The sequence below is a fragment of the Eleutherodactylus coqui genome, chromosome 7, assembly GCF_035609145.1.
Source record: "Eleutherodactylus coqui strain aEleCoq1 chromosome 7, aEleCoq1.hap1, whole genome shotgun sequence".
NCBI classification, from domain to species: Eukaryota; Metazoa; Chordata; class Amphibia; order Anura; family Eleutherodactylidae; genus Eleutherodactylus; species Eleutherodactylus coqui.
This window is the reverse complement of record NC_089843.1, coordinates 107,744,938-107,889,116: the sequence shown is the minus strand read 5'-3', so window position 1 is coordinate 107,889,116 and position 144,179 is coordinate 107,744,938. Positions and strand designations below refer to the sequence as shown.

At 43.9% G+C, this 144,179-nt stretch overlaps 3 protein-coding genes across 6 annotated transcripts; 1 reads left to right on the top strand and 2 right to left on the bottom strand.

The window, feature by feature from the left end:
• Window positions 1-37,385: 37,385 nt before the first annotated feature.
• Window positions 37,386-80,878, bottom strand: FBXO8 (F-box protein 8). Of its 3 annotated transcripts, none has more exons than XM_066573522.1 (7): window positions 80,761-80,877; window positions 75,968-76,070; window positions 59,533-59,843; window positions 44,392-44,518; window positions 42,041-42,159; window positions 39,934-40,130; window positions 37,386-38,015 (listed from the first exon to the last, which is right to left on the bottom strand). In XM_066573522.1, exons 3-7 carry the CDS (start codon window positions 59,832-59,834, stop codon window positions 37,828-37,830), a joined length of 933 nt encoding a protein of 310 aa, XP_066429619.1. In that variant the 5' UTR covers window positions 59,835-59,843; window positions 75,968-76,070; window positions 80,761-80,877; the 3' UTR covers window positions 37,386-37,827. The 3 variants fall into 3 exon arrangements, with proteins under 3 accessions (XP_066429619.1, XP_066429618.1, XP_066429617.1); XM_066573521.1 differs by having other exon boundaries at window positions 75,973-76,070; window positions 80,761-80,876; XM_066573520.1 differs by lacking the exon at window positions 75,968-76,070 and having other exon boundaries at window positions 80,761-80,878.
• Window positions 61,858-65,006, bottom strand: LOC136572697 (uncharacterized). Its single transcript, XM_066573519.1, has 2 exons — window positions 64,832-65,006; window positions 61,858-64,612 (listed from the first exon to the last, which is right to left on the bottom strand). Exon 2 carries the CDS (start codon window positions 64,509-64,511, stop codon window positions 62,118-62,120), a length of 2,394 nt encoding a protein of 797 aa, XP_066429616.1. The 5' UTR covers window positions 64,512-64,612; window positions 64,832-65,006; the 3' UTR covers window positions 61,858-62,117.
• A 6,379-nt stretch (window positions 80,879-87,257) lies between the features above and the next one.
• Window positions 87,258-125,930, top strand: CEP44 (centrosomal protein 44). Of its 2 annotated transcripts, none has more exons than XM_066573517.1 (11): window positions 87,258-87,317; window positions 88,547-88,666; window positions 91,371-91,518; window positions 95,946-96,092; window positions 106,458-106,568; window positions 110,202-110,342; window positions 112,550-112,756; window positions 116,865-116,940; window positions 121,525-121,652; window positions 125,219-125,256; window positions 125,572-125,930. In XM_066573517.1, exons 2-11 carry the CDS (start codon window positions 88,578-88,580, stop codon window positions 125,615-125,617), a joined length of 1,131 nt encoding a protein of 376 aa, XP_066429614.1. In that variant the 5' UTR covers window positions 87,258-87,317; window positions 88,547-88,577; the 3' UTR covers window positions 125,618-125,930. The 2 variants fall into 2 exon arrangements, with proteins under 2 accessions (XP_066429614.1, XP_066429615.1); XM_066573518.1 differs by having other exon boundaries at window positions 87,263-87,309.
• The last annotated feature ends 18,249 nt before the right edge of the window (window positions 125,931-144,179 follow it).

Sequence of the window (144,179 nt, the reverse complement as noted above, 5' to 3'; positions counted from 1 at the left end):
TAGTAAATAATCTTTATTAATAGCAATAATACACTACAATCATAATAATAATATTTAGTAATAATATTACACCATAATTGTAGTATTATTATTACTACTACTAATAATAACAACATAAAACTAATCATAAGACACTATACTAGTACAGTGAAATTGAAGTGGGCATTTTTGTATTTTTTTATTTTATGTAGAAATTCTAAATTTGAAATGAAACGCTTACAAAAACCTGGACGTTTCTGAAAAGAATGATCCTTCAATGGAAACATATTTTTACATTGCTCAAAACAATTATTAAAACCCTGAATATGGAAATGTTGTGAAACAATAAAAAGCCAGAGATTTTCTCCATATAGAAAACCCGAATATATGTCAAAATGTGTACATAAAAAAATAAACACATCACTTTTTAGATTAACTGCAAAGTCAGACTGCCTGCAGAAGGAAATGTTTCAGATATTGCTGTAAGAAGAAACATACTTCAAGTATCCGTGAGGTCATATAAACACAGACAGAAATTTTGTTAGAAGTAACGGGAAAAAATTATGAAAATGCCTTAAACAAGAGAGGAAATAATAACAATACTATATACAATATATATATATATATATATATATATATATATACACACACAAATTTGTGTTATTATCATAGACTGAATTGAAAACACCTCCTATGCAGTACACTGTGTGCTTGCACATTTTATATTAGTCGCATACTTATAGTACATTTGTGCATATATCTGTATATTTCCGTAATTGCCTACTGCATATTATTTTTATTGGATACTAATAGAGATGAGCGAGTATACTCGCTCATCTCTAGATACTATTTGTGATGGCATTTGCACGGTGTTGTATATGTGTAGGATACTGTATTGCTGTATTGTACTATAGTTTCTGCTATAGATATGTAATTTAAGTACATTATTTTATATGTTACTGTTAATTAAATGCTATGCAGTATTGTGACAAATATTTATATACAGCATTTGTTACAATACTGCATAACATTTGATTAACAGAAATCTATTAACTACAACTGTACATTAGTGGATCATTCTACATGCTTACTGTATATTTAGACGCTACTTTCTAGTATATGGCTGTTGCATTGCATACTTGCACACTAGTGCTGTGTTGATATTGGTGCATTGACCATAACCAGCAGGCAGCAATCACTTCCATTACGTCCATGTGTGGATATTTCTCATGGCTGAGGGGTGCCAAGCAGTGCTGCCAAATGCTGACTGGTTGGTTCATTGACGAGAAATGTTAACATGCTCCAGAGTCGCATAATACCCAGATCACAGCGGATACTGTTACAGGCTGAATCAGATCCACACCCTGGATATAAAGATCTCACATGTTCCTCTGGCTCCCAGCAGCCTGCTAGAGGATACCAGGGTGCCATTTACACAAAGTAATAAAGGGCAGCATGCTACAAATGCTCTGCCAATAATGCCAACTGCTGCCATAGATTACGTGACATGAGGGGATTACATTACATATATTCCATGCTAGACAGTTATTATGCCCCATATCTATAAAGAGAAATTAGAGTACAGTTCCTTGGATGTCATAAATATTCCAATACATCCGTGTAGCCTAGTGAAAGGCAATGTATCCTATTATTACCATACAATGTTAGAGTTCATGTAATAACCTTCACTTCTGCATATTTATTATTCTGTCACCAGCAGATCCGTTTTTAATAGCAGAAATGGCTATGTAATCTCAGTATTTCTGTATCCTTACATTAAATCACGCTCCCTATGTGTGATGAAACATTGCATCATTAGGTCTGGAGTCACATTGGGGTTTTTTCTTACATTATTTAACGGATAATTAATAATAAAAATAAATAAATGCTTGATTTTATTGATTTTAGGGCTTTATTCACACTGATAGCTATTATACATGATTCATGATATCCATGATGGATATGATAGAGCTATTGTAACACATTATAGGTGCAGAACAGCAAGAATGATGACTTTGCCTGATTTACTTAATGAGAGCAATAACATTTAGTGGCAGATTCACTGCATGGAAGGTTGGACAGATAGGACTAGCAGTGTGAAGAGTGAAAAAATGCAGGATCTTTATTAGGCAGCACGTTTAGGGCTTAAACAGGCAAATGAGTTTGCGCAGGTTTTTGCGCGGGGGCGTGAAACTCACGCCTGCAAAACAGTACAAAGCAAATTGATTTCAATCAGTTTGTTCTCATGAGCATGTTTCTTAAGTGCAATCCCTGCGTGCAAGAAAAGATAGGACCTGCTCCATCTTTCCAAGTGTTACGCAGAAAGCTACCATAGATGTATGGCAGGTTAAAAAAAAAAAGCAAGAGGAAGGGTGTGACTCGGAATGCAACACTTGTTCATGCGCAAATATGCTCCATTGCGGTCAGCGTATTTTCTGATATGTTCGTCTGTCAAAGCCCTAAATGCTGAAACGCGTTGCCCAATAAAGATCCTGCATTTCTTCCCTTTTCCTGCTGCTGATCCTATCAGTCCTACATGCCGTGGTTCCTCCTTGTTCCTCCCTTCCGTGTATTTGCCAAAAGAGATCCCAGGATCATCCAAATGAAGGTGGCTGTTGCTGACGGGTCACTGGGGTGTGTTGTGCTGTGAGCACATCAAATTCAGGTGAGAGTTCCTACTCTTAGTCATTGCATTTCTCCTAACTACATACACATTGGAGGACTGCTTTTTTTCCTATTCTAAATTGATTGCCTGATTAACCCCATATATGCCAAATAGACCACATTGACTAAAATCGGGTCTGTTACTTTTCAGTCATTTTACCAGATAAAATTACATTATATTTTATCTGGCATTCTTGACAGAATCTGCAGGGGAAGCTCTGTAACATAGATGTGAAGACAACCTAGGAGAGAGAGAGATCCCCCCCCCCCCCCCCCGGCTCCCATCTGCCACCCCCTAAATCTTTTCGGACGAGTAGGCAGTTACTCGAAAAGACCAATGCTCGCTCAAGTAATTTCCTTAACCAAGCATGCTTGCTCATCTCTAATCATGATCTATTTTGCCAGAAAGGTTTGTCAGGTTCACATTATTTTGGGTAGAGAAGCACAGCAGACTACACTATTCTGGTCATCAAAAAGTCACAAAATCCATCTGGCAAAGAACAGAAGAAATCTGTTACGTCCATGCAAGGCGCAACCACAGTGTCCTACCCAGACCTAAAGGGACAAGTATATACATACTAGTACAAATGCAAATAACACAAAGTATATATAAGGAAATTTAAAGAGAAAGAGAGGGAAACTAACTCTAACCAACTGATACAAGTAGACCCTACCTATTGCCCTGATGAGGTGAGACCCTTCTTAAGAACTTGCGGTGACCCTAACTTTTCCTAGATGGTGGCAGGAAATAGTGGCAAAAGTTAAATGACACACTAAATATAATAGGTTGCAGTAGCACAAGGAATAAGATGCACTAATACCGCTGACTAGGCCAAGCCATTGACTTGACCAGGAACACCGTGAGACTGGGGAGCTTCAGACATGAGTCAGACAGGAGTAAATCTGACCAGGAGTCGCAGACCAAACTACATCTTCAATCAGACAAAAAGTCAGACCAGACCAAGTGACTAATCAGTGTCCTTTAAGAGACGGAACCAGAGTAAATGTACACATACTAATGATGATTGTGGGCTGTCCCACAACTCAACCAATCAATTAGCCTATACACAAACAGAGAACAGCTCTTGTCAGTGTCTAACACCAAATGACAGTGAGCATGCGATGAGGAGCTGGTCACGTGGGCGGGGATTGATGCGATGCTATCAGCCCGGTCCTGTTCCAGAGCTGCAACTAGCTGCGGTGATAAAAGTATTAAGGTTGGCACACACTTTAGATAGCTGTTGGCCAAATTCTCATTCGGCTGGCAACTATCTGAAATTGGGGAAAAGTCTGAATACCCTCACACACATTAGATGGTTGTTTAGAGATGCATCTGTTTCCATCACTTATGAGTTCTGTCATTGTCAGTTTTGTACAGGATCCATGAGTTTGTTAGTTTTTGTTTTTTAACCCTTTGCAATCCAATTTTGGATTCAGGGGTTCCTAGGGGTTTTTCTCTTTCTGCTATTATACAATGGCACCACCTGCTGGCTAGAGCCAGTACTGCAGTACTGGACATGCTGGAGAGGCCCCCGACAACCAAGCGGCCAGTAATATACAGTAACAATACCCTGCCGGACGTCTTTTGACATCGGAAGCTGTAAAGCCTTCAATCAGAATGTCTTTAGACATCAGACAGTGGATTGGAAAGGGTTAATCAATTGTGATATTCTTTCATGCTGCAAAAAATGTAAAAAAGTCCCTTTTATTTGCATCACTTTAAAAACAGTCCAGCAATTCAGTCAGGATCCAATTTTCACATGACTCCAGTAGCAGTCAGCCATTACTTTCTGTATATACAACTGTCAGCAGCCATAAAAATACTGATGTGTACTTAGTCTAAACCTCGCCATAAACATTTCTTGGTCAAACTATTTTTTTGACTCCTGTACAAGGTCCATTCAATGCTAAGGTCTCATAATTTTTTTTTCTACAAAAACTACACACCTAGAAAGCTGAAAATAGTGTCACTGCTGAACATAATCTCTCTATTGATGTACACACTTTTCACAACATGGGTGCCATGATTGCGTGGCCACTGTGAATGCTTTTATAGGGGTATGTTTTTCCCATTGAAAAATCGCTGATGTAAAAGTGGTATGATTGGAAAATGTACAAATGTACAACCACGGAGAGCATCCTTCATCCATGGTTCATCCATTGTGACAATTGTACAACCATGGAGAGCATCCTTCATCCATGGTTCATCCATTGTGACAATTATACAACCACGGAGAGCATCCTTCATCCATGGTTCATCCATTGTGACAATTGTACAACCATGGAGAGCATCCTTCATCCATGGTTCATCCATTGTGACAATTGTACAACCACGGAGAGCATCCTTCATCCATGGTTCATCCATTGTGACAATTGTACAACCACGGAGAGCATCCTTCATCCATGGTTCATCCATTGTGACAATTGACAGAATAAAGGCAACATTCATCCTACCATCATGTGTCAAGATAATCTTGCCATGCGGGCAGCCTTATGATCATCGGTCAAAATTCCTGCCACCCACCTGGAGTACACTTTCCACATCTCAGGTCTTCATGCAGCCTTGTGTGCACAGGCAAGCTCTTCCACTGTCATTTTTCATGTCCTTGACACCTTCATCACAAGTCTCACTCAACTGACGATAAATGTCGAAGGATGCCATTCCATGCAAATGAAGAAAAAGGATGCTTATATGTTGTTCTTGGAATGTGAACGTCACCATTTTAAGCAACTAAGATGCTTCTAACTCCAACCGTTGTCATGTGGGTTTTCTGCGCTTGATGTTGGTTCTATCTGTCTCACTCATCCCCAAAAATGCCCCAGTCTTCTAAAATGTGTCCCATGCTTTTATTTGCTCTTTTACCCAAGAAAAAAATTAGGCAACCTCAGAACTTGAATGTGCCTTATATTACATTCAAACCTCTTCTAACCATAAAACTGTAAACAAGAACAAAATACGTTATAATCCAACATTTTCAGGCTTGTATCCTCCTATGGGAGATGTCCTGCAACAAGCTTTGTTGGTTCCTAAGGCAATAGTTTTTTGTTCAATATATTTTTATTAGTTTCATGGAATAAACTTAACAGGGGGGAAAACATTTGCATTATCTCAAAGCAATGACAAATAAACTTTGACAGTGAAACGTAATAAATCTCGAGTTGAAGTATAAAATCTTTGTCTATGATATTCTGTAAGGTCTACAAACAGGGGAATGAGGGGAGGGTAAGATGGGGGGGCGGTAAGAGTGGGTAGGTATCTGTGACACGGGAGAAAAAAAAAAGGGGGGGGGGAGGGTCGGACGGGGGCTCCAGGATTGTTGTTTCTGTTAACGATTGTGGTTTAATCGTGTTATTCACATGTCCCTGTCTGTAGCCACCTGGCAAATAGGGGTGAGTTCCGGGCATCTATCCATATCGCCCAGGTGTGATAGAATTTATCATAGCCTGACGGGTCATCTAGAAGCCTCATTCTCTCCATACCCTCTATTTCGTCCTTTGCTCCTACCCAAGCATCTCTAGGTATTTCCGTTCCTTGTTTCCAGAATTTGGGTATCATCTGTCTAAGGCAATAGTTTTAAAATGTGTCCCCCTTCTCACCCGATATCTAAAGTTTAACATCATATGGTTTTAATGGTCAATATACTGTAACAAATTAGTAATAATCTTTATTCATATAGCGCCAACATATTCCGTAGTGCTTACAAAACAGGGGAGAACAGATACAAAAAACAAAGACACAAAAATCACGGTTACATGTAGTAATCAGTTGGTGGAGACAGTAGGGGTGAGGGTCCTGCTACAATGAGCTTACATACTACAAATAATGGGGTGATACAGAAGGTAAAGGGCTGGAGATGTGCCGGTATGGTGGGGTGGAGAGTGAGCGATGCTATACACATAGACAATGGTCAGACATAACTCGTGTGATGGCTGAATCAGTATGACTGCTGAGGGTGGTTGATGGCGGCTAGCAGAGACTGCAGTCACTAGGACAGGGACCATGTGATCAGGTGGAGTACAGAGGGATTTGGGTTAGGAGATGCGGTATGCCTCCCTGAACAGGTGCGTTTTTAGAGCACGCCTGAATTTTCGTGAGTCACGGATTGTCCGGATAGTTTGGGGTAGCGTGTTCCAGAGGACTGGTGCTATCAAACATCCTGGTTCCTCCTGATGTCTATAGCTTCACTATTTTGTCTGACAGACAATTTTAGTTGCCATATTTGGTTTCATCACCCTGGATATAAGTAAGAACGCTAATTTTTACACAGGAAAATATGCTCTTGTAACACAGTTTATAATTGGTGAACAATCTACAGACACTATGTTTTGCTTTTTTTTAAACCCATAAATTCCCCCTCCCGGTTGTGACCTAAGTGACCCCTATTCTACCTACCATTTGCCCGGCACCTGATATTGTGAAATCTGTAGAATAATGTAATGTTTATGACCAACTGCATCTGTTATGTAGGTTTGATTACAGTTCCAGTAATGCGACTTGATAACTGTTGCAGTTGGCACATTTTTGAAAAGAACTGGAATGGAAACAAAAGTGACAAATAAATGAAACAAATGACTGTGTTGATGTGATAAATAAAAATGAACTGCAATATTCCCATACACACACACACACACATATATATATATATATATATATATATATATATATATATATATATATATATATATATATATATATATATATTCTTAGTTAAGGTTACTGCTAATTCAACTGATAAACTCCTGTATTTATAAAACTTTCCCATGGTAGGAATCTGGTTTCATCCCCCATATGGTAGAGTGGTAATTGGTCAGAAGGAACAGTTAAAATATGTGCAGTCTCAAGCCCTCCTATCGGCTTTTTCATCTGTATACCTTTCTTAGAACTTCCAAAGTGCTGGAGACACAACAAACAAACCATTACATTGAGGTCACATGAGCCACAGTCCTGCTCAACATTAATCTCACGTTTACTAAATAGATGACAGTTACAAGGTTACAAAAAAGTTTACTTTAATGTGCTGCTCAGATACTGTGTTCATCCACAATGAATTGGGATGGATTTATAATGTTACACTCGGAGTATTTGATGTTACAACTTAGGCTGTGCTCACGTGCTATAAAGTAGGTGACATTTTTAAAAATCCTTTTGCTGCACTGTATAAAAAGCGTATAGAGATTTTCAGGAATGCTTTGGATTCTGCGCAGCATATCTCAACCATTTAATTGAATGGGGAAAATCCATATTGGAGTAAGGCCTCCAGCACACCAGTGTGTATGGGTCAGTGTGCTGTCTGTGTTAATCCACTGCCAGCACATGGACCCATTATAGCCTATGGGCTACGCACACTGCCATTTATTCACGCAGATCTTTGCATGTTCTATTCTTGCTAGTATCACAAACTAGAATGAAGACATCCAAATGCACATGAATGTGTGGGCCATTTATTTACTAGATAGCACACAGATGAGTTGCACATGAGACTCTTGTCACAGGTCTATATCTGTAAATGCAAGTGCAAAATCAAGTGTGGACTTACAATACGGATTTTTTGTAAATTCCTGACAATATTTTGGAAGATATACTGTATACACCATCTGAACATGCTCAGGCCCCCTGTCCATTGTAAACCTCATGGTGGAATATGGAGCCCATAAACAGCTGTGGGTCCATAGTGTATCCTGCAGTTCTTCACACAGATACAAACACCATATGACTTGCATTTAAAAACTTTTATATCTGAATGTCAACGGTACAGACAGTAACGAAAACCGCCCCCCAGGGCATGTGTAGTTACTTCATTTCAAATGCAGACCAAGGCATCAGAGGTAGGAGATGGCATAGACAATACACCGCCCAAACTGTATCTATAAATTCTGTAGAAAAAACGTTGCGTGCAATGGATGTGAGCCAAAGCTCACTGAAAATATATTAGTCAGAATGGTTGCACCCACTGTAACCTTCAATGCCTTTACATCTATTGAATGCAGCTAATAAGAATTTTCATTACTTCTATTTAATAGTGACATGCCCTCATTCGATACTCTTGCTATATTATTCTACTATATAACATAGGGTAATTCTGGAACATGGTATGGCCCTCCCAGTGGATACAATTTTGCACAAAAGGTAACACATTTCTTTAATAAGCTTAAGGATAAGCTTCACTTCAGTTTTACTTCACAGACATAGTTATAGGAGGTGCAGAAGTAGCACTTGCACCTGAGTCATGGTGCCAGAGAGGGCCCGAGGCTCCCCTGACACATAAAAAGACACCACTATAAAAACATCATGGTAGGTGGGCAGCCCTGTTACTGAATTTACAGGAGCCCTGCAGCTTCAACTTAGATGTCTGCTAAGGTATTTAAGCTTAAAATAGAAAAGACCATACTAAAGCTATTTTATTTAATATGATCGTTACTTTTTGTTGTCTTGAGGGTCTTTTTCAGTACATTCAGATCTTTCTAAAAGAGACTTGAAAAAGTCTTTGGTTTCTATGATTAAAGATGGCTATATATTAGGGATCTTAGATGTTCGTTTCCTGGACAACTTGATATTCTTGGTTTGAATGACAAAGCCATGCTGTTACCATACAATGCGGCATGGGGTCCCGCGGTCGGCGCGCGTGGCTCCGGCGTCGGCTCCAGCAGCCTGGAGCCCTGTGTCGAGGTCATCCCAGCAGCTTGGGTTGGCCAGTGGGCGGCGGCGTGGGCGTGCCCGCCCGTAGGGTGCCGCCCGCACTCCTCTGTGCTTCTTATACAGCAGTGGGTGGAGTTGCCTCCGCCCACTCTCCGCCCCTGGGCGGAACCTTGTGGTTAAAAGACTGGCAGTGAACTGAGCTCATTGCCAGTTATTGGTTCTGCATGCACCTAGCCAGTCTGTCTGCGGTTCTCCTCAGTCAGTCCCTAGTTGTCGGTCAGCTCCCTCTGGTCCCCTGTTACTCAGTCTGTTTTTGTTGGTTCTGTTTGCCTCTAATCTTGTCTGCCCCAGTCAGCACTAGTTGCTATCCAGCACCCTGCCAGTTTGCCTGTGAGTTCCATCTCCAGCCTTGTAAGTTTTGTTGGTCTGATTCAACTGCCTCCTCTGTCGGCACTCTGTTCCCCCCATTAGGTAGGTTCCTGCTTGTCAGTCTCCAGGTCCCCAGCCAGGGCAGGGACCGCCGTCCAGTTGTCCGCCTGGGGTTAGCCAGGGCCGAGGCAAGTAGGCAGGGACAGCGGGGGTGCGGGAGATCAGGGCACCCCAACTGGCGCTCGGGGGGCAGAGTGCCGTAACATAATAACTGGCCCTTAGAATACTGTTTTTCTTTTCATGGCGGCGATCAGCGCCCTCGCAAACCAGCTGCAAGACCTGGTGCCGGTGATCCGGGATTTGTCAGCTCGCATGGTGGCCCAGGAGCAGTGGGCATTGTCGCAGGAGCAGAATGCCGTTACCAGTCCCGAACCCAAGTGCCCTCTTCCCGAGGTGTTCTCTGGGGAGAGGAACAAGTTTTTTGTTTTTCAACAGGCATGTCGCCTGTTTTTTCGGATGCGTCCCCGCTCTTCCGGCTCGGAGGTCCAGAGGGTCGGGCTCATAATGTCCCTGCTGCGGGGCTCTGCCCAGACTTGGGCCTTTTCCATTCCCGAGGGTTCCCCCTCCCTGCATTTGGTGGACTCCTTTTTTCAGGAACTTGGGGGCATCTTCGATGAACCGGACAGAGTGGGGTTGGCGGTTTCTCGGTTGCTGGCGCTGCATCAGGGGTCGCTTTGTGTGGAGGATTATTGCTCCAATTTCAGACGCTATGCCGGTGATACTGCATGGAACGATAGTGCCCTGAAAGACGTTTTTATGCAGGGTCTCTCAGACGCGGTCAAAGAACTGTTGATCTCCCATCCCGTTCCCGGGTCCTTAAAGGAGGCTATGGAGTTAGCAGTGAAGGCAGATAGGAGGCTCAGGGCTGGGAAGCAAGATAGACCGACCCATAGAGTCAGGGAGGTCATTTGTCCTGTTCCCTCCCCGTCCGTACCAGTCTCTGTTCCCGAACCTATGGAACTGGACCCGCTGGACCCCAAGGAGCGACGCCGGATTCGGTTGTTACATAATCTCTGTCTCTACTGCGGGAAAGCTGGACATCGGGTGATAACTTGCCCCTGGAGGCCTCAGCGTCCACAGTCTGAATCGGCAGAAAGACTTCCAGTCCTAGGCGACTGGAGGGAGGGTCGCCTAGGACCTCAGGTACGTCCTAGATTTCTGATACCTTGCCAGGTTAGATTCCGGAACTTCTCCCACCTAGGGCAGGCGTTTATTGATTCCGGAGCAGCTGCTAACCTGATAAGCATGCGTCTCGTTGAGCCCCTGAGGGCTGAATTTGTGGCGCTGAAGACGCCAATTCGTTTTGCTAGCATTGATGCTACTCCTCTTGCTTCGGGCTTGGTTCGATGGAGGACCCCAGTGTTACAACTCATTGTGGGGGGTCGCCATTCGGAAGGTCTATCATTCCTGGTGATGGAGAAAATGTCGGTAGACATGGTACTAGGGATGCCGTGGCTGGCGTTGCACAACCCCCAATTCGATTGGGCCACTGGGGAGCTAACCCAGTGGGGGCCGTCCTGCCATAGCCATCGCGCTCCCCCTCCCCCCTGCTCAGTCGAACAGAAGGGGTACCGGTCCTCTGGAAATCGCAAAAGGAGGGGTCGCACGGGGTGCCATAAGTCTTTGTCGAAACCTGTTGTCTCTTCGGTGATGCCCACCTCCGGTCCCCCGCCGCCCACCCTGGTCTGTGATGAAGTTGAACACAAGGCCCAGGAGGTCCTGGATTCTTGCCGGGGTCCAGGAACCGTACAATATTTGGGGGCCCGGAAGAGTTTTTTGGAGTATGATAGCTCAGATGACAGTGATTTTAAAGTTAGAGATGCCTCAGATTTTGAAGGCAGCGTCATTGGTAGCGAGGATGGGTCAAAAGACAGTGGCGAATGGTTGGACATTGACTCGGAAGACGACCTGAAACATGACGATATGTCAACGGTTGGCCCTGAAGGAAATGGGGCAGCCACAGACTACCGAAGTCATGGACCTGAGGATCAGTCCATGGTGTCCGCTCAGGAGGGTCACATTCTCGGGTTGGTACAGCGTTTTCACAGCCTTTGCCTGGATAAGCCTGGTCGAGTTTCCGGGGGCCCGGAGGTCCCCCGTCAGAGGGGGGGTAATGTTACCATACAATGCGGCATGGGGTCCCGCGGTCGGCGCGCGTCGCTCCGGCGTCGGCTCCAGCAGCCTGGAGCCCTGTGTCGAGGTCATCCCAGCAGCTTGGGTTGGCCAGTGGGCGGCGGCGTGGGCGTGCCCGCCCATAGGGTGCCGCCCGCACTCCTCTGTGCTTCTTATACAGCAGTGGGTGGAGTTGCCTCCGCCCACTCTCCGCCCCTGGGCGGAACCTTGTGGTTAAAAGACTGGCAGTGAACTGAGCTCATTGCCAGTTATTGGTTCTGCATGCACCTAGCCAGTCTGTCTGCGGTTCTCCTCAGTCAGTCCCTAGTTGTCGGTCAGCTCCCTCTGGTCCCCTGTTACTCAGTCTGTTTTTGTTGGTTCTGTTTGCCTCTAATCTTGTCTGCCCCAGTCAGCACTAGTTGCTATCCAGCACCCTGCCAGTTTGCCTGTGAGTTCCATCTCCAGCCTTGTAAGTTTTGTTGGTCTGATTCATCTGCCTCCTCTGTCGGCACTCTGTTCTCCCCATTAGGTAGGTTCCTGCTTGTCAGTCTCCAGGTCCCCAGCCAGGGCAGGGACCGCCGTCCAGTTGTCCGCCTGGGGTTAGCCAGGGCCGAGGCAAGTAGGCAGGGACAGCGGGGGTGCGGGAGATCAGGGCACCCCAACTGGCGCTCGGGGGGCAGAGTGCCGTAACACATGCCTTATAAGACAAAAAAAAATTGATCTCCACCTTATTCTGTGGCTTTATTTAGGCCTCATGCCCACGGCTGTTTTGGACTCCGCCAGAGGAATATTGCAGTGGAGTCCGATACGGCACCCCACAAAGACCCCATACTAAGCTCTCCGGATCCGCAGCGAGAGTCCCATCTGAGGAGTCGGCGCACATGTGCAATACAGAGCATGACGCTCTGGCAGTGGGCAGTGACGCGCTGGCGGTGGCGCATAATCACGTGATACTTCTCTGTGCTCACAGCGGAAGTATCAGGTGATGGATGGCTTTCATTGACTACAATGGAAGCAGTCCGCACATTTTTCCGCGGCAAATAGAACATGCCGCAATTTCTTTCACGCTGTGGAATTCAGCGGTAGAATTCCGCAGCGTGAACATTGCAATAGAACCTAATAGCTGCGGAATAACACCGCGGATTTCCACGCGTGAAACACGGCAGAAGTCCATCTGTGGGCATTACTCCTTAGGCTTTCATTGATGGGATGCAAATTTGTTTTTTGGCTTGAATGACTATCCAGCTACAGCACCCAACAACAAGCGAAAGAGTCCAACAAACCAGATCAGGTTTTTCCACAGATATCATTTCTAACACAAAAGAGCGCTAATTGGCAGAAAATGGTCTACATTGTCCTTTCTGGTCACCTAAAATCTCTAATAAATGTCTACCTTTCAGGAAAACCTTTACATGTACAAAGTTATGGAAGCAAACAAAGTTAAAGTAAACAAGTAAAGGAATACAGGACCTTGTATATAAGATCTAACAATACATAGGTCCCTCTACAAGGGATGACTGTCGGCTGCATTAGCTCTCAACAGCCGTCCCAGTGACTATCGCTCAGAGATGAGGATATTTGTACATGATACTGTAAACGTTAATGGGTAGAAAATAGAGATGAGCAAGTATACTCGCTAAGGCACATTACTCGAGCGAGTAGTGCCTTAGCCGAGTATCTCCCCGCTCGTCTCTAAAGATTCGGGGGCCGGCGCCGGTGACAGGTGAGTTGCGGCGGGGAGAGAGGGAGAGAGAGCTCTCCCCTCCATTCCTCCCCGCTCTCCCCCGCCACTCCTCGGCCCCCGCCACTCTCCGAATCTTTAGAGACGAGCGGGGAGATACTCGGCTAAGGCACTACTCGCTCGAGTAATGTGCCTTAGTGAGTATACTCGCTCATCTCTTATAGAAAACGAACATCAACGTCTACTAATTTACATACTGTACATTTAGGCCTCAGTCAAACGGGCGTTTTAACGTGCGTTTATTCGCGCGTAAAAAAGATTGCACTATATAGGAACAATGCTTTTCAATGGCAGCGGTCACATGTGCGAATTTCACATGCGAAAAAATTTGCACATGCAAAAGATAGAACATATGGGTGGCAATGGACGTGGTCACGGGTTTTTTTTTTTACGCGCGCAGTGCGATATTTTTTACTAGAGTTAAAACGCCCGTCTGGCTGAGCCCTAATTATGGAATATTTATGTTTAAACCATGTCACAGATACATTGTGAAGTAAATGTTTACAGGGCTAGTATTTCCTAATATGGAAAGGGTAATTTATATACATGGGGAGACGTTTGCCTTTTGTAATCTAATTGATTCAATTAATTTCTTCTAAAAACTGATTTTTTATCTAGTGCATACATATTCCACAGCACTGACAGTGATTGTCATTACCTAACATTGGGCCCTGTCCCCATGGGGCTCACAATCTCAATTCACCTGTTAGTATATTTTTGGAGTGCGGGAGAACATACAAACTGCATGCAGATAATGCTATTGGTTGGGTTTGAACCCAGGACCCCAGCGCTGCAAGGGAACAGTGCTCATCATATACATATGCACAGAGATAAATACCAGTTTCTCAGTCAGCATAATTACTGTGTGATAGACCCTACCACACAAGCTCTTTAGAGGGACACAAAGACACTCCTATCACAATTACTGAGGATGATGAGAAGCTCCTATTACACTGTTACATTACAGAAGATCACATTTCATCCTCCTGACTGTATACTTATGGTCTATAGCTTATTTAGGTGAATACAGAAGATAAAGGCAGTGTTTTCCCTGCAGCAGAGATGGCACAGTCTCTAGCTGGTCATTTAATGTTGTGCTGATGCATCATGGGATTGTTAACACAGAATAGTGAAAGCAGAAATCTCAGCATCAATATGGTGCCTGAAAAGTATCAGACAGAAATGTAAGTAAGAGCAATATACAGAAGAAACATCCAGAGTGTGACAGACAATCAGGTGGGAGGGGCAAGGACAGAAATAAATGTGTTTTCGGCAGAGTGGCCCTTTACAATTAAAGCATTTCTATATTTATTAAAAGAACAGAGATGGATAAATAAAAAAAAATATTAAAGACAAAAATAAGTGAATAAGCAGAATAAATATTTACTATGGTGAGTTTCTCTAGTATTTCTCATTTGTTCGGCTTTGTTCTTTTAATAAATACAGAAACGCTTTGATTTTAGGTTTAAGACGTCTTGAGAGCTGGTTTCTTTAGTCATGCTTATTTATTTTAATAAGGAGAGCAAAAGAAGTTGCTGCAAGTTTTTTGTAGCCAACATGCCCAATCCCTTTTCCCCTGCCATTGGTTGGTGGACAGTTGGCACATGCAATCCTCAGGCTGACTTCACTGATGTTAGTGGCTTCACTTGAGATTTTTTCACCTTAAGGGCGCCCACCCACTGGCGTTTGCGTTTTCCGCGGGAAAAAAACGCAGCGTTTTCACCGCGTTTTCTGCAATTTTTTCGCGCGTTGTTCGCAGCGTTTTTCGCGGCGTTTTCGCGGCGTTTTCCACGATTTTTCCGTTAATTTCCATTGACATTCATGGGTGCATTAGGAGAAAAATAAGGACACATATGCAACTGACAGTTCCTATGTTAAAAACGCAAACGCAACGCAAAAAAAACGCCAGTGGACAGGAACACATGTTATCTCTATGCCTGTGCAGGAAAAACGCAAAATGCAAAACGCAGGTAAAAAAACGCCAGTGGGTGGGCGCCCTTAGGCTTTATTCCCACAAGCGTATATGCAGCACGTTTTCACGCCCCGGCGCATATACGGTACCCATGTGAAGCATTGATTTCCAATGCAGCCATTCACATGGGCGAATATATGGCGCGTAAATATGACGGCAGCGCGAAAAATAGAACATATGCATGGCCGGCGTATATACGCTCAGCCAAAACATGGTTCTGGAACTATGTTTTGGCCAATATACGCTGGCGGGTCCTCTAGACTCCTATGGGAGCAGGGAAAGAGAAGGGAGGGGGAGGCATTTTTGCAGCGTCCAACGCTGCGAAAAGCTTACAGGTGCCTCTATATAGACACTGGAAGGCATCCTGAGGATTTTGGCAGAGTGAGGGTTTTTCGGGGTGCAGTGTATTTTGTCACAAAAAATGACGCTCGCGGTCGTGTGAATGGGCGAGAAAATGCTGGCCGTAATCGCGGAAAGAAGCTCATTCAGGCGCTTTTACAGAGTAGGCGTGAAAACAGAAAAATGCCATCACCATATATGCGCTCGTAGGAAGGAGCCGTTATTGTGTTGTTCAGAGGAGACGAGGACAAAGCATTTACTTAGTGCCAAGACCCCAATTAACATTAAAATCCCAGATCTTAGGTTCTCATAATGTGGATCTTGACAAGTAACATATAAGAAATTAACAGATGGAATACATTTCTGGTTGTTCTAATTTTATTTTAATGCAACTATCTCTAAATGGTAATTATAGGCTTTTAATTATATAGTTTAGAATGCAACAAGGAAAGCAGTGTCATCAATTGAGATCACGGTGTTCATTTCATAATCTACTATCCTTAGTGTGCTTGACAAGCTGGAAATTTATGACACTTGCTATTATTTACAAGGCTCTTTGTCCACTAACAAAGATCAAAGTTCAAACTTTGCTAATGCAAAACGAAGAATTATGATTGTCTTGTTCTTCTTTAACTTTGTCCAGATAATTAGTGTTTATGTTTAGGGCTCCAGTGAAGAAAACACAGCTGAGGATAGTAAGCTTCTACACTGTTCTATCCATTAAATATACATTTGAACTCTTTGTATCTGAGCAAATTTAAGTGGGGTTTTCTGGGACTTAAAATAAAGTTAAAAGGGCTTAAAACCAAAAAATTATAATACTCACCTATCCTGGCCATTCCCTACACAGTGCTGCAGCCCCAGTGCCCGCCACATGGAATCCAGAGGAAGCATCCGGCGGTCACATGCACCTAACGATGTAACATGCAGCAAACAAATACTTAGCATGCTATTTGCGTGGCCCATTGTCTCCTATTGACTGCCAAGCTATGTAATCAGCATAGGCACACTACGGTATCTACGTAGCATGCTATGACAAACAAGCTCAGACTTGTTACATTAGTAGAACTTGTTACAATTTGACACAGTTCTGGCACATAATGTTGCATCAAGTTTTAGACCTATTTATGAAGTCACAAAACGGAATCCACTGTGCTGTGTCTGACCATGGCATGGGGCTTAAAAAGGAAGAGTCTGACTTAACTTTAAAGGCAAGTGACTTCCATGTTTGCCAAAAACTTTTTGGCACAAATTAAAGCAAACAATAATTGATATAAATATAGACAAAAGTGTCTGTCAAATTTATCATCCAGCATTAGCCGCTGTGATAAATTATAGACTGCCTGGTCTATGTTTACACTATCTGTTAGACAGGATTAGTATATCTGCCCTCTGAATACTTGGACATCTGCTCTGTAAATGAGATTCAATGTAGAAAAATCTACAGTTCTGCATCTGCACATAGTATGTGTGCACAATTAGGACAGTCACTATAGAGAAAAATCCGGATGTACAGGGTGTTCAACGTCAATCAGCTGCTCCTAATGGCCCTTTTTACATAGAACGATTATCGTCCAGAATTGTTCAGATTCCCACGTTCCTGCAGAAATTTGAATGATAATCGTCCCATGTAACGCATACAGCAACTGTTCAGAATTGCTCAGTCGTTCAGTTTTTCCATGCAGAAAACTAAACAACGTGACATTTAATGTAAACAGCAGTCATTCAATTTTGAATGACTGTTTGCTTACTGTGAATAGAGGTGGACTGCTCCCCGGCAGCTCCGCCTCCATTTCCAGCATCGCTGTGAGTAATGCCAGTGATACTCACTCCTGTGTAACAATACAGGAGTGACCATCACTGGGACGTATTTCAGGCATCATTTACTCAATAGCTCATCCCGTGAAAAAGGACCTTAACGCTTTGCAATCCAATTTTGGATTCAGGGTTTTCTAGGGGGGTTTCTCTTTCTGCTATTATACAATAGTGCCGTCTGCTGGCTAAAGCCAGTACTGCAGTATGGGACATGCCCCCGACAACAGAGCAGCCAGTAATATACATTAAGAATACCCTGACGGACGTCTTCCGACATTGGAGCTGTACAGCCTTCAATCAGAATGTCTTTAGACGTCATACAGTGGATTGGAAAGGGTTAAGGCCCAATGCCCACGGATGAAAATTCTGCGGCCAGATACCATGCGGAATTTGCACCGTTGCACGCTGCCATAGGATTGCATTAGTTTATGCAATCCTATGCTGACAGCCACGATTTGAGCGTGTGAAAACTTGCACGGTATTAAAATTGCGGCATGTCCTATTTCTGTGCACATAGCAGAGCGGAGAGAGAAGATACCGGACAGGTAAGCGTGAGGTCAAGGCCGGGGCATGGGTCGCATCCCGCTGCATAAATCTCGCAGTCGGAATCCCACCTGGCCGTGGGGATGAGACCTAAAAAGGCATGGACTTGTGAGACAAGAAACACTTTACAAAACTTTAGCATTTTTTCCCCCTTATATATGCAGAGTTGTGCATACACAGTGCAAAGAATGGCAATAAAATTGTTAGAAACAGATGAAGAGAGTTGATTTCTTGTCTTTATTTAGTCTTGAGAAAGCTGAAGAATGTGCAGTGTGAGTACTTTTACATGGCGCAACAATTACTCCTGGGCTTTCACACAAAAGCGATAGTCCTTCAGTGAATGGAGGTGGAGCATGCCGGAGATCTCTTCTGGTCGCCCACCTCCATTCACTGAGAATAGGCAGTTGTTCACAGAGTAATGAAGAATAATGAAGTGGTAGGACTGTGTATCAAAGGAACTGGCTTCGGCAGAAGTAACTGGTGCTGCAGAGAGAGGCTAAGTATATGTTCACACCAGGTTTGAGCTTCCATCCAGAGATTCCCTCCTGGGTTCCAACTAGAGATGAGCGAGCATACTCGCTAAGGCAAACTACTCGAGCAAGTAGTGCCTTATTCAGGTACCTGCCCGCTCGTCTCTAAAGATTCGTCTGCCAGCGCGGGTGAGAGGTGAGTTGCGGCGGTGAGCAGGGGGGAGCGGGGGGAAGAGAGGGAAAGAAAGATCTCCCCTCTGTTCCCCCCCCCGCTCTCCCCCGCCACTCCCCGACCCCTGCCGGTAGCTGAATCTTTAGAGACAAGCAGCCAGGTACTCGAATAAGGCACTACTCGCTCGAGTAGTTTGCCTTAGCGAGTATGCTCACTCATCTCTATTCGTTCCAACCCAAATCCCGAAAATGGGGTAGGGCAAGAACCCCTGGTCCAGTATAATTTTCCTTCTGGCACAAAACTAATGGAAACCTGTCAAAACATTTGATCTCCATTTCTGCAGCTATTTAGAATGCCAGAGATAACTTCCATCCGATGCTTCTGTCTTCGAAACACATTATGTCAAGAATCTTAGTAATAATAGTGAAACTGGACAAACCTGTGTAATCATTGTCATTTCTATAAATATTATATTTATTTTTTTTATAAATGTAAGATCTTACTAAAAAAATAGAAACAATGTAATTACAGTTGTCAGCAATTTTCTGAAAGGATTATATATACATTTGTACATAAAGAAATAATGCGGCAAGTATGTAGGCAACACATATCTAAATGAGATGCAGAGCTCCTGTTCCAGCATATTGTTTTAATATTTGATTAAATCCAAAGGATACAATATTCTCTAAGAAGACACCGATATCCTGATTACACTGATCACCACAGACATAATCCCAGAAGGTTCAAAGCTTCAACCTTCTCTTCGAAGTAACATTTGTCTTGTTTAGAAGAATGTCCAAGAAGGAATACAGGCTTTGTAGAATACAAGTAATGCATCTACATCAAAGGTTCATGGAAAAGTATGGCAGCATTTCGTTACATGCTCTTATCAAAAGGGCTATGACCCTGGAGAACAAAGGCTGTGTCCTAGTTCATCAAGGGCATATGAAGGCTCAATGTCTTGTAAATAGATAAGAAAGAATGCCAAATGATCTGAACATCTCAAAAATAATATGTATTTTTACTGTGCTAGTCACCAATTATTGATTGACTCCAGCAATTTAAAGATTCTTAAAAGAGAAATAAACACAGAAAATGCACAAAAATACTCCTAGTTATTTTTCCCTTAATCTCTTTTTTTACTTTGATCCTATTTTGTCTCATATTACAAATAAAACTGAGAACTATACAAAGAAATCTTTTTCTGTGTCTCAGCCATGTCCCTCCTCCTCTTCCGCACTATCCTGTGAGTAGCTGTACAACAACTGGCTGCAGCAGAAGCCTCCCCCCTCTGCCTTGTCTGCAGCAGGAGCCTCCCCCCTCTGCATTGTCTGCAGCAGGAGCCTCCCCCCTCTGCCTTGTCTGCAACAGGACAAAAAAGATTGTCAAGCCTGTCCGTTAGTAAATTCTGCCTCCTCAGCCAACCACCAGCCAGAAATGCAGATTGACCCCTGTGTTCTCTACAAACCAAAGAAGAAAATGCTGCTGATTGACCAACAGTGATGGCAAACATATTTCTTGCTTACATTTATTATTTATTTCTTGGCTTAGTTTTTCTCTAAAGAGAACCTTTCACACTGATAATTCAGTCCAATGTGCAGGCATTATGTTCTGGAGCAGATGTAGCTGAGCAGATTGATATATAGTTCTTTGGGAAAAGATTGAGTATAACTTGCATTTTATTCATTTAAAGGGTTTATCCAGCCTTTATAAATTGATGGCCTATCCTCAGGATGGACCATCAAAATCCAATCGGTGAAGGTCCTTCACTCAGGATCACTGCCATAGATGATTGAAGAGGCCATGATTGAATGCCACAGTGTTCATGGTCAAAATGCTGTATTATTTATAGCGGCTGTTGTGAATACTACAGGCTTGTCTCATTGAAATGAATGGGGCAATCCTGTAGTACTCAAAATGGTTATAAACAATATGAAATTCTGAGCACTGATAGGATCACTCTGAGGTATAAACATTGAAGAGGCTGCATCTGCAATCTGCTGAGCTCCCCCTGCTATATAACATGCTGCCTGCAGAATCAACTGCATGTTCAATGTGAAAGGCCTCATTTAAGGGGACTGAGTGATCATCAATTCATTAAAGGGGTTTCCCGCATCATAAAATTGCTTCCACCCTGCCCTTCCTGGTTGCTGCTTATCAGGATATGTGGCTGCTGCAGCCAATCACTCAATCACTGTCTATAGAAGGTTAACTGCTGTGGACTGCAATTGGCTGCAGCAGTCACAGGTCCTGATCAGTAGCAACCAGGAAGGACAGAGCAATTGTTAAGGAATTTCAAAGGATATGGAAACCTTTGTGCATGAAAAATAAATACACATATATCTTACTTAATTCCCTGCAGAAAAAAAATGATGTACTTACCTGTTTATTTGCAATGAGTTTTCTTTTTTAAACATTTAGAAAGCCTCATATTTGGTTTGCAGGTTCTCCTATATTCAAGTTTCTGGTTCAGCGGTGTTCTGAGCAGTGATTAGCTGGTCTCTCTCATGAATATGCACAAGCTCACTCCCCTTCGTTCTCTTCTTTCAGAGGCTGTGTAGCATAACCATACCCACTCAATACTATGCAGCTATTACTCATTTGCTCTCTGGGTAGCTGCTGATCCCATTCCCCCTTACTGCTTATAAGAGCAGAAAATTCACCCTGGAGTGAATTACAGCCATCTGTAATAGTAGCTTGCTCTGATCTCTGTTCTTCTGATCTCCTCCACTATCCCCCATAACTGTCATACAGCCCTCTATAGTAGCTCAATGGAAAAGCACTGAATACACATTCACAGAAGGGGAGCAGGCTAGGGGAGAAGCTATCAGTTAACTGACTGACAGAATTTGCTAAGATTCAGTCCTCCACAAAAAGTAAACCAAACAAAAACATCAAATAAACACAAGGCATCTCAGCTGCCTCAGACATTGTTTAAAGTCGCCAGTCAAGTCACTACGAATTATTTGCAGCTCTTATGCAGGTAGCAGTGGTTTTTGGCAAACTACAAAGTCAGTTGATACATTACATAAAGCTACACAAAAAATGAACAAAAAATAAAAAGGAAACCAGAAGGAACAAAGAGGGGTAGAGGACATGTCAATGGTGGTGATGGATGTGGTAGAGTATGGACAAGTCTTCTTCTTTTATACCATCTGTCAACACCCTCCACATTGACACAGATATCTGCCCTCCATCCAGCAATGCACATGGTAAATGCCAAAATTCTGTTCTAAAACCTGTATGTCTAGGGAAGTGCAGCCACATGCAAAGAGATGTTGATGGCTCTGCAGCCCTGGGTGAAACCTGGCCAACCCCACACATTCTGAAGCCAGACAAGGTCATATGTGACAATGCGGCCAACCTGTTGGCAGCACTTTGGCTTGCAATCTCACACGTACCTTTCCTGGCCCATGTGATGAACCTGGTAATGCAACACTTGCTAAGCAATTACCGAGATTTACATCCACTTTCAGCGTTCACACCCAGCTGCCTCTCATCAACAGTTTGGGCTACCACCCAACCGTCTCATCCTTGACGAGTCTACATGGTGGAATTCCACGTGGCATATGTTGCAGAGGCTAAGCCAGCAGAAGGAAAGAATCATGGAATACCAGATGGCGTATGCCAGTAGCAGACCTTGTATGGAGGTCAGTCCCTTGACACCTGTGCAGTGGCTGGAGATCAAAGACGTGTATGCTGTTTTAGCCTGCTTTGAGGAAGCAACCAAAATGATGTCTTGATGATACACCGATCAGTATTACCAACCTTGTTGTCTTCCTGCTGGAACAGATGCTACAGTGCCTCAGAGACAATGATATGTTGTTGTTACAGGAGGAGGAGCAAGGGAATTGCCCAACTGTCTGGTTCAGTCTGCCATTACTTATCACCACAGGGAGCATGGCTTTCAGCAAGAACACATTCTTCATCCATAGGAAAAGTATAGATGAGGAAGGAGAGAAAATATAGGACCAGAGGCAGGGTAAGAGGCTACGCAAAGTTCCTTCCATCTATCACTAACCCCAACTGTTTTAATTGGATTCTGGGACCAGCTGAAGGACACTATTAGGCCTGACTCCGAGGAATGTGGGCCATAACACTTAGGTACTTTGAAACATATGAGTGCTTTTATGCTGCAGTGCTTGCAGAAAGACCATTGCATAGCCCACATCAAAACATTGGATTTATTACTGGATGGTCACTCTGCTTGAATACCGCTACAAGGCCAAAATGACAAATCTCATTCTGGCAGTGGAGAGGGATCTTAAAATGCAGCACTATCAGGAGCACTGTTAAGCAGCTTGAGAACAGCATCTCCCCATGGCCATGGAGATGCATCCACAATGGATCACAGCCCTGCGGTTCATGGCGGGTAAGCAGTAAGTTGCCTCCGCAGCACCAGCACTGGTGGCAGGGGAAGTCAAACAGAGTTGTGGCATAGTTTTTTTCAGCCCATCGCAGCCTGCAGCAAAAGAACAGGGTAGAACTGACAGTCACAGGCAGCACTTATCCATGATGGTCCCAGAGTATGTCAGCTACTGCATAGATGTACTCAGACACCAAGAAGTCAAAGGGGCTAATACCATGTCTAAGCTGGATGATTGGCCAGAGCATGCACAACATGCTTTAGAGGCACTTGCCAGCCCCGCTGCCAGTGTACTATCAGAAGGGGAGTGTGATAACTGAGAGATGCATCCATCTGTCCACAGACAATGTGGATCACCTGACATTTATAAAAATGAACCAGGCATGGATTTCACCTGACTTCTTCACCCCTATGGCAGATTCCACTGATTAGTTAGCACAATGGCAATTTTTACTCACATATAGGTTTATATCAGACCAGACTGTTTCGTCAAGGAGCTGTTGCTGCTGCTGGTGGAGCTGCTGCTCCTCCCCCCAAAATGAACATTTTCTAAACCACAAGAAACAGTTGTAACTTTACAGTTTTCCTTGGAGAAGGTCCGTGCTTGGTTGTTCTGTTCACCTGGTAGAATTTGTCCTTTGCATGCTTTATGACATTGCTTTTAAAACAAGCAGCATACCTGTTGTCATGTGTAGCAACATTTTTGGTGGCTCTATAGCTATTCCTTGGAGCAGGGCCATGCTTAAATGTTATCACCTGGCAGAATTTCTCCTTGTAAAATGTGTGACGTTGCTTTCAAAACAAGCAGCACAATTGCTGACTTGAATAGCAAAATTTTTGATAGCTCTACAGATGTTCCTTGGAGTAGGCCTGTTGATTTTAATGGGAATCAGACCAGACCACCCATTTCATTTTCATGAAATCAGCCAGATACTGACAGAAACAGATTGTTCCAATAATGGCTCATCGCTAGAAGTTACCCATTACTGTAGCCTTCCATCCATTCTAGACACGGAAAAAGCACTCTGCCTTTAATCATTACCGGAGCTTTTAAAGAGTTTTTCCATGTAAATATTATTGATGACCTAGCTTCAGGATAGGTTGTCAATAGTTGATCAGCTTAAATCAATAATACAACTGGGGAAGGAGTGGTCTAGTTTATAATACAGCTGGGGAAGGAGTGGTCTAGTTCATAATACAACTGGTAAAAAAGGAGGGGTCTAGTTTATACTACAACTGGGAAAGTAGTGGTCAAGTTTATACTACAACTGGGGAGGGAGTGGTCTAGTTTATACTACAACTGGGGAAGGAGTGGTTTAGTAACTGGGGAAGGAGTGGTCTAGTTCATAATATAACTGGGGAAGGAGTGGTATAGTTTATAATGCAACTGGGGAAGTAGTGGTCTAGTGTATAATACAACTGGGGAAGGAGTGGTCTAGTTCATAATAAAACTGGTAAAAAACGAGTGGTCTAGTTCATACTACAACTAGGAAAGCAGTGGTCTAGTTTATACTACAACTGGGAAAGGAGTGGTCTAGTTTATACTACAACTGGGGAAGCAGTGGTCTAGTTTATACTACAACTGGGGAAGGAGTGGTCCAGTTTATACTATAACTGGGGAAGGAGTGGTCCAGTTTATACTATAACTGGGGAAGGAGTGGTCTAGTTTATAATACAACTGGGGAAGTAGTGGTCTAGTATATAATACAACAGGGGAAGGAGTGGTCTAGTTCATAATACAACTGGTAAAAAAGGAGTGGCCCAGTTTATACTACAACTGGGGAAGGAGTGGTCTAGTTTATACTACAACTGGGGAAGGAGTGGTCCAGTTTTTTACTACAACTGGGGAAGGAGTGGTCTAGTTTATATTACAACTGGGGAAGGAGTGGTCTGGTTTATACTACAACTAGAGAAGGAGTGGTCTAGTTTATACTACAACTGGAGAAGGAGTGGTCTAGTTTATAATACAATAGGGGAAGGAGTGGTCTAGTTCATAATACAACTGGTAAAAAAGGAGTGGTCTAGTTCATAAAACAACTGGGAAGGGAGCGGTCTAGTTTATACTACAACTGGAGAAGGAGTGGTCTAGTTTATACTACAACTGGGGAAGGAGTGGTCCAGTTTATACTACAACTGGGGAAGGAGTGGTTCAGTTTATACTACAAGTGGGGAAGGAGTGGTCTAGTTTATACTACAACTGGGGAAGGAGTGGTCTAGTTTATACTACAACTGGGGAAGGAGTGGTCTAGTTTATACTACAACTGGGGAAGGAGTGGTCCAGTTTATACTACAACTGGAGAAGGAGTGGTCTAGTTTATACTACAACTGGAGAAGGAGTGGTCCAGTTTATACTACAACTGGGGAAGGAGTGGTTCAGTTTATACTACAAGTGGGGAAGGAGTGGTCTAGTTTATAATACAGCTGGGGAAGGAGTGGTCTAGTTCATAATACAACTGGTAAAAAAGGAGGGGTCTAGTTTATACTACAACTGGGAAAGTAGTGGTCAAGTTTATACTACAACTGGGGAGGGAGTGGTCTAGTTTATACTACAACTGGGGAAGGAGTGGTTTAGTAACTGGGGAAGGAGTGGTCTAGTTCATAATATAACTGGGGAAGGAGTGGTATAGTTTATAATGCAACTGGGGAAGTAGTGGTCTAGTGTATAATACAACTGGGGAAGGAGTGGTCTAGTTCATAATAAAACTGGTAAAAAACGAGTGGTCTAGTTCATACTACAACTAGGAAAGCAGTGGTCTAGTTTATACTACAACTGGGAAAGGAGTGGTCTAGTTTATACTACAACTGGGGAAGCAGTGGTCTAGTTTATACTACAACTGGGGAAGGAGTGGTCCAGTTTATACTATAACTGGGGAAGGAGTGGTCCAGTTTATACTATAACTGGGGAAGGAGTGGTCTAGTTTATAATACAACTGGGGAAGTAGTGGTCTAGTATATAATACAACAGGGGAAGGAGTGGTCTAGTTCATAATACAACTGGTAAAAAAGGAGTGGCCCAGTTTATACTACAACTGGGGAAGGAGTGGTCTAGTTTATACTACAACTGGGGAAGGAGTGGTCCAGTTTTTTACTACAACTGGGGAAGGAGTGGTCTAGTTTATATTACAACTGGGGAAGGAGTGGTCTGGTTTATACTACAACTAGAGAAGGAGTGGTCTAGTTTATACTACAACTGGAGAAGGAGTGGTCTAGTTTATAATACAATAGGGGAAGGAGTGGTCTAGTTCATAATACAACTGGTAAAAAAGGAGTGGTCTAGTTCATAAAACAACTGGGAAGGGAGCGGTCTAGTTTATACTACAACTGGAGAAGGAGTGGTCTAGTTTATACCACAACTGGGGAAGGAGTGGTCCAGTTTATACTACAACTGGGGAAGGAGTGGTTCAGTTTATACTACAAGTGGGGAAGGAGTGGTCTAGTTTATACTACAACTGGGGAAGGAGTGGTCTAGTTTATACTACAACTGGGGAAGGAGTGGTCTAGTTTATACTACAACTGGGGAAGGAGTGGTCCAGTTTATACTACAACTGGAGAAGGAGTGGTCTAGTTTATACTACAACTGGAGAAGGAGTGGTCCAGTTTATACTACAACTGGGGAAGGAGTGGTTCAGTTTATACTACAAGTGGGGAAGGAGTGGTCTAGTTTATACTACAACTGGGGAAGGAGTGGTCTAGTTTATACTACAACTGGGGAAGGAGTGGTCCAGTTTATACTACCACTGGGAAAGGAGTGGTCCAGTTTATACTACAACTGGGGAAGGAATGGTCTAGTTTATACTACAACCTGGGAAGAAGTGGTCTAGTTCAGTGTTCCCCAACTCCAGGCCTCAGGGACCGCCAACAGGTCATGTTTTCAGGATTTCCTCACTGTTGCACAAGTGATGTAATTATAGTCAGTCCTCAGACACTGCCACAGGTGTTCTTACCATAGGATATCCTGAAAACATGACCTGTTGGCGGTCCCTGAGGACTGGAGTTGGGGACCCCTGGTCTAGTTTATACTACAACTGGAGAAGGAGTGGTCTAGTTTATACTACAACTGGGGAAGGAGTGGTCCAGTTTATACTACAACTGGGGAAGGAGTGGTCCAGTGTATACTACAACTGGGGAAGGAGTGGTCCAGTTTATACTACAACTGGGGAAGGAGTGGTCTAGCTTATACTACAACTGGGGAAGGAGTGGTCTAGCTTATACTACAACTGGGGAAGGAGTGGTCTAGTTAATAATACAACTGGGGAAGTAGTGGTCTAGTATATAATACAACTGGGGAAGGAGTGGTCCAGTTCATAATACAACTGGTAAAAAAGGAGTGATCTAGTTCATAATACAACTGGGAAAGGAGTGGTCTAGTTTATACAACAACTAGAGAAGGAGTGGTCTAGTTTATACAACAACTAGAGAAGGAGTGGTCCAGTTTATACTACAACTTGGGAAGGAGTGGTCCAGTTTATACTACAACTGGGGAAGGAGTGGTCCAGTTTATACTACAACTGGGGAAGGAGTGGCCCAGTTTATACTACAACTGGGGAAGGAGTGGTCTAGTTTATACTACAACTGGGGAAGGAGTGGTCCAGTTTTTTACTACAACTGGGGAAGGAGTGGTCCAGTTTTTTACTACAACTGGGGAAGGAGTGGTCCAGTTTATACTACAACTGGGGAAGGAGTGGTCCAGTTTATACTACAACTGGGGAGGGAGTGGTCCAGTTTATACTACAACTGGGGAAGGAGTGGTCCAGTTTATACTACAACTGGGGAAGGAGTGGTCCAGTTTATACTACAACTGGGGAAGGAGTGGTTTAGTTTATACTACAACTGTGGAAGGAGTGGTTTAGTAACTGGGGAAGGAGTGGTCTAGTTCATAACATAACTGAGGAAGGAGTGGTTTAGTTCATAATACAACTGGGAAAGGAGTGGTCTAGTTCATAATTAGAGATGAGCGAGCATACTCGGAAAAGCACTGCTCGCTCGAGTAATTTGCTTTATCCGAGTATCGCTGTGCTCGGGTCTGAAGATTCGGGTGCCGCTGCGGCTGACAGGTGAGTCGCAGCGGGGAGCAGGGGAGAGCGGGAGGGAGATAGGGAGAGAAAGATCTTACCTCCGTTCCTCCCTGCTCTCCCCTGCAGCTCCCCGCTCCGTGTCGGCACCCAAATCTTCAGACCCGAGCACAGCGATACTCGGATAAAGCAAATTACTCGAGCGAGTAGTGCTTTTCCGAGTACGCTCGCTCATCTCTATTCATACTACAACTGGGGAAGGAGTAGTCTAGTTCATAATATAACTGGGGAAGTAGTGGTCTAGTATATAATACAACTGGGAAAGGAGTGGTCTAGTTTATACTACAACTGGGGAAGGACTGGTGTAGTTTATACTACAACTGGGGAAGTAGTGGTCTAGTTAATACTACAACTGGGGAAGGAGTGGTCTAGTTTATACTACAACTGGGGAAGGAGTGGTCTAGTTTATACTACAACTGGGGAAGGAGTGGTCTAGTTTATACTACAACTGGGGAAGGAGTGGTCTAGTTTATACTACAACTGGGGAAGGAGTGGTTTAGTAACTGGGGAAGGAGTGGTCTAGTTCATAATATAACTGGGGAAGTAGTGGTCTAGTATATAATACAACTGGGGAAGGAGTGGTCTGACACATAAGATAGGTGGGGAAGGAGTGGTGTATATACGATAGCTGGGGAAAGTGTGGTTTGGCACATGAGATAACCAGGCAACATGTGGTTTTTCAAGAAAGGATAGTTGGGCAGTTTAATGTCTTGCACACAAAAGCATTAGGAAAGTAGTAGTCTGATATGTAGGTGACAAGAGTGTACTGACGCAGGAGATATGTAGGAGTGGTCTGGTACTACAGACTACTTAGTAAGTGACAAGAAAGGTAACGAGTTCTGGAAGAAAGCTGTTGATCTTGCCTTAATACTACCAAGAGATTAGCGATTGCAAGGCAAGAGACCAGATGTAAGTGGTACTGTAATTGTGCTTACTCTTAATACATCATACTGGTTAAATAAAATGACTTTAATAAAGGTTTTTTCAAAAGAAAATGTATTCAAAATGCTGAAAACCTCAGTGGTTACCTGTGAGCGAGACCAGGGAAAGGCCATGAGCGGCTCTTGCAAGGGTAATGTATGAAATGGTGTCCTTTCACATGAGTGGGCTACCTTAGAATACACAGTCACCCAACATCCACAAAAGAAGCAGCTACTCTGTATAGCAGCTCCCTGCTCTGACCTATAGAGTTGGATCCCTTGTGCCACCCTACCTCTTCTATTCTATTTACCGGATAGAAAATATGGACAGCGGGTGGCCAGTTGTGACAATACAGGTAGCGGAGTTGGTTTTAAAACTATTAATGCAATTGAGTAAAAAGAGTTATCTTATCGTAATGATGATGTGCGTTATGGAACCAAAATAGAATTGTTGGAGCAAAACCCCTAACAGAATATACTGTATTTAGCAGAATGTATTTGGTTGAGTGCAAACATCAAAATGTTACTATGCTCTGAACCTGGGTCCCATCAAATTCATATTTTAGGGAGAAATGGTTTATGATTCAAGAATGCTTCTACCAATAGAGGTGTTCACAGAAGTACCTATCCAGGAGCAAAATAGATCTTTCCAGCATAGCACGAGGGTATGTGTGTGGAGCATGCTTGTTACAGTGCTAGAATAACCAGAGAGAATCAATTTAAGATGATCATAAATAAATAATTTCTAACTGTAAAGGATAAAGACGAATGCAGGACTGGAAGCAGAAAAGTGCGCTTTATTATCTTACAGAAAATGTTCGAAACAACTGCCCTCAGCTGCTATACAAAGATGTGACAGTTGAGCGTGGCAAAACGGATGGTATGTAGTGTATCGGGGGTCACTGTGTGATTGTTCTCAGCCTTTAAAAGGGCATCATATCTGTAAGATTATTTTGTTTCTCTTATTAACAAAAAGAAATGTTAAAGTAAGCTATCAAACCTACTTAGGTTTCTTCCTTAGGATATATCTGAAGAAGCATATAAAACACATACACATAAAAGGGCACAGACATGGTGTGATTAAGTGCACTTATACCAATAGGGGTACAATTACACATAGCGGAAATGCTGTGGATTTTCCTTAATCGTGCAATCCATATCGAAAACGGCTCCAAAATCCGCACCATCGAGGGTGAAGTCTGTTGTGGATCTGCACCCAATTTGCATCAATGGTGTGAATTTTGAAGTGGAAATAATGCAAATCTTGCAGTAGATTCTCTGCTGCAGAAAATATGCGGCACTTCTGCTACATGTAAACATACACTAACAAAACACGATGAGCAGAGGAATAAATTCCTAATTATTCCACTGATAAGGAGGTTTATAGCCTCTAAATTGATGCTAAAGGGGGCACCAGACCTCTGTACTATATCTGCACATTGTTGTACCAGGAATGTGCTCATACTGGCCCGTCATTACAGTGGTCCAGAATCTCATTTCCCAATTTCAAGCTCCATTACCCTAGCCTCAGTATCAGGGCTTTTTCCCATGAATACATGCGTTTTTATGTTTGCACGTCCGCAACGTTAATTCGCATGAATGGACGATTTTCTGTGATTAAGCCCCGAACTTAATTAGCGTTTTGTCATCCATTCCAGGTGTGAGTTTTTAGTGAAAAAATATGTCGCACCCTGGAAAACTCTAGCTTGGCATAAACCCTCCAAATGACTTAAAAGGCCTAAATACAGGCACCTATAATCTTTTTGCAGCGTTGGATACTTCTAAACAGCCTCCCTTTTTTTCCAGCTCTCATAGCAGTCTATGGGAGCCGCCACAGTATATTGGTCAAAAGATAGAACCAAAACTATCTTTTTACGCACTGTATAATCGCGGGTGCGCATTTCGGTCGCCTATGTTCCATTTTTTACACTGCAATGTTTTTATGCGCCACAAATTCTTTCCATGTGAATGAATGCATTGGAAGCTAATGCTTCAGATGGTCACGTATATTGGCTGGGCGTGAAAACACGTCCGATATATGCTCATGTGAATAAAGCCTCACAGTCACTAAACCTATCCAGAGCACCACAAGGAAACCCAGGCAAACACACTTTGCCTCCTACTCACTCATCATCACCATAGCATCTACAATAAACTTCATGTCTTACATCATCTACATCCACACAAGCAGCACAAAGCTACCTCCATCAATCAAACACACAAGCCTACATTGTAAAGTGTACTTTTTCATCAATTAGCTGAGGTTGCACGACAACGGTTTCAGAAAGTGGCAAAATCTTGATTTACCAAATTCCAAAAGTTAAGTCCTATGAAATCATGGTACGTCCTCAAATACAGGCTAGGGAAGGGGAGCGCAGAGCTGGGCAGGCGATTGACTTCCACACTAGTTTGACCTGGGTCTTTCATATACTTGAAGTAGCGGACGCCTTTGCATTCTAACTATTATTCTTAATTCCACTGAAAATTTTTCCGGAGCAATGAGTATATATACACAAACACGTAGGGAGGCCAACAAAAACTCAACTCTCAACTACAAGACACCCTCTAATTGTTTTCCTTTTAACAAACCTTTATTTGGGGCAGTTTCAGGTTCTTAAGTCTACAAAAAGGTTAGGCTCAAAGACCATGAATTTTCAGACTTTCACCGAAAATTGTCTTCTTTTCAAGCAGGTCTCTTATTATGCATATTTGCTTATCATGTTATGACCTGTAGGTTATATCTATTTATTTTACTGCAGGACTTCTTCCATTCAGTATGGAGATCCAAAGTAGGGAGATCTAGGGAAATCATATTTGAAGGTTTTTTTGGGCAGAACAGCACAAATTGGTAGATTGTTAGAACAAATGCCATTGTCAATACTTAAAGGGGTTGTCCCGCGGCAGCAGGTGGGGTTATACACTTCTGTATGGCCATATTAATGCACTTTGTAATGTACATCGTGCATTAATTATGAGCCATACAGAAGTTATTCACTTACCTGTTCCGTTGCTGGCGTCCTCGTCTCCATGGTTGCCGTCTAATTTTCGCCGTCTAATGGCCAAATTAGACGCGCTTGCGCAGTCCGGGTCTTCTGCTTTTCTGAATGGGGCTCCGTGTAGCTCCGCCCCGTCACGTGCCGATTCCAGCCAATCAGGAGGCTGGAATCGGCAATGGACCGCACAGAAGTCCTGCGGTCCACCGAGGGAGAAGATGCCGGCGGCCATCTTCACCGGGTAAGTAAGAAGTCACCGGAGCGCGGGGATTCAGGTAAGCGCTGTCCAGTGTTCTTTTTTAACCCCTGCATCGGGGTTGTCTCGCGCCGAACGAGGGGGGGGGGGGGTTAAAGAAAAAAAAAAAAACCAGTTTCGGCGCGGGACAACCCCTTTAAGTCTAGTGGTTCTTTTGCAGAAGCAAATTATTAATATTAATGCTACATCTTGTGTAATTGGAAATCTCGCGCGTAAGCGCCATCTCTCATAATATACATCAGTTTTCGACACCATCTTGCAGCTGGAGTTTAAAGCTAAAACGTTACCCTATCATTACTATTAGCAGATGTAACAAGTTGGGAAGGTGTCTTGCTGTATAGCTGCCACATCTCTATGGACCACCCTAAGGCTGGATTCACACGAACGTGTATCGGCTGGGTTTTCACGCCGAGCCGATATACGTCGTCTCTCTCTGCAGGGGGGGGGGGGGGGGGGATGGAAGAGCAAGGAGTAGTGCTCTGAGTTCCCGCCCCCTCTCTGCTTCCTCTCCGCCCCTCTGCACTATTTGCAATGGGGAGAGGCGGGGTGGGGGTGGGGCTAATTCCCGCAACTTAGCCCCGCCTCCTTTCATTGCAAATGGTGCAGAGGGGTGGAGAGGGGGTGAAGAGGAGGCAGAGAGGGAGCGGGAGCTCAGTTCCTGCTCCTGGCTCTTCTATCCTCCACCCCCTGCAAATGAAAACCGAGCCGATATACGTTCGTGTGAATCCACCCTAAGACACACACATTTTCTATACGTATTTAGGTCATCGTTGAAATAGATTTGCTTTGTATTCAAGAGTTTTCTATTTGCCAAGTATTGAAGAGTGAAGACAGTCAATTGCAAAATTAGATTTCAGTTATGGAAGGAAAATGAAAAAAAAGTTGATAAATATTGATATAATGGCACTAATTGTCTGCATTAAGTATATTGGTGCTAAATGTCAATCACAGGGGTTAAACACCGTGAGGTCTACTAACATTAGCTGTCAGCATTAGAGAGTCAACGCTACTGAGATGTACCTGGCATCAGTTAGGTCGTTTATTTTTCTCTGGGAACACTGTTTTGGGCGACAGAGTGGCGTCCATTTATTTCATGTTGTTGCGCTGACATACTGCAGCGATGCTGAAGGCAAGGAGTCTGAGAAAATCTCATTAATCATTTTAAATTAAATCCAACCTTCCTGTCTCTCAGTGGCAAGAAGAAAGCCAAAATTTGCAATTACAACTTCCCTCCAAGAAAGCACTTTTTAAAAAATATTTTTGCTTTTCAGTTTAATTGAAAAAGGAGGGACAAATCTGTCAAACTTAAACAAAAAAAACAAAAAAAAGTAAAACAATCAATTGTTTGGATACAGATTACATAGAAAACTGAATCACAATCACATTCTCTTCCAAAAAAAGAAAACCTTTGCTGTAAGACAAACTTTTCCTCCATTCCCCATTCAAAAAGAAAATGCAGGTATTGCGTTACTATTTTTCTAGTCTTCAGGCCATTTCCCCAAGCTGTGGTTAGCACTGTTTGCATACATTTACAGTAACTACACCGAGTGTTTTCTTCCAGGAAAACATTTTCGTTCTTCTTCTAACCCAGAAGTCAATTTAGTTTGAAATTGTTTGAGATGGAAAGAAGTAAAGAATCACTGTTCTAGCAGTCATGCCAAGATTGCATTTTTTTCTTGCCCAAGAATCCTGAAATTCCACCTTCTGCCAAACAAAATGTAATATATACCCAAGGGAGAAGCAGGAATTCCTCCGTGCCTGTCCTTTGTCTCTGTAATTGTACTTGGAAGATTGGAAAGGACCTTTATATATCTGAACTGAAGCTTCATTAGGATCCTAAAAATTAGGTGGTTGTATAAATTTGGCCATTTCTCAAAAAAATATATAAATAAGAAATTGAATAGAAAAAAATTGTAAGAGGAAAAAAAAAAAACTTTGTTGAAGAACATAAAACTCCAATGCAATGTAGTTAAAGAAATAGATGCATGTGTAGATTAAAAGAACAAAGGAATTAAATTAGGTCTTTCTTATAAAGTTCTGTCCGTTCTTCCAATGTCTGATTTAGTAAATACTTCAGGTTTTCCTTGCAGTAAAAATGTAGATTCTGTTAAAAGTCCAGGAAATGTATGAATAAATTGAGAACTTTGCATTACCAATTACATGGAACAACTTGCAAATGACAATGATTTTCATGCCTGCATAAAATGAACAGTGAACGATAAGCAAACCAATTCATCGTTCAATGGTTGGCCATGCTTACACTGTACAATTATTGTTCGTTTTCGCACCCTTCAACGATTATTTGAACCATAATCGTTCCTTGTAAAAAGGCGCTCAGACTGCAGTGTCCACATGCAGTGATATCTAGAAGCTGCACAAGACAAACAGTGCAAAGTTTTTAATTAAACCCCACTGCAAAAAATGATTGTCAGCCAAAATACATACTTTTCAATGGAAAAAAACAACTGCACCCTCATAGCCCTTAAGAATATGGGTGAACAGTAGAGATGAGCGAGCACCCAAATGCTTGAGTCCGCGTTATTCGAGTCGAGCTTTTCGTAAAATTCGAGAGCTCTACTGGAGTAAGGAACCCTATTGACTACAATGGGAGACTCGAGCATTTTCTGTATGTGGGACCCTGGGTCCCAAGCTTTTTTTTTTTTTCTTGGCGTTTTCTCTCTCTCTCAGCCAGCCAGCAAATTTGCCATTGAAGCACGTGCTCCGTTGCGGCAGGGAGGGGCCAAAACATACACGTCACAGCGGGGAGGAGCCAAAAACTGGGGCGGGCGGGGGAGGGGTGGGGGGCGAACAAGCACCATCGAGTACGCTAATACTCGAACGAGCATCAAGTGCAGCAGAGTATGTTCGCTCAACTCTATTGAACAGTGTTTAGCACTTGTTACCTTTTCACACTGGGGATCTAAGATTAAACCCAACCAAGAGCAAATAGAGAATATTTACACATTGAATTTCTGCATGTAGTTATATGTAGAGCACTCTAAATATTTTTCCATGTTGATATTTAGGAGCATTTTGCTGTTGATCATTGCCATGAAGTACATCTGAATCCAGCGTGTTTCAAGGTTTCTAGGTGGGCAAGTTGTTAAGGCCAATTCAGGAATCCATTAGGGGAGGTGTCTCCAGAATTGCTGCATCCAGTTGAGCAAAACATTTTGGGAGTTGTGAAGTTTCGTGTGACTGGCCAAAACTGGACTTTCCATTTTTGATTGATGTTTCACTATTATAAAACATAAGAAAGTTTTGCATATATAGTGCAAATACCATCTAGCTTCTCCCGGCAAAACCTTGTGATCAGAAAATTATTGGTGACCCTGCTCTCAAGGTCATGACAGGCAAAGCTATCTTGTTGTATATTTAATGATTCCATTTGTACAGTTTAGATGGCCATCCTAAAAAATAGAAGCCATCATTGACATGGGTTTGCCGGCGTGGAATGCTGTAGAGAATTTACACATATTATAGTGGCGACTTTTATGTCTTTTAATACCTGGAATGGATCTGAAACAAGGAATGCCAATGTCCACGACCATATTTTCAATGGACTTTCATTCTTCCATGCACACCGGCGTGTGGACACTGCGTATCCATATGCAAGAGAAATAAAATGCTCTATTTCTCAGTGTACAATATGAAGCCCTTCTGTGGACTGTGTATGATACGCTGCCCATGCGCAATACATTGCGTGCGTGCAGTGTTTCGATAGGCAACCCCTTTCTGAACAGAGCGAAGAATTAAAAGAAAAAGAAAAAAAACTGCACATGTCCGTGATGTATGATTCGTGGACATGCGCAGTGCCATACTCAACCCATACACGGTCTCTGCTGACGAAGTGTATGGGCTGTAATGTGTAAAATGCTGCAGGAGACCCGCTGTGTTTTACACAGATCACCGTGGGCTTGAGCCCTTAGTGTGATCCTAGCTTACCATGAAGCCTTGGAGACAAGATCATTCCAGATTGAGTTTAATAAGGCACTGTTTTTAATACCAGGATCATACATTTTCACGTCAAGATCTAGTCTATTCATAGGATTTGGGGCAAGTAAAGAGAAGCTAATCTAAAAAGGAACAAAAACAGAAGGAACAACTTAGTGGAAATATGTCAGTTTGTAAACGGCTAAACCTAGAAAATTCTGGAAAACAATAGATGAATATTCCCATCAGATCCCCTCTATTTTGACATAGACTGGATTATGAGAGGACCTGAACAAACTGCTGGCACTCTTGACGGAGCAGTTGGGTTGCTGCTATAGGCAGCACTGTCCGCCAGCCACAGATGGCTAATAAGGGATGTAGGTGTCCCATATTAAATCTATTTTTCCCCATTTCGACTCCAATATTAGACAGAAGATAGATAAGAGTAGGGTTTATGTTTCGTATTCCTTTAAACGGAATTGGTCATGTACTTTATGCTGCCCTCACTGAGGGAAGACTAAAGTGGTGACAGACATGCTGACTTCAGCGGTGTGTTTCTTATTGGGTAAACTAGCGGTTTTTAAGAACTTACAGCTTGTTTCTCAAGGTTTCTGCCTCTCCCACCAAGAGTTGAGTCCAGTTTACTAGCCCTGTCCATCTGCACTGAATGAGAGCCTTCTAACTATTATACTGCATATGAAGAACCAATCATGGGAGGTAGATGGGGCTAGTAGGTCCTCATGAATAAACTGGACTCATCTCTTGCTGCAGAACCAAGCTGTAAGTTCTTAAAAACCATTGCACATTACCCCGTAAGTGACAAACCACTGAAATCAACATGTCTGTTACTACTCGGCTCACAGTTAAAGGAAAACTGTCATGTACTTTATGCTTTCCTCAAAATACTGAACATGCAAAAATTCTAGCATCATTAATAAAACGGTAAAAAAAAAAACCAACAAAGACGAGAGCTTTAGTTAAAATACTTTACATATTTAATATTTATATTATGATTATAAATCTCTTTAGTTTAGTATGTACAAATTACAAGATATTAAAAAAAAATGCATTGGTAAATGCGTTCCAAAACAAAATCTAGTGTTTAGAACCAAACCCTGAAGAAGGCCTACATTGTAATGTCAGTTTAACAGTCATAAATGGCTAGGTCAGTCTAATGGCACGGTTATGTGCAAGACATGATAACAAGTCTATTCATTAAAAAAAATATATATCCTCCAACAATTTTTCAGCTACCCAAGGTAGATTGCTAAGAAATGACAGAACACATCATTAGATTGTAGACAGAGGTTAGAATGACCAGCACTATCGTAACCCCATATTTGTCAACTGGGTCAACGCTTGGGAAAGCAGTGGTAGTAGTGGACCAATGTCTTGATACCTAGAGACTAAGGTCCTACACAGCAACATGGCCAACAAGGTAAATGTTGTCATAAAGGTGGCCTACAAATTCTTCACTAATATTTTGAGCAGCACGCCGTGTGTTTCTGATGAACTCTCTTTTTGACATTTTGTTCTTCACATGCGGACTGGCCAGATCGATGGAAAGCAGAATCAAAGAGTAGCACAGTACGTACACGGCATCTAAAACAGATGGAAAACATGCATTAATAGAAATAGGCATATACAAATGATCACCTATGAGATATACAGGACTGTAAAAATGCTAATTATGGGAGCTTTGCAACAATATTGTAGGAGAACGCCTCCCTTTTCAACCAATCAAGCTGCTTTTATGTCCTACCCCGACTAACATCTATTGGCAACACTGTAGTTTGATCCATGGCATTGTTTGTCCTTGCTTTCTTAACTATCATCTACATGTAAAGTGATTGACTATCTATAGACAAGTGGAATGTATAGAACATTGAGGGTATCAACATTTTTTCTGGAGGGTTTTTATTTTATTGGCAAAAAACCCCATGACGAGAAGTTTGACATTAGTCATCAACCCTTAACGCCACAGAAAATAAGTTTATGTCCTGGTAGCATGTTAGTTAACGCAACAGAACGTAGACGTACGCCTCGTGGATGGCGCAGGCTTAAAGTGAACCTGCTCAATCCTGCAGCAGAGCCGACTGCCTGCAGCAACGGGGGGGGGGGGGGGGGGAAATCGGTGAGAACAGCGATCCCACTTCTTAACCCCTTACATGCAGCGATCCTGTGTAAAATTACCCTTAGTTCAGGATTACTGAACTAGTATTTTTGTCTTATGTTATGCATTCGATCGCTCTTGCGTATATACACGCTGAGTGTAAAATGCAACATTTCAAGATTATTCTTTTTAAATAGAGATAGTTATATGAAATATGGTGAAGCCTAAGCAAAAACAAAAAAAAAAGATATGTTTAACATAAAACTTTATTTAAAAAAATTAATGACACATTCCCCTTAACGACCAGCCCATAGTGTTTTTACGTCCTGCCCAAGTGGTCTTTATTCTCTGAGGACGTAAAAACATGTGTCCTGCAGAGAATAAAGCCACGTGGGCTCTGGACGTGACAGCTCCATGCTGTCGGCGCCCGCAGGTAGCCGACAGCATGGAGCTGTCATCCTGGGCTGCAAGGACCCCCTCCCCTCGGTAACGCGATCGCCGGTATCCACGTAAATAAAAGTTTTTTAAAAGTTGGAATTTCAGCTCCCCTCACGGAACGCTTCCATGAGGGGAGCTGAAAATGCTTACCAAAGTCCGGCTCGCTGCTCCCCGCTGATCCGGCCCGGAACAGACCCTCCGCCCTCTTCTGCGCATGCGCGCCAAAGGTAAAATGGCGGCGCATGCGCACAAGAGCGGATCGTCGTGGGAGATTTAAAATTTCCTGTCTCCCGGCTACTGAAGGTAGCCGGGAAACAGGAGATGCCACCGGGGACCGCAGTGAGGGGTCCTCGGTCCACACATTTATTTACCTATTGATTGTCTGTTCACATGCTGCGGATCGCCACCATTTGCTGTGGTTTTTGATGCAGGTCCATAGCAGATTTTACCCTTTCAATTGAAGGGGTGAATTTTGCTGCAGATCTGTATCAATAGTGTGAATTTTGACACTTTTGTGGTATGGAAATTCATGCAGAAAATACGCACCATTTCCACTACAAGTAAATGCGCCCTCATAAAACATTTATCAGTGGGGGTCTAACCACTGGGACCCCAAAATTCAGAGAATAAGTCACTTTTAGACCCACGCATAATGAAAAACTCAACTACACTTTGTGAATGAGAGTTAAGACCCCTCTCAGGATTGTGGGAATCTCAAGGTCAGACAACCAGAGGTCATTATTTGGCAGAACCTACAATGATTAACCCCGTTACAACAACAGAGATATCTCTTATAGCTCTTCCTTTGATGCTTCAAGAGGCAGTATCTCTATGAACCATGGAATACACGTTATCCTTTTATGAACATGAATAGTTCACAATTCTTTATCTTATGACAAACATCTACAATACAAAAAAACAAAAAACAAACATCAGTTTGAGAATTGCGGTTTCTTTCTCCAGCCTTACCGGGGCTAAGACCAAGGTCTCGTGCTAGTGTAGGGTTGCAAGCACAAAATCGGTGTGAAAATTTAGTAATGAGAGTTTCCAGGTATTCCCCTCGTTCTTCTGGAGCGTGTATGTGCCGGAAAAACTCTCTCAGTGCATTTGGTAGAAACTGATTGCTGAAGTTGTGCAATGTCACAAGTTCATCCAATACATCTCTCCTAGAAAGAGAAAACTACGTGAATTTAGTTTGTTTATTGAAGTTCAAGTATACGGCAGGAATGCTGCGTGGAAATAAATAATAAATCGCAGCCTCTCCTTTCTTTTTGCGACAGCCTCACATCCAGGGATTTCCACACGCTCTCAATGGGGCCGGCGGCAGCAGCGCCGGCTTAGATGAAAACAGTAAGAGTACATCGCAATCTCCTGCCGCTGCTGTGACAGCGGTGGCAATGAGGTGAACCCCCACAGGGATGTGAGGCTGTTTCCATGTGAAAACGCTTTGCATCCAGGGGATTTAAGAAGGCTTGCGAGGGCGATATCGAGTCGTGAATCACAGCCCGATATCGCTCTCGCCAGTGTGCAGGATCAATACACACATTTCCTAAAAAGTCCCTGCAGGTATAAAAGATGCAATTATCTGTCTTTTGCATTGAGCATTGAGTTTACCTTCTTTACAAAAAGACTCATACCTGGTGTGCAGGCTCTCCTACATTCAAGTTTCTTGGGAGTGGGGAGTTCCCAGCATAGATTATAGCTGACACTTGCGAGCAATAGCCGCTATTGGCTATTCAGCCGATCACGGATATTAACCCTTTAAATGCCGCTGTCAGTTCTGACAGCGGCATTTAAATCACCTGAACGTCCCCTACCACGGTGAGATCGGGGGAGCCGTGCAGGTGTCATGGCAGCCGAGGGCCTACTGAAAGGCCCCAGGGCTGCCTTAGCAGACTGCCTATCAAGCTATCCCGTGGGGTGGCTTGATAGACTGCCTGTCAAATTTCAGTATGACATAATGCTGTGGCATTACGTCATACTGCAGGAGCGATCAAAGCATCACATGTTGTAGTCCCCCATGGGGACTTTAAAGTAAAGTTAAAAAAAGATGAATAAAGTTTTTTTAATTGTAAAAAAGTTATAAAAAAGTTTAAATCACCCCCTTTTGCCATATCTATAATTAAAAGATGTAAATCATAAAATAAAAATATGCATTTGGTATCGCCGCGTCTGTAAAAGTCCAATCTATCAAAGTAGCACATTATTTACCCTGCACAGTGAATGTCGCCCAAAAAAAAAAAAAAAAAAGAAAAAGAAAACACCCGAAACGCACTTTCAGTCACCCTGTCTCCCAGAAAACAACGCAATAAAAAGCAATCAAAAAGTCGTATGTATTCTGAATTGGTACTAATGGAAACTACAGGACATCCCGCAAAATACGAACCCTTGCCTAACTACGTCAACATTAAAAAGTTATTGTGCGCACAAGATGACCGCAGAAAATAATTGAAAAAAAAATGTAATATCTTAGAAAAAAGAAAAAAAAGTAGTACAGTAAAAAAAAAAAAATTATACAAGTTTGGTATCGTAGCAATCATACTGACCCATAGAATAAAGTTATCATGTCAAGTTTGTTGCTATTTGAGTGCCGTAGAAACAAGACTCACTAAAAGATGGTGGAATGTCCATTTTTTTCCCCCATTATATGGTACTTTAAATCGCAGCACTGAAAAATACAACTTGTCCCGCAAAAAACAAGCCTTCATACAGCGACGTCGATGGATAAATAAAGAAGTTAGGATATTTTTTTTTTAAGGGGGGAGGAAAAAACGAAAATGGGAAAAAAAGGGGCCGCGTCATTAAGGGTTAAAAAACATTTTTCAAGGCAGAGAATTAGCATTTACAATAAAAGTACTTTTCTACCACACATTTTTATAAGCAGGGGAGATCCCTGTCCCGTAGTCCAAGCATGAACATGAGCTCTGCTTTTAGGACTCCTGTCCTAATACAATGTGGAGGGGGAAAAAAAGGCACTACAGGCTAAAATAATAAAACAAAACAGTCATGTGCAGAATTTTAAACAGTGTGAACATACAAGTGGGCTTCTCAAAATGAATTCTGACCAAATTATTACCTTTCATCTAGATATATCCTCAGTTTTTTCCAGTTGAGAGTTCTGGTACAGAAGATGAATTTTGCTATTTCCTTTGGTGAGTCATCAAGTATACCCCTGGATAAAAAATATTCAATTCCCTAAAAGGTAACAATAAGAAAAAGAACAAAAACAAACAAACTTAGAAGAAATGGCAAGGTTTATGACATCAAAAAGAAAAGTAAAAAAAACCATTCCTTAGGGTGTATCCACACAGGTGAGGTTTGCTTTGGATTTCACCTGTAGATATGGGCAGGTGATATCTGCAGTGGGTTACAATACAAAGCTTGGATGAGATTTTCTCCCACAGAAAACCACGTATACTTTTAAAAAGTACGGCATGTGTGTTCATTCTGTTAGAGACACTTCATGGATTTCACCACTTTCAATGTAGAAGGAGTGTAATCCGGGGCTATCCGGAGTGTAATCCGGAGTGGGAATCCTCGGCAAATGTGGAATGTAACAAACAAATCTTGCTGTGGATTTGCAATGCAAGGTCTGCCGAATCTGGGTATAGCCTCATGTGGTTTTCCTACTTGTGAGTAAGTTAAATTTATTTCTGTATCTTTCAAAGATTTGTATAAAACGGAGCTACTATGAAAACAAATGAATAGAAGAATGTGTCTCACAAACGCAAGTATGTGCAGATGATTCTTTTATTAAAGACTTAAAACAATAACATGTGTTTTGAGGCACGAGGGCTCTTCATCAGCTAAGCTGGAGTATACAGAGGAAGCAGTAGTGGGTTTATACAATGGTTCCTCAGTGGGGCAGTATCCAAAATGGCACCAACGTGAAGAGTTGCAGTGCCTCCAGCCTTCTTCCTGCCGAGTGCTCTCCCAACCGGAACTGCACCCCGTCACGTTGGTGTCTTTTATATACCATTCCACTCTTGGAACCATTATATAAACCCACTACTGCTTCCTCTGCATATACCCCTAGCTTACCTGATAAAGAGGCCTTGACCCTCGAAACGTGTTTTATTGTTGGTACTTCACAATCTATAATAGAAGAATCATCTACACATGCTTGAGTCTGTCAGACACATTCTTCTATCGGGAGGTTGCGCATCACACCAGTTGTTCTCCAAGTCGCTTGTTTGCGCTATGCCCTCCCACCTGGATGACGCATGCAACCTTGTTGGCAGCACCGCCATCACCACTTCCGTCTCCGGTTATTCACAATAAAAGGGCCAGATTCAGTTCCCTGAACTAATTCTTTTAGGCACCTTTGGGTTTGCTCCACACGTCTTTACTCATCTAATATGGAGCTGATGTTTGACTACAACTCCTCCCCCCTGTAGTTGGAGCCCCCAACGATCTTACAGTTAGAATCTTACCTAGCAGGATGTTAGATGATTTTAAAGAAAAAAAACAAAAAACAAAAAAAAAAAAAAATACAAAAACATTAAATAAAAAAAACACAACCTAATTTTGGCCACATGTTCTCCAACAGGCCAGGTGGTCAAAAAGGCCTAATAGTAATTATGATTTACATTGGCTTCTATGTGCTTCTGATAAGCCACAATTTCACATATTGGCAGAAAGCCCCTATAAGGAGGTGGTCTTAATCTTTACAGACTATATATTTATAAAAGTCTCACGTATTAATTCAAATGTTATGTGTGGGTAAAGGTTTCCAACTATCAATAATGTTGACTACTTGATTAGGCAGTGCATAAAGCTTTACATTGTTTAAATATTGGTGAATAGTGAGAATGGTCCCAGAAAAGCCCTTTAAGATACATATTGTACATATCAGTATTAGCACACTTTGGTGTGTGGCGTTCTATGGGATCTACGGATGCCTAGCAGATCCCTTCTCTGACTCCAAAATTCGGGGTGAGGGTCTCTATGTGAGACAACCTATTTGCAGGTATATGCACCCCAATGTACATGGAATGCAACATCTTCAACATGTTTGCCCAATTTTTAATACATTTATATGATTTACGTCTGAAAAGTTAAAGGGATTGTCCAGTTTTAAACTACTGATGGCTTATCTTCAGGATAGGTTATCAGTAGTAGGTTCACCACCTGGGAACCCTGTTGATCAGATGTCAGTGTGCTTGTGCAGCAAACTGAATACAGTAGGAAGAAGACAGCACTGTTCCCATTGTAGTGGCCCAACTTGGTATTACAGGCAAAGCTCACATTGAAACAAAGGAGAACTTTATCTGCAATAGCAAGCCGGGCTACTGCAGTGCGAAAGGAGCTATTCGTATCCTGAAAAAAACAGCTCCGTGCAAGAGCACACCAGCCCAGTAAATATCTCAAATACAGCAATTCACGCTATCCTGGAAAGATCTTTGCAGTGATGCAATCTTTTTTTACCTCTTGTGAGTTAGCATTAAAAGTTAAACTTCCTTCATCCAGACGCATGTAAAGATTTCGATATGAAAATCCTGGCGGGTGTCTTTTCTTGTATATGGAACAATGTCCCCAGGTTGACTTGCATAGCCTAAACAGAAAGAGCATGGAATGACTTAGTAGTGAAAACAAAGTTTATTACATATATAGTAAGGTTGGAAAAAAACAAACAAAAAAAAAAAAAAAAAACAAGAACACAAATGTAGCTATTTCCCTGATAATAAGCCCTTCCCTGAAAATAAGCCCTAGCTACACTACATGGAAAAAAAAAGCAATACTCACCTAGCAGACTGTCTTCGGGTCACTCGCACTGGGCTGCGGTGCTGCTGCAGGCTTCCATGTAGTCCTGATTGCCAACAGAGCATTTCTTCCGGAGAGCGGGGCTTGAATACTCCCCCTCTAGCAAGCGATGGCTCTGATTCGCTAAATCGAGCGCTGCATCAGCCAATCAAAGCCGGCGCTTGATTAACCAATCACAGCCATTCAATGATGTCATGGCTGTGATTGGCTGACGTGGCGCTTGATTAACCAATCAGAGCAATTGCTTGCTGGAGGCGGGGTATTCAAGCCCCGCTACCAGGAAGAAATGTTCTGTTGGCATTCAGGAGTACACAGAAGCCTGCAACAGCGCCAGAGACAAGCACGAGGGACCCCGAACGCCGTCTACTAGGTGAGTATTGTTAGACACCCCCCAAAAATAAGACACGGTGCCTCTTTTGGAGTAAAAATGAATATAAGAGTGTGTCTTATTTTGGTGAAGCAAGGTAATTCAGTGCTTACCTGAATCGCCGCGCTCCGGTGACTTCTTACTTACCTGGTGAAGATGGCCGCCGGGATCTTCTCCCTCGGTGGACCGCAGGTCTTCTGTGCGGTCCATTGCCGATTCCAGCCTCCTGATTGGCTGGAATCGGCACGTGACGGGGCGGAGCTACAAGGAGCCGCTCTCCGGCACGAGCGGCCCCATTCAGAAAAGAAGAAGACAGGACTGCGCAAGCGCGTCTAATCCGGCGATTAGACGCTGAAAATTAGACGGCACCATGGAGACGAGGACGCTAGCAACGGAACAGGTAAGTGAATAACTTCTGATAACTTCTGTATGGCTCATAATTAATGCACAATGTACATTACAAAGTGCATTAATATGGCCATACAGAAGTGTATAGACCCACTTGCTTTCGCAGGACAACCCCTTTAAGTAAAGTAAAACCCCTATGGAGGTAAATGCCAACTATTTTTAGCTCCGGGGGAAAAAAAAATGACAGTCTGTGCATAAAAGTGTAAATATTATAATATATGTATGTGCATAAATACAATGCATTTAGAAAGTCTTCAGAGCTTTTTTTCCCTTACTTTATTATTTACTTTTATATTTTGTGGCCTTGTGCAAATTTTAAAAGAAATCTATTTTTTCCTCCCTAGCATTCTGCACTCAATATCTCCTAATGAAAAAGTGAAAACCAAATGTTAGGATTATTTTATTTATTTAATTTTTTATGAAAAGCTAACCTTTCTACATTGTCACAAGTATTCAAATGTTTTGGTGGAATGTTTCCACACCTTGTTTGAGTCCACTTGTTGTAAATTCAGTTGATTGGACATAATTTTAAAAGACACACCCCTGTCTATATAAGGTCTCTCAGCTCCCAATTTTAGAGCCATGAGGAGGCAAGAACTACATGTTGAGCTCAGAGACAAGATATATATATCTCAAGCTAAGTGCATATCATGTATTTGTCCATCAGACATACTTTTTATTTAACATACAGTGCTAAAAGAGATACAAATATTTGTTTTTAAGGCACACAATGGTAAAACACGTATACAGATAGGATCCGCTTGGTAGATTCATTCTTTCCCCTTTCTGCTCCGTTCCCAATTATGCTTACATGGTGTGAAGGTGAGGGCCAATATTCAGTTATTTTTAAGATCTTTGCTGGCCGGCAATGAGGAGGAGCCCTCAGAAGCATTTCATAATACATTGTACTGCACTAATACATCATGTTGGTCTTTATCATGGTTTTCTGGAGCTGAAAGTGTTCATGGTGGCTTCAAGATTAAAGGGGTTGTCCAGTTGCGAACTATTGATGAGCCATCCTTACGACGGGTCATCAATAGCAGATCAGCAAGAGTTTACCGCCAGGGATCCCCGCTGATCAGCTGTCCGCCGGGACAGTGCATTAGTGCACTGATCTTATTTGTACAGGAAGCAGGCAGCTCAGTTCCCATTGCAGTGGCCAGGTTTGGTATTGCAAGACAACCTCCCATTGAAATGACTAGAAACGTGGTCTGCAATACCGAGCCGTAGTGGAAACTGTCTGCTTCCTGCAGCAATTAATTAAGGCATGAGAGCACCAGACTGTTGAACAGCTGATCAATGGGGATCCCCGGCATTGGACTCCTCCTGATCTATTATTGAAGACCTGTCCTAAGGATAGGCCATTCACAACGGAACAACCCCTTTACCTCTGACATGTCTCGCCCTCTACTGTGAAGCTATTTAATCAGTAAATGAATCCACCCAAGATTTACTTACGTTTAGAGTTGGTAAAATGAGGCACATATATAGACGGGCATAATGCTGAGCGATATACCTGTAAGCAGAACTAATCCACAATCCTGCTTGTTGACGAAAACAGTGTACGCTACTGACCATCAATGGCTTAAAGCTGATATGGTCAACAGAAGCTACGATTGGAGGAAAGTGGTGGTAGATCTTCACACATCAGATGATGTATGAAACTAAAATGGTCATTTGAGTCGTAAAAAGCTCTAGGGCCCTTCATAAATATATTTCGACTGTCTTTTCGCCAGCGGTGGTATAGCATAAGTTTGTAAATGTAATGACTTATCAGTTGATCATATTATTATCCGTAACTGAGTCTATATATTTAATAATTGTGCTTTTAAGTCCAAAATATGTGCTATTGAATTTCCTAATGTATGGTCATATCGGTCAAGGTTTTATTTCTCCAATACAGAGCTCCATTCATTTAGGAAATAACTGGCCAACTTCCTGCAGCCAACACTAGGGGGAGCTTACCACATACTGTGCCATTGTTGAGTTCTCTGTATAAAGAACATATGGGTATGCTGCCTCTAGTCTCCTCTGAGACTTTCAAAAAAGTGATTAAGCGCAGGGAATGAGAAAAAAAACCCCAAAACTATGTAGTAATCACTGGTTAGATATCCTACCGATGCAGCACAGCCGCTTTAGACTGAAAAGCTTCTGCAGCAGTCACATGCTGTTCATGTGACTTCTATAGCCAATCCCTGGCCTCAGTAATCAGATGTCCATGACTGAAACACAAGGCCAGTGATTGGCTGCAGTGGTCATGTGAATGATGACCAGCATGCGCCTGCTGCAGCAGCTTCTGGAACCGGAGTGACTACACGTGACCTCTAACCATTGATTACTGCCTAGTATGTTATTTTGACCCATTCTCTGCCCTAAGCTTCTTTTTTTGGAAAATCATTTGTGCAAACCCTCAATGGGTTCACTTATATACTGCCATTCTGCATTTTTGCACTATTTTCGCACGCATCCAAATCTACGCGACATGCTCTATTTTTAAGTGCATTTACGCACCAGGGCTGTGCGATTCCGCGGTGTTAACTGACATCAGGGACTAATTAGGCTGCTCAATCGGATCAGTTATGGCACAACTGTGTCTAGCACCAATGTAAATGAGCAGAGCACTGTGGAAAAGTACAGTAGAATGTGCGGAAGTGCACGCGATAGCGCTCCCCTCGCAGCGCTATCACGTTACGCTCTTGCGAGCATTTATACACCTACACTCATCTGCAGGAGCCCTTAAAGGGATTGTCCCGCGAAAGCAAGTGGGGGTATACACTTCTGTATGGCCATATTAATGCACTTTGTAATGTACATTGTGCATTAATTATGAGCCATACAGAAGTTATTCACTTACCTGCTCCGTTGCTGGCGTCCCCGTCTCCATGGTGCCGTCTAATCTTCAGCGTCTAATCGCCCGATTAGACGCGCTTACGCAGTCCGGTCTTCTCTCTTCTGAATGGGGCCGCTCGTGCCAGAGAGCGGCTCCTCGTAGCTCTGCCCCGTCACGTGTGCCGATTCCAGCCAATCAGGAGGCTGGAATCGGCAATGGACCGCACAGAAGACCTGCGGTCCACCGAGGGTGAAGATCCCGGCGGCCATCTTCACAAGGTAAGTAAGAAGTCACCGGAGCGCGGGGATTCAGGTAAGTACTACCCGTTTTTTTTTTTTTTATCCCTGCATCGGGTTTGTCTCGCACCGAACGGGGGGGGGGGGGGGGGGGGCTATTGAAAAAAAAAAAAAAAAACGTTTCGGCGCGGGACAACCCCTTTAAGAAATTGATCAGTGAAGAATTTTGACCTAATTAGGCAAATTAAATGGTGTTCAGGGGTGGACATTTACCGTAGATAATCTTCACGTAGAGAAAAGCATTTTTTACTTAAAAAAATAAATTATTGAAATGACTAATAAAATCTTTATTGGGTTCCAAAGCTTAAACTGGGCGCTTCTTGAGATATTCTGCAATCTGTATAAATGGTGTACTGCGGCCGTACAGACTGTGAAATGCTTCTATAGTTCCTGCCAGTCCTGTTTAAACATCACATCATGAAAGCCTTCTTGTGGACTTGTAGATTACATTAATAACTAAAAGCTTGGGAATCCAACTTCCAAATAAGTGGAACTGATCCAGAACTGCAGACAATACTTTAAATCCCGGATAGATCAAAGCCTACCGAAATGATGAACTCTAGAACTAATAGATATTGTAACAGGAAATGGAGATCTAACATCGCCAATGACACACAGGGAATTGGTATTCTAGTGGCTGCTCCAATCTGACATAATAATGGGAAAGCTTCCAAAACAGATGTTGGAATATGGGCCACTGAAAGCCTAGGAGGATTAACAACTGCTTGGATTTACCCCAAATGATGGGATTAATAGATTGACTTTAATATCAGTTAAAAAGGAAGGACTTTTTTTAGGTTCTGATTCCTGATGTAAAACAAGAACTCCTCCATAAACCATTGTTTAGGAGTTTTATTAAAGCCAAGTATTCAGACTTCTACAAGTGTGGTAAGAAATTCTGCAGGTCACGGAAAAAGTTTTTTTGTGGTGTCAGTTATGCGATATATGCGTAGAATAGCCACCAACCAAAATGGTGAGATACACCGAGCTTATTGTATTATTGTACTTTTATGTTAGATACAGCTTATTTGGATGTCGTCAAAGAGCCTCCAGTTTATGGGATACAGAGTGAGCAGACAAACAGTCCTCAACTTCCAACATAAAACTCAAGAAATAGACTGTTTGTGTGCTCACCCTGTATATTGCTAGGTGTAGCAAGGCAGAACGGTAAGAAACAATGCATGGCTTCAGGCTAATGTCTCATTAGAAGCCTAGTTAGAAAAGTCAACATCAAAGTGGCCACCTCTCGAAAGCAAAAAAAAAAGTAGTCTTTATTTCCCTGCTCTTATGTGAGTATTCATTATTGTAGTTTTACCCGTTTTGTACATTTTACTTTTTACCCCCAGTAAGAACATCCTGATTTTACCAGTCGGTCATTAGCGGTTGCAGAAATAACTGTTTAAATGCTCCTTTAGCACAGAAACATACATTCACGTTGAGGAATTTATTGGCTTTATCCCCTGTACTATAAAACGGGACCATAAACAAATATTTTTCTTATGTTAAATTACCCAAAAATGATTAATACCACCCAGAATGCATCTCTTACAAAAGGTTTGTCAAACTGATTTTACAGTTGACTTTGCTATTAGTTTGTCATATTTTTGAATATACTGTTCAAACTGTAAGAATAATAATTTAAAAAAAATTATGTTATTTTTAGTTCCATTTCCTTTACTTTGTACCCCTTGTCTATCATTAAAACTAATCTAAATAGGTATAAAAATTCTGCGTAGGACCACTTTGGCGAAAACATATTTTTCCAACCACTTACAAGCTGTGGAGCCTCCTGTCTGATGCTTATCAGGCAACATCTTGAGGCGAAGATTTACTTTCACATCTATCCCATGATGCATGAGCACAGCATTAGTTGAGGCTGTACCATTTCTGCCTGCTGAGGGGATAGTTTAATTAGCATTAGCTTTTATATTCACCTAAATAAGCAACGGGCCATAAGTATACAGTCAGGAGGATGAGCTGTGATCTCCTCTATTATACCTGTGTGATCATCATCAGCAGAAACTGTGATAGGAAGGTTCGTGTCCCCCTCTGGGCAGCTTCTGTGGTAGGACTAAGACCTCATGCATGACACGCCGGCACGCATGCGTAGTACAGTGCATGACGCGTCGGCAGTGCCATATGACGTGCTGGCAGTGTCATATGATGCGCATTCACGCTATGCTTCCACTGTGCTACAGGAGAAGTAAAGCGTGATGGTTGGCTTCTATTGACTAAAATGGAAGCCGGCCGCGCGTATTCCTGCGGCATTTAGAACAATCCGTGGTTTACTTCACGCTGCTGAATTCCACAAAGGGCATCTCCGGTCGTGTCACATGCCCCTCATTGGCAGCCATTTTCAGGGAGCACTGTCCAGCAAAAAGTCTTGCATGTCAAGAGGGTGTGGCTTAAAAAAAAAAAAAAAAAAAAAAGGGAGCACTGAACACTATGTTTTAATAAGCTGCCAATATACACCTCAGGCATGGTCTTGTGTTTATTGTATATAAAAGGTAGCCAACCTCTTTAAGAGCCCATAAGCAGAATCTGTATATCCCCTCCCCCTCGTCTCCTTCCATATCCCCACAACGGTCTTTCTATAAAAGTTTTCTATTCAAGTATTTTCCTTTATCTTCAACCACTTTTTTCATTAAGCACATGTAGGTTTTGTGACATTTCACCCTTTCTTTAGTTTGTGCATTGGCACCGAGTAAATACCCGGTTGACTTCACAATGGGATGTCAGCGTTTTCTTTGATTATGTAAATAAATTACAAAATGATGATTTCGGGATTATGTCCCTTCACTCTCTAAATGCCTTCCCAGCTTCCATTCTAAAATTGAGCATCCTCCTGTCCAGAGGCATTTCTTGAATTCTTATGAATAAATCCAACAACTATTGTGGTATTTCAGCCACATCTGAATCCAATCATTCATGTTTCACATCAATCACTTTAGGTAATCGGAGTAGTGGGCTGAAATCATAGCGAGCACTTCAATGTTCCTGCATTTTAGCTCCACGTAATTGACCTTTGACGTACAACTCTCAGACATTGGGGGTATTTTTAGAGTACAGTTTCCCACTGTTCTTACCTAGGATCCTACCTCTGTTCCCGAATAGCAGTAAACCACAAAACTCTCCAGAGTATCTCTGGAGCTCAGCTTCCATCAAATCAGTGCCCTGCAATTATCACCGAGGTAATACAAGACACCTTTAGAAGGAATGCACTGAAGATACTGCCTGTGTATGTGTTGGCTTCGTACCCTGTGGACTGAATCGCATTTTAAAAGAAAAGTAAATTCCATATTAGACTATTCCAGTCCAACAGAAGTGAAGTTTTAGATCTGTTTAATGAAATCAATAAGACAACGGCTCACCCCTAATGAGAAGTCGAGAACTCAAGAATGTGGTATCCACACATCCAAACTTAAAGGGGTTGTCTCGCGGCAAACATCAAAATTTTACATTAGCCCATTCCCCCTGTCACCCCCCTGGCATAAAATAGCATTTTAAAGCGGTTTTTAAACCGCTTGCTACTCACCGATGGGATGAAAGATGAACTTATAAAATTCTTCTCCCAAGATGGCCGCCGGTCCTTTCCCAGGGATGCACTGCGGTTTTCTCCCATGGTGCACCGCGGGTCTTCTCCCATGGTGCACCATGGGCTCTGTGCGTTCCATTGCCGATTCCAGCCTCCTGATTGGCTGGAATCGGCACACGTGACGGGGCGGAGCTACACGATGACGCGTAGAAGGGGGCGGAGCCAGAACGCCGCTCGTGCCCAGACGGACCAGAAGGAGAAGACCCTTCTGTGCAAGCGCGTCTAAAAAAGCAAGAAGACCCCGAAATTAGACGGAGCCATGGAGACAGGGACGCTAGCAAAGGAGCAGGTAAGTGAATAACTTCTGTATGGCTCATATTTAATGCACGATGTATATTACAAAGTGCATTAATATGGCCATACAGAAGTGTATACCCCCACTTGCTTTCGTGAGACAACCCCTTTAAATAAAAATAGCCACTTGGTTCTCCAGTCCACTCAGATGTAAAAAGTCTATCCGCCAGATATATTAAATAAAAAATAATAAATAAGAATACTATGATTGCACACAAAAGGTCACCTATCAGGGGCCACACGACAAGCAAACCAACTGCAATATCAAAAATACGCTACTACGAAATCATATAAAACGTACATAGACCACTAAAACTACAGCAAACACCACAACTATATAATAATGTACCGCTAAAATCAATACTGCCCGCCAAAGAACACGATGGCCGATACTGGCAAAGCTGATACTGGCATGGATATCACACAACTGAAAGACGCAGTGCAGAACTGAAAAACATGGAGGGAGGGAGCCTTTAGGGTCGTGATCGACTAAAAACAACAAAATCAATATTCGCAGGTACCGCACTATAACCCTGCAAAGTAGCACTGCCGGTGGCTGGCCGGGTCCTGTTGTTCCAACATAATAGATTGTACAGCAAGGTAGCAGAGTCATACAGCAAGCTGTGGTTTTCACAACTCAGTCATTGCAAAAATAGGACATACGCCAATACTTTGTGACAAATACTAGGGAATCACACTTCACTCCGGTACGTACTAGAATAGCGATATACTCCTGCATAGTGGAAAGCATTCCTGCATGGTCTCACATGGACATCATATTACCATATAGTCCAAATCAGGTATAATGTGGTGTTGTGACACACCAAATGCATTTCAAGGCACCCCTGCCTCTTCCTCGGTGGCTAATGCTTCCACAATAATCTCGGCTTCCTTCTTATAGTCATTTTCTATTGTCCCCAAAACCCTAAATGGAGTATATAGAAGATCATTTCACTTTCTTCTGGAGAATTCCAACTATAACTTATATTAATAAATTACTATGTAAATCCTCTTAAATATAAAGTCAGAGAAAAGAAACATCTACAAATGAAATTATATATTTATTAAAAGAAAAACAGAAAAAAGTAAAAAACAAAAAACATACCTGCAACAGATCACTTAAAAAAAATGCAAATTAGAATTTAATGAGACTCTAATATATATCCTTCCAGATTTTGTTTTGCTCTAGACATTTTCCCTATAAATTCCGCTCCCCACCAGTCCTTCACTATACTACTGATTGCAAAAAAAAAAAAAACCCGTACACCCGTTGGGTGAAGTCACACGAACGTATATCGGCTCGGTTTTTACGCCGAGCCGATATACGTTGTCCTCGTGTGCAGGGGGGGAGGGGCGGAGGATGGAAGAGCAAGGAGCAGGAACTGAGTTTCCGCCCCCCCTCTCTGCCCCTCTGCACTATTTGCAATGGGAAGAGGTGGGGCGGGGCTAAGTTCCGAGAATTAGCCCCGCCCCGTCCCACCTCTCCCCATTGCAAATAGTGCAGAGGGGCGGAGAAAAGGCAGAGAGGGGGGCGGGAGCTCAGTTCCTGCTCCTGGCTCTTCCATCCTCCCCCCCTGCACACGAGGACAACGTATATCGGCTCGGCGTGAAAACCGAGCCGATATACGTTCGTGTGACTTCACCCTGAGGGTCACAACTACGATATTTCCTGAAGTGTTTGCATATCCATTCTTATTATAAATATGTTTGGAGATCCTTTTAGATCCTCGTAGGTTCTCTCAATGGGTTGCCTCTAATATCGGACCGCCATCATATATATTACGTTCTTACTATTACATGACAAGATTTCTTTAATAACACTCAATTATCCACTATAGATTTTACTACTGATGTTTTTCTCTGATAATTTGTAATTTTACAATTATTATATGCCCCACATCTGAACCCTTAGAAAGTTCAACCGATTCCTACATTTCACCGCGTTCTCTACATTCCTAACAGTAAGGGGCCCTTTTCAATCCCAAATATGGGGCTTTAATATACAAAAGGTGATTAGGTAGCACCGGTGCTAACAATTTATCCTTCCCCAAGTAAATGCCAATAGCTTTTTATAATTTGCCTAATTCGTCTATGTCCTAGGGCAGAATTAGCTCCAAACTCTCACTCCTCCTTACATCATCAACTTTCCGACTTCATTCAATGAACGGACTTCTAATTCTCTTACTTTATACAAAGATTCATCTAAGACCTCTTGAGGGTATTTCTTATCCAATAGCAGCTATGATAGTTCTATAGACTCCCGTTCAAACACTTCATTGCGTGTACAAATTGTGTATTAATCGTCTACATATCTGTCAATGTCCGTTTGTTGGAGTGTCACGCACAAACTGTACGACCGATTGACATGAGATTTTGCACACAGTATAATCTCGACCCGGAGAAGATAGGCTAAAGAATTCAGAAATATTGTTGTCTAAGCAACCTTATTTACTTTTGTTGCCTTTGCTTGAATTGTAATACAGCAACCCCCAAATCTGCTTTCACCAATGGATTCTATGTATTCGATTTCCTATTTCTGGTTATTTCCAACAAGTAATTCCCACTAGAAGAGTCATACTGAGCGGTGAACATTTGTGTTTCAGGATTGCTTTTTAGCCCCAGTCTAACCCTGGTGGAGCCACCAATCATTTGACCATTTTGTCCTTCCTAATTCTGCAGATTTTACCTCAACGGTATAATATATAGCATCCAATCTCGGTGCAGCTTTCATTTTACCTCAGCAGAATAACAAATGAAAGCAGAGCTATGATTGGTTGCTATTGGCAACACAAAATGCCAAATTTTATTCAAATCGGACCAGAACTGGGGATTTGTATATGACACAAACAGATTTTGTGTTTTAGATATAAGATGCCAAGCAAGCAGAGGACCTGTTTGGGCAGAAGGACAACAGCCGCACTTGAAGTAGCAGCCGCTCGAGTAGTTGTGGCTACTCTTCCGACTTGAGAATCAACACAAGCGACAAGTGGCTGCTCGAATTGGAGATCTGGAAGATAACTTTGCCTATTTTAAGTTAACATTAACATAACATTAATCAGCAGAGGTGTCCTTCCACGTATCTATGTGCGCATTCTGATATCATCTAGTCTTACTTTTACTCACGTTTCGTATTGCATGCGTTCTGTATTGGGTAGCTGGGCTAGTCACCTATATTGCCCAAATGGTATATTTAAAGGGGTGGTCTCGCGAAACCAAGTGGGGTTATACACTTCCGTATGGCCATATTAATGCACTTTGTAATGTACATTGTGCATTAAATATGAGCCATACAGAAGTTATTCCACTTACCTGCTCCGTTGCTAGCGTCCTCGTCTCCATGGTTCCGTCTAAATTCGCTGGCAGCTTGCTTTTTTAGACGCGCTTGCGCAGTCCGGTCTTCTCCATTCAGCACGAGCCGCTTCAGTGTGCTCCCCGCTACAGCTCTTCTGCGCATGCGCAGACGAGCTGTCACTGCTCGGGAGCGCGCTGCAGCGGCCATTCTGTACCTTCCTCTGTTAGAGGAAGGTGCAGAAACTGGAGCTGCCCAGCGGAGAAGCCCAGCCCAGCCGCCCCGAGAAGCCTCCCAGGTAAGTGATTTGTCGGGGGGGGGGGGGGGGCTGCCGCTGCGCCGGGCTGCGCTGGGGGGGGCTGTCGCTGCACCGGGGGGGGCTGCCGCTGCGCCGGGGGGGGGCTGCCGCTGCGCCGGGGGGGGGCTGCCGCTGTGATGGGGGAACTAGCGCTAGGCCGGGGGGGCTGTCGCTGCGATGGGGGGGCTGTCGCTAGGCCGGGGGGGGCTGTCGCTAGGCCGGGGGGGGGGGGCTGTCGCTAGGCCGGGGGGGGGGCTGTCGCTAGGCCGGGGGGGGGGCTGTCGCTAGGCCGGGGGGGGGGGCTGCCGCTGTGATGGGGGAACTAGCGCTAGGCCGGGGGGGCTGTCGCTGCGATGGGGGGGCTGCCGCTAGGCCGGGGGAACTAGCGCTGGGCTCCGGAACCTAGCGCTGGGCTCCGGGGCCTTCACCTGGGCTGAGGGTCTAGCGCTGGGGAGCCGGGGGCTAGCGCCTTACCTGCTGCCTGGCGGTGGGCGTCTGGTCGGCGGCTGCGGGGCGTCTGGTCGGCGGCTGCGATGCGTCCGGTTGCCATGGAGACACAGCTGGCGGCGTCTCGGGAGCGCGCACGTCGGGCTGCAGCGAGCGACGGGGAAAGAGCCGGCGGCCATCTTGGGGAAACTTTTATAAGTTGCTGAAACGCTGGAACGGTAAGTACGAACCAGCTAGAAATGTCATTTACAGGGGGGCTTAGTAATGTGTACTTAATGGGGGGACTGGGCAAAAAAAAAATTTAACTGCTTCCTCGAGACATCTCCTTTAATAACTTTATAGCAAAATATCATCTAAGTATCTACCCCAGAGCAACAGGTCTGCACCAAATCTAGGGAGAATAAACTTGCTCTCCCAATAGGCCATAAACAAATTAGTATAACTGGGCGTGAACCTTGTGCCCATAGCGGTACCCAAACTCTGGCGAAAAAAAAATAGCATCATCCAAGTTTATCAAGGAAATCTTAATCACAAGAGAGATAAGCTGCCACCAGAGGTGTCTGACAGCGACTTATTCCATCTCCCTATTGAGAATACGCACACGGCCAACTGAACCAAGTGTGCATGTCTATCGAGGCGTTGGAAGGAATAGCTGTTGGCTGAACAAGCGTTTGTTTATCCAACTAATACTGAAGGTGTATAATTCCCTTTGGTGTTCCTCTAACCCCTTCAGTGGCAGGTTTGGGTAGTCTTCAGCACATTTCAGTGCAGCAAGCCCCGGAGATTTGGGATATTTAAAACATGCTATACCATAGCTGCACCTACTAAACTGCATTCTAAGGTCCTGAAAATAAAAATAAAGTAACTAAAAAAAATGGGACTTCTCTTCCTTCAATGATCCATCTCAAGCATAGTAGTGCTAGGAAGTCTTCTAGATGTCATAATTTAAATTAGTCTGCAAGTGTAGCCGTACTAAAGCAAAACCCTTCCTGGAGCTTGGCAATACATTGGTCTGAATGGCTTTAGAATAGCAAGTGTCCAGTCTCCTAGCTAAGAAGTCTTTTTAGCTTCTCGCACACTGCTCGGACATGGGCAGCACTGGCCAATCAGAGCAGAGTATAGTGCCTTGTGCATCAGGCAGTCACAGAGGCTGTGCAACCATCTCTGTCTGCCCTAGACCAGAGGGTTGCATTAATACTGGGTAAATATGAAAAAGAGGTCTCGAATGCAGTCACAGTAAGTTCAGAAAATGGTTTGTTTGCCTTGACTCACTTTGGATAAGAAAATGAGAAGATCTAAAGCGATTTCAAGAAGTATGTTTCATTTACTTGAAGGGCCAAGAGGGAAGTTCACTTAACAATAATCTTTGTTTGTGAGAAGGATGCTTTTCAAGTCGAAGTTAATGCAGTGGTAAAATAATCATAGATAGCAGTACATAAAACGAAGGTCGTTGAACTACAAGGGCTCCGGCGTAAACAGCATGGAAGGTATTTTCCTGGAATATTACGCGGTCTACCCAGCGCCTTGTCGTATTTATGGGTCATTAGAGTTTCCGATGAACAAGCATAATTTTATCAGAAAATGGAAGGAAATAGGAGAATCTAAACATGCCATCAATAAGAAACAAAGGACTGAATCCAGCAATTAATATTTTCTCTGCTGCCTAAGTATTTTTGCATTAAGCCCTGGCAGCCTTCCACAGATACTTGGAAGCATTTTGTTCCTAAGATCAGATAAGCACATTTTTCTAGTGTTGACATTTCAATTGCATCCATCCACTATAAGGAGGAGGTTAATAAGTTTATTCTTAGGTTCTCTGGACACTTCTCTAAATTTTAACCCCATTCATTGTAAATAGTGTACACTCAATTCTCAGATTATTAGAAGTACTTACCGTTCTGTCGTAACAGCGTGGAGTAGGTCAGTCATAAATAATGGCATCTCATGGGCATAGAAGTAATAGGCATTTATAGGCTACATAAAGGCTATAGTCACAGCTAGTTTTTATTCCCCCCCCCCCCAAACACATTTGCATACATTAGGAAATGATTCAGACTCATGCTGAATGCATCCATAGGGAATAGTGTATCTGACATATGCCAAAAACGTGTTATTTTGGCACACATCTGTGTGGTGTATGTCAGTAATGTCTTGTTTTTCCACTTTCCCTTAAAAGAGTGCCTGAGTTTTCAGAATAAAGTTCAGTTCCCCCTTGCAAACTGTATATCTGATTCTTCATCCTCTCAGAACTGGTGGGAGAAGTTGATGCTGTGCTATGAGAGTTGTGTTCTATACACTGTACACAGAAAACTACAGAGATCTTGCTTTCTAAAATGTCTCTTGCACACAGGCATAATCTCATCAGGCAGTACTGAAAGATTTAGCAGTGTACATGTGTATAAACAGCAGAAGAGCTCATCTCACCATTAGCTCCACTTGTTTCTTTCCCTATGCGTTCTTTCCCTCCCCTTGCTCTCTGCACAGTTCAATGAGCATGACAAATCATCCCCTGCTCTAGCATTCCCTTGTCAATCAAGAACTGGCAGACAGTAGACAGCAAGCTCAGGGGAAGGTAGACAGCACTTAAGGGATTTTTCACCCCCAAATCATCATTTTAGGTAAATAAATAGTGGTTTTGCCAATTACCACACTGGCCATCATATAAGCACAAGTTGTTTGAAAGGTTAGTGCCCATTTAACCTGTTGGGGAACATTTTTTGTTTTACAATGCAAACCAACAGGAGAAGTGCAACCATACGGAAGTGAGTTTGAGTACAAATGAGCCTTTTCTTATGTATATGCTAAAAACTGAACACAACAAGGTGTAAAAATGGGGTGTCAATATTCTTGTAGACCAGAATATACTTGGTATTTGGGGGGAGTTGTAGATGTGTAATAAAACAGTAAATGCACAGTAGTGCGTTACAACCTGAGCCATCCATACACCTTATATCGGTTTTACTTCTACACCCTTTACTTACCCTTGCCAAAGCAGCTCGTCATTGGCCAGGTCTTGCCATACACAGGATGCCAGGCACAGGTCAGTTGCATTGAGATAGGATAATATAGTAAGGCTTAACTCGGGTGGCAGCATTTCAAGATTAATAAATCCTTGTTGATCTTTAGCTTTTCTTGCTTTCAGTAGGTGGTAGAGATCCATGCCTCCCTGCGTGTGTCTCCGATGGTTCATATTGCTATCATGCTCTGTGGACAAGAAGCTGTGATCTATGAATCCTTGCTGATATTGCTGGTTTCTTGCAACTCTCCAGAGGCCTTGACCCATCTGTGATCCCTGTTTAATAAGAACAGTCCTATTAGTACAAGACATCACCTGGTGCCCGCTGAAAATGAAGAATTATCAACCAATGGCAAGCTGTAAATTTAGGAACATTTCACAAACCAAAGCATCAAATTAGTGCTCACCAAATACTAGTTTGCAATGTACCAGTAGACCTCACGGCACAGACCAGTAGAGGCGGATATCATAGGACAATAAGTTGGCTCATTAGACTCCTGTCAGCTTTTTCTAGTGAAATTCTCATGGTTGAATCAAATTAGGACTTGTAAGCCTTGACTAGCCCTATTAGACTGCCTGTCCACAGGCGTTATGGAATTGCGCTCCCCGGCCGCGGGGAACACCATGCACGCTTTCTATAGTGTTGCTATGGAAAGTGCAGCCCCCCTGTCCACAAGCAGAGAATTATAGCGATTCTCCGCTCGCAGGCGGCAAATCGCAGCATGCTGCGAAGTGCCGCGATTCTCCGCAGTCAGCCTGTTAGGCTGACAGCAGAGATCTGTCTGCCGGCTCCTGCTCCCGTGTGGCGGCTCCCGCGGTGGAGATCCACCGCAGGATACTGCAACGTCCGTGGACAGGCAGCCTTAGCTGGTGTGGGCCTCACCTTGAACGCAAGCATATAGTCTAGAAAAAAAATGGAAGTAGCACAGTTACCCATATGTACGAAAAAAGTATGGCATGCAAGAAGTAATTGTGACATGTGGTCTTATTCAGGGTTTGTTCACATCGGCTTCAGAGGCTCCACTGCAAGGCTCTGGTGAAGAGCCAGCGCAAAATCCCAGACAAAATAGCGCAGCATGCCAAGATATTTAATGGGGGAAATTGTCATACAGCATGATGGAAACTTGTCAGAAACCAGACAATTTCCTATTGGCTCCTATGATGGACTGAGGATATGCATGTTCCACAATTGGACTGACCTGCACATAGTCCTGACCTAAACCCTTCTGAATATCCTTGGGACAAACTGGAATGTAAAGTCAGGAAATATGAACTGTGCCCATCTTCTTTGAGAGAACCCATCAGACATTTGCAGGATGAATTGAGGGAAATACTGGCTGAAGTGTATCAGAAATGAGGAGTTCAGCATGCCCAATTCACTGCTTGAAAAGATTGCTCCTAGGCCAGGGTTTAAAAGGAAAACTCAAGGCAAAGTTGATGCACTTGCCATAACACAGTGTAGGTACTGAGGGGCTGATCCACGACAGATATAAAAACTGCCAGAGAGTAAGTTTCATGTACCCCCCTCTCGGTCCCTGCCGCAGGCCGGTATCTCTTACGCCCAGAGTGGCTTTTAAAATGTAATAAACCATCCTTGATGAACTCTGATGTGTAGGTTCCATTGACATAATTATATATTGTATTACTGGAATAATGGAAGCATAACCTGCTGAAGTGATTACCATTAATAAACAGAGTGGGATTCTAAAAGTGTGGGCTTCCTCTTTAAATACCAAGGGTCTACACAATAATTATTGGCTCATCAAATCACTTTCATGAATACATCAAGTTCATTCGGCAGGAAACGCTTGATGTCAACTATAAATATTTAAAAAATGTTTTCCAAAAAGTAAACTTTCCCGAGTACTCTCTGTACAAGAGAGAAATCTTTGAAGTGTCTTCCCGTTGTCTCACACTGACATTATGCTGCTTTTCCAAAGTACAGAATAATCTAATGTTAAATATTAAAAATATGGCTAATCATTGGTCCGAAGTGACTCATCCGTATTCGGTCAACACTTTTCTGGAGTAAAACAGAACATCTTGTGCAGCTTAACAGTGCGGATTCATACTGAAACATCTAGAAAAGGGATCGACAAAGTAAACAAAACTGGTTTTAGTACCTACACAGGGCACATAAAGGGAGCAAATAATGACAGATCAGCCTCCAAAAGGTAGGATTATACCTACCCGATAATCAGGTTTCCAGGAGTCTCCACGACAGCACCACCTGAGATCGCCTCCTCCTGATAGGACAGGAACACACCGAGAGGTTAAAGTTCCCCCCCCCCGTCCTCCCCTCCTCAGTGTATTATAACGAAACTGCCGGGGTAGGAGCTAACTTAAATTTTTTCCTATCTGGTATACTTTTTATTTTATTATCTTTTATTTATTTAATTATTTCTATATACATTATTCTTTCTTGGGGAGGGAATGTACGGGTGCTGTCGTGGAGACTCCTGGAAACCTGATTATCGGGTAGGTATAATCCTACCTTTCCCAGGGAGTCTCCACGACAGCACCACCTGAGACGTATCAACTAAAGTAATTCTAGGGTGGGATTGCCGCTGAGAGGACCTTACGACCGAAGGACATGTCCTCGTCTAGCTGCACCTTTACCCTGTAGTGTTTGACGAAAGTATGGGGCTTTTTCCATACTGCTGCCTTACATATCTGCTCTACTGATGCCGAGCCATGCTCGGCCCATGAGGTCGCTACTGCCCTTGTGGAATGGGCTTTAAGAGCCGAGGGGGCCTCCTTCCCCAAAGCCTTATATGCCTCGCTAATGGCCAGGCGAATCCACCTGGCTATAGAGCTTTTGGCTGCCTTCTTTCCCCTATTAGGGCCTGAATATTGGACGAACAGGTTGTCGTCCTGCCTCCATGGGCCTGTGGCCTCGATGTACGTCAAGACTGCTCTTCTGACGTCCAAACAGCTTAGGGTTCGCTCGCTCTCGTCTTTTGGGTGATTATAGAACGAGGGTATTATTATGTCATGGGCCCTATGGAATGGGGATACCACCTTAGGTAAAAAGGTCGGGTCTGTTTTAAAGACTAACTTGGTATCTGTAATCTTGAGGAGCGGGTGGCGTATGGATAGGGCCTGTAGCTCGCTGACCCGCCTGGCTGAGGAAATTGCCACTAGGAAGATAGTTTTTACTGTGAGCATTTTTAATGAGAGCCCCTCCATTGGTTCGAAGGGGTCCCCTGTCATGGCCCTCAAGACTAAATTAAGGTTCCAGTCTGGGCAAATATTGGTGGACCTGGGTCGAAGCCTATCTGCCGCTGCCAGGAATCTATTGATCCACCTGTCCCCGGATAACTTAGTGTCAAACAGGGTGCTAAGGGCTGCCGTTTGGACTCTTAGGGTGCTTGGGGCGAGGCCCATATCCAGGCCGTCCTGTAGAAAGTCCAGGATCAGAGGGACGTCCGCACTGCTGCCTGAGGAGCCTCTCTCTTGTCTCCAAGAGGTAAACCTCCTCCAGATTCTCTGGTATATGCGGTTGGTAGTCTCTTTCCTGCTTGCCATTAGCGTTCTGACTACCTTGGTTGAGAATCCCCTGCCCCTCAGTATGGATTCTTCAGTAACCAAGCTGTTAGATGAAGTCTGCTTACGTCGGGGTAGTTCAGGGGTCCCTGCGTTAGGAGATTCTCTTGAGCCGGAAGGGTAACTGGCTCCTGGATGCTCAAGTCTCTCAGGAGGCTGAACCAGCTCCTTCTTGGCCAAAAGGGAGCCACAAGGATCAGGGTGCACGGTTGTGACCTGAAGTACTGTAGTACCCTTGGGATTAGTGGGATCGGGGGAAATGCGTACGCCAGTTCTCCTCCCCAGTCCTGGCTGAGGGCGTCCACCGCTGTCGGTTGGTCTTCCCGTCTGAGGGAGAAGAAGTTCGTCACCTTGGCGTTTTGTTTTGACGCGAATAGGTCTATTTGCGGGGGACCCCATTTGTCCGTCACTATCCGGAACGCCTCCTGGGATAAGGACCATTCTCCTGGGTCTAAGCGCCCCCGGCTGAGGAAGTCTGCTCTTTGATTCAGAGATCCCTTTAAGTGTACCGCTGACAGTGAGATGATGCGGCCCTCCGCCCAGCGAAATATCCTTTGCGCGATACTTTGCAGAGCTGGTGACCTCGTGCCCCCCTGGTGTCGGATATGGGCCACTGCCGTGGTGTTGTCCGACAGTACCCGTATATGTTGGTTTCTTACCGTCTCCCCCAGGTGCTGCAGGGCCTTCCAGATTGCTTGTAGCTCCCTGTAGTTTGAGGATTGATGCTTCGTCTGCGGTGGCCATGGGCCCTGTAGGAGCTGGTCTCCGACGTGCGCCCCCCACCCCCAGGAGCTTGCATCTGTCGTGATCTGTACTGCCGGGTGCAATATCCAGTGGACTCCTTTTCTTAGATTTCTTGGGGACGTCCACCAGCTTAAGGATACCCTTACCGAGTTCCTGATCTGTATTCTGTTTTCTAACGAAGCCTGCCTGCCGTCCCACGCTGCGAGGACTGCAGCTTGCAGGGGTCTGGTATGTGCCTGTGCCCATGCTACCCCCGGGATGCATGATGTTAGACTTCCTAGGAGGGACATAGCCTCCCGGATTGTGCATGACCGTCTCTGCATAAAGGATTTTACCATGTGCCGAATTTTCTGCCCCTTTGCCTCGGGGAGGAAGGAGCATTGGGCCTCTGAGTCGAGTGTTACGCCTAAAAACACCTTCTCCGTGCTGGGGTTTAGGCTGGACTTCTCCCAATTTATGATCCAACCTAGGAACTGTAACAGGCTGAGCACTGTTGCCAAGTTCTCTACTAGGCGTTCCCTGGACTCGGCTATGATTAGTATGTCGTCCAGGTATGGGATTATTAGGATCGACCTCTGCCTTAGGTAGGCTGCAACCTCCGCCATGATCTTCGTGAAGATGCGGGGTGCTGAGGAGATTCCAAAGGGAAGGCATCTGAATTGAAGATGCCTTGTCTTGCTGCCCATTTCCAACGCGAACCTTAGGTACTTCCTTGAGTCCCTGTGGATCGGTACATGCAGATAGGCGTCTTTCAGGTCGATCGAGGCCATGTAGGCCCCCCTGGGGATCAACTTTACCGCTGATGTGATGGACTCCATCCTGAATTTTCGATATTTTATGAAAACGTTCAGGGGTTTTAGATTTATTATTAGGCGTGAACCTCCCCCGGGTTTCTTTACTAGAAAGAGTCTGGAGTAATGCCCCCAGGTCTCCTCTTCCTGTGGCACGAGGGACACTGCCTTTAGATGTCTTAGGTCCTGTACCGCCTGCTGAAGCGGGTACAGTTGTTGTACTGGACCTCGCGTGATAATATATTTTCTCCTGGGGGGGGATACTAACTCGATTTTGTATCCCTCCTGCAGGATCTCCGGGATCCACGGGCTCCTGCAAATCGAGGCCCACCGATCCGCAAAGCCCTGCAGCCTCGCCCCCACTGGGATGGCGTCAGGGCTTCTGCTTGGCTGGGTCCCCCTGGTGCGGGTTGAAGAGGAAGCTTCTCCCTCTGCCTCCCTTGGGGTAACTCCATCGGCCCGTCTTGCCCTTGCCTTTATAGGGTTCCGATTGTTGTGCCGGGGTTCGGAAGAAGGTCTTCCCCTTACGTTGTCTTTCCTCCGGGAATCCCTTCTTCTTATCCGACGCTTTCTCTAGTATTTTATCTAGATCCGGACCAAAGAGGAATTGGCCGTGAAAGGGTAGCGAGCACAATTTATTCTTGGATGTTAGGTCGCCCGACCATGACTTCAGCCAGAGGACCCTCCTGGCCGAGTTGGTTAGGGCCGTTGCTTTTGCCGAAAGCTTCACTGACTCCGCTGCTGCGTCTGCCAGGAAGTTAGTGGCCATCTTTAACATAGGGAGGGAATCTATGATCTGCTCCCTTGGTGTTTTGCTCGAGATGTGCAGCTCCAGTTGTTCGAGCCACACACCCAGGGTTCTGGCGACGCACGTGGCTGCCACCCCCGGCCTGAGCGTACTGGCCGCTGCCTCCCAGGATCTTCTTAGTAGGCCCTCCGCCTTGCGATCCATTGGGTCTCTAAGCTGTGTGGCGTCCTCGAAGGGCAATGTTGTCCTCTGAGGAGGGGAGGACGGGGGGGGGAACTTTAACCTCTCGGTGTGTTCCTGTCCTATCAGGAGGAGGCGATCTCAGGTGGTGCTGTCGTGGAGACTCCCTGGGAAAAATAAATAAAATTGTTCCATTGTGTCAAGTCATTAACCCTTTCCAATCCAATTTGTATCCTGGTTTTCCTAGGGGGCTTACTCTTTCTGCCATTATACAACGGTGCCATATGCTCGCTAAAGCCAGTACTGCATGAGGTGACACGTTGGATAGACTTCGACTGCAGAGAGGCTGGCAATAAACAGTAAGAGAACCCCGACGGACGTCTTCCAACATCGGAGCTGTGCAGCCTTAAATCATAATGGCTTCAGAGGTCAGACAGTGGATTGGAAAGGGTTAAAATGCTATTTACTGGCCTCTAAGTTCCATGGCCTTCTGAAGGCCCTTTTTCGCTGGTTGATGGTTACCTGCCTGATCAACTGCAGGTTGACGGTGTAGCCCATTAGTGAGCATTTGCTCATCTGTAGGGTGATGGCATCTTTTATGTGGCACCAAAAACCATCTGTGAGCACATTGCCCTGAGTAAACAGGGATGGGCAGCTGACAACAATAGAATATGTGCCCAAACAATCAAGAATTGTAGTAGTGCCAATTGCTCGACTTGCAAAAAAGTTGATCAGGCCTCATTCCTGATCTTAAGAGGAACCAGTCATTAAGTTTTTACAATGCAATCTACGATAAATGTTTAACAGTATTACTAATGAGATTCTTATCTCTATTTGGTTTTGTAATATGTGCCCCGGTACCGTTACAATCTACTTTTGAAGTTTTCCTGCGCTGTATTCTAAGGAGCTGAAAATAGTCAGATTTTGCAGAAGAATCTGATTTTTCCTTCACCGCCATGCCAGGCACACCAGTTCTTGATCGGCATGCACACAGATTTCTATTCTTCACTAGAATTCCGCACAGGTGCCATTGCAAACCCTACTCGTGCCTCCGCACATCAACTGTCCGTCACTAGCTGACACTTCAGTGGCGTACTGCACCCTGCGGATCGTTACTCCCACTGTGTTCGAGGTCAGGTGACTGTGGGTATAACGATCCTCAAGGTGCATGCACAGTACACCACCGAAGTCTTAGCAAACAAAGGAGAGCTGGGGTGCGCAGATTTGCTACGGCTCCTATGCGATACAGTGAACAGATTGGTGGAACTTGCTTGTTCAACTCCTCCTGCAACCCCGGTAAGAAATGCTCACGAAACATCTACCATCGTATTTGCCTCCTTTGATGGAACTTTTAATGTGTTATCTCACTCTGCTGAGAAGGGCAAGCATTGCCGCTTTTATATGCTTCATCTGCCTCTGCGAATGTTATTATGCAGGCAATTTCACACAAGCTAGTGGTGTGGATATGTGGGGCGATACACAAAATGAACCTACGCAATAGTTTTCTTGCTGTGAATAAAAGCAAAAACGCTTCTGGCTTCCCTCTCTGCTCAGGTTGGAAACCTGAGAGAGGATGTTGGATTTATAAGACATGATTTGCAGAAAGTTACTAAGAGAATGTCCAAAGCAGAGACACGTATTAGGCCCGCTGTCCACGGGCGTTATTTCGCCGACGAATCACGCCGTCTGAAGCTTTCCACAGCCTTGCTATGGAAAGCGCAGGCCCTCTGTCCACGAGCGGAGAATCATTGTGAGTCTCCACTCGCAGCCGGAAATTCACAGCATGCTATGAATTGCCGCGATTGTCCGCGGTCAGCCTGTCAGATAGGCTGACCAGCGGAGATCCGTCTGCCGGCTCCTGCTCCCGGGCGGTGGAGATCCACTACGGGATACCGCAATGCCCGTAAACAGGGGGGGGGGCTAAATAACCAGGAAGAAAAAATAGTTCCTATGCAGGATGCAATTAGTAAATGCAAGCAGTCTTATCTGTACTCTGCAATAAAAAGCTGTTGATCTGGAAAATAAACTAAAGGAGAAATAATTTGCAAACTGGTAGCACTTCCAGAAAAGGAAGAAGGATCGGATCGGAGAATTTTTTGAGGGATGGCAGAAATCAGTAATTGGGGGAAAGATACTTTTGATTGCTGTGGAAAGGGCTAATAGAGTTGCTGATACACCAACTTCACCTGGTGTCACTGTCCAAGATCGGGACAAGAGAAAGCAAGAGAAATGAAGGAGATAACTATGGAAGGTCCCTCCCTTCCTCCCCAAAAAACGGATGCAGTTTCATGATGTTAAGAGAAGGTTGTGAGGTTTACAGCTGCCCTTTTGACATTTTGTATCCAGCACGGCTGAGAGTTCAGGAAGAGATAATTCTAGAAGTGCTGCCTCCTGTATTAGTAGTCATGAACAAGATTGATATAAAAGTAATAAGTAGCCCTTCTTATTAGTGGACTATTGGTAGAGTATTTGACCGCTTGGAGCCTGATTATTTGTTAGATAGGTGGGAGGTTCATGGTTACTGCTCCTTAGACCTTACTGTGATATTGGAATTTTTTTTTACCATTTTTAGTATACCTAGGTGATTAGAGCCATATGGGTAGGGGTGTATGAGGAGTTTTCTTTTTCTCCACTTATTTCTCCCCCTCTACCATGCAATGCTGCTGACGTTTTAAATTATAATTTATGTATATATAAATAAATAATGAATATTATTTACCATGGTTTAAGAGGTTAGTAAAATTTTGTGGAATGTGCAGGGTCTGGGGGACAAAATTAAGAGATCTGCTCCCTTTTTCCTCTATTCAACCAGCTATTGTTTATTAGAAACATATTAAACAAAAGATACTGTACACTTGCTTCACCATTCTGTATGGGCACATTCTTTCCATTCGGTGTACTCAGGTTATTCGTGTTGAGTAAGTGTACGGTTTCATAAAAATCTCTGTTAAGTGCGAGCTATCTTTTATAGAGTCTATGGGGAGATTTGTTTTTCTTAAATGTATTATTGCACAACAGAAATATTTTTGGTGGCAATATATATCCCCTCTATGTATTCCAGCAAATGCATTAAGAAAGTGATAGAATTTGCAGCTATATTATCTGCAGTTCCTACATTGTCCGATTTTAATAATTGTCTGGATTCCCGTTTAAATTTAATTTAATTAAGGCCCTATAGTGGCTTCTTCTTCCCCAACTATTATTGCACATTTATTAGGTATTATTGTATCTTGACGCCACCGGAAGCTAGGTGTTTGACAGGACTTCCATGAGGAACACCCCCTATCACACCCCTAGCTCCCGAATGGCACAAGAGCTGAAGGTCCTGCTACCGTGGATTTCTTCTTCCGGCACTCAGCTCCACCGCTGTGACTGCAGGTACCCGGCATCCCCCTCCCCACCCAGTTCCCTCTGCTGCCCGCAAACAGCTCCACTCATTAAACAGGGCCACTCCATCCAACCGCACCGCTGTGAAGTTTAAAACGCTGGCACTCCGTGCAGCACTCACCACTCCCTGCCACTGCACCACTGCGAAGTCCCAACCACCGTCTCTCTGCAGCGCTCACCGCTGCGTCCCACAGCACCGCTCACAAGTCCTGCCCGCAGGCTCTCTCTGCAGCGCTCACAGCTTCATCTGATGCCTCTCACCTTCCTTCACATCCACAGCCGCCGCCTACAGGACCTGTGAGGCCGCTGTCAGGGAGAAAGGCGGACGGCCAATCAGGAACAGGGACGGCAACCCCATCAAACACCATGCATCTTGGCTCCACCAGTACTTCCGGTTGCGTCAAGATACAATAATACCCATTTATTAATAGAATTAGGTTTATGTGATCTGTGGAGGTTGAGAAGCCCAGAAGTTCGACAATACTCTTGTATTATGTGATTAACACTTTCTAGAATAGATGTCCTGATAAGGTAACATAGATGGAGTACCTATGTTTACAGAGTGGAATATCTAATACGAACTGCGTCTCATCACTCTTCACTCTACTTGTCATTAATTATGAAGGGTGGGAGATTTGGTTTGGATTGAGTTTGGAAGTCAAATCCTTTTTGGTTGAACCTGCTTGGTAGTAATGCTAGCGTGGAGGAGGCGCAATTGGATTTTTTTTTAGATTAGTAGTCTTTTTGGAACAAATACATTTTGGGGTCCTTTTTTATAGTTTTGAACAAATTTATTCAGCTTCGTGATGTTCCCCATAGTTATATTTTCCAGCTCCTTCAGTTACGACAGCGTTCGCTGCTCTGGCCCAGTTAATATCTGTGCTTATGGTAGAAGGTGAATTTTCTTGGTGTTCTGGAGAAGCCCAGGGTGTAATATTTATATAGAGAGATGCTTGCTTATCATTTACTGCAATTCCCAAGCAAGGTAAAAGAAAAAACGGGAAAATTAATATTTAGGTCATATTAGCAAAGATAATTGGGCTGCAGTGTTGTATAGGATGCTAATAATATCTCAATCTGAAAGCTATCGAGTATTACAATTGTATTTAGTGCGAAGAGGTTATCGCACTCAAAAAGTTGCTTAACATGGTGATCAGATTCAAATCAGAATTGGGAGGCGTTGCTTACAGACCCCTCTGAATGGATCATTATCACTACGATCTTCCAACATTAGTTTGGTGAAACATGTAAATATCGATGGAACCCCATGGTGCTATCTGCCATGAAGTAATCATGGTTTTCAGGCACTGGCTAACGTGTATAAAGAGCTGCACATATTGGATATATTTTTTAATAGAAAGGTGTTCGCCAATATCTACTTGCTCTGCAAATGTCCCTCTATTCCTATGGCAGCATTTCTACATTTCAGATTACCAATAATTAGGGAGACCATCCAAACTTTCATTGATGTCAGCAGGTAATAAGAGTTGTGCCCATTACTGAGCTCTCAACATCATCAAAACTCCCGACAGTTAAATGGGATTGGCATTCCTCCCCATGCCCTGTGCCCAATGTAGTATGGGGCTGCAATGAGGAGTGTATGGTGGGCTATACTCAGACTAGGTCTGTTACCTACTATAGACACCAATCTTATGGCATGGGGTTGTGGGCACAGAGTACGAAGCAATCAGTATCTCTCTAAATGCCCACCAAATATTGTTGGACCGACTTGTAATAAGGACAGTATATGGGCCAGTGTTATTCAGACCACTTATTACCTGATCTAATGATATGAATGGACGTACAAAGATGCCATAATTTATAGCATTGTATTATCCATTACTATTAGCCTTGATTATAAATGATTAAGTCATTACGTTGTAAGTAACGCAAGGCTGTCCACACCTAGGTGAATGTAAGATAATAATGGCCTCATAGCACCAACATGTTCCACCACACTTTAAGAATCCGGGGGTACATGTACAGTTACAGTCAGACTTTAAAGAGCAAAAGAGAAGTAACAATTCAAGCAAGAGCGGCGAGGGTCCCGCCCACAAGAGCGGCGAGGGTCCCGCCCACAAGAGCTTGCAAACTATGAGGAAATTGGGGTAGCATAGGAGGGAAAAAAAGCTTACTATGTACAATGGTCTAGCCATCTTTCAGAGAAATAGGGCAGTATACATAATGCTACATGAGCCAGTCAGCAGCCAATACTTGTAAAATTGTATCTGGCTGCATGGAGCGTGGAGGATGCTGTTGGATGAAGGGATCGGGTTCTGACAAATGTAGAGGAGACAAGGGGATAAATGGAGAAGAGTTAAATTAGCAGATGTAATAATCCTGTTTAAGGAGATGCATTTTTAGGGCATGCTTAAAACCAGATTGTCTAGGGGTAGTGCATTCCAGATAAATGGTGCAGCTCGGGAGAAGTCTAGGAGACAAGATTGCGAAGTTTGAATTGCAGAGGAATTTAGGGTTCTTTTACAATGGGGCGAGAAATTATATAAAATGAGTGAATGATGACATTTACTTTAAAATGCCATCATTTTACATGTGCAAGATAACAGTTTACATGTTTTTGTCATTCACCGGATCAATGATCTTTCAGGGGACTGTGCTAAGAAATGGGAATGGCCGAACAATTGCTTATTACACAGAAGGCCTTGCAAACGACTTATGCCTGCATAAAATGAATGACAAACGATAAGCGAGTTGTCGTTCAATTGTTGGTGGGTAGTACACTGAATGAGTATTGTTCAGTTTTGCATAATTCAACGATTATCATTCCGTTCCAAAGGGCCCTTACTCTGAGATCAATTACAGAAAAGAGAGCGTGCGTAAGGCAGTAGACCGAGAAGAAGGTGGTGCAGCACTGCAGAGAGCTTTATGGATGAGAGTGATGAAACTCTATAGTGGATGGGCAACTAGTGCAGTGACTGGCACAGGGTGGTAGTTGGAGGATGAGCCTGGCTGCTGCATACAGGACAGACTGGAGAGGGAGAATGATCAGTAGTGAGTTAAGTAGTCAGCACAAGAATGGATTAGGACAGCAATAACTATTTTTAATGTACTTGTAGTAAGAAAAGGACAGTTTTCAAAGTGCAGATGGCACGAGTGTGCAAGTGATTGAATATAGGGAATGAAGACAAAACATACTTTTACAATGCAGACTATTTTAAGCTAGAACTTTTGGGCAGGACAGAGTAACTCCATTAGATTTCCATATATCCAGCGATGTTTAGAAGTGAAGACATTTGACTGAGTGCGCCTAATATAGATCACAGACAAAAAGATCTAAAAAGCAGCATCAGAGGCAAGTAACGCTGTGCAGACCCCGTCTTATACATGTGTGACAGCCCGAGAGGTGAAGCGAGGTAGAGACTGTTAACATTACAGCCATGTTGTTTAGACGGTAGAGGAAAGAGGTACAGTACACAGATGCCGTTCCCAAAACCCTACACCTCTAGTCTGAGGGCTCGAAAATATGGAACATCGCTGGCCCTCCAGACAGATTCTGAGCTTTTAGAGGAATTTTCACACTTTACAAAGATTTTCACTTTAAAGGGTCTCCCAAATCTCCGGCAATGGACAGATAAGGTTCATACGGCAGAACACGAGACATACAGCACTTCGATTACTTTTACTAAGTTCCGGTAGACTTATTTCTTTGATACTTTAGGCTCAGTGATCTATTCTGATTTTAGAGGGGTATTCATGTTCCAGATATGGCTATTCTTTCTATCATGCATTCCAAGCTATACAGTATTAGGGCTTCCTCACATGACTGTCTATACGTGTGTTAAACGCAGAGAATAGAACCCATTGATTTCGATGGGTTTGTTCTCATGAGCGTGTTTTTCATCCATTCTGTGCTCGCGGAAAAAACACTGCACAAAACATGGGGAAAAGAAACAAAAAACACATTTGAACTTCATTAGGCTTCATTTTATACTCCACGATTTATCATTCGCACGAGCGAACAATGTCAGGTAATTCGTTTGCTCACTAAAGCTGGCTGCACACGGACGGGTTTGAATTGCAGAATCTGCAATCATCTCTCAGGCGGACAATTTGCGATATTCTGCACTAATTCAAACCAATGGAGCATCCGCATGTCTGCACGTTAGGGAGTACCGACTGCGATATTCTGCCTGTGGGGGAGGGGGGGGGGGGGGGGGGAATTTGTAGCATGCTCCATTTTTGTGAGGGCTCCACATGGACGATTTGCATTGAAGTCAATGGCAGCCGTCCTTCCGCGGTCCTTCCGCAATTGACACTGCGGAAAGGTCATGGGACCCACGTCATCGCCTGGATGTCGCCGCCATACTAGACATGTCGGCCGGACCATCCGCAGTACAGAAGACAAAAAAATGACAGGTACATGCGGACGCCGACTAGGCACAGGGTCGGAATTTCACTGTGGGATGCCGCATCCGGAATCCAACCCATTCGCGTGCAGGCGTCATAAAATCGTTCAGTAGTTCACTGTATAAGTGAATAAGAATGATTAAACGATCGGTATCTAAACTAAATGATTAGCAAACGAGCCAACTAGGATTTTCATGCCTGCATGAAATAAACAAATTATCGTTCAATCGTTGGCTCTGCTTACACTGAACATTTAAATGTGTTTTTGAACAATAATCGTTGCATGTAAAAAGGGCCCTTAGTATAGCATTTGCGCGTCCATCATATGGCCACTGACACTAAGCGTTTGTACCCTGGAAATAACGAAGTCAAGTGTCAATTGAATGAAAGCAGACAGAGATCCTGAAAATTATGAGGATCGGATACAGACAGAAGTAGTTGAAGCCTTTTATACTGACCAATATGAGGTTCTTCCCATCACATCCAAGATGAGAATACCCCTCTGTATGCCGTGGCCAGGAGGGCAGAAATAGCTGAGCAGGCCATGATATGCTGTCTCTGTAACTCCCATAGAAGTCAATGGGAAAAGCAGAAACAAAATAGCGCCGCAAGACACTCAGCTTCCGTAACTTGGGGGCTGAAGAAACGGCCTTGGGCCAAGTGGTTTCTGTAACTTTCATTCATTTACATCTGTGCATGTTACAGAAACAGCATATAACAGCGCTTTTCTGGAAGTCAGGTCTCAAAGCAACTCTGCGATCTTGGACGACCAAAGATGGCCGAACCAGCTTCTCTAACTACCTGGTGCATACCGGGCATTAGTATGCTTTGACACGGGACAGAATATGCCGTCCTTCGGAATATTCTGTACCAAAATCCACACTGCTAACATGCGGATTTTGATGCGGAACTGAAAATGGCAGAATTTGGACGATAATTCTGCATGTGGATTTTGAAGTGGAATTCTAGGTCAGCATATTTCACAATGCTGTTGCGGAATATTCCATCCCATGTGAAGCCCCCTTAGACTAAGACACTACACCTGCTCTGATTGGCCAGTGCTGCCCACATGAGTAATGCTGGCCAGTCAGAGCAGCATGTAGTGTCTCAGACTATCAATGTACAGTGTGCATCAAGTAGTCAGAGAAGCAGTGCGGCCATCATGGCTTGTCCAGACTCAGAGGGTCGCTTTAAGATAGACACAGGTCCAACTTCTGGGGCCAGCACCTATCAGACTTTTATGGCCTATCCTTGGAGTCTGAGATGGGAACCCCTTTAAATCAATGTGTGCCCCAGGCTGCCACCAATGTCAGGGGTTCTCCGTAGACCCATTTAGCATGGTTACAAATGGTTTACATTCTAGAACTATGGTAAGCCCTTGTCAATGAACAACCATTTCTCATAAGGCTTATAGGTCATAGACCTTCCTATCTCTACATAGCAAGAAAGCGTCTGATGGTTACACATATCCTGCCAGCCACAAGGCAATGTATCACTGCCAACTGAAATTATCAGGACTTGCCTTCTTTGCTATACTGGCCAACAGGTAAACCACACATATGCGATACACACTTGTTTTGGCAGACAACTTTCCAGAAGGTTGGCATAACCGTTGGAGACCATGGCGTGGCTACTTCATCATCACTTGCTTAGCCCTGAATAGCTCACTATACTTTATCTTCGTGTAATGAATTCCAGTCCACAGATGGTCCGATTTATAGTTTCTATTGTCTGTGTTTTAGTTAAAGGGGTTGTCGGGGAATTTTACCATCAACGACATATCCTCGGAATAGGTCATCAATAGTTGATCGGTGGTGGCCCGTCACTCAGGATCCTTGTTGATCAGCTGTTCAGTGTTGACAGAGCTGGAAGCAGATAGCACTGTTTATATCACAGTGGCCTGGTTTGGTACTACAGGTGTAGCTCCAATTGAAATCAATGGGAGCTGAGCCTATAATACCAAACTAGGAAGTTGCAATGCTAACAGCACTATCTGCATCTAGTGCTGACTGCACTGACAGTGGACCCGGCAAACAGCTGATCGGTGGCGATCAGGAGCAGTGGACCCCCTGCGATCAACTATTGATGACCTAAACTAAGGAGAGGTCATCAATAGTAGAAGTCTCAGACAACCCCTTTAAACCATCACAAACTCTAGAACCAGAGAGTTCCTCAGGCCATAATCCTCACAGAAGTCTTTATACTACTATAAGCCCTGCTTCGGTATGTTGCGATATGCTATTTGGCACGTTATCAGCCTTGGCATTCTGAGTACTGAAGCCATTAGACAAAAATATTTTGCATAGTAAGCGGTAATACTGCATAAAGAGTACCGGATGGCCCCGAGACGATTACCATGTAGCTAAAAGCAGATTGTAAAATATGTTAAAGATTAATTTAGAAAAAAACCCTTTCTATTAACCCTTTGAGGACCACAGGACATATTTGTCCCATAGACAGCAGTTTAAAACTATGGCACAAATATGTCCCTCGGTCCTCAAAGAGTTAAACAGGACTACCAACCTAGCGCCTAAACACTGGAAGTAAGAATGTGCAGCAAGTAAGTTTTCTATGATAAAAGTTTGTTAGTTTGTAGGTTTTGTTTTTTTTGCAATTTCCAAAAAAAGAAATGCTACCTTACTTCAGCAGGGAAGATGCAGCAGAGCCCTACAGCCCCTCAGTGTGTGTTCATGCTCTTCTGCCAGCACCGGCCAATCAATGGGACTCTCATGCTAAGCCCTGGAACAACAATGTACATACACCGTTAATAATACTTCACAGGCACAATTGTTTCACCAAATGTTGTTGAAATCTTTGTACAAGTGAATATAAGAAACTTTGTACTACAGCTTATTACTGAAAATGCATTATCAGCCACTTTCGCTCTCCTGCCTCTTGCACTGATCATTCACTAAGACATATTGCTAATATGTTTCTTGGAGAGATGGAATATCAGCTCACTGAGGGACCAGGTTACATGTTGCCCATCGAAGACTATGGCGAGGGAGAAAAATGAAAAGGCAGAGACACTTCTAGAGATGCTGCTGATGGCTGTAGTAAGTGTTTTATCTCACACCATTGCTGGAGCCTACAAATAGAGAGATAAGAGAGCAGGATCTCTTCTTCTCTTTGTGTGCTCACTGTGTGGGAGACATTACAGCAGCCAGACACATTTTTCCACCCGTTCTTGAGCTCCGATTGAAAATAGATCAGGTTGATTGGTGATAGATCACTGCTAGTATGGGGATGAACAATTGTTCATACCATACAATCCCTCATACATGTTGCATTTGTTAGTAACACGTTACGTTCACACAGAGATGCGATGCCAACGAGCATTTTTGCCTGCATAAATGATACAATCAGGTGATGACTAATTGCTGACATGTTTGCACAGGCTGACTATCGTTAATATGAATATTTATTTGAAATCAGTGATATCTGTGTGGGTAACATCAACCTGCTAGAAGAAAAATTACCAGCAAAGTCCGTCTCTAAATTGCTTACTAGACAGGACTATTCCTGCTCAGATTGGGCAGTAATGGTAAAGCAGCAGAATACAGTCCTAAGCTCTAGCTCACGACCTGAAGGTTGCGGGTTCAATCTCCATAGAATTCCTACGCGTGAACCCAGTCTTAATGTGGACTCTGCATTGTGCATTTCCTTCATTATTCCTCCTGGTCATGCATGAGTAAATTGACGTTGGCAGTGTCCCCTTACATACTCCATCCTGTCCCAGCAGTGATGTCTATACCAGACTGTGTAGGGGCACACCCCATCCACAAGATGAAATGTAACAAGCAGTTGTTAAGTCATTCATACATTAGTATTACTTCACTATCATACACAAGATGCCAAAAAAAAAAAAAAGAGAGATCGACAAATACCTCCTGTTAAATGAGCCCCTGTCCTTCCATACTAGTAGGGCTCTGTATAAAATATACATATTTCACGCTTTGTAAAACGTTAAATACACAAAAACTATTTTGTATGATTTCCGTAAACTACACTGAGCACAATCCATATGGGTAATCTCCGTGACCTCATTTATCTTAATCCAGTCCAGGATTTAATGTAGATAATCTTGCATCTAAATTAGGCTTCTAGCAACAGGCAGCACCATACTCGTACCGCACGCCACTTCAACTGACGGAATCATCAATTCAACTCTACGAGGGAAGACAAAGATAAGGGATTAAAAAAGGCGCGCAGCAACATATGTGAGAGAGTTGGACCATTCCAAGTATTGGTAAACTATAGGACATGTCATAGGGGAATGTGCGGGGAGGCTCCATGGCACTTGTGTCACCGTAGGGCGCTGGGTCACATCATCAAACATAGTGTTCTACGTGCTGCAAAAACCGCTGTATAGAACATAATCCACTGCAGATCTGCACCAAAAACCATAGAAAACAAAGGGGGAACATGCAGATTTTGCTACGGATCGGTTGAGAATTTTCTGTAGTGGAAAATACACGTAGGCCGGTTTCACGCAACTGGATATGAATTACCGATTCTGCCATCGTTTGATCAGCGAATCGATCAAATGCATTGGATTACATCACATTAGCAGGTCGGAATCGCATAATCCACTTGCGGAAAACAGAATGCAGCATGTTCTATTTTACTCCGGGATCCACAACATAGAGCCCATTGTGCTATATGGTGAATATATACTGGCAGCATCAGTAAGCAACAGTGTGGGAAATATAACCAAACCAAAAATGACCGCCTGTGTGACCATGCAGTTCATTACACGGCCGTATGCTGTGCCCGGACCGGGCTCATAGCGGGAGTCCGGTACGGGCTTCTGCATATGGCCGTATGGCCAGCCTTAGCTACATGCAACCTGTGTGAGGGACATAAAGCACCAGGATATTCCCCTTATGTCCACCTAGATAGATGGTTTTCTTCCTCCGTGAGGCAGCATGTTCTGAAGCTACATAAATCATCTTCTGAAGTGCCACCATCAACCCATCGACGCTTCCACAATACAATCACTAGTTCTGCTACTCTAACTATGTGCTGAGCTTGGTTCTGGTGCTGTATTTATGTTATGAGATTGGTTCTGGTAGAGTAGTCACTGAGCTGTTCTGATTCGGGGATGCAACTATCTTGCTGCTTTCTGTACAAGCTGAACAGGCTGAGCTAGATGGACCTTGTCTTCATTCTGCCTAAGCAGAATATAGGCAGACTGTCTATAAATGCAATATATAGCTTTTTGTTATGACAGAGGGACGTAAGAAAAAGCATTCCGCATAGGGTTCCATCAAACCTCAGGCCTGCACTGTCATGGCGTCCTGTAAAAGAAGATTTCACAGGATTACCACCCCATGTATGTTTCCCTGCGAGTCGTGGGTCTTTTTGCAACCGTTGCGAGACTGCCCATGACCGCTTTTCCTTTAGGAAACCTAGGAGCCGTGTTGCAGTCTTCCCACAATATAACCTGGTTGAAATGCGCTGTGCAGGCCTTACCTAGGCTGCCAAAATAATTACCCGCTCGCAAGAAAATGCGCACCTGTACAATTACTTACCAAGAAGATCTCAACTGTAATCTATTGTTCTTATCATTCCTGTATAAGGTGTGTCTACGGAATGGCCTACATGTACAAAGGAATGCTGTAAGGTAGGAGGCATCTAGCTGTCTAGAACTAGACATTACCCATATATCAATGTCAGAGACAGGACTGGGACCCTCTTAGACTGGGTTCCCATATGTCCAGCCATCGCCTCCCCCCCCCCCCCCCCCCCCCGCTTTGCTGTGATAGCGGAGGCCAATGCCAAAACGAACCCCATAGTTTTCTAAGGGACTGTTCATTGCATCCAGCAGATGAGTTGTGATGCCGAATGTCTTCCTGCACTGGACAGAAGAAAAAAAAACCAACATGAAGTTTTTTGTTTTTTTTTTGTTGTTGCTCGGCTATGGAGACCCATGGGAGTGAAGCTGTCTATCACACTTCTGGCACTGACCACCAATGACTTCGTCCAGCCCCTCTGCATTGACAGGGGGCGGCAAGATCAGCTAATTGAAAGGGGATCCTAAGAGGTGAATCCCCCGCGATCAACTATTGATGACTTATTCAGAGGATAGGTCATCAATTCTAAAAGCCCAGAAGACCCCTTTAAAACACCTACCGATTACATCAAGTTCTCTTCGTAAAACAAGAAAAAGACATCATTTTTTTATAAAAGGCGCTCGTTCTACTTCAAAACAGCTGTAACTGATTCCATTATGGCTACAGATCTGGCTTTAAAATAAGACTAAGAAGGTATCTGTAGCCTCAATACAATCGGAGCTCCAGCTGTTTGAAGTGGGGTTGAGGAAACTGCATTTATAGCTCTCACTTCAGTCTGTGTGCAGAGCGGAGGGGAAAGCAGGCAGCAGAAAATCATCTGTGATTCTCCTGTCTGACCCAAGGGAGGGTGGCATGGACTTTTGTTAATAGTTTCAAGCCCCATCTTTATCCACCATAGACCATATTTGCTCTGTGACTGTCAAATATGCTGATCTGCGAAAAGGTCGCGGAATCCGTGTCATCACCTAGCGACGGCACCGCATAATCTATACTGCACATGACCGCCAGCTGGCACATCCGCAGCACAGATTAAAAGATGATGGACAGGTATGCGGGGGGAGGGGGGTTGTTGTTGCTGATGATGTCATCAGCAGTCACATAACTGCTGCAGCATTACCACCCAATCTCTAGAGCTCACATCCAGGAGTTCAGGACGGTGACACTGCAACGGTCAGGTGACTTCTGATGACATCATCAGCAACAACAAACACAGGGACCACGGCGGGGCTGCAGCGCTGGATCCCCACGGCAGGGGAGGGGTAAATCCTGAGCAGTTTGATACTTTAACACAGTCGATGCTAGGGGGCGATGTTGTCCGGTAATCAGACAAGCCCTTTAATGCGACAAGAGTTCTGTGCCAAGTAGATCTACAGGAGAGGTCACTGGGCTTTTATTGTAGATTTTGACTCTCCATTTCCGGGAGGGTTTTTCCAGCATAACGTGACTGAGGGGCTCCGCCGGTGGCGCCACACATAGGTCACCAATGTCCCTGCTTCCACCGACATCCACGGGCAGTACATGCTGCCCACACAGTACTGACGCGGGATCCCAGAACTCCTCAGGGGTCCCGGGAAGGTGACGGCGCTCATCTGACAGTTTAGTCTCATTTTATTTTAGACAAAATCCTAAAAACAGACAAAAAGCTAAAACTTGAATGCAGAGAAGAAACTTTGTAAGTTTGGTGCCTGACCGACGGGCTGCAGCAGCGATCAGCACATAGTTGGTCTTGTTTACAACCTGCCCCCTGGCATGAGCGCACGTAGTACGGCAGTTATGTCACCCACTGATTGTTTACATCCGGTCAGACAGCGCCTGAGAAGGAGAATAACCGCCGCCGGTAGGTAACCACTTACCGCTCCCATCAGCCGCCCCGTCCCGCTCGGCTCCCTCCGCGACTGTCAGCTTCCTAAGCTGCCACTGATTTTTTTTTTCTCCCCTACAAGTCATGTGACGCTGATGTCACTCGGCTACGGCGAGGTGGTTGGGTCAAAAGTGTTCGCTCTAAGGCTCCGTCCGTAAGGAAAGAGTTGTGTTGCTATGGCGACAGTGGGAGGTTCCCTCTTCCGGTGCTGGCTCCTCCCAGTGTGTGTTGGAGCCTCCACTGTGTTGTGTGTGACGGGACGGGGCAGGAAGTGTCGTGTTATCAATCACTGCTGTCATTACTAACCATGCTGGAAGTGTATACATTGTTACCAGCCCCGATGTGACAGAGGTCCTATCAGATGGGGGATGGGAGCTATTAGGGCTCTCACGGGCCTGTGATGTATATGGAAAACGCAGAAAGATAGGGAACGGCGTGAAAAGATCGCAAATGGCATAAAAATTGTGCGATTTTATCACCAGTGTGCCAACGTGCTCAGGAGCAGAAATGTCATACTAAGGCTGGGGTCACACGGGACCGAAATCCTGCAGAAATCGCGTGGAATGACCGCACGGAAATCCTGCGAGATTTATGAAGCTTCAAAACCCGCAGATTTTGGAGCGGCCCCTGCGCCTGCACTCCACTGCGGCCATCTCTCCCCATAGAGAGGAGACAAGCCGCTGCGGAAACGGGGATAGAATTGACATGCTGCGGCTTTGAATTCCGTGCCGCGTGTCAATTTCAGCGCAGATTGGCGTGTGGACGAAAGTTTTGCAAATCTCATCCACTTTGCTGGATAATCCTGGGATAAAAAGCCGCGGGTGGAATGTCCGTGCAGATAGTCTGCTCGGACATTCCACGGCAATTACGCCCCGCGTGAACCCAGCCTAAGCTCTCGCTCACGACCTGAAGGTTGTGAGTTCAACCCCAACACGGTTCAGGTAGCCGACTCAAGGTTGACTCATTCTTCCAGGGTCAGTAAAATGAGTATCCGTCTTGGTGGGGGGTAATAAATAAATTTCCTGGATGCGCTATACAAACAAGCAGCTGATATGTAAGATTAAGGCCTCCTTCACACAAACCAAGTCGCACGATTTTGTAGTGTTGCATTGATGCTACAGATGGCATGTATGAGAAGCCCATGCTTTCCTATGGGTTACTTAACATGTGTGATGTTTTGTAGCACGCTACAACCCGACACAAAAACCTCGTGGCTTTGGTGATAAGCCCGCGACTCGTGAGATTTTGTAGCCCACGTTTACTACCTGTTGCATCACATCGCACGAAAACACAATTTTAGTGCGGTGCGAAGCAACTTTGACAGTAGGAAATCCTACTGTCAAAACCGAATCTAAGCCCTAGCTGCAGAAAAACCCCACATACATCACCTTAGAAGCGCTCTCCGACGCTGCCGAGCCCCGACACTGCTTCTCTTCTTCATCTTCTGGCTCGGGATTGAAAAATTCATGCCTCCTGGAAGCGCTGGCTGTGATTGGCTGACACTTAGCCAATCACAGTCATTCCTTGATGAATGGCTGTGATTGAACCAATCACCAATTAAGACTTTGTAGCATCACATGCGTCTTTGTAGCGCTACAAAATCACGGTATCGCTGCGAGAAGAAGAAGCGATATTGCACGGACCAGCGAGGCGATATTGCTGCGATTTTCTTGCGGCGATGCCGTGTCGCCTGTGTGAAGGAGGCCTAAAACTGCGCAAATACAGTTGTCTGAAGCCGCCCTAAATGATGCAAACTGAAGCTGTATGCTAGAGGGGGAAACTATGTTATTTAGCAACCAGATGGCCAGGGGTTTGCACATGCTAGTGTACACTGCAGTCCCGGAGATTGCTGTCACATGAAAGCACATGTGCATGAAAGGCTGCATGTTCTAGAATGCTCACCAACGTCGCTCAGGATGCAACTGAACAACCAGTGTAAAGGCTCATGTACACGCAAAGGCAATCTCTTAAATGATTGACAGTTTTAGCCATCATTTTGCTTAGTGCTAATGAACACTAATGTCCATTAACACTTTATTAGAAATATGCAGCAAAGACTAGGCAGCATCAGATGGATCTTCAAAACAATGAATTCACTTGCATTAATACTTTATTAGCTTAATTTGCATGTCAATGAGCCTCTAGGAGCTGTTTGCAGAACACAGCATGCGGTCTAAACTCTTCACATAGCTTCTTTGCTGTCACAAGGGCTGTTGGCAGAATACAATGTAATCAGCGCTCCTGTGGAGAACACAGTGTGCGGTCCCTGTTATCTACTCTCCGGCTGCAGGATGGATTTTAAGCTCAACCATAAAATCATTCAGCCGAAGAGTAAATCATGGTAGCATTTACACGCAACGATTATCACTAATATGCCATTGTTTGAACGAATTTTGAGCGATAATCATTGCGTGTAAATGGAGCTTAAGAGAAAGACTTATCAGAGCTTGAATAGGTTCAAAGATGGGCAACTAAAGTAATAAATGGAATGGGCGGACTACATTACCCTGAGAGGTTATTAAAATTGGTCTTACTTCGTTTAGAAAGAAGATGGCTGAGGGGTGACCTAATAACTATGTATACATATATCAAGGGACAATACAGAGATCTCTCTCATCATCTATTTATACACTGGACTGTGACTGTAACAAGGGGGCGCCCTCTACCTCTAGAGGAAAGAAGGTTTCTACACCAACATAGAAGGGGGTTCTTTACTGTAAGAGCAGTGAGACTGTGGAACCCTCTGCCTGAGGACCTGGTGATGGAGAACTCACTAAGAATTTAAGAGGAGCCTGGATGCCTTTTTTTGTGTGTAACAATATTACATGTTATATACTAATTACTTCAGAAGGATTGCTGACTCAGGGATTATACTGACTGCCACATTAGTCAGGAAGGATTTTTCCCTTAGGCTGGGTTCACAAAGGGCGGATTTGCCGCGGTTTCGCCGCGGAATTTCGCCACGGCAAATCCGCCCGCGGCCGCTAATCTCGGGATTAGCCAGCCACGTGGACGAGATTTCTCAGAAATCTCGTCCACACGGGACGGCCAATCCGCTGCGGTAAGTCCGGCTAAAACCGCGGCGGTTCTCCCAGTGGAAATCTCACGGTTTTTGCTGCGGCCAAACCGCGAGATTTCGATGGGAATACGCCTTGTGTGAACCCAGCCTTAAAATGAGGAATATTGGCTTCTACCTCATGTTTTTTTGTATCTTCTCCTGATCAACATTAGAGGGTAATAAGACGGAACTAGATGGACCTATGTCTTTCTTTCAGTCTTACACACTGTGTGACCATGTCACTGTCTGTTTCATGACCATGGAGGCCGGAGCACCAGAAGAAGACTTTTGGAAACCCTGTTTCTTTTGATTTCGAGAAGACTAGACAATGAGGTGTCCGATGCAGCTGGCAAGTCGCCTAATGTGACCATTTTACAGCCATTCTGTATGTTTGGTAAAACACGTAAGAACCCAACACAGGGTTTTAAAATATTTTTATTATTTCCTTTTTGTATAAGAAAAATAAATGAGGTATTGGTTTATATTTTGGCCAAAGTATGCAACATGGCTAAAGCATTTAAAGGGGTTGTCCTGCGAAACAAAGTGGGGTTATACACTTCTGTATGGCCATATTAATGCACTTTGTAATGTACATTGTGCATTAATTATGAGCCATACAGAAGTTATAAGAAGTTTTTCACTTACCTGCTCCGTTGCTAGCGTCCTCGTCTCCATGGTGCCGTCTAATTTTCAGCGTCTAATCGCCCGATTAGACGCGCTTGCGCAGTCCGGTCTTCTTCTTTTCTGAATGGGGCCGCTCGTGCCGGAGAGCGGCTCCTCGTAGCTCCGCCCCGTCACGTGCCGATTCCAGCCAATCAGGAGGCTGGAATCGGCAATGGACCGCACAGAAGACCTGCGGTCCACCGAGGGTGAAGATCCCGGCGGCCATCTTCACAAGGTAAGTAAGAAGTCACCGGAGCGCGGGGATTCAGGTAAGTACTATCCGGTTTTCTTTTTTAACCCCTGCATCGGGTTTGTCTCGCGCCGAACGGGGGGGCTATTGAAAAAAAAAAAAACAGTTTCGGCGCGGGACAACCCCTTTAATGACGTCAATGAAAAAAAAGAAGAGGGATATAAAATACGTAAGCTTATAACCCATTGTCTTGCGAGTCCCTAACTAAAAAACACAAAAGAAAAGCCTCATATAAAAATAACCTATAGCGTGTTTAAAAAAAAAAAATGACGTAGTTTAGAGAGAAGTGATCATTAGCCTCCTCGAACAAAATCCATCTGTCACGAAACTGCTACCTGAGGGGTCAGAAAGTAGTCTGCGAAGATGTCCCTGACTCGGAGACTAGATGAAGTAGGCCTGCCATGCAGTCTGGTCAACTACAACATCTGGGGAGAGAGTTACAAGTTGATCCTCATCCGCAAACCAACCCGCGATGCCGAACCATGCAGGCTCTAATTATGGCACCCACATTCTCAGGATCCATCAGAAAAGGGCTCTGGAATACCCGTCACTTGCTGATGAGAATGCTAAAAGCACACTCCACAAATTGCCCGGCCTGTGCGAGTTGGTAATTAAAGATTCAACTCCTGATCTCCAGCCCTCTGTACCCAAACTGGTGCAGAATGTGGGTGGTCGGACCAAAGCCCTCATGCACCACATTAATGAATGCGGCTGGTGGGCCTGAAGAGTCAGGAAGGATGCGTGGTTTTGGGAGGGACAGTGGGTAGGAAAGAAGCCGCTGAGCCATTCTGAAGCCCTGAAAATGCGAGCACCTGCCGTGTATCACAGGCCCTGCTAGCAGCAATTATAATATATTATTATCAGCGATACTGAGAGATACAGCTTAGAAGTATAATATTGGGACCCTGAGTGCGGCTGCTTCTTCACACGGTTCCCCAAGGCAGTTTTGGTGAGAAGGCGGAGCCATCACTAATGTCTTCAGGCGCTGCCAAATAACGCCGCAAGTCTTCCCTATGATCCCCGTTATTGCCGAGATACCCAATAGGAATTCAAAACGCAGCGATGCAAATGAATATCCGCTGGCAAGGAACCTGAATGATAAAGGTACCTGTCAGTACTGCTCACCTGTGAAATCCCTATAACAACGCCAAAACCAAGACAGAAACGTGTGATAGCGTAATGGGTGCGCGTTCTGATGCGGCTTGTTATACGGGCCCACAGCGGAGTACACCCCTTTAACTGAAACGCTGTAGTCTGCTGTGGATCCAGAGCAAGAATTACTTCACGATATGCACTAACGACGCTGACTTTGACGTGTTTTTTGCACTGGTGTGGATTTTCTGCTACATGTGAACACACCTGAGAAGAAAAACTCTGTTGCCCATGCTAACCAATCATAGAGCAACGTTCATTTCTCACTAGAGAAAGCTGTGCTGTGACTGGTTGCTATGGGCAACAGTTTTACACCATCCCACGAGTCTGCCCCCAAGTACTGTACATGGTGGAACTAGAGGCGGTGGCTTCCCATAAGGCCGGATTCATAGGAGCATATTTGCGTACAAAACATTTGCGTGCGCAATATGCAGAAAATAGAAGCCAAGCATTTGGCACGGACCGTTTGGTTACACAAATAAATCTGCCTGTGCGCAGGGGAAGAGAACATGTAAACTCACGCAGCTCTTGGCCATTTCACTAGCAGAGAGCCTCGCTTCGTGTTTCTTTGCGTGCGCAGAAAATACAGTAAAAACCTCTGATGCACGTGCAAATACGCAACGTCCATCACGCAAAAACCCGAGCAAACGTGCTTGTGCTCATCTGAATCCGGCCTCAGGCAGAGAATAGAATCCATTTACTTCAATGGGTTAACTCACATTTCTAGATTTTGCGCATAAAACAAAAGCATATTCTATTTTTCTGCGTATTTGTGCGCCAAAGGTCCTTATAGAAGTCGATGGGGGGTTCAAATGGATGAGGAAAACACTACATAATTGCGCTGGAAACAAAACACATCTAGAATTAGCGATTTCAATCAGTGCGTCGTTTGCCGCGCAAATGAACACACCTCGCAGGCGCAAAAAATGACAGTAAATATACTGGTGTGTGCTAAGAAAAAATGGATCTATCATTCCGCAAGTCCACAACGCTCAGACATGAGCAAATATGGACTTACACTAATGGCCTCCCTACAGCAGACCCCGCCCAGCAGCACAGGGGCAGCGCAGCCAAATGGGTGTTTTACTGCCCAAAACAGCGAGTTAAATGCAGCATTTCGGCTCACAGGAACCTTTTAGCCTCCAAAAAGTCTCATGTGAGCCGAACCGCTGTCACTAGGACTACTCAGCCTCTCGGCGCCCAACCGTCAAATGTTCACAGACTCCACCCCCTACCCGGCATCTGCTCCTCTCCGCCAATCACAGGTCTTCTTTTATTCTTCAGTGCCGAAGTAACTTGTAATCAGGAGCGTTATTCGTGGAGCGCAGGAGCTCTGTAATTGGTGGAGAGGCTTGTGGTGGGCGGGGCCTAGTTGTAGTGTGAGAGCCGCGGTACTTCCGGATCAGCTGGCCGTTATAGTGAGCGGGTGAGTGCGCGGAGGGATACACATTGTACCGACGGATAGTGCTGGGACTTGTGGTTCCACTATTAGTGGAAAAGTCCCAGGAGCTCTTCACCTGGCGGGAGACGGGCTTGTAATACCAGCGATGCTGCTGTGATCAGCAAGCTGCCGGTGAGGGGACAGTGCTGGCAGTGGGGTGTGATCTGCACCGTCGGGAGGGTGTGTGTATACACACGCACACCAACTGTCAGTGACAAGTCCCCAACAGTGCTGTGACTATATAACAGCTCTCCCAACAGGAGTCCTAATGCAGTACTCCCAGCTGCTGCAGAACCTCCCTTGGTGTAGTCAGTGGGGCCAGTATGGTAGAATGCCCCCGGAGGGCGGCTGAGCGCAGCACTCATGTATGCGGCTCCTTGGTATCCCTTGCTGATGGATGTGCTGTCCGCTTACACATGGGGGGTTTACACGCAACCACTAGTGTTACACCGCTGAACCGTTTGAATTTGACCAATAATGGCTCGGTGTGAACGCGGCCGCCGACCGAGCGATGAGCGATAACGTGTTCGCTTATAATTAGTGGCACGCAGGAGTAGAAATCCTCGCTGGCTCTTTGCTAATTGGTTTAAATGGCGATCGTTCCGTCGCTCTCGGTCACCGGTACAGCGAGCTGATCTGTGAGCGGTGGATCTGACGCCGGCCGCTCAGTGCGAAGGATTACCCGCTCTGTGTGACGGCCCACTGACCGCTCTGTAATGCACAGTAGCTAACCCGTGGCACGCGCTTGTGACGCTGCAGCCGCTGGCGGACTGAATCCCCCTGTGACGTCAGTCATATCCTAACGGGGGGCCGTGCTGCGATTTACATGTATTTACTATTCTCCACGCTGTATCGCAGGAGTTAAAGCATCGCAAATAAGAATGACACCATTGAGAGTCATTCGGCTTCAGAATCGTGTTCTCATTCGCATCGTAAGAAAATTGCGTAATTTTTTCCGCCAGTGTGAGGCCGGCCTCGGGGTTTGTTCACACGTAGTGGAAGTGGGAGCTGTGGGAACCGCGAAGCACGGTGCACTAACCTCCTGAGCCACAGACACGGCACAGTGCGCCACTTCCGGACCTCCCCTTCAATGAGCGCTACCGACACAGGGCTGTGCTGGGTTGTTTCTGACGGGTCGGACAGAGCGGCTGGGGTTTCCCATCCCGGCCATGAGAAGATGCGAAAACCCTTTAATGTTTCACTTCTTCCTCCAGGAGATCCTCCACGCTGCTGTATTGGGGTAACATGACCACCGGGGATGTAAAAGGGGTCCTCCGAAAACTGGAGCAGAAGCTGAGGCTACTGAACTATCCCAGGGACATCGACTACTCGGGGTAAGGTGGGAGGAGGAGTCCTCAGACTGTACGGAGTCACTGGATGGGCGGTGGTGACTATTTCCGTACACGCGGTGGTTGGCATCATAACGCTGTGTTTCTATAGAAACGAATCATGTCGCTCCTTATGTCTGTGTGGGAAAAGCTACCGTATTCTCCGGGGTATAAGACGACTTTTTAACCCGGGAAAATCTTCTCCAGAGTCGGGGGTCGTCTTATACGCCGGACTAACTGCTGTAGAAGAAAAAGATCAATACTCCCCTCCCGCAGCATTCTGCAATGATCTGCGGCGCTGCTGCAGGCTGTCGCTCCCTCCTCCATGCCAACAGAGCGTTGCTATCTAGATGCGGGGGTTGAATGCCCCGCCTCCAGAAAGCTAATGCTTTGATTGGCTAACTCAGTGCGGCATCAGCCAATGACAGCCGGTGCTGGCTTAACCAATCACAGCCATACAATGACATCATTGATTGATTGTTTTTAATTCTTGATTTCCCCTTCTGTGATGCATTTATATTAGTGTAGGGACCCACTACAACGCAAGGAACCATGAAGTGGTTAGTGGGCTCATGTATCTTGGCCAACATCCAACCAATGCCTTGCATTTATTAGCTATCATTCACATGCAGCGTGGCATTAAGACTCCGGGGGGAGCCCAGGGTGGCAGTACCAATGTGGTTCACTGATGGAAGTGCAGGGCAATCCGCCGAATTATTAACCCCTTCCCGCTCCAGGACGTAAGGGTACGTCATGGAGCGTCAGGGTATGTATGAAGAGAGGTCGCGGGGCGACCTCTCTTCATACAGTGTGGGCGTCAGCTGTTTATAACAGCTGACACCCGCGGCCAATAGCCGCGATCGGCCGATCGCGGCTATTAACCCTTTAAATGCCCCGTAGCCCGCCCCCTCCCTCCGCAGTGAGATTGGGGGAGCTGTGGAGGTGTCATGGCAGCCAGGGGCCTTCTGAAAGGCCCCAGGGCTGCCTTAGCAGACTGCCTATCAAGCCAACGCCGTGGGGTGGCTTGATAGACTGCCTGTCCAATAGCAGTATGACGTAATGCGATAGCGATTAAAGCATCGCATGTTGTAGTCCCCCAAGGGGACTTTAAAGTAAAATAAAGTAAAAAAAAAAAAAATCTATAAAATTTTTTTGCTTTTTTTTTTTTACAATTAATAAAAAAGTTTTTAAATCACCCCCCCCCCCTTTTGCCATATCTATTATTAAAAAAATCTAAATCATAAAAAAATATGTATTTGGTATCGCCACATCTGTAAAAGTCCGATCTATCAAAGTAGCGCATTATTTTTCCCGCACGGTGAACGTCGTCTGAAAAAAAAATAACGCCAGAAATGCACTTTTTTAGTTACCCTGTCTCCCAGAAAAAACGTAATAAAAAGCAATCAAAAAGTCGTATGTATTCCGAATTGGTACTATCGGAAACTACAGGACATCCGACAAAAAATGAGCCCTCGTTGAACTACGTAGACGGAAAAATAGAAAAGTTATTGCGCGCACAAAATAATTGAAAAAAATGAAATGTCTTTGAAAAAAAAAAAAGTAGTACAGTAAAAAAAAAATACAAGTTTGGTATCGTAGTAATCGTACTGACCCATAGAATAAAGTTATCATGTCGCTTTTGTTGCAGTTTGTGTGTCGTAAAAACAAGACGCACTAAAAGATGGAGGAAGGCCGTTTTGTTTTTTTTTCATTTTACTCCACTTTAAATTTTTTTTAAGTTTTTCAGTACATTATATGGTACAGTAAATAGCATCATTTAAAAATACAAGTCGTCCCGCAAAAAAACAAGCCCTCATTCAGCGACGTTGATGGATAGATAAAGGAGTTACGATTTTTTTTGAACAGGGGAGAAAAAAATGAAAATGGAAAAAGAAAAAAGGGCCGTGTCATTAAGGGGTTAATAGGTTGCTGGTCTGCATGGTGAACTACATATATCAGAATGGTCTGGCACCCTGTATCCACTATGTGTGGGAGTGTACACCAAGCATCCACCCCCCTCATTATCAGGAGGCAGTGTGAGTGGCTGTCTCATCGGTGTCCTGCACAGGTGTTATTGGCTCCTCCATTTGGTAGTCAGCTACCTGCATGGTGAGAGGAGGATGCATCTATATGCACTCCTCACTCAGTAAGTAACGGCCATTTTCTGTGATTGTTTTTAATTTTTTATTTCCCCTTCTGTGATGTACATAAAATACTCTTAAATACGAAATTCTGACTCTGGCCTGAAGCAGAGGGGGTATATTATCTGCAATTGTTCTTCTTGTCCATCCCTGATTCCAGGTCTTGTTTTCAGCTATCCAAGATAGCCAGCGCAATCTTCAGACTACCTAATCCCCACAGTGCGTTGGTGGTGTTAGACTACCAATGCACTACACCTGCTCTCTGATTGGCCAGAGCTCATCACATTATCAGCACTGGCCAATCAGAGAGCCGTGCACAATGTGCATTAGGTAGATAGAACATTTCTGCAGCCTTCTTGGATATCGGCACGTCAGAGGAACGGCAGAGAACTGCAGATAATAGACCCTTTCCTGAGATAGAATCACTTTTGGGGTCACTTTAATAGATGACCCCAAAATGATGATTTGTGAGGATTTTTTTTTTCAAGATGAATTGATTTTTTTAAATGAAATGCATTATTTTCTTTCTATATTATCACTCAAGTCCTTTATTATTTCTGCCACTAAAGGTTGGTGAGAGGTGAGCCGGCGGCATCGCTACCGATTATCAGCTACACGTTCAGCGGGTATTCTCCACACATTGCGGAGTTACTGGTGTCACTAGACCTTGAGCTTGCTGCGAAGAGTGACCTGAGATTTATGGATGCCGTTTACAAGGTGAGTGAAGGATGTGATGTGTGCTGATGGCCAACCCTTATGTCTGAGGCCGGACAGGGAGCCCCCAAGTACCAGCAGCTCTCCCTAGGGTGTACTTTGGCTGGGAGCAACTACTTCCAGACAGGCCAGCTTCTGACAGACCCCTATAGATTTAGATGGGCACAGAAATGTAAAAACACACGGGGGGATTCAGATCTGGATCTGGTGGATACTATCTGCCCTAGTAGTAGGCAGAGCTCTATATCACATGGCAATGGGACAAAGATCGAAGCTTGAACATAGAGGGGATGTTTGGACCGCTGCTCTTTGTGGGTGGAGGGGCTGGCTAAATTCCATAAATATCTTTCTTTTTTTTAACCCCTTGCAGACAGGAAAAAATTCCATGCAGGAAAAAGTGTAATCCACGCTTGCTTGCAGAGTAACATTTGTAATCTTCCTTTATTTAGTCATATTTAAAATTGCCAGGTGTACACATCTCTTAGCAGACGCGGATCGGCTGCACAGAGCCTGCGTCAGTGGTTTGCCAGGTGTACACATCTCTAACCAGACGCGGATCGGCTGCACAGAGCCTGCGTCAGTGGTATGCCAGATGTACACATCTCTAACCAGACACGGATCGGCTGCACAGAACCTGCGTCAGTGGTATGCCAGGTGTACACATGTCTAACCAGACGCGGATCGGCTGCACAGAGCCTGCGTCAGTGGTATGCCAGGTGTACACATCTCTAACCAGACGCGGATCGGCTGCACGGAGCCTGCGTCAGTGGTATGCCAGGTGTACACATCTCTAACCAGACGCAGATCGGCTGCACAGAGCCTGCGTCAGTGGTATGCCAGGTGTACACATCTCTAACCAGACGCAGATCGGCTGCACAGAGCCTTCGTCAGTGGTATGCCAGGTGTACACATCTCTAACCAGACGCGGATCGGCTGCACAGAGCCTGCGTCAGTGGTATGCCAGGTGTACACATCTCTAACCAGGCGCGGATCGGCTGCACAGAGCCTGCGTCCGTGGTATGCCAGGTGTACACATGTCTAACCAGACGCGGATCGGCTGCACAGAGCCTGCGTCAGTGGTATGCCAGGTGTACACATGTCTAACCAGACGCGGATCGGCTGCACAGAGCCTGCGTCAGTGGTATGCCAGGTGTACACATGTCTAACCAGACGCGGATCGGCTGCACAGAGCCTGCGTCAGTGGTATGCCAGGTGTACACATCTCTAACCAGGCGCGGATCGGCTGCACAGAGCCTGCGTCAGTGGTATGCCAGGTGTACACATGTCTAACCAGACGCGGATCGGCTGCACAGAGCCTGCGTCAGTGGTATGCCAGGTGTACACATGTCTAACCAGACGCGGATCGGCTGCACAGAGCCTGCGTCAGTGGTATGCCAGGTGTACACATGTCTAACCAGACGCGGATCGGCTGCACAGAGCCTGCGTCAGTGGTATGCCAGGTGTACACATCTCTAACCAGACGCGGATCGGCTGCACAGAGCCTGCGTCAGTGGTATGCCAGGTGTACACATCTCTAACCAGACGCGGATCGGCTGCACAGAGCCTGCGTCAGTGGTAAAAGCAAGCAGTGGATCGGGAAACATATATGAAGTGAGCAAGCTCACAGCACAGCACACCATATTCAAGTGTTTGCCCTTACGGACAGGGTGTTTTGGTCCCATAGGACCAGACACTTTTTAGGGATTTTACTAGAGATGAGCGAACCTACTCGTTTTGAGTAATTACTCGATCGAGCACCGCGATTTTCGAGTACTTCAGTACTCGGGTGCAAAGATTCGGGGGGCGCCGGGGAGCGGGGGGAGGCGTGACAGAGCGGGGGGGGTAGCAGCAGGGAACAGGGGGGAGCCCTCTCTCTCTCTCCTCCTCCCCACTCACCCACGGGGCCCCCCGAATCTTTTCGCCCGAGTACGGAAGTACTCGAAAATCGCGGTACTCGGGCGAAAAAGGGGCGTGGCCGAGTAGGCTCGCTCATCTCTAGATTTTACCCATATGGTGGTTTTACTTCCCTATTATTATTATTATTATATATTTTTTTTCAGCTACCAAAAATATTTTCCCTGTTTTTTTTTTTCCGTGACATATAGGACTATTTTTTTTTTTAAATATTTTTTTTCCCACCTTTTTATTGGGTAAAAAGTAGAGATGAGCGAACGTACTCGGATAGGCACTACTCGTCCGAGTAATGTGCCTTATCCGAGTACCGCTGTGCTCGTGCTCTAAGATTCGGGACGTGCTGCGGAGCGGGGAGCTGCAGGGGAGAGCGGGGAGGAACGGAGGGGAGATCTTTCTCTCCTTCTCTCCCGCTCGCTCTGCCCCGCTCCCCGCTGCGACTCACCTGTCAGCAGCGGAGCGCCCCGAATCTTTCAGCACGAACACAGCGGTACTCGGATAAGGCACATTACTTGGACGAGTAGTGCTTATCCGAGTACGTTCGCTCATCTCTAGTAAAAAGCTAAAATTATTTTTTTTTAATTTATAGTTTTTTTAAATGAGTATATTTACGCTAAAATAATGTATGTGGCTGGGTTCCTCATTTTGTTTTGAACGCTTTCATATAATTTGTATAGTTATGGATTACAGGGAACATATAGCAGCAGTCTTGGTTGGCATTTGGTCATTTTCTTTTTTATGTGTAAATTTTTATATTTTTATTTTTTCTTATTTTTGTAACAATTTTTTTTACTATCCATGTCCCTTATGATGTCAAATAAGACCACTGGGGGTCATTCACATGGTCTTTTTTTTTTATTATTTCATTCTTTTTCACGGTAGCTAGGGCATCCATAGGAGCCCTAGTTACAGAGTAAAACATCCCCCTGTAGTGACAATAGTCATTGGCAGAGTTTATTGGGGTCTGCTAGGACCCTGCAGCTCTGCTGTGAGAGCGTACCCGGCAGTCGTGTGATTGAGGAGTGGCATAGAGGAAGTAGTACTTTCACTTCTTAGTACATAGGGCTCATTGCGCGCTATGTAGCCTGAAAAGGAGAAAGCAGGAGCGCTTAAAAACTGCTTCTCCATTCTCTGGGTCCTCTGCTGTATGACAGCTAAGGACCCGACCTTGTCCTGCTTGATTGCAAGAGCGGGAGCTTTAATCCTGCGCCGTACTTCTGCTATCATCTGGGATTAACCCCTTCCCGCCCCATGACGTAATGGTACGTCCTGGGAGCTGGGTATTTCCCGCAAAATGATGTACCCTTACGTCATAGGGATAGCGCGTCATAGGGAGAGTTGCGCCCACCCGCCGGTAACCCCTTCCCTGCCGCGATCTAAGTAGATGGCGGCAGGGAAAGGATTCACAGAGGGAGCGCGCTCCCTCTGTGACTCCAGCCGGCTCTCGCGATAACATCGCAAGAGCCCGGTTGGTTGCTATGGCAACAGGACGCCAGATACCAGCGTCCTGTATTTCCAAAGCCTAAGATCGATGTAATAAGCGATAAGGTATGGCAGGAGAGAAGTCCTGCCATGCCTTATCGTAGCGATCTGCAGTGCTGTGGTGAAAGTCCCTCAGAGGGACACAGATGGTGTAAAAAAAAAAAAAGAGAAAAATAAAGATCAAAAAATAAAAATGTAAAAAAAGTTAAAAAAACCTTTTTTTATGCTTTTTCTTATATTAGCATAAAACCCCCCCACATATTTGGTATTGACGCGTCGGTAACGACATGTACAATACATTGAACACGCTTTTTATCCTGCACGGCAAAAAGCGTTAAAAAAACACTAAAAAAACTGAGGCAAAATGCTAATTTTTAGCATTTTGCATCCCCAAAAACGCAATAAAAGTGATTTTAAAAAAAGTATGTACCTCAAAATGGTACCAATAAAAACTACAGCTCATCTTGCAAAAAATAAGCCCCCACAGAGCGCCGTCCATGGAAAAATAAGAAAGTTATAGCACTTTGAATGCAGTGAGTTTAGAGAAAAAAAAAATTCCAAAAAAAAGTGCTTTTATTGTGGAAAAGTGGAAAAACCTATAAAAAATATAACAATTTTGGTATCGTTGTAACCGTACCGGCCCGCAGAAAAAAATGTAGTGTATCATTTATGCTGCATAATTAACACTCTAAAAAAAACCCCCAAAAATCTATGGCAGAATTGATGTGTTTTTTTCACTACTATCATAAAAAAAATAATAAAAGTTTTACAATATAGCCTATGTACCCAAAAATAGTATCAATAAAAACTACAGTTCACATCGACGTAAAAATAAAAAAGTTCTGAAAAAATACCAAAAATCGATTGGTCCTCAACGCCAAAATAGGCCATGTCCTTAAGGGGTTAAAGCCCAGGACCAAGTGCCATATATTTACGACGCTTGGTCCTTCAGGGGTTAACAGAGGTTATTCTCATCCCAGTATCTGTTCCACTAAATTCTATATGTAAAGATATTAATTGTAAAGCTTTGCTCGCAGGTTCTCCGAGATGTCTTCCATTTTAAGCCGGTTCTAACGAAGCACCAGTTCCTGCAGTGCGGATTCCCTGAAAGGAGGATGCAGACCGTGTGCGACATTATTGACTGCGTCGTCCGGAAGCACAAGGAAATGGCGAGTCAAAACAAGGTACAGAAGTAATCTGTCTGTATGTTCTATATCTTGTATCCAGCATGTTCTACATATATAGGATGCAGACAGCAGAAGCCACTGACTATAGCAGGGAGCTTAATTCATGACTAGAGATGAGCGAGTATACTCGCTAAGGCACTACTCGCTCGAGTAATGGGCCTTAGCCGAGTATCTCCCCGCTCGTCCCTAAAGATTCGGGGGCCGCCACAGCTGACAGGTGAGTTGCGGCGGGGAGCGGGGCAGAGCGGGCGGGAGAGAGGGAGAGAGAGATCTCCCCTCCGTTCCTGTTGTAAATAATAAACGTTTAACCCCTTCAAAACCAAATCTGTTTGTGCCTTAAAGACCCAGCCATGTGGCACGTGCCATTCTAGCAGAGAATAAGGCTCTTTCACATTGGCGATTGCAATATTGCTGCAAGAAAACTGCAGCAAAATCGCATTTTTGTTCACGGGGTTTTTGAGCACCATCGCTGCTGCCCACGATTTTCTATAGGAGTTTCTAATGTTAAAAACGCATCACACAAAAATCACAAGTTCATAAGTTGCGATGTAATAAATCAGAGGCTCCATAAGGAAACCTGGGCTAGAAAAAAACCGCAGAAAGATAGGACATCCTGTGATTTTCCAACCTCGCAACATCACATGATTGAAAACCTCGCAAATGAAACCATTGAAAAGCAGGAGTTTCATAATTCTGCGTTGTCACTCGCTCTCGCATTGCATGAAAATCACACGACTTGATCGCCAGTGTGAAGGCAGCCTAACTCTGTAAAGGTTTTACACATCCAAGTAAGGCCCTCTGCCCACGGGCGTTGCAGTATCCGGCAGCGGAGAGCCGCCGCCTGGGAGCAGGAGCCAGCAGACGGATCTCCGCTGTCAGCCTTATCTAATAGATAATCACACATATATATTTCTATTGTCTCCGAGCAATTTAGATGACTTACAAATTTAACAGTAATTTGTGTGTGTGTGTGTATGTGTGTGTATATGTGTGTGTATATATATATATATATATATATATATATATATATATATATATATATAATAATGTTAATTGATATAAATGGTATTAACAATGGAATTAAAGGCAGTAATACCTAATTGTAATAAATTAATGTAAGGATATGTTCAGACATAGCGGAATTGGAGAGATTTTACACTGCGGAAAATCCTCACCAAAATCTGCATTAAGTTCCCCATAACACTATTCGTGTGGGTTTTGACATGGATTTGCAGCAGAATTAACCCCTTCAGTTCTGAGTGTGAAACTACCTGCAGCTCCGTGTCACGATCCACACCAGATGGTGCAGAGTTTGCTACAAATCTGCACCAAAATCTGCTACTTGTAAATGTATTCCTGTAAATGAATTTCATTTCTAGGTACTATTTCTGTAAATGACCCCTCTGCTATAATATCAGCTATACTAACTATAGGAGAGTGGGGGGGGGGGGGGGGTAGGGGCTCTTACAGCACTTAAATGCCGGGAAAGTTCCTAACTGCACAAACTTTCCTGCATCACTCTGAGTGGCTGTCGGCCCAATCGTGTCATTGGGACCTGGACCAATCAGATCCTGATGATGGCGCCTGAACCACAAGCTGTTAGCAAGAGCCTGTTTTGTGTATTTAGCCATTCAGGGGGATGGGATCACCGGCGGAGGGCGGAACAAAACTTGACATCACTGCTGCACAGAGCCCGGCAAGCGGTGACGTGAATTTACCATTGGCGGTTGTGAAGTGGTTAATAGAAGTGTACAACCTTATATTACTGGAATATCTCCTGATCCGTACAAAATGTACAATTTTCTCTGGTTTCTTTGTCAGCTTTCATCAGACTGCGAGCCGATTTCCCGGTCTTTAGTACATGTCCTTTGTGATGACAGGGAGGGAAGTTTTGAGGGTTTGAACTTTTCCCAACAACCTTCTTCCAGCAGTTGTGGGAGTCGTTTCAGTAACATAATATAAGAAAAACATCTTTTAAAGAAGTTCTGCAGCTAAGTTCCTTTTTTTAGGAAAGCTGGTTAGTCCCACTGGCTGAGATGGGGAGTAGCGTGATATGAAGACTGCCAAGATGCATTTGCAGGGTTGAGTTACATTTGACAGTCTGAATGTTATGTAATGTATCTGTAGCAACCAGTGTGTCCTGCAGAATTTTGGTCTTTAAAGGGGTTGTCCTGCGGCAGCAAGTGGGGTTAAGCACTTCTGTATGGCCATATTAATGCACTTTGTAATATACATCGTGCATTAAATATGAGCCATACAGAAATTATACACTTACCCCCTCCGTTGTTGGCGTCCCCGTCTCCATGGCTCCGACCGAAGCCGCCTTCTCCCTGGATTAGACGTGCAGAAGACCTGTGCGGCGCGAGCACGCCGGAGCGGCCCCTTCAGCGCAAGCGCGTCTAATCCAGGCAGAAGGCTGCTTTGGTCGGCCCCATGGAGACGGGGACGCCAGCAGCGGAGGGGGTAAGTGTATAATTTCTGTATGGCCAATATTTAATGCACGATGTATATTACAAAGTGCATTAATATGACCATACAGAAGTGCTTAACCCCACTTGCTGTCGCGGGACAACCCCTTTAAAGGCTATGGACACCTTCGGGGGCAGTTGGTTTTTTTTTCACTTAAATTCCTGTATTGTGGGATGATAATCATTTTTGCAATAGGAGTTGATTAAAAGTGTTGCACCTTTCGGCTTCTGCAGTCTTTACTGGTCACTGTGTACAGTAGCTGCAGACTAAGAGTACTTTTACACGTAGCGAAAAATCATTCACCCTAGGAGACGATGACAGGGTTTGCACATTCGCCCGGGCGGGCAGTTTAAACACAAAGATAAATTGTTAAATTTTTTTTTTTTTAGCAGGATCATTCAGTTTGCTGTACGAGTGAAGGAGAATGAGTGTATGATTGGTGTTTAAGATTAGTGAAAGATCAGTGGGGATCTGACTGCTGAGACCCCCACTGACTCAGAAAATGGAAGACCCATGTCCCCTTATTGCACAGCTCATAATCCATTCTCCTTTTTCGTGTGGCGCAGAGTGTTAAGGCAGCAGAATGCAGTCCTAAGTTCTCGCTCTTGACCTGAAAGTTGTAGGTTCATGCAGGTTCAATCCCCGCATGGTTCAGGCAGCCAGCTCAAGGTTGACATAGGCTTCCATCCTTCCGAGGTCGGTAAAATGAGTACCCAGCTTGCTGGGGGTAATAAATAAGTTATCTGAAAGCGCTGCAGAATAAGCTGGCTCTATGCAAATAAGATTTATTTATTTTTTTTAGTGTAGTGGATAATAGGCCGCTGGTGGCACATATGTGGCAACAGCTCCGCTCCTCTCAATGGTGTCGTTGAAATGAATGGAGTGGTGCAGCTCTATTCATTTTATTTTATTTTTTTTATGGTTCAAACACTTTTTATTTGATCGTACAATCAATCAATAAGAACGGCTTCTTACACATAGTCACATCAAAAAAAATAGAAAAATAATTACTATATGAGTATCGAATCTTCCTTCTATAGAACTATATCCAACATCAACAAAATAGTTTGAGGAGGTCCTCGAGAGGAGAGCCTCCCTGTGCAGGTATAAAGTATCAGGACATAGAGTAGCGAAAGCCATCAAGTATTCAAGGTAAAGATAGAGAAAATTGAAAAGGAAAAAAAAAGAAGAGAAGAAGAAAAAAAGGAAAAGAAAGGCTTCTCTGTGTTCGGCAGGTCGGGCCGCCCGCCCTAATTATATAATCTTTTGCTAGTTTCTCACTGGTTTAAGGTTAAATTTCCCCTCTGAGGAGCCAGTCACTAAGACGACTGGAAGAACGTATTGTTAGCCCTATCGCCCAGGTTTTATAATACTTTTGAAATCTGTTGTCGTCTGTAGCTATGGTTTCTTCTAATTGCCTCAGCATGCCCACAGCTTCCAACCATAGTACTCTGGATGGGGGTGTTTGCAGCTCTATTCATTTTAATGGGACTGACAGAAACAGCCAAGCACAGCAATCATTTGTCTGTGTGCCTCATTAGAATAGATGGAGCCTTGCATGCGCCCTACCTCTCCATTCATCTCTGTGGGGCAGACAAAGATAATAGAGCACAGCACTCGTCTCTCTATGTCATTAAGAGGAATTAGGCCGCTGCTGTGCATATGTTACCAGGGGCCCATTCGCCACTAGACGGCACACATTAGAGAATACATTGTGAAATGCAGGGGGAAGTCTGCTAACAACTGATCCAGAGGAAGGCAAAAAAACCCAACAGGGCAGATGCCAATTTAGCTCCTTTGAAGGAAAAAATTACTTCCCGGCTCCATAATGGCAGTCAGAATTATCCGTGTATCAACGTTTGAGATCTACCTAACTCCAACACTTGGATCAACAACCCCGAGGGGTCACCTAATGTCTATATCCTGTAATATCATAGTGCTCTAAAAAGATGTCTAGTCCTCTCTTAAACTCATCTACCAATTTTGCCATCACCACGTCCTCGGGCAGAGAGTTCCACGGTTTCACTGCTCTTACAGTAAAGAACCCCCTTCTATGTTGGTGATGAAATCTGTGTTCCTCTAGATGTAGAGGATGCCCTCTTATTACCATCGCAGTCCTGGGTATAAAGAGATCATGGGAGAGAACCTTGTATTGTCCCCTAATGTTTTTATTCATAGTTATTTGGTCGCCTCTTAACCGTCTTTTTTTTCAGGGTAAATAATCCCAATTTTGATAGTCTCTCTGGGTATGCCAGTCCCTTCATTCCATGTAATTAGTTTAGTTGCCCTTCCTTGAACCCCCTGAAGCGCTGCAACATTTTTCCTGAGCACCGGTGACCAGAACTGTACGCAGTATTCCATGTGAGGCCTGATTAGTGCCTTCTATAATGGAAGGATAATGTTCTCGTCCTTCGCCCCTATACCTCTTTTAATGCACCTCAAGACTCTATTAGCTTTTGCAGCAGCTGACTGGCATTGGTTACTCCAGTTTAGTCTACAATCCACTAGTACCCCCAGGTCTTTTTTTCATATCACTTTTCCTAGCAGTACCCCATTTAGTGTATATTGGTGACATCCGTTTCTCCTGCCTATGTGCATAACCTTACATTTATCAACATTGAACTACATTTGCCATTTTTCTGCCCAAGCCCCCAGTTTATCTAGGTCCGTTTGTAGCCGTACATTGTCCTCCGTTGTTTTATTTATCTTGTAAAGTTTTGTATCATCTGCAAATATTGATATTTTACTGTGCAGTCCCTCTATCAGGTCATTAATAAATATATTGAACAGAATGGGGCATAGTACTGAGCCCTGTGGCATCAGAGTATGAACCATTTATTACCACCCTCTGCTTTCTATCTCTGAGCCAGTCACTTACCCAGATTCACACGTTTTCACCCAGACCAAGCTGCCTCATTTTATATATCAACCTATTATGCGGCACAGTTTCAAATGCTTTAGAAAAATCCAGATATACGACGAGATCAATACTCTCTCCCAGGTCCAGCCTAGAACTTACTTCATTGTAGAAGCTGATCAGATTGGTCTCACATGATCGACCCCTCATGAAACTATGCTGATAAGGAGTTATGTTGTTGTTTTCCTTGAGGTATTCTAGGATGGCGACTCTCAGAAACCCCTTGAATATTTTTCCAATTATTGAAGTGAGACTTACCGGTCTGTAGTTACCAGGCTCTCTTTTGAACCCCTTTTTGTATATTGGAACCACGCTGGCAATGCGCCAATCTAGTGGTACAACCCCAGTCTCAATGGTGTCCCTAAATATAAGAAATAGTGGTCTATCTATCACATTACTTAGCTTCCTTAGAACCCTTGGGTGTATTTCATCTGGGCTTGTCGATTTTAGTCTTTTTTAACCGGCTCTGCACTTCCTCCTGTGTTAGGCATGCAATACTTAGCAGTGGATTTCGTGTGGCATTTCTTTTTCATTCGTGAATACACTTGATAAATGTTGATTCTAGTAGAACCCTTTAACTTTTGTTTGAAGGGCAGGATAATCTCCTGATACAACGGTTATGCACGTATTATCCTAATATTTTCTGAACAGTATTTTGGATCTGTGAGGTTTTTGCTCGTCTGTCTCATAGTAAGTTTTTGCTGTGAATGCAGTTTTTTCGCATTTTCATTTTAGAATATGGGCATTTACTTCTAATAGCCTTTATACCACCGAGAACCTCTTAATCGTGGACTTGCGCTGTTTCGTTGTCCAGTGCCTCTGGAGTCCATTAGATGCTGATGGAATTGTTTGTGGCTTAGAAAATGTAATTTTGTTTTTAGAAGTCCATGTGTTCCCAATTTTCCCATTAACCTTGCCTTATTATGGGGAATGTATTCTACAGAGCAGGACTTCCATAGTGAAATAATGGCAATGGCACAAGTATTTATTTATTTTTTTCAATTTGTTTTCCTTTTATGTCATTTTCATAGTAAATTTTAGCTTTTGGTTTTTCTATACATTCTTCACCTAATCTGCTCTGTCATGCTTTGGTCTGCCAATTCCATCTACGGGCGAGAGATCATTTATCCAGTGTTGTTCCTGGCTTGGATTCTTCTGATTTTTAGATGTGACATTATTGGTCTACTGTTTATTTGAGATCCTGGAATATTATGTATTCATTTTCACCACTGCTAATTTTACAGCGTAAATACAATAAGCGATGTCCTATATAAGGGCGAGCTTGTAGGGTAACGCAAATATACGTCTCCCAAAGGAAAACAGACTGGAGTAAAAGTCTACTTCTGGTTTGAAGATATGCCAGCAAGTATAATAGTGAGTTTAAATATCAACCATTCACTAATAGTCTTAGTAGCCAGATCATACTGCGGACAAATCTTAAGGTGCCCATGCGCTTTGGATAGCTGTTGGCTGAATACTGAAACTGGTGGACCCTGCCGACGTACATCTATTGTGCATGAGCACCTTAATGTAAGTTCGGATGTTGGGAACTTGCTATTAAAGGAGATGTCTCGAGGCAGGAGTGGATTTTTTTTTATTGCCCAGTCCCCCTAATTAAGCATACATTACTAAGCCCCCCTGTAAATGACTTTTCTAGCTGGTTTGTACTTACAGTTCCAGCGTTTCAGCAACTTATAAAAATTTTCCCAAGATGGCCGCCGGCTCTTTTCCCTTTGCTTGCTGCAGCCCGACATGCGCGCTCCCGAGACGCTACCAGCTGTGTCTCCCTGACAACCAGACACCCCGCAGCCGCCGACTGGACCCCTGGAGTGAACACGGCCGACCAGTCACCCACCGCCAGGCAGCAGGTAACCGGCGCAGCCCCCCCCCCCCCCGCACAGCGGCAGCCCCCCCCCCCCCCCGCACAGCGGCAGCCCCCCCATCGCAGCGACAGCCTCCCCCATCGCAGCGACAGCCCCCCCCCCCGGCACAGCGACAGCCCCCCCCCCCCCCCCCCGGCACAGCGACAGCCCCCCCCCCCCCGGCACAGCGACAGCCCCCCCCCCCCCGGCACAGCGACAGCCCCCCCCCCCCCCCGACACAGCGACAGCCCCCCCCCCCGGCACAGCGACAGCCCCCCCCCCCCCGACACAGCGACAGCCCCCCCCCCCCCGACACAGCGACAGCCCCCCCCGACAGCCCCCCCCGGCACAGCGACAGCCCCCCCCCCCCCGGCACAGCGACAGCCCCCCCCCCCCGGCACAGCGACAGCCCCCCCCCCCCCCCCCCCGGCACAGCGACAGCCCCCCCCCCCCCCGGCACAGCGACAGCCCCCCCCCCCCCCCCCCCCCGGCACAGCGACAGCCCCCCCCCCCCCCCCGGCACAGCGACAGCCCCCCCCCCCCCCCCCCGGGCACAGCGACAGCCCCCCCCCCCCCCCCCCGGGCACAGCGACAGCCCCCCCCCCCCCCGGCACAGCGACAGCCCCCCCCCCCCCCCCGGCACAGCGACAGCCCCCCCCCCCCCCCGGCACAGCGACAGCCCCCCCCCCCCCCCCCCCCGGCACAGCGACAGCCCCCCCCCCCCCCGGCACAGCGACAGCCCCCCCCCCCGGCACAGCGACAGCCCCCCCCCCCCGGCACAGCGACAGCCCCCCCCCCCCCCCGGCACAGCGACAGCCCCCCCCCCCGGCACAGCGACAGCCCCCCCCCCCGGCACAGCGACAGCCCCCCCCCCCCGGCACAGCGACAGCCCCCCCCCCCCCGGCACAGCGACAGCCCCCCCCCCCCGGCACAGCGACAGCCCCCCCCCCCCCGGCACAGCGACAGCCCCCCCCCCGGCACAGCGACAGCCCCCCCCCCCCTGGCACAGCGACAGCCCCCCCCCCCCCCTGGCACAGCGACAGCCCCCCCCCCCCCCCTGGCACAGCGACAGCCCCCCCCCCCCCCCTGGCACAGCGACAGCCCCCCCCCCCCCCCCCCGGCACAGCGACAGCCCACCCCCCCATCGCAGCGGCAGCCCCCCCCCCGGCACAGCGGCAGCCCCGCCATCGCAGCGGCAGCCCCCCCGGCCCATCACTTACCAGGACGGCGGGACAGCTGGACGGCTTCTCCGGACAGCTCGGCAGCTCTGCACCTTCCTCTAACAGAGGATGGTACAGAATGGCCGCTCCAGCGCGCTCCAGAGCAGTGACAGCTCGTCTGCGCATGCGCAGAAGAGCTGTAGCGGGGAGCACACTGAAGCGGCTCGTGCTGAAAGGAGAAGAACGGACTGCGCAAGCGCGTCTAAAAAAGCAAGCTGCCAGCGAATTTAGACGGAACCATGGAGACGAGGACGCTAGCAACGGAGCAGGTAAGTGAATAACTTCTGTATGGCTCATATTTAATGCACGATGTATATTACAAAGTGCATTAATATGGCCATACAGAAGTGTATAAACCCCACTTGCTTTCGCGAGACAACCCCTTTAAGTTCCACACTGCGAATCCGCAGTTCAATAGATGTGGATGGGTTTAGAAAACAGTGTGCAAGTTGAAACTTTCCGCATGGAAAAATATGAGTATTTGAGATTTGGAAATCCACAGCATGCTCATTTTGCTTTGGAAGTTCACAGGAAAATCCACATGTAAAACATATGCAAATTTTGTTGCGGAGTCGTGGTGAAACCCTTCACCAATGTTGGTCTCGACATTATTGTTTGCAATACTCTTTAGCCCATTAACAAACCGCAGAGCGGAGTAAAGGCCCATTTACACACAATGATTATCGCTCTAAATTCGCTCAAACGACGTCTTTTGAGCGATAATTATTACGTGTAAAAGCTAACATTGTTTACTTTGCGGCCGAACGATGATTTTTAGGTGAGCATAAAATCGATTGTTCGTCCAGAGAGCTGATAGCAGGGACCGCGTGCTTTGTTCTCCACGGGAGCGCTGATTACATTGTTTTCAGCTTGCAGCACCACTGCAAAGCAAAGGTGCTGTATTCAGAGAACAGACCACCAGCTGTTCTCTGCATACAGCTCCTGGAGGCTCATTTACATTTAAATAAAGGTAATAATCTGCTAATGGGCATTAGTGCCTATTAGCAGCTTATGCAAAACAATCGCTTGAACTGTCAATCTCCCTATCTTTTGAACAAATTTTGAGCGATCGTCTTTGGTGTAAATGGGCCTTTAGTCCTGCTGGACACTTCTGACAAACGGCTTATTTTGCTTGAGAACAAAAGAATCAGGCATGCTAAAATCCAGCATGTCTGACTTGTCTTTCCCATGGCATCCATTGTTGGAGGAGAATTGGGACACCATCATACATGTTGGATGGTCCTGCCAAAATCATAAAGTTTGGCCGGCATTCATGTGATGTGTTTGACCTCTCTAAAATTCAAATACGGGTGCTGTAACAATATAAAAGACTCTCCTTATCCAATCACCGGACGTTCATGTTCCAAGAGTGCCCAGTCTTCCTCGCGTTCTCCTAAGTGCTGCAGCGGCGAAGAGAGTCCCTGCATGGGAGTGCTTCGGTTAATCACTGACTGAAGCAAGATGGTGAGTGAGTGCAGCGGTTCCTTGTTAGTCACTTTAAGGATCATTACGATATATGAAGAGTTGCTCTTCTGGCACTTGTTATTACTGGTTCTACAGGCTTTTTAATATACTAAATATTTCGAGGATTGGTTCTTCTACTAGTTTCCTCTAAAATTAGCTACAACTGCCAGATTCCTTGAGTTGTCCTGACAAGTGTTAACATTTCATAGTTACATCTGCATCTGGGAAAGTGTTGCGGTGCAAATATATGTTTTTTTTTTCCTTTAGCCCAGGGATAGACTATAAACTTGCGCAGTCATGTGACCAGGCTAATAACATATGGTACATCCTCTATTTATGCATAAATGTACATTTGTTAGCTGAAATGTTATGTTTTATTGTTGTTTTTTATTAGTAAATAATTGCTTTTTACTCGCTTTTCTTTTTAAAGGCTAAATTGCAGCCGGCAAAGAAAATAGTTTGTATGAAAGATAAATGTGAAGCGTTTTATCCTGAAGAGACTTGTGTGCAGTCATCAATAAAGCCGGAGAAAGGAAACCAAGTAAGTAGTGAGTTGCAGTTGTCTTAGTACATCGTCATAGAACTATGAATGCTTGCAAGAAAAGATGAACTTCTATGTCCTTTCTTGCTTGCCATCCAAGCACTGGATACTTCTCTGCAGACCCATTCCGTAAATGTGGAGAGATCTGCTGAGAATCTGACATCTGTGCTGCCCATACACATAAGACAATAGCGCATGATACAGACATAAGCATTATCTGCCAACGAGCTACAGATACATTTCATATATAGTCAACTTTACCGTTCCCTGCTCAGCAAGGCCGGTGAGCAGGGAATAAAATTGCGTTGTTTCTGGATCAGTGACTATCCTGGCATTCGAAAGTGATGGGAAATCTTAACAACATGCAATGGGATTATCCATTATTAGACAGGCCTTTTTATTTTTTTTTTTGTTTTTTACATTACTCAATAATAGTCCTCGCATTCCCAAGAGTAATATTATCCAGCATGTCTGTCGTTTCTACCAAGACTGTGATATTCCAGCATGGGATCCATTACACTAAACTTTGTCTCCCACGTGCAATCTTATCCAGCTTTACATCTTGTATAGGTCTTGCTTTATACAAGAGCATTTCCAGGAGCAGAGGACATACTTTGTCCTTATTTACTCTTCTCTTGGCAGTTGCCACTCTATATAAATCACTAATACTCCCTACTCTGCGGGCCCAGTGACCTCCGTAAACATGATGTTAATGTACACCATTTGATATAGAATTAATCTACATAAAAGATTAGTAATTTGGTAAATGTATTGCATCTTGTACTGATCCTGTACAGGCCTTGATTAGTCAGTGTCTGCACAAAGATTACTCTGGTTAAAATAAACTGCTGATTCTTCTACCTTTCTGTAGCACTCACAGAAATAACAGCATCATGTAGGACACTAGAGCAGTACTAAACAGTGTAGATGTGATTTTAGTAGCTGTAAATGACTATTAGCTGCAGTAACATCTGTCAGAGTCTCTGCTCCTGTCTCCCTCCTAGTCCTCTCTTCGCCTCTCCATAGATTTTTATGGGCAGCATGAGTCATATGAGTGCATATATATGTGTGAGATTAACCCCCGAGGTCGCTGCGTGCGCAAAACTCTTATCAAAGGGTAGTTGGAAAGGGACTGATGTGGCTCTGGGAATTGGGGGTTGAGTGCATGTCTTAGCTGGAGGTATCTGTAGAAGCTGGTTCTAGAGATCTGGTAAAGCTGCTGCTGCTCAAAGGAGGCCAACACTCCATTAATATACAAGTGTTCCAAGGAAGTGATTCCAAGGTCCACCCAGAATTGCGCATCCGGGAGATTCAACAAGTGTGGGACTGCTCTATTACCCCATAGGGGGGTTTCCAGGGGAGTGCCCTCATACCTAGTGATCTGTTTACACATCTGCCAGACTCTAGCGGCCAATCTATGTATTGGGAGCAGCAGTCTAGTATGCGGGTCTGTTTTTTTTCCACTACAGTCCAGAGGGAGGTCTCAGACAAGAAGTGCATCAGATGATGTTCCGAGTTTGGGACGTCTGAATCAGAAAGCCAGTGGCAAATACATAGGATTTGGCCTGCCAGATAATATAGTTTAAAGTCGGGCAGTGCTGTGCCTGTCATATCTTTTGGGCTCTGTAAGGTTTCCAAACGGAGTTTCGCTCTGGCCCTTCCCCAGATGAAGGAGGTCAATAGAGAGTTAGTTTTATTAAAAACCTTTTGTGGTACTGTCGTATCTGCATATTCTAAGCAGTACAGGAGTTTTGTGAGTTCTCATTTTGATGAGACTGATGCAGCCTGCTGCCGATACGGGCAGTGAACCCCAAATCTTAAATTTATTCTGAAGAAAAGGCAGGAGAGGGGCCGTATTCAAATAGAAGCTATAAGCAAAGTCTCTAGATATGGGGATTCCAAGGTATTTAAAATTTGGGGTGACTTGAAGGTTACATGGCTTATCCCCCATGGTCCAGTCCCTTGCTTGCAGTGGCATAAACGTGGCCTTTTGCCAATTTATGTATAGGCCCGAGAAATGTCCAAATCTATTAATCAGGGCGGTCAATTTGGCTTTTAATTGCTCTACGTTCTCTTCCAGTAATTAGAGTAATAATTAGAGTCGATGAAGTCACTACGCGATCTCTGCTTCCCAGCTCCTGAACAGAAGTGCTAACTGTAGCAGATATGCCTCTAATAGTCTTTCAAAGCCATGATCATTTCTTTAATGCAAATAAGGGCGATGGAATAATTCCTCTGCAGCGCCACCTATTGGAAGGCAGCATTCCTGCAAATCAATGTTGGACTCTTTATACAACCCTTGGAACAATGACTGCGAATTGAAAGCCAAGCCAGAATCCAAACACAGACAGCAGTTTTGGGGTGTTTGCAATGAAACTCTCTGTAGCAGGCTGATATGATCTTCTGTGAGCAAGTCCTCTGAGTCAGAGCTTGAGTTTAGGAGGAACAGCATTCTCCCTTGTTTCCCTGAAGCAGGCTCATCTAGAGGCTGTCATGAGCCCCAACAGACAGATCCTCCGCCTCATCATTTCGCAACCCCATCATCCTAGGCTCTGCTTCTCTGGGCTGGATGACGGGGAATCATTCTCCCTAGTGTAGAGAGCTGGTTCCGGCGCCGTCTTGTCCGTATGTGAGCCTTCTCTGCCTCCCCTGCTGCTTCTGTTCTCTCCCACTGCCTGTGGCCACAGAGAGTTAGTTTCTCCCCTCACAGACTCGCCCCTCTCCTCGTGCTGACTCTCAGGAGGCAGCTGCTGATATCTTCCTCTCCGCCAGCGGCTTCAGCCTCCGGCATGGAGATCGCGCCATCTTGGATAAGCTCTCACAGACTTGGGAGTACTCTTCCAACTTGCGTGGAGGGTCTCCTTCCTGTCATCTTGAACTCTGTTCCTTCAGGTAGCTCTCCCAACAGGATCCGGTGTCCTGGGTGCAGTGAAGTCGCCTTTGTAAGAGGAACCTCCAGCGGAGCCCTAACTCAGACCTCGATCTCGACGCTGTGCCCAGCCACGTTGCCGGCAGGCACAAATCTAAACAAGCTTTTAGAGTCCTTTTATTCGAGCCCATTCTCGTTTGAATGAGTGAGTGATGTGACCGCTAACTCTTCGCACCCGTGCCGTCTGTTCAGACAGGCAAATGCATCCTTGGCTTGTTCAAACGAGAATCGTTCGGTCCTGTTTATACAGGCGGGACCAAACAAGCGCTGTTAAAACTGAACAATAAGCGAACGGGCCAATAATGTTTTTTATGCCTACATAGAACGAACGAAAAGCAAACAATTCTTGTACGGTCGTTGGCTCGTGGTTAGACCAAATGATTATTGTTCACGGACGCTCATTTGAACGATCACTCATGTAACCACTCAGCCAATCACCAGCCTCAGGTGTCATGTGCTGCTTATTCAGAGATACCCACTGAAGCTAGTGATTGGCTGAGCGATCACATGAGCACTGAGCGACGTGTGACCACTGCAGTCCGACGGGCAGGATCTAAAGGTAATTTAGGTTTTTGTCTCTTTTTAACCCATTATCTCATTACAAATTTTTAGTTGTTTACACCTATGAAAGCCACCTTAAGGAGAGCTGTCAGGGAGGTATCAGTGGTGTTCTCTTTTTACTAATCTATTTATTTATTTTGCAGAAGAAGGTCCTTGTGGAGCGTCATCCGGGTCCCGAGCTTCAGCTCTCCTTTTTGCCCGTGGCTAGTGAAGCTATTGTGGTCCAGACAGAGGATGATGTTCCTACATTGGATTGTGAAGCTGAGGATCCGTGTGAGAATACGGTAAGATAAATGCAAGTATGTAGATTCTTCACTGGAAGCAGCTGGACCTTCATGTAATTTCATAAATGTATCCTTTTTACTAGAATCGTGTTCCTTAACGGGGGAGTAAGTTCTCGGCAATAAAAACTCCCAGCAGCTTCCCCGTTATCACTCTGCATCTGATACTTTATTGTCAGATCACACCACAGCCTGGGTTTTGCTGACCAAGGATGTTCTACATAGGCGCCATCTGTTGCCGTTAACATATGCAGGCACGTTTATCACGTACAACACCACTGACTATGCCCCCTGTTCCTCAAAGGAAGCGCCGATTGCTGACCCTCTACTCATCAGTCAGCGTGTTCCTTTAAAAACAAGAGGAGGATGAAGCATTAGAAAAGTAACTGCCTGATCTTACAGCCACCCATAAAATAAGTAGGTAGTACCTTGTATCGTGAGCCTTTTAACAGCTGTACACCAGTAGTCCCACTACCACTGCTGATGACTATTCGGATCAATGGAAGGACTTTGTAATGCCCGCAGTCATCAGACTAAAAACGATCCTTGCTAAAGTTAGCAAACTCCAATAATGAATGTGTGTTAGCTTTATTATATCACGGGTGATGCTATCAATACATTTATATTGGAACAACAGTATTAACCCTATCCAATCCACTGTCTGATGTCTAAAGACATTATGATTTAAGGCTGTACAGCTTTGATGTTGGAAGACGCCCGTCGGGGTTCTCTTACCGTATATTGCCAGACTCTCTGCTGTCGGAGCCTATCCAACTTGTCACCTCATGCAGTACTGGCTTTAGCCAGCAGATAGCGCCGTTATATAACAGCAGAAAAAGTAATCCCCCTAGTAAAACCATGATACAAATTGGATTGGAAAGGGTTAAATCGACTTCTGGTCTGGCATTTCCAGTAGTCTAGAGCATGCATCGAGCATCCTGCTGATAATCTAGACGTTCAGAAGAATGGAAGTTAAAGACGGTTCGGTTTTAAGGTGCACAGACATATTAGATTAACGTTGGCCAAACCTGCTGACCATCATCTAATGTGTATGTGGGTTTCTTGGCTTAACCTGACTTGGTTATCGGGCATAGGAATTTTTAGCTTCCCTAATCCTTTGTTCTCATCACAAATTAAGCTGCTGCCAGAGTCTGAGTACTTTTACATGGGCCGATAGTTGCCTGAGTAATCACTCAAAACTGTGATTACAGACGACTGTCTTCCTGTATAGACACGGGACCCAACAGGACAAGTGAGCGAGAATCACTCACTTGTCAGTCACTTGGTTTTTAGCTCGCCTAAAAAACAAGCGACTATCACCCCATTTAAATAGTCGTTCATCTATGAATGACTGCCTGTATACTCTGAACAGAGGGGGGCAGTTGGTGTGCTCCGGCTCCAGTCAGTGAGTGATCATCACTCCTATGTGAATGCACAGCAGCAATGATGGTTGAAACAACTGTCGGACGCTGAAAGGCTATGTATACCTTTTCACTCTTTTTTTTTTTTTTCTTTTAATCAATGAATTTTTGGAAATGAAGACTTTTTGTAATTGCTTTTCATTAAAAATGTCTGTCTGATTTCTATGCTTGTACTGTCTTCCAAGGCGCTGCAGATGTGAGGACTGAAATCTTAGCAAACTGTCAGTGAGAGTAAACTGACAAGCTCCTTCCCTTGCCTGCTTCCCTGTCATGAACATGCATTTACTGCCTTTCAACTGAGCTATTAGATAGGGCTTTATGATGGTGCCAAGAGATGATGGAGGAGATCAGGAGGATAGAGGGCCGAGAAAATTACTATTACAGATGGCTGTAATTCTCTGTGGGTGAAACTCTTATCAGTGAGGTGGAATGGAGCAGCAGCTACTCGGAGAGAGCTTGGATAGATAGCTGTGTAGTATTGAGTGGGCGTGGTTATGCTACACAGCCTGTGAAAGAGAAGAGGGAAGGAGGACCACAGCGTGTGCACATTCATGATAAAGACCAGTGCTGAGAACATTACTTGTATATAGGTGAGCTTGTATACAAAGTATGAGGCTTTCTAAATGCATTAAAAGGAAAACTGAATGCGAAAACCCAGATAAGTCCATCATTATTTCCTGCAGGGACTTAGTAAGATGTGTGTATTAATTTTTCTTGCACAAAGGTTTCCATAGCCTTTAGGTGCCCACAGTCATCACGTGTAAAGGTATGCTGGTTGTTTCACTGCAGGTGACAAGGGACACACAGATGGACCTCCTGAAGGCCCAGCTCGCTGAATGTCAAGAGAAACTCTCAAGGCTTGACTGGATGGAGGACAGACTGCAGGCGCTGGAGACCAGTACAAAAGGGAAAATAATCATCGATGAGACGGACTGGAATAACCTTCTTAGCCGGGTTCTTCTTCTGGAAACAGACCGTTTGTTGCAGTCAAAAAAGGTTTGTAGCTTATCGCTAATGACGTAGTCAATCAGCAGGATGGATGCCGCAGTGCCATACACCGCTGAAGAGCCACTTCACTCACAGCTGGCATTAACACCAATACATTTCATAAACCGAAGGATAAAGACATGTTTTATATACTCCCATAATAATTAGTATGGCTGAAAAAAAGATGTCCATGAAGTTCAACCAAAGAATGGGAACGGACATGGCCGAAGGGAAGTGATGGTACTTTTTGTTTCCTCTTACGTGTAATACACTTTGTATCACCATGTAGTAGGAAGGATGGGGGTTTCACAGTTGCAGGACGAACACCTCGATGAAAAAATGGATATGTCACAGTAGGGTTCAGTTAAGTCTCTAAAACATAGCTTTTATTGAAAAACTAAATAAAAAGGAGTTTGTAACACAAAGTCCTAAACTCTAGACACAAATACACAAATAAATAAAAAACTGCACCCCTATGTCAAATGAGGGGAAAGCAGTATATACGTTGCCTAGGAACCGATATTTTCTCCCAACGGAATTAAAGTTTCTATTTTTGTTCTCCGTGGTATATATCCTAGAGCTAGTTGGATAGGCTCATTTAAGAATGGTGTTCCAGCTTGTATAGACAGCTATAGATATTCAATAGATGGGGGACTTGTATCCGCTTTTTAGAGCACGTGCGTTATTCCTCCCAAATAGAGAAAGATGCATAGACTGTCAAACAATGCCGTAGGTGAGAAAATATTCACGCTACTTTGGCTAGTTTCAGAAAAATCCGATATAAAGCTGATATCAGAATGCTGTAGCTTGCCAACGTTTTTTGCGAGTTGTAGCCACCAAAACAGAAGTTATAATGCAGTACACCAAACTGCCAGCTCAATTATTTTGTAGGTTCAAAAATCAGTGGTTCAACGCGTTTCCGCTACCTGTTACGTAGCCTCATCAGGAACCATAAGAGAGTTTTTACAAACAAATCAGCTTCCAGCTAAACGGTTAATCCTCAAATTGGGATATTATAACCTTTTAGGAGGAGGGAGGTAGATAATCCTATCACTAGGTAGATCAAGGTAAGTGAACCCAGTTTCCCCCCAGGAAAAATAGCTTCCAGCTAAACGGTTAGTCCCCAGATTGGGAAATCATAACCTTTAGAGAGAGGGAGGTAGATCAAGATAAATACACCCAGTTTCCCCCCAAAGATAGCAGGAACAAAAACAAAAAAAGGCAGCAGCACCAGTCTCTGTGGTAGACTGGCGGCTACCACAGAGACTGGTGCTGCTGCCTTTTTTTGTTTTTGTTCCTGCTATCTTTGGGGGGAAACTGGGTGTATTTATCTTGATCTACCTAGTGATAGAATTGTCTACCTCCCTCTCTCTAAAGGTTATGATTTCCCAATCTGGGGACTAACCGTTTAGCTGGAAGCTATTTTTCCTGGGGGGAAACTGGGTTCACTTACCTTGATCTACCTAGTGATAGGATTATCTACCTCCCTCCTCCTAAAAGGTTATAATATCCCAATTTGGGGATTAACCGTTTAGCTGGAAGCTGATTTGTTTGTAAAAACTCTCTTATGGTTCCTGATGAGGCTACGTAACAGGTAGCGGAAACGCGTTGAACCACTGATTTTTGAACCTACAAAATAATTGAGCTGGCAGTTTGGTGTACTGCATTATAACTTCTGTTTTGGTGGCTACAACTCGCAAAAAACGTTGGCAAGCTACAGCATTCTGATATCAGCTTTATATCGGATTTTTCTGAAACTAGCCAAAGTAGCGTGAATATTTTCTCACCTACGGCATTGTTTGACAGTCTATGCATCTTTCTCTATTTGGGAGGAATAACGCACGTGCTCTAAAAAGCGGATACAAGTCCCCCATCTATTGAATATCTATAGCTGTCTATACAAGCTGGAACACCATTCTTAAATGAGCCTATCCAACTAGCTCTAGGATATATACCACGGAGAACAAAAATAGAAACTTTAATTCCGTTGGGAGAAAATATCGGTTCCTAGGCAACGTATATACTGCTTTCCCCTCATTTGACATAGGGGTGCAGTTTTTTATTTATTTGTGTATTTGTGTCTAGAGTTTAGGACTTTGTGTTACAAACTCCTTTTTATTTAGTTTTTCAATAAAAGCTATGTTTTAGAGACTTAACTGAACCCTACTGTAGTAGGAAGGATGGGAGTGACAACTGTTGTTTTGTGCCTTTGATATGGTGATATTGTGTCTGATTGGTGTAACTCATGAAGAATGGGAAAGGGCTAAAAAGTTAAACCACTGTGTATTGACTAGAGAAACCTCTCGGGACATGTCTGTGTACAGCGGAAATAAGAACAAATACTTTGTAAAAATAAGCTTTTATTGCTGTGCTGTATGCAAATTATATTCCAAGTGTCTGCTGGGTATTTCTTCAGCAAGCAAGTACCCTGTGATTTCAGTGGCAGACCCCCCAATCTAGATTTGATTGACTTGTCTGGCGCCTCCTATAACATCAAAGTTTTCATGCAAAAAGATGTCAGTCAAGCGTAGATGGGAGGGCCTGCCGCTGAGATCACAGGACACTAGCTTGCTATAGCAATCTGCATGTGACACAGGAGCTTAATATATCCTTTATCACTGCTGTTATAGAAGGATGTGTATTGAAATGCCTTCTGGCCTCTATATAACAATTTTGTTTCTTTAAAACTGATGAACCTGTTTCCTGCCTAAAGCGCCATAAACTAACTTATAGTGCTGCAAGGGCAGGTGACAAAGAGTAATGTGCTAATTTCTTTTTTTTTTTATACTCCCCTGCTTCCTGGGGCCTGCTGCTCAAGTGCACGCTTCCGATGAAATCACTCTTTTCAGAGTACCATGTGTGCGGTTACCCTTACACTTGTACAGGAGAGCGTGCTCACTGGACTCGGAAAAGACTGATTTTCGTCCGGTTCGCGGAATCCAGTAGTGGGCACCATGGGAACCAGGAAGCGGGTGAGTATAAAAAAATACAGCACCCGGCTCCCCGTCACCTACTCTAACAGCACTATAAGTTAGTTTATGGTGCCTTAAGCAGGTGACAGGTTTCCTTTAAGCCGCATTCTGCAAAAGCAGTGTTACATTTACATTCCTGCATCGTTCAGTGGATCATGAGATTTCTTTTTGTTTTCTAATGGACAGAACAGCTTCAAAAGCAAGGTCTAGTGTTCTGTTGTAATTATAAGTAGTAAAGGGGTTGCCCCATGAAGGCAAGTCCTTCTGTAAAGTACCACAGAGCTTCCCTGGTCACCACGAGTCCGACTCTTAGAACTCCTGTTGACCCACTGTTATCACTGGGAAGCTTCATATGGCCATACATTTCCCTTTCTTCATTTGTCATATATGAAATGTAGTATCCACTACTGGTTGTGCCAGGCATGGGAGTAAGAGCTATTCTTACTCAGTAGCGCTCTGCTCTGGCTCATAGAGGGGATTACAGAGTGGATGCCCCTTCCACATGCCGTTATGCAGACAGTGGTTGTCTTGATGAGGCAACTGGATTCTGCAGCAAATCTACTGTGTGAATGTGGTCCCAAATGTAATTGTTCCCAGCAAGGGAATCCAAGTGGTCTTATAGATATGATACCTTTTAATGGCTAACAAAAATACATGATGTTATAGCGAGCTTTCCAACCTACCCAGGCTTCTTCCTCAGACTTAAATTGGATGGCTGGATGGATGGATGGATGGATTAGATAGATACACACACACACACACGCATATTTAAAAAAATGTGGTTGCATACAACACGAGAAGGATGACCCAGGATCTCGGAGGCATGTTGTAGACATTCTATGATCAAGCTTTATTTCCGATATTAAAATCTGTACCTGGGAGCTGCAGTGAATCGGCGCATACATTTCAGGTAGTAAGTATCCTTAATCAGCTATGGAGTGAAATCCACAGCAAAATGTAAAATGTTTCTTTGTAGTGGATCTGCTGTCGTAGGAAATTCTAATGGTCTGGTATTTCCAATAAATGCCGCCTTGAAGGCCCCTAGAATGCTGTATTGGGTATACATGCATAGAAGTAATTCTTAGCTCTTACAACATTCAGAAGTTCTCTTCTCTCATAAAGAAAACGTTACTTAATCTTTCCAGAGAGATTTGACATCTGAGTTCACATCTATAAGTGAGGAACGTACATCAAGCAGAATGACAAACGAAGTTCCGCCTGGTGAGTGTCATGTGATCTTCTCCCACTGTCTTGTATCTGTTAGAAATAAGGAGTTGGCCAGAAGATTCTTGTAGGTAGTCTTGGTGGTGGGGGTTATCATGGAGCTAACCACCCATTGCTGTGTTTGTTTGTTTTTTTAAGTTTTCAAACACACATCCATAAGATTTTTTAAAATTATTATTATTTTGTGATTATGTACCTTGGTTTTGGAATGTCTTCCAATGGGAATAGATCATGAATTTACATTTTAAATACAAATGAGTAATTTGTATAATATGTTACGATGGGCTGTAGCCCAGAACAAGCAATCATATTTTGGCTCACATTTTTCCCAGTCCCATTGAAAAATGAAAGCTACTACCTGGATGCTGGTTAGAAACCATTCTACACCTACTCCTTTGTTCTAGTTTTAAGCTGGCATACGCATAAGTAAGATAAAATGAACGATTTTGGCCAACCATCATTTTAAATAATAGTAAATAGTAACCAAACTTTTAACTAACTTTTGACCTGTCATGGAGAAATGTCAAAAGTTTTGAGCAGTGGAAGTCTGGCTGCTGAGAACGAAGCCACTGCAGTGCTCGCCCAAGCTTCTCCCCTTCAGCCATTTTTGTTACTTGCTGGCTCGTTCCGGCAGCTGAAGATGACCTCATAGAGGTGTATAGAAGTACCCCTCTTCAACTGCTTGGAGAAGCTGGCAAGTAACGAAGGCAGCCAAAGGGGCACAGCGTCTGGGTGAGTGCTGCATGCCCATCTAGCTAGCAGTGGGGGTCTTGGCAGCAGGACCTCCACTGGTCAAGACATTTGACATATCTCTATAACCTGTCCTAAGTTAGTTAAAAGTGCAGATACTCTTTAAAATTATACTTAAGCAATTGTTCACGATGTTCGACAGTAGACTGCACTCTCCAAAAAGAGTGTGATCTGTCCTCTTGGATCCCTTTGGCTGCTGTTAGCTGAAACTACCCATGCATTGTATCATTGGTTATTAATTCACCACTCTGTTGAATTATTTATATTTTTTTTTTAAAGGGAATTTTCATAAAATTACTTTTTATCAGCTGGTGCACGAGGCGATTAGAGAGTTCTCGTTTTCATGTGCTCACTACTGTACCTAGGGAGAAAGCTGTCAATCAGCGGTCGGGGAGCTCATGAATTTTGAAGACTCATTGAGAGGACTCCAGTGCTGTGCTTGCACTTCAGCTGATAAGCACTGATTTTATGAAAATGACTGAAAGAAAAAATAAAGTGACCCAGTGCCGACGTCAGGGTCTCTGTCACTACTTTATGCTGTCCAGCATAAGTCTTATGACAGACTCTGTCCCTGATCTCCCAGTTTAGTCTCTCATGTTGGTGGTCAGATCAGTTGTACAAATGATCTGACACACAATTGATTGGCTACATTCTGGTCAGTATTAATCTTCTGTATATGGTCAAAGCAGCCTGACAACTGCCAGGAGCAGAAAGAGCTGACCTCATGTATACATATTAGACTCCTAAATTATGTGGCTGGTGTATTCTTTCAGCATTCCTACTAGTTAAATGGCACAACATTGTTTGTCCCATTTTAACTTTTAGGTATACAAACCTGTAGTTGTATTATACTTCCCTTTAAAGGGGATCTGTCAACTCGAACATGCTGTCCAAACTGCAGGCATGAAGTTATAGAGCCGGAGGAGCCGAGCAGATTGTATATAGTTCTATGGGGAAAGATTCAGTATAACTTGTATTTTATTCCTTTATATCTCTGCACATTCTGAGCTGAACAGTCCAATGGGCGGAGCTATCAGTGATTGAAATATAGAGATCAAGCACTGATAGCTCCGCCCATTGGACTGTTCAGCTCAGAATGTGCAGGGATTTAAATGAATAAACTACTAGTTATACTGAATCTTTCCCCATAAAACTATATATCAGTCTGCTCGGCTCCTCCTGCTCTATAACATCCTGCCTGCAGTATGGACATTATGTACCAGCTGACAGACTCTCTTTAAAGGGAACCTGTACTTACTTTATTACATGGTAAATCGCCTACACCACATAAATGATGTCATGGGCATTCACCAAGTTACTTTGTAGGATATCATCTTACAGAGATACATACAAAATGCAGGCTTTTATTTTTCCAGCGCCCCGTGCAAACGTAAGGGTCTTTTTCCTTTCAGTGGTTTGGCCGGACTGACTTTGATGCCTTGCATACCTTCCCAAATGCGCTCCTCTGTCCAGTGACGTGGAAACATTCTGCACATCATCCTCACCGCAGTCTAAATCTTGTAGTGTGCCGTGACCTCCGGGATCGGCACATGTGCAGTTCATCTGTCCCGGTTGTGGGCACAGTTGACAAATCCAACCATACATGCCCCAACCCTGAGGTCACAGCGCTTGTGTGAGACTTAGACTACAGAGATTATGTGGAGAATGCCTCACACCACTGACACAGAGGGACATCTCTGGGAGGTGTGCAGGACATCGCAGTCGGTCTGGCCAGCCCACCAGAACGATCGCCCTTAATTGCATGTGGCACAGGTATGCATTTTACAGGTATGATTCCCAACAAAGTAGCTGAATGCCCAGGACATGGCTGTTTAAGCTGTGCAGGTGGTTACTATGTGAAAAAGCGAATGACAGGTTCCCTTTAAATAGGAACGTACAAGGGGGAACCCAAAAGAGACAGGAATTCATTTATTAAAAATAATCTATTTATTTGTACATTTTTAAACTTCGGTCTCCTCCATAGTCCAGCAATAAAGGCTTTTTTACTGCTCAAAGCATTTTTTTAAACGTGTCGTTATGGATGTCTTTTAGTACTTGTGCTGTTTTGTTTCACCTTCTCAGTAAAACATTTTCCTCTTTTGAGGTTTCTTTTAACCCGAGGAAATAAAAAAAAAAAAAAGTTGCACAGAACAAGATTGGGTGAATACAGTCAGTGAGGAAAGGGTGCCATACCAATTTAGTCAAAAACTGCTTAACATTCCGGACTGTGTGGGCAGGTGTGTTGTCACGATGGAAGAACCAGTCCCCCGTTTGCCAAAAACCAGGACGTTTCCTCCGTACATTGTGACCTTTCACCTTGTGTGAATCAGGAGAACCATTTGTAAGCATGGCAGCTTCCTTTTTTTTTTTCCTCAAAAGGGAGCCGACCACAACCTTACCCAACAGCGTCAGATGACCCACCGCCTCAAAAGGGTCTACAGACCTCTCCAACAGAAGCCGGTACTAGTAACACCCCACCATTAGAAGATTCCTGTTTCTTTTGGGTACCCCCTCATATATTCAGCTGAGAGATCCACCTTAACAAATAGCCGGTAGCCAGCCGGCCGAGAAGTTTGGTTTGTGTCTACAAACTTTTTGGCTTGTTCTATATTGATGTCTATAAGAGTTCTTATTGCCTTACTACCAAAAAATCAAACTGGTCCACAGCGGTCTAATGCGGCTTCATATATACCAGGAACTGGTGGTGTGGTTCACACAGCCCCTTACCCCATTTAGTCAGGACCCCTGTTTAGTAGCCGTAGACCGCAGCTCCCAGCTTCGGGGGGGGGGGGGGGGGGCAGTATTGCCTATGATTGCTTTACCTGGGCATTATCAGTCCTTCTCGGTTTACCGGTGGAGTCACCAGTATCAGAAGGGCTCACCCAAAATCTACAAAATCCAGCCAATGACGTGTCTTCTCTATATCCAGTCACTAACAACACATCTGCAGTACATTGTAACCATACTATTCTCCAGTTTGTGTAAAAGGTACGTTCACACAATAGGTTTTGCTGCAGATTTTCTATCAGAATGGGCACCATTGGTATGGCTATAGATGCAGGTCTGCAGCGGATTTCACACTATAACTTGAAAGGGTGAAATGTGCTGCGGTTCCGCAACAAACACCTTACCATTGGTGCAGCTTTCTCACTGCTTACAATCTGCCCCATTTCAGCTGTAAACGTACCCAAACCGTGTTCTTATTTACACCACTGACCCCATAATGTGTTTTTTTTTTTAGGTATTATCTCTCTTGTAATACTTTACCATATCCAGGATCTATTAGAATGTTCTAGGCTTGTTGAAAACTGTTTTGGTTTTATTGTCCATTTTACTGTTAGGGGGTAAAATTCTGCCTTTTATGTCCTTTCTTTGAAACTTGACCAGTGATTTATCCATCACGTAGCTCTACTGCCATCTACTGGTTGGAAGGAGAAATCTACCAGGATATGAGAACTGCAGATATATGAATGCTATTTTTGCATTTGTGTTTTAAATGTTTTTTGCAATGTTTTAATATGTGAAACTACTATGTCGCCCTTAGAGCAAACAATGCCGTAATGTTTATCTATGAGTACACAGCGGTTTTCTTATCTCCCTCGTTGATCAGCAGCACATTCTTGAGGTTAGAAGTTTGGATTTTGTGCTGTCTGGGTCACTTGGTATTGCCTTCTGTGTCTATAATTTAGTGATGAGAACGGCAGGGGATCTCCAGTTGGATCCAGGACTCTATCTAAACAGTGTATCTCATCGGCAGCAGTACATCACGTTGTGTGATGGCTGACCCTGTAAATAGACAAAGGTTATTTAATAATGGATCTTTCTTCACAGGTTTGAACATCAAGGCAGATCTTCCAGAAGGCAATCATCAGTCGTCTGGATACAGTTCTCTGCTATCTGCCGACTCCTCTCCCGCAACTATTGATGTGAATTATTGCAACCTGACAGAAGACTCGAGGGTAGGCAGGACTGCCGAATGCTTGGGGGAATTCCATCTCAGGGTCAAAAGAACACGCAGGCTTTAGTGATTGTAGAGGATCTGTAATGCCTACTGGTTAGCCTGTTGTTTGTTAATAGAGACTAATTGTAACGTATGCTTTGCCTGTAAACCCTTTCAACTTTGAAGGCCTAAATGACAAGTGGAACTTATATTAGTATAACTCTAATCAAAACATGAAAATTAAAGCGTACTTTATTTCAGGTGACTTTTTAGGATTAGCTGTCGTATGTGAGCATCTGTGTGTCACTCTGCTTCTATTTCTCTTTGCAGCTGCTTCTTCCTCCCTCTCCCCTTTTACATAGGCTTCTAGTGGCAGCATGTAAACTGATCCCTCAGTGAGCTGATCCAGCTTGCCCAGCAATTCACCGCCAAGATGCATTTTGGCGGTGAATTGAGAATGAATGATCAGTAAAAGAGGCAGAGGGAGGAGGAGTGGATTATAAGTGGAGAAAGAGGCATTTTTACCTAATAAGATAAATATGCGCTTTTCCTATTAGCCTATATAAAGTTTTTATTGAAATGATGACGTCTACTTAAAGGGGGGGGGGGGTTCCAGGGAAGTAATATTGATGAGCTATTCTCATGCTATGTCCTCAATAGTTGATCAACTGGGGTCAATTGCTTGGGACCCCAGCGATCAGCTAATCAGGCATCTGCTGTCAGTTCACAGATCCCATCGGTTTTAATGAGAGCTGCGACTGCAGTTACAGTCACCAGCCACTACACAGGGGTCAGAGCAGTGGCTTCTGCTCAGACCTCAATGTATTTCAGCGCTTCCAGCAGGCACTTGGTTAGCTGATCAGCCGGGGTCCCGTGCGATGGACCCCAGCTGATCAACTATCGATGACATATCTTAGGATAGGATAGGTTATCAAATGTATTTCCCTGGAAAACCCCTTAAGTATGACTGCAATTAAACACAATATTACATATCGCCCCAATATCATAATTGCAGGGATCTATGTAGCAGTTCTGCAAGGTCTAAATGTAACCTTTTTAACTCCTTAAAAGAGTTTTTTCCTTTTTGAATTAACATAACCATTAGTGGATGTTCCCACGCAAAATGACCACTAGCTGCTTTGGCTTTAATAGAAAGGTGGCAGAACAACAAGCAGACGTTTGGTGGTCTCAATGCATTAGCAAGTGAAGATCAGCATCTATGGATGTGCCATAAGTTCTTCAGATGGGAATACTGCTTTAACACTGCTGAGCTGCTATTCTGTTAGTTTAGAAAAGAAACGAATGACTTTAGGCCCCTTTACACGCAAAGATAATCTTTCAAATGGCTGCAAGATTTTGCGATCAATTTGCATGGAATTAACACTTTATCATTTTCAAACAGGAGCTGTTTGATTAATCACACACTGGACTCTGCACACGCCCAGCTGTGCAAACAACTGTATTGTTCTGCTCATGGCTGCTGGCTGATTACAATGTTATCTGCCAACTCCTATGGAGATAACAGCCTGTGGTCTAGTGAGAGATACTTTGTCTCAATGGCTGAACAATGGATTTTAAGTTCACCTTAAAATCATTGTTCAAACAAAATTGCATAATGCCAGTGTTAACATGTAACGGTTATCGCTCATTTTCGATTGTTTGTATTAATGTAAGAGCGAGAATTATTACGTGTAAATGGGCCTTTAGGCTCTCCTCTTCATTACCATTTTTCTGCTCTGTTAGGGCAGCAGAACAACAGGAATTACAGAATTGCCATCATGTGGACATGAACTGCACCAGCTGACCCCTGTTGACTATAATGAGGTCCGCTGTGTTTCCTACGCTATTTTGTCTGCCTCTGACTCAGTCTCTGAGGCAGATGTGAACAGAGCCTAATAACTAATCCATAAAGATCTGCCCCTTGACCCATGCTTATGTTGTGGCATTGGAAACACATTTTTACAGGGGGTGATGATCACCTTGAACAATCGTTAGTACTGGCCTGTGTAAAAGGGTACTTATAATTATTTTTTTGGGTAGATTTTTTGCTACTTATTTTAGGGCTTGTTCACACAAAGGACACAAGCGTGGAATCTATCTAAAAAACCAGCAGCAGAAATCTGTGGTTTAGCTATGACTTTAGCCCTGTGAATGGGCAAAATCCACATGTGGAATTTTCGACGCAACTATGTGTTGAGAAGTGACATGTCCCTTCTCAACGCGGATCTTTGTAGAGTTGTGTTGGAAATTATGCATGCAGATTTCCATTCACAGGGCTAAATTTTGCAAAATTTGAGGTAGAAATTCATAGCTTAGCCACAGATTTCTGACAGTGTTTTTAAAGGCAGAATCCACACCGAAAAACCTGCATCGGATTCTGTCGTGTGAATGTAGTCTTAGTGTTTGTTGCCATTTACATTAGTATGTTAGAACTATTGTTACAGGAGTTTTATTAGGTCTATGATAACTTTGTTTATTATGACTGCAAAACCCACGGTTTCCCATGAGGCCACTGCCTTTTACTCAGGTACTTACTGTTGTGCATGTTGTACTGTTAATTATGTCACTATAGAGTGGGTAAACCATGTCTGACCATGCTGATAACAGTGGGGCTCTACGATGATGTTTGGGAGGGAAAGGGGGGGGCGGGGTGGAAGGAGGTTTGGTGATTTTTGAATTTCACCATTCGATCCTATTTTTCCACAAGAAACAAGCCGTCGCCAGAGTTGTGTGGCTACTGCTTATCTCCCTAAGTGTATGAACATTCGTCCACTTACAGGCGGTGGTGTCCTAAGCCAGCCATTCTTCCAGTACTGTATTGGCCAAGACTTTCTCTCCAACACCACACCTACTGCTTTGCAATAGCCCAGCTGCAAGGCAGCATCTGAATGCCCACCCGTCTGTTGTATGTAATAACTAGAATTGTCCCTTTACCCCTGTTACTAGAGAAACCAAATGCTTAACCACAGGCAGTGGATTGCAAAGGTGCTGGAAAGGGGACCCCTAGTAGTAGCCACTTCAAACTTGATTTGAGTGTTAAAACTATGTTAGTGAGCTTAAGCTGTGTGAACAGTTAGTGTCCATTTAAATAGGAAGATACACATTTAAATTCAAATTAAAGTGGTATTCTGATACTAGTAAGCTATCCCCTTTCCAAAGGATAGGGGATTACTAGCTGATCCACGGGAGTCTGACCATTGGGACCCCCACTGATCACAAGAATGGGGGCCCAGTCATCCTCCGAAGTAGGAAGGAGCGGAGGCTCCAGCCGGCGCACTGTGCTCTATAAATTTCAGTAAGAACACTGAAGATTCCCAAGTTGGTAAATTCTCATGATCAGCGGGGGTCCCAGTGGTCGGACCGCTACTGATCAGCCAGTTACCCCCTATCTTGTGGATAGGGGACAACTTTCTGGAACCGAAATACCCCTTTAAGCCCTGCTATATCTGTGCCTTTTTAATTTATTTTTTCAGCTAGAACCACAACATGTCCCAGTCATTTATATTTTATATATAATGTACATAATTGTTTTTCTTTTTTCAACATGTAAAATTATAACCCATATATATATATTTATATCCACAGGAAAGCACAAAACAAAGAATGGACAGATTGACTCAAATGTAAGTAAGAAATACAACTTGAGGAACGATCTATAGCTGTCCTCACGGTTAACCGTGTGTAAGACAGGATTTATTACAGTAAGGACATGCGATGCCATTTACTGTACTTGCAGAGAGCATCCCTGAATGGAATACCGCACCATCTGGCCGGTTAACACTTGTTAGAGGCATCAGATGACATAACCTATAAGTAACCTGTACAGTATAGCTGGTAATGTAGCCATTCTAGATCAGCTCCGCCATGTGATATATCCATCAGTGGTTTATTTGTGCCGCTCGTGTTCTAATCATGTTCCTAACTCTGTTCCTTTTTAGGTTGGAAGAAACCTCTAGACTTCTAAAGCTTTCTAATGGCTCATAGCATTGTGGACTTTTTTTTCCTGGAACAATCTATATGCTTTTTATGTTTGGAAATATGTAAAATAAAGTGTTTTTTTTAGTAGTAACGCCAAGCGTGCCACTTTTATAACATCTCCGTTGTGTGACACTTTTATGTCTCAGTATCACATATCAGCTCATAGTTTGCATCCCGCTCACATCGAAATCTGCTCTCATTTTTATTATTCATGGATGCTGACAACTGGCCATCTGTCCTTGTGTGAAGATTGTAATGAGAAAAAAGTGAGAGTTCTGGGCCTTAAATGGAAACATAGCTTGAAATGTATTGGAAATTTATTAAATATCCTGTGCATACTATTTTCTCACCTTGCCCATATGTTGCACAGCTTTATTACCTTTTCATATATGCATTATTTATTAAAGATGGCGCGGACAAATGCTCATTTCACAATCTAAATAGAAGTAGCTTTTATCAGTTGTACAGCTTTAGGCCTCATCAGTCCACTCACTCTTCTTTTTGTCAAGTGCGCAGCAGAAATATATTTGTCTACATGTTGGACGTGTGTGTATGTATATAGGGCGTCCCAAAAAATGGACCCACGCTTCCATGTGAAAAATATCTACATAGAAGCTTTACTACTGGATTAATATAGACCTCAGCAGATAGCTGTCTGACTTCTGCAATCATATTAGGTGCTCAAAGTTGTCACAATTAACATCTAGGCACTCTTGATTTTGACAAAATACTGCCAAACATTGCTGCTCGAAAGTCAAGCATGTCCCTGCCATTTAGAGACAGGATAATAGTACATCTTTCCGCCATATATACAAGGGTGCCTTGACATACAAATTTAATCTGTTCCGAGACTGAGGTTTTAAGCCGAAAAACTCGTAAGTCAAAGCACTTTTCCCCATTGAAATGCCATTAATGCGTTCCAATGCATTTCAATGGGGAAACTAACTACAAGTTAAAAAAAAAAGAAATCAATAATCACCTACCGCCGGCGATCCCCCGATAATCTGCGGTTCTGCTGCAGGCTGTCGCTCCCTCCTCCACGCCGACACAGAGCATTGCTTTCTGGATGCAGGGCTTGAATGCCCCGCCTCCAGCAAGCTAATGCTCTGATAGGTTAACTCAGTGCCACGTTGGCCAATGAAAGCCGGCGCTGGGTTAACCAATCACAGCCATTCAATGATGTCATTGAATGACTGATTGGTTAACCCAGCGCCGGCTTTTATTGGCTGATGCAGTGCTGAGTTAACCAATCACAGCCATTCAATGATGTCATTGAATGACTGTGATCGGTTAACCCAGCGCCAGCTTTCATTGGCTGACACGGCGCTGAGTTAACCAATCAGAGCATTTGCTTGCTGGAGGTGGGGCATTCAAGCCTTGCAGCCAGAAAGCAATGCTCTGTTGCGGTGTGGAGGAGGGAGTGACAGCTTGCAGCAGCGTCGCAGACCATCGCGAGGCTGAAACGCCAGCGACAGGTGAGTATAGATCCTGCCCTCCTGAGCCTCAGCTTGCAAGATTTTTTAACTTGCAAGCAGGCTCGTACCCCAAATTTTTGCTCGTAAACCAGCGCAAAAATTCGGGAGAGCGCCTGCTCACAAGTCAAACTCGCAAGCTGAGGTACTCGCATCCCGAGATACCACTGTATATTCAATTCTGATTGTTAAAAAAGATCATATATAACCACTATTAAAGTGTGTATACGTATTTTTGGGACACGGTATGTATGTGTGTAAATCTCTCGCTCTCTCCTATCCTATATATCTTCTCAACATTTTTGCAGAAGTTCCCACAAATGTGCTGCACTTTTAGGTTGTTTTGCCTTCGGCCTTCTGTCAATTTCATCCCAAACAATCTAAATGGGGTTTAAGTTTGGAGACTGGGCAGGCCATACCATTCATGGAAGCCTACTGGCTTCTTATAGTCTTCTTAAGTAGTTCTTACATAACCTAGAAGTATGTTTTGGATCGTTGTCTTGCTGTAATTTGAACTCACCACTAGCTAGGTGTGCACCAGAGAGTTTTGCATAGTGTTTCAAAATGCTGTGTCATTTTTGTCCTGCGTGCCATTCACTCTGTGCAAGTTGCCAACTCTAGATCCTCCTCAACCTCTGACAGTTAGTGTCACACACCCAGGAACCATCCTTTCACTTACCTTACGCGCACAAATCCCTGTGTGATGTAAAAAGGTGTAAAATTTTGATTCATTGGTCCATAAGAACTTTTTTCACTCTTCGGTTGTCCATTGGAGGTGCTCAGCAGTGGCTTTGTTACTGATACTCTACCTGTCAAACCTGCAAATAGAAGTCTCTTCTTCACAGTTGAGATGGAAACGTGTATATTTTTTGGCTGCATTAGACTGCTTGCAGATTTTGTGTTGTGAGGTGCCAATCACACAAATGGTTGACTCTCAAAAACTTGACATCTGATTTTGTAGTGGCCTTTGGTCTGCCAGAACTCTTCTTGTGAGTTTCCTCCAGGTTTCAAGTGCCTTTTTAAGGTACAAAAAATGGCACTAACTGTGACCTTGGCTTTCTAGGTAATTTCTCTATTAGACAGACCTACACTTCTAACAGTTATCTGTCTGTTTTCTTTGGTTAATTGCCTTCTTGCCAATATGATAGCAATGTGCTGTGTCCTCAAGAAATAAAACTGTCCAAATCCTGCCCTATAGGGTGTTGTTATGCAGTCTGTTACAACACTGGTTCTATAGAATTGGAGAGTTTGAAAGTAATCTACAAAAGTTGAGCACCTGTAGGAGTAGTTTGCATCTAATTTCAAACTATAATTTGCTTTCTTTGCCGCAGAGCAGCTGTACTTGTTGTGTTCCCTGAAAATAGTCCATTAGTTAAAATCATAAATTCAGAATACTGTTGCGTTTTAGGTTAAAATTTCTGAATATTTTTAGGTTTTTAACTTCTTTTTGAGGCATTTCACGTTATTTGCTGGATTTGAACTGTTGATGTAGAAAGTAACTGAAAAAATTGAGATGTTCTAAAACGTTTGAATTTTATATATGGTTTTGGTCACAAGTTTGGACACATCCTTTCATTCCATGTTTTGTTTTTTTTTTGCTCATATTGTGGATTCCTATTGAAAACATAAAAACTATGAAGGTATACATATGGATTTAAGTAGTAACAAAAAAGTATTAAACCATAATATGTTGTATATTTTAGATTATTCAAAGTAGTCCCCCTTTGCGTTCATGACATCTTTGCACAGCCTTGGCAATACTTCCTGAAAGTAGTCACCTGGAATGGTTTTCCAGTAGTCTTGAAGGAGTTCTTAAAGGTTATTAACTGTTTTTCATCTACTCTGTGGTCCAGTGCACCCTAGATAATCTCATTTGGGCTTAGGTTGGGTGGATGTAGAGGCCATCTCACCTGACACGGCACTGGAAGTGTGTGTTGAGGTCCACGGAGGCCCCCGGTAGAATAGTGACCACCCCATGGAGGCCCCCAGTAGAATAGTGACCACCCCACGGCAGCCCCGCCAATAAAATAGTGACACCCCACGGCAGCCCCTAGTAGAATATTAACACCCCCACAGCGGCCCCTCATAGAATAGTGACATCCCACAGCGGCCTCTAGTAGAATAGTGACATCCCACAGCGGCCCTCCATTATATGTAAGCCTCACTGGAAAATCCAGGCCAGGTGAAATGAAAAGCAAAATTAAATGCATATGCTGACCTCTCCTGCAGTGCCCGCTGCCAGCGGGTGTGGTGCTGCCACCAGCATTCAGTGTCCTGGTGCCACCGCCGCTCCCTTCAGTGTCCGCTGCCAGCGACTCTGGTCCCGCCGCTGCAGCTTCCTGTCCTCATCTCGCCGGTGCTGCATGTGCTGCTGCCGCCGCCCCAGCCTCTCGTGATGCCTCCGCTGCCGACACTTCTTCTCCTCAGGTAGCCGCGGCCCCTGCCGGTATTTACTAGAGTGGTGAACAGCCGACAGCGGCACGTGCCAGCAGGGAGGGCTCTGCGTGCCGCCTCTGGCACTCGTGCCATAGGTTCGCCACCACTGTCCTACATCATTGGGAACCACGCATGTTGAAACCATCTACTTAGCTTTTCTGCACCTAACAGACATTGCAATTAGAACCAAAAATCTTAAATGACTCATTAGACCAAAGTACAGATTTCCACTAGTCTAATGTCCCATCCTAGTATTTCTTGGCCAAAGCAATTTTCTTTTTGTTGATGTTTCTCAGTAGTGGCTTCTTTGTAGCAATTTGACCCCAAAGGCTTGATTATTTCAGTTTACACTTAAAAGATGATCATGAGATGTGTCAGGTATAGAGATGAGCGAGTATACTCGGTAAAGGCAATTGCTTGAGCGAGCATTGCCTTTATTGAGTACCTGCCCGCTCAAGATGAAACGTTCGGGTGCCGGCGCGGGGGAGCGGTGAGTAGCGGCTGTCAGCAGGAGGGAGTGGGGGGGAGAGAGGGAGGAAGAGATCTCCGCTCCGCTCTCCCCCGCAGCTCCCTGCCCGCCGCCGGCACCCGAACGTATCATCTCGAGCGGGCAGGTACTCGATTACGGCAATGCTCGCTCGAGCAATTGCCTTTACCGAGTATACTCGCTCATCTCTAGTCAGGTACTTGATTACTGTGAAACATTTACATGGTCTCAAATCTGCTGTTAATTTGCAGTTTCTCAGGCTGACAACTCTAATGAACTTATTCTCTGAAGCAGAGGTAACACTTGGTCTTCTTTTCTGGGGCAGTCATGAGGGCCAATTTTGTCATAGCTTTTAATGTTTTCATGGCTAAACGTGAGTGGCTTCAAAAATCTTGCAATTTTCTGGATTGATTGATCTTCATCTCTTAAAGTAATAATGGATTGTTGTTTCTCTCTTTACTTAGGTGAGTGGTTCCTGCCATGGTGTGGATTAGAACAGTAGTTGAATAGAGTTAAACATTGTATGGGACTGTGTACCAACCCTACCTCAACACAGCACAACTGCTGGTCTCAAACACATTAAGGCCTCGGTCACAGGGGCGTTTTTTGCCGCGATTTGCGGATCGCATGACGGATGCGCATCCGCAAATCGCGTGACCGGGCCCGAAAAATCTGCTCCTAGCCGCGTTTCCTTTGAAACAGACCCGAGAAGTGGAGCGCTGTCCAGCCCATTGAATTCAATGGAGCCGGCAATACAGCCGGCTCCATTGAAAGCAATGGGCTGCGGGCGATCTCAGGATGAATTTCGGGAAGGGCTTAAAAATATAAGCCCTTCCCTGAAAATCATCCAAAAATGTGTAAAAAGTGAAAAAAAATATATACTCGACTCGTCCCGGCAGACCGAGTTCAGCCGCGGCCGGCCGGCAGTTCTCCTGAACTGCTATGAGTAGTATTCAGCAGGCGGGGATTTAAAATCCCCGCCTGCTGAATGAGCTGCTTCTGATTGGTCACAGCCCTCACCAATCAGAGGCAGCTCTCACTCACCCATTCACGAATTCATGAATGGGTGAGTGCTGCCTCTGATTGGCTCAGCACAGGGACCAATCAGGGGCAGCTCTCAACTATTGAATGACAGCTGAGAGTTGCCCCTGATTGGTCCCTGCGCTGAGCCAATCAGAGGCAGCACTCACTCACCCATTCATGAATGGGTGAGTGAGAGCTGCCTCTGATTGGTCACAGCCCTCACCAATCAGAGGCAGCTCATTCAGCAGGCGGGGATTTAAAATCCCCGCCTGCTAAATACTACTCACTGCAGTTCAGGAGAACGGCCGGCCAGCCGCGGCTGAACTCCGTCTGCCGGGACAAGGTGAGTATATATTCTTTTTTACTTTTTACACATTTTTGGATAATTTTCAGGGAAGGGCTTATATTTTTAAGCCCTTCCCGAAAATTCATCCTGCGATCGCCGGCAGCCCATTGCTTTCAATGGAGCCAGCTGTATTGCCGGCTCCATTGAATTCAATGGGCAAACATCATTCTTCTCTGCCACAGCTGTTACAGCTGTGGCAGAGGAGAATGATTTGTGTAGTATATGTTCTCAATGGAGTCGGCGCTGCTGCCGCCGGCCCAATTGAGCGCATATAGAGAAGAACAGGAATCGCAGATCGGCGCGATCTGCGATTTCTGTTCTATAATTAATCGGACGAGCGCATAAAAAGCGCTCATGTGTCCGATACCATTGCAAAGCAATGGTTCTATAAAATCGGCGATCGCATGCGCAAATCGCCAGAAAAATCGCCCGTGTGTCCGAGGCCTAAGAAGGCTAGAAATCCCATAAATTAACTCTTCACAAGGCATATCTGCTAACTGAAAACCATTCCTGGTGACTGCCTCATGCAACTGATTTGAATTGAACTATCACCCGAGCAAAAGGCCTATCGCGAAAGAAAGAAAAATATAGACCATAGAGGCAACCTTTATAGTATAAGGCACATTTAGGCAAAGGGATTACCCAATGGTTCTTTACTAATTGCTTAACAACCAGCAATATGATGCAGTTTGGGGACACTGACCCTTCTTGAGAAATAGCTGCATAGAGTACTATATAATATAAATATGTGGGGAAAAGGACAAAGGAGCAACAAGCAGGGGAGGGAAAATTTTATTTTGGAATGGTCAAAGGGAGGAAAGTTAATATAGTGGTGAAATCTTAATCACATATCGGTCATGAATGTTTTCCAAGTAGTATGTTGCATTTCCTAATCCAATACGTCCCACGTTTTCTTAGAATATCGAATCTATTGCCATATTTGATAAGGGATAAGGAGAGAGATTTCCTAATCATAACTTCCCGTCTTTCGATCCACCACCTTCCTAAAGCTCACAAAGACCAACTTAACCCACCTGACTGACAGGCATACAATTTCGGGCATTATCTCCATCACGAGCAATCTTTCACATTATGTAGATCTTACGCTTCAACATGATGTTCACGTTATTGGATTCCTGCCCTAAATACGGTTTTCTCTTATGACCATTCTTACTAATATTGAGTCGAAACCCTCCTACAGGTGGGATACACTTCATATCACATCTTTATCTATATATATAAAATTGAATGTATGCGTGTCTGTCTGTCTGTCTGTGTGTCTGTTTGTCCTTTTATGCGCTACTACACCATTCATCCGATCGCCATGAAACTTTGGGAAGTTGTTGAGTACACTCCTGGGAAGATTATAGGCGTAGTAAAACTATCCTACGATAAATGGCGCACGTGCGAGCGTCGTCGACAGTTACGCTCCCCCCCCCCCACGTAGATCGTTTGATTTCCATCACTGCCACTAATTCTCTCACTTCCCAATGTCATAGAAACTTGAAATTTGGCACGAACATTGATTATGTCATAAATAGGAAAAGCTAATGGGTCCCAACTCGATTATTCAATTCTAAGCGCCAAAGAATTAGCGTCCAAATTTTACGTACAGAATCTAATTTTTTCACTTTCTGAAGTCATAGAAACTTAAAATTTGGCACTAGCATTGATTGTGTCATAAATTGGAAAAGTTCAAGGGTCCCAACTCGATTATTCAATTCTAAGCGCCAAAGAATTAGCGTCCAAATTTTACGTACGGAATCTAATTTTCTCACTTCCCAATGTAATTTGGCACGAGCATTGATTATATCATAAATAGGAAAAGGTAATGAGTCCCAACCAATTTATTCAATTCTAAGCGCCAAAGAATTAGCGTCCAAATTTTACGTACGGAATCTAATTCTCTCACTTCCCAATGTCATAGAAACTTAAAATTTGGCACGAACATTGATTATGTCATAAATAGGAAAAGTTAATGGGTCCCAACTCGATTATTCAATTCTAAGCGCCAAAGAAATAGCGTCCAAATTTTACGTACGGAATCTAATTTTCTCACTTTCTGATGTCATAGAAACTTGAAATTTGGCACGAGCATTGATTATGTCATAAATAGGAAAAGCTAATGGGTCCCAACTCGATTATTCAATTCTAAGCGCCAAAGAAATAGCGTCCAAATTTTACGTACGGAATCTAATTCTCTCACTTCCCAATGTCATAGAAACTTGAAATTTGGCACGAGCATTGATTATGTCATAAATAGGAAAAGCTAATGGGTTCCAACTCGATTATTCAATTCTAAGCGCCAAAGAATTAGCGTCCAAATTTTACGTACGGAATCTAATTTTCTCACTTCCCAATGTCATAGAAACTTGAAATTTGGCACGAGCATGGATTATGTCATAAATAGGAAAAGCTAATGGGTCCCAACTCGATTATTCAATTCTAAGCACCAAAGAATTAGTGTCCAAATTTTACGTACGGAATCTAATTCTCTCACTTCCTGATGTCATCTATATATATATATATAAAAATGAATGTATGTATGTCTGTTTTTCCTTTATGCATTACTACACTAGATATATAAAAACGAATGTATGTCTGTCTTCGCAGCAACGCGCGACGGGTAAGCTAGTATTACAATAAAATTGCCAAAAAACATTTTCAAAAGTTGATAGCCACAGTCTGTAACATTATAAAAGTGCCCATTTTATGAAATGTAAATATAACATCCCTTTAGGCCAATTTCACAGTTTGAAAATCTTCATCTTTTATGCAATTTCTTCAGCTAAAGAAGGGATAGCTCTTTTTTATTGTAATTGTTTGAACTGTCAATAAACTATGCAAAGTTCAGAGGAAAGAAGGGTGAAAAAGGTCCCCCACTGCAAACTGCTGCCTAACAATAGACATTTGGGCAAGTGCTGCCATACATTCATTCCCTTTACTGACAATAAGTCTCCCTATTACATTACATTAGAGACTAACTACTGAAACTTTTATTTACTTACTGATGAATTATTAATTACCTATTTCATCATTCAGCATTATATTTACGTTTAATATACCTGCTTATCCTTTGTTTTAATTTGTCTTCATTATTTTTATTTGGTTTTCTCCACTTTCCCAGGTTGTTGCTTCCCTTGTCTTCTTTCCACATAATCTGTATTATATACTATTCTATCCAGCTATTTCTAAAGAAGTATATCACCGAGGCAATTAAGTTCCCGTCAATAAAGTATATTTCACCGTAGGGAACCACAAAAGGATAAAATGTAACTTTAATTGGTTTGTTTAGATAAAAGAAAAAGAAACTTTTTGTGCGTGATAAAGTGATACAGTATTACTATTCCCCTTCTCTCTCTCTCCCTTCTTCTGCAGTTTTAGAGTTAGTCACAGACAATCCCCCTGTGATCCAGTTCACCAGATAATATAATATATAAGGAGACTATTAGTATTGCCTAAAGATAGCAACTACTGTTGTTTAATAATGGGCAAAGCTCTAGAGTCCATATACTTTGTCCCCAGATTCAATAGAATTGTGTATTCACTTTTGATACATATAGAATACTGGGGTTTCATCCACACTTAAACCGTATATGACTCTGAAGGGAGTATCGTGCCCTTTGTTGTTATGAAGGGATATATGTCAGGCTCAAGAAAATGTATATATCACCACCATGAATGATATGCAAATAGTAGGTTCCTGTCTAGGAGTTACCCATATATATTTAAAGAGACATAACATCTATTATTAGATGCTTCATGTAGATCTTTCTCTTAAAGGGATTATTTAGGCTCTGTGAGAATATTTAATAAATAAATCAGACCTCCTATTTTATTATATCAGCATAGTAATACTGTATCACTTACAAAAATTTTCTTTTTCTTTTATCTAAACAAACCAATAAAAGTTACATTTTATCCTTTTGTGGTTCCCTACGGTGAAATATATTTCTAAAAACGGGTCTGTTCTCTCTAGACATTTCTGATGAAGGATACTGTAATTATGAACACTGTGTGTGATAAATACACCCCCCCATCCCCAATCCATGATAACAGTTGCGGAGTGTATTGTGAGGTCGTGAAGTTGTGTTGGAAGCATGGAACTTGGCCAGGAGTAAGGATCCATGGGTGCCAAAGATTCATTGTTATGCATGGAGAGCGAAGACTAGCACATATGCTCCAATCTCACAGAAGAGCTACTGTGGCACAAAATGCTGTAAGATTTAACACTGATTATGATAGAAAAGGTCTCGAAACACACAGTTCATCACAGATTGCTGCAGCCAGGTCACAGTACTCATTCTGACTAATGTCCATTGGTGAATCGCCTTCAATGAGCATCATAACTGACCTTTTGAATCTCAACCTATTTTTCATCATTTGGATGGCTGTATGCTTGTGCCTCTTTTACATGGGAAGGAGATAGAGGATACGGAATGGAAAGAAGACAAGTTGGTGGAGGCAGTGTAATGCTCTGGACAATGTTCTGCCAGGAAACCTTGGGTTCTGGCATTCATGTGGATGTTACTTTGACATGTACCACCTACCTATACATTATTGAAAACTTAGTACACATCTTCATGACAGCAGTATTCCCTAATGGTAGTGGCCTCTTGCAGCAGAATAATGCCCCCACCCTAACAAAATGGGAAAAAATGTGCAGGAATAGTTTGAAGAACTTGATATAAAAATTCAAGATGATGACTTTGCCTCCAACTCCTCAGATTTCAATATGATCGAGCATTATGGAATGTGTTGGAAGACAAGCCTGATCCATGGAAGCCACATCTCACAACCTACAGGATTTAAAGGATTTGCTACTAATCTTTTGGTACACAATACTATGCGACATCTTCAGAGCCTTTGTGGAGTTCGTGTCTCGACCAATGTTATACAGATGGTTTTAATTTATGGCTGATCAATGTGTGCGTATTGGCAGAACGGTTTCAATTTGGACATCCTCTTCATACATTTGTATGGTTTGCATTATTAACTGCATTGACATGTAAAATACATCATTGATTCATTTTGTTGTAATTTTATTTATTTACCAGAGGATAAATAGAGATGTTACAATGTTTAGTACAGAAATGTAATTTACCTGCTCCTTCCTCATTGCTCCATACTGTACTGCTTGGAATGTATGAACGTTCACAGCCAATTGGAAGCTTTCACTGTAACATGTCAGCCTACACTAGTTAATAACTCCTTCAAGAAAGGACAGGCCATAAAATTATGGTAAAGACGTGTGGGAAGGAGCTCTACCATTTGATTATATAAATGTAGCTGACAGGTATCCCAGACACAGCTGTGTAGCACTTTGATGTGGTGTTTTCATACTGGTTTTCTAGCTTCTTTTGCATGCATTATTGTAGAAGTCATATGTACCTAGAATAACATTTCATTAGGTTTGTAGCATTAGTCTACGCATACAGGCTGCCTCGGAAAAACTGGGAATAGTTGTTATTCATTCAGTAGCATTTCATACTGTTACATCACTTCTTTTTCTTCCTTCTATTGGGATAATAGTTTTGGTATAATAATGCAGGGGATCGGGACGCCGCGGACCAGGTAAGTAAAAGCCCCCCCGAAAAGACACTGTGCCCTTTTTGGGGCAAAAACAAATATAAGTCAGTGTTTTATTTTCGGGGAAACATGGTAGTTGCATCACTTGGTTTCTAAAGTTTGTCATGCACATGCTAGAAAATGGCCAACTGTGTCTGCAGTAGTACACGTATGATCTGCTCCGTTGATATCTTTCTCCACCCCTAGACATTTTATACCTCAAACATGCATTTTTATCCCCTGTGCTGACAACTCCTACAACAAGCACTGACCTCTGTATCCATCAGCCACAACAGTTTGCACTAGCTGAGCAGAGCAAGGGAACTGAAGACCCATCTGTTGGGTGCAGGCAACGGAGGCTGGTGAGATAAAGGTCAGTGCTTTCGGTGAGAATTGTCAGAACTGTGGCTAAAACTACAAGTTTGTGTAACTATGAGTGGTAGTTTATGGTCATGGGCCAGCAAGACTGGGGTCCAATCCTCACAGAATGGTAGTTAGTAGAGATAAGTGAGCACCCAAATGCTCGGGTCTGCGTTATTCGAGTCGAGCTTTTCGTAAAATTCAAGAGCTCTACTCAAGTAACGAACCCCATTGACTACAATGGGAGACTCGAGAATTTTGCAGGGTCCCGAGCTTTTGTTTTGTTTTTTACCTGGTTCGTGAGTCTCTCTCTCTCTCTCTCTCTCTCTCCCCTTCCTCTTCCCCTTCCGCCAGACCAAAAATTTTCAAATGACACACGCTGCGTCGCAGCAGGGAGGGGCCAAAAGCTGGGGCGATGTCGAACGCGATTTGATGCTCGTTCGAGTAACGAGCACCACCGAGTACGCTAATACTCGAACGAGCATCAAGATCGGCAGAGTATGTTCGCTCAACTCTAGTAGTTAGTCATCTGTGTCCTGACACAGAAGGGGATAAAGCTGGTCCTGAAACTTTGGATTTTTGGCTAGCAATGCAAGAATTAAGGCTGATTCTTCAGGGATTTGATTTCAAGGCCACTGCTGGTGAGGTTATTCTAACAAATCATTCAACTACTGTAATTGGGCTGATCAAATTAAAGAATATGGCCGGCTTTAGGTTTCTCAGCAATTCATTCAGTTTGCAGGTACTTTGTTGCATTACATATCATATATACACAGTATGTATACTTTTCTAAACTCACAAAAAAAAAAAAATTGGTGCGGAAAGATTAATATTATATGCAATACTGGTTTTAAAGAGAACCTGTTATAGCACAGAATCAGGGGTTCTGCGGTCCTGACTCTATCCCTGTTGGGTTTTTTTCTATTTCTTTTTTCAAAAGTGCTATAATATAAGCAAAAATAACTGTTCAGATATTTACCAAAGACTAATGTGACTCTATAGGCTGACAAACAGGAAAGGGGTATTCTCAAAATTACATTGCTGGCTCAGTGTGTCCAATATCTAAAATCATTCATCTTTGCAGATTTCTCAGTTGTTGAGAATGAACGAACCTTGACTCCTCACCCCCTACACATCCTATCCTCACTCTGCTTACCTTCTTGTTACTCTTGTAGCTCTTCACTCCAGTAGCTCTTCACTCTGATCTAGCATGCTAAATTCAATCTACCTTCACTTCAATGTAATTGTCTCTCCCTGTCTTTAGCACACAGGGTGAGCAATACTGAGCATGTGCAGAACTGGCTGTGTCTTTGCTCTCTCTCACCTGCATTCAGTAAGCTTAGATTAGTCTTATCAGGACTGTGATACATTTTGCAGAACACCAGAGGTTCCCTTCCCTTTTTGTACTATGCAAATAATGCTCAGGGGATGGACAAGGTGGTAATCTGCTCCAATGAACCCTTTTAGTTCACAGGCAGAGTTGTGTTACTGAAAAGTACAGAGAGTGGGAGGAGCCAGGAGGTTATGCAAGTGCTTCTGGGAACTATGGTTTCCCAGTTAGAAATGCCCATCATGTGACTGAGCAGAAGGACTGCCCAGTTTGCTCAGTGAAGAAACCCTCACCAAGTGGAGTCACAGAATGTAAATATATAGAAGGGTGGCACCTTGTAAAGCCAGTTTAGCCATGTTTAATGATGTTGAAAAGGTATTAGGCTTTTGACAAAAATGTTGGATTTTGGGATAATTCCTTGAATATTAATTTTTCCACTTATTTTGTAGTAAATGTAATCTTAACAATATAGTACATTTCATCCTACAAGAACATTGTACAGCATAGTTTTATAAGGGGGTTCAGTTCTTGAAATTAGGAGCAGCTTACTATTGTTTTCAGACTACAAGGCTCACCTGACTGTAAGATCCTCCTCAGGTTTAGACAACAACAAAAAAATAATAAGAAAAAAATGTTGTGCTAATTAAAACTTTCCTGCTGGTCTGAAGAAGAGGAGGGGTCAACGCCACTAACTGTGGTCGTCCAATGTAGCGCCTCCTTTCTTTGAGTTTTAGGGTAAGTGTGGGGGGTAACAAGCAATGGTTCAGTCCTGTATGTGCAATCATAGCAGAATGTTTCCACATGTAAAGTTGCAAACCCATTCCGTACATGACTTCATTTGGGGCAGATTGCCACCATGGTTTTCACTTACTGCACTACAGTGAATGGAATCCACTGTGAAAATCCATAGCTTTTCTGTGATAGACAGTGCATGCTGTGGATTTGAAAAGCTACAGCATGACTATTTTCCACCAATTAGCTTGTATCAAACTTAATTGGCATTGAAATCAAACAGAGCATGCTTGCCTGTTTTTTTGTGCGCCAAATACGCAGGACCTGCATCTGCAAAAAATACAGTAAAAACACGCATAGATGTGTGCAAACACACAGCGCAAATATGCACAGAAATTTGCATACGCCCGCGTGAGGCCGACTTTGTAGTCCAAAATATGGTCGTTTTGCAAGATGTTTTAAAAAGACCTTGTCGTAGTTGTAGCAAAGTTTAACCCAATACTTGATGAAAGAGGTCCAGATGGGGTGTATTTGCTGTGGAATTTTAGTGCAGACCCTCTGCACCAAAATGCTGCAGCATTTACAATAGCAGCAAAGTGGATGAGATTTTGAAAACTTTATCCACAAGCTACAGAAGTAATCCGCACAAAGCCTGTGAGGAAATTGACATGCGGTGCGGAAGTTGCACAGTGTTATGGACAGAGAGTGTAGACTCACTAGAGCAACCAAACAGTTAGGCTTTATGCTAGTCCTGGTATGGTTGGCAGCTGACCCCCTGTTGTAAGAGATATCGGCATGAGGTGCTACGAACAAATCTTGCCCTTTGCTAGAAAGGAAGATGGGATAGCCTATGCACAATAGTAGGGTAGGCGACCTGATAAGTACGATACCATAGTCGTCACCTCGGGACTGTCTATCTTTAACGGGACACAGGAGAGAGGTACTGGGCACAGGAAGCACCAATAACACAGGACAGGGCTGTACAAAACCGGGAACAGTACCAAGACCGTATCCGGCATCAGACAGACATGCACAAAGACAAGAACAGACCATAGGTCAGGAACAGGGTCCGACAAATATATAAGTACAGGATGGCACTAAACAAGTCAGGGACAGGATCTGATAATAAACAAAACGTACATACAGAATAAAATACAGGATGCCTATGCTGGGAGACTGGAGGAGGCTCACAACAGGCTAAGATACAAACATCAGGAAGCAGCAAACAAAGAAGACAGGAATGGGGAGGCTATGCAGAATGACAGAGCCAAACACATAACTGGGATCAGGTACAGAGACAGGGACACAACCAATAAATGGAAACCAGGTATAGATTCAAGCAGACAAAGACAGGTCCAGGTGACCTAGGAAAGCTGGGTGTCTGAGACTAACACACAACAACTCTCAGGCAAAGAGGAAGTGCCGCTTTCCGCTGCTGGTCTGCAATAGAATGCTCGCCGCGGTCATTCCATGTGGACCCAGCCTAGATGTGGTAAGAAAAAGTTCTGTGCCATTGTTTATTTACATTTTCAATAGTTTTTTTAATGACTTTTGTTGTGTTAAGATAATTTATTGCGGACTGAGGACAAACAACATATATTTAAACTTTCTAAACAAGAGTGTAAACCCAATTTACTGACCTATAGAATGAATGGAACAATATTCATCAGCCTCCTTTGAGGTTCTGAAAAACCCCACAATGAAAGTATAAAATTCAATAGAAACCATAGTATACAATGAGTTCCACCACGTTTTGTGTTGTGAAATGCCACTTTATTCAAAACTTATTATCCACTGCAACTTTCTATGGCTATTGAGTCTGTGACAAGGTTACACTTATAATATAATAGTATAAAATATTCTGTTAAAATAAACCTTTCATTCACAGTGGAAACCTTGACCTCATGCCAGATCCATTGTACAACTGATATAAAGGGAGACTGACGCATCTCATTGACTTACAATGGTGTCCTTTGGTTTTGCATTAACTCCTGATTTTCCTTAAAGTGTACCTGAGTTTTAAATATGTTTTCTAAAATAAAGCAGATTCTCCTTATCCACTTATTTGCGACTGTTTGCACCCTGTTTCATGTCTGCAAGTTCTGATTTCAGGTGGTCTTCCCTATTTTTCTCTTGTTCTACTGTTTGCAATCTGCTATTATGGAGGGGGATGCATGTAGCTAACCTAGCATTCTGCCAGTAGTACACTTTTTGGGCTTCCTTGCCCTTACTTCTCCCCGCTGACTGAACAAGAGATGCAGCATGGGAAATATCTAATGCCTGCCCCCCCTGCTTTACCAGGTCAATTAGGCATTTAGAAACATTCTGGCCAAATGCTTAGTAAACCCACTATAATGTATGTGTAATGTGTGCACATACACACGCCCACACAGGCACACACTAACAGCAGAGAGGTAGAGATGATCACAGTGTCTGCAGATCTAAGGAATCTAATGGAATGAAGGTTCAAATTCCTTTTGCGCTTGCATTTACTTTACCTCACCATGCTGGGTTAATTTTGTGTGCTGCTGGTGATCTGATTTTCATTCGGTGTCTGCAGATCTGTCAGCCTGCAGCCTGTAAGTGCACAGGAGCTACCCGTGAAGATGGTCATCCCTGTTACATTTGAAATATCCCTGCTACGATAGAAGATCTGTACCTAACAACAGAGAGTGGATTGCAGAGAAGCTGGAAGGAAAACCCCTAGTGACAGCCACTTTAAATGTAATTTACAGTGGTAAAGCAACAACATTTTTAATAGAAGTATAATACAGAAATGATGAAACTAACAGGCTAGTAGATGAGCAGAAGTTGTCTTTAAAGTTAATGCCCATTTAATGGTAATTGATAAATGCCCAGGGAAATACTATTGATGACATATCTTCATATAGGACATCGATAGTTGACTGGCAGGGTTCCACTGCTCTGGATCAAGGCGATCAGCTGATCAGACACCGACTGTCAGCACCGCAACATGCAGGAGAAGGAACGGAAGTTTGCTACTCTGACCCCTCTGTAGTGGCTGGTGCTCGTAGATGCAGGTATAGCTCCCATTGATTTTAATAAGACCCAAGCTTGCAATGATAAGCATTGGCCACTACACAGAGGTCGGAGCAGCAACTTCCACTCCATACCCCTGGTTGTTGCAGCGCTGCCATGTCACAGCTGATCGGCCAGGAAATCCCTTTAACCCTTTAAACCTCTTGAACTGACTATTCATTTTTAGAGCCATTTGTGCAGGGCTACAACTTCCGGTCTCATTTGAGTTGAACACAATTTTATCTTTACCAATGTTAAAGAATTCCAATGGGATTGTACATGTGTATACCCCAAGTAAATAGAATATGGTTGTTGTCTTGTAGTTCCTAGAGACTAGGAGCAATACAAAGACAACTGTTGGCCTAAAAGTACAAGTTTGGTTTGACCTAGCAGTATCAATGGTTTTCACTCATATTTTTGAAAGGATATACCAATGTTAAAATAGAAGATTCTTGTAAGAATGATGTTTAATTCATTATAGTATTATTTATATGATTTGGACCAGTTTCTTGAGGGGTGCCAATAATTCTGCAGTATAGCCATAATGGAGGCATTCACGTGTATAAAATTCCAACCATTCATTTTACCGTATGTGCTACATTTTTGGGCTCTTTAAGCTCCTTCAGGTTGAAGGGCTGGGTGGAGTGGCCAGTGTATCTGTAATATTTGTTGTATCACATGTGTTAGAATGTGTTATAAGCTTTGTAACTGGGATTTGTTTAAGTTTAGTTGACCCAGTAGTTCTATTAAAATAACAGATCCTGTCCAGCATAATGACACATTTCTCCGAAAAACAGACGTGTACAGTAGGGATAAGCCAGGAGGATTCATTTTGTGACAAAAAAGGCAAAAACTAATTTGTTTCCATTAACCTGGGGTTATCTTTATTCTTGTTTAAGTAGATCAGCATTAAAATATGCCCCGAAACAGTCTTGTTAAACTGCACTGGTTTTCATAGAGAAGAGGAAAAAAATAACATCCTGCCCTTTACAAGTCACAGGATTTATAAGAGGATTATTCTCTCTGACTCCCCTAGTAAAAGGGTCATTATACAAAGCAGAGAGATTTACCGACTTAGACCTGTAGATTTCTTGCCTAAAGTGAGCTCATAAATTATGAACCATGTTTTCCATTGTCACTCGGTTTATTGGTTGGTTTAGAAAATGTTTCCGCTGTCACATGTACATGTCAGGATGATGCTTAAATCCCCAAGTTTAACGCATAAAATCAAGCTCACAAGCCAAATGTCCAAATGTTTGCTTAACAGTAACAGTCGTGGTGTTGCAGTAAAAACAAACCGATTGAAATGTAACTGGTTATATTCTATAGGTCACGTTTATTTCTACTTTCCTATATGTGCATTCTATTAGCAATTTGACACCACTAATTGCCCCAAGATTGCCTAAACATATATAAAAACACATTATGACTTGTCCTTAGGATAGGTGATCAATGTGTAAGTGGTGTGGGACTGACCACTGCTGATTAGCACATCTTTCATTTGAAGGGAAGAGTCTCATGTGACGCAGAGTGTTAGGGTAGCAGAATGCAGTCCTAAGCTCTCACTCATGACCAGAAGGTTGCATGGTTCAGGTAGCCAGCTCAAGGTTGACTCAGCCTTCCATCCTTCCAAGATTAGTAAAATGAGTACCCAGCTTGCTGGGGGGTAAAGATAATTGGGGAATGCAATGGCAAACCACCCCACAAAAACAGTCTGCCACAGCTCAGTGCTTGCACCAGGGGACTTTACCTTTACCTAATTTGAAGGGACTATG

Bases quoted from the DNA above. Each gene is read 5' to 3' on its own strand.
- FBXO8 (XM_066573520.1), bottom strand. The intron at 40,131-42,040 runs GTAATAATTTGG...TTCTCTTTCTAG, and splicing joins AGGATATATCTAGATGAAAG to GAGAGATGTATTGGATGAAC. The intron at 38,016-39,933 runs GTAAGGCTGGAG...CATCTGTTTTAG, and splicing joins AGACCTTGGTCTTAGCCCCG to ATGCCGTGTACGTACTGTGC.
- CEP44 (XM_066573517.1), top strand. From the start codon at position 88,578: ATGACCACCGGGGATGTAAAAGGGGTCCTCCGAAAACTGGAGCAGAAG. The intron at 96,093-106,457 runs GTACAGAAGTAA...TTCTTTTTAAAG, and splicing joins AAATGGCGAGTCAAAACAAG to GCTAAATTGCAGCCGGCAAA. The intron at 110,343-112,549 runs GTAAGATAAATG...GTTTCACTGCAG, and splicing joins AGGATCCGTGTGAGAATACG to GTGACAAGGGACACACAGAT.
- LOC136572697 (XM_066573519.1), bottom strand. From the start codon at position 64,511: ATGCCTTCCCTTTGGAATCTCCTCAGCACCCCGCATCTTCACGAAGAT.